The 141978-nt window shown below is 32.2% G+C and overlaps 17 protein-coding genes, 2 long non-coding RNA genes, 1 other non-coding gene and 1 pseudogene across 28 annotated transcripts in view; 12 read left to right on the top strand and 9 right to left on the bottom strand.

Moving 5' to 3' along the window:
* Window positions 1-2533, top strand: part of LOC114415604 (CDPK-related kinase 6-like) — a 7370-nt gene extending 4837 nt beyond the window's left edge. Inside the window, exons 6-11 of the mRNA XM_028380378.1 lie at window positions 333-629; window positions 768-877; window positions 1002-1106; window positions 1319-1381; window positions 1810-1977; window positions 2052-2533. Coding sequence (XP_028236179.1) covers window positions 333-629; window positions 768-877; window positions 1002-1106; window positions 1319-1381; window positions 1810-1977; window positions 2052-2198 — 890 coding nt within the window. The 3' untranslated portion in view covers window positions 2199-2533. The remainder of the gene's footprint in view (window positions 1-332; window positions 630-767; window positions 878-1001; window positions 1107-1318; window positions 1382-1809; window positions 1978-2051) is intronic.
* A 2759-nt stretch (window positions 2534-5292) lies between these two features.
* On the bottom strand, window positions 5293-6310 carry LOC114415603 (auxin-responsive protein SAUR32-like). Its single transcript, XM_028380377.1, has one exon. It carries the CDS (start codon window positions 5953-5955, stop codon window positions 5545-5547), a length of 411 nt encoding a protein of 136 aa, XP_028236178.1. The 5' UTR covers window positions 5956-6310; the 3' UTR covers window positions 5293-5544.
* Window positions 6311-12951: 6641 nt separating this feature from the next.
* Window positions 12952-13923, bottom strand: LOC114414324. Its single transcript, XM_028378599.1, has one exon. It carries the CDS (start codon window positions 13921-13923, stop codon window positions 12952-12954), a length of 972 nt encoding a protein of 323 aa, XP_028234400.1.
* Window positions 13924-18328: 4405 nt separating this feature from the next.
* LOC114415602 lies at window positions 18329-19876 on the bottom strand. The gene is made up of 2 exons (XR_003667384.1): window positions 19265-19876; window positions 18329-19126 (listed from the first exon to the last, which is right to left on the bottom strand). It is a non-coding gene; the product is annotated as an uncharacterized LOC114415602 (long non-coding RNA).
* Window positions 19877-29398: 9522 nt separating this feature from the next.
* LOC114415601 (homeobox-leucine zipper protein ATHB-12-like) lies at window positions 29399-31145 on the top strand. Its single transcript, XM_028380376.1, has 2 exons — window positions 29399-30113; window positions 30225-31145. The coding sequence occupies exons 1-2, from the start codon at window positions 29739-29741 to the stop codon at window positions 30603-30605; spliced, it is 756 nt and encodes a 251-aa protein (XP_028236177.1). The 5' UTR covers window positions 29399-29738; the 3' UTR covers window positions 30606-31145.
* A 1663-nt stretch (window positions 31146-32808) lies between these two features.
* On the top strand, window positions 32809-32888 carry TRNAL-UAG. Its single transcript has one exon. It is a non-coding gene; the product is annotated as a tRNA-Leu (tRNA).
* Window positions 32889-32950: 62 nt separating this feature from the next.
* Window positions 32951-36901, top strand: LOC114415599 (pyridoxal reductase, chloroplastic). The gene is made up of 9 exons (XM_028380374.1): window positions 32951-33155; window positions 33251-33479; window positions 33875-33968; window positions 34095-34218; window positions 34600-34701; window positions 34957-35108; window positions 35218-35311; window positions 36282-36463; window positions 36549-36901. The coding sequence occupies exons 1-9, from the start codon at window positions 33051-33053 to the stop codon at window positions 36550-36552; spliced, it is 1086 nt and encodes a 361-aa protein (XP_028236175.1). The 5' UTR covers window positions 32951-33050; the 3' UTR covers window positions 36553-36901.
* Window positions 36902-37063: 162 nt separating this feature from the next.
* Window positions 37064-40201, bottom strand: LOC114415600 (ubiquitin-60S ribosomal protein L40). Its single transcript, XM_028380375.1, has 5 exons — window positions 39990-40201; window positions 39820-39906; window positions 39392-39494; window positions 37478-37544; window positions 37064-37364 (listed from the first exon to the last, which is right to left on the bottom strand). The coding sequence occupies exons 1-5, from the start codon at window positions 40090-40092 to the stop codon at window positions 37338-37340; spliced, it is 387 nt and encodes a 128-aa protein (XP_028236176.1). The 5' UTR covers window positions 40093-40201; the 3' UTR covers window positions 37064-37337.
* A 2342-nt stretch (window positions 40202-42543) lies between these two features.
* On the top strand, window positions 42544-45016 carry LOC114415598 (probable 6-phosphogluconolactonase 4, chloroplastic). The gene is made up of 3 exons (XM_028380373.1): window positions 42544-42920; window positions 43035-43170; window positions 44303-45016. The coding sequence occupies exons 1-3, from the start codon at window positions 42760-42762 to the stop codon at window positions 44771-44773; spliced, it is 768 nt and encodes a 255-aa protein (XP_028236174.1). The 5' UTR covers window positions 42544-42759; the 3' UTR covers window positions 44774-45016.
* A 6693-nt stretch (window positions 45017-51709) lies between these two features.
* On the top strand, window positions 51710-56767 carry LOC114415597 (GTPase-activating protein gyp7-like). Of its 2 annotated transcripts, none has more exons than XM_028380370.1 (5): window positions 51710-52161; window positions 53987-54122; window positions 54213-54262; window positions 54659-54712; window positions 54845-56767. In XM_028380370.1, exons 1-5 carry the CDS (start codon window positions 52001-52003, stop codon window positions 56097-56099), a joined length of 1656 nt encoding a protein of 551 aa, XP_028236171.1. In that variant the 5' UTR covers window positions 51710-52000; the 3' UTR covers window positions 56100-56767. The 2 variants fall into 2 exon arrangements, with proteins under 2 accessions (XP_028236171.1, XP_028236173.1); XM_028380372.1 differs by having other exon boundaries at window positions 51712-52504.
* Window positions 56768-61771: 5004 nt separating this feature from the next.
* Window positions 61772-64288, bottom strand: LOC114415596 (cytochrome b5). Its single transcript, XM_028380369.1, has 4 exons — window positions 64131-64288; window positions 63816-63913; window positions 62368-62434; window positions 61772-62278 (listed from the first exon to the last, which is right to left on the bottom strand). Exons 2-4 carry the CDS (start codon window positions 63900-63902, stop codon window positions 62028-62030), a joined length of 405 nt encoding a protein of 134 aa, XP_028236170.1. The 5' UTR covers window positions 63903-63913; window positions 64131-64288; the 3' UTR covers window positions 61772-62027.
* A 9635-nt stretch (window positions 64289-73923) lies between these two features.
* LOC114415594 (metal-nicotianamine transporter YSL3-like) lies at window positions 73924-78033 on the bottom strand. 2 transcript variants are annotated; one of them, XM_028380368.1, is made up of 8 exons: window positions 77464-78033; window positions 76713-77160; window positions 76452-76624; window positions 76158-76255; window positions 75907-76041; window positions 75624-75813; window positions 75420-75534; window positions 73924-75067 (listed from the first exon to the last, which is right to left on the bottom strand). In XM_028380368.1, the coding sequence occupies exons 2-8, from the start codon at window positions 77092-77094 to the stop codon at window positions 74130-74132; spliced, it is 2031 nt and encodes a 676-aa protein (XP_028236169.1). In that variant the 5' UTR covers window positions 77095-77160; window positions 77464-78033; the 3' UTR covers window positions 73924-74129. The 2 variants fall into 2 exon arrangements, with proteins under 2 accessions (XP_028236169.1, XP_028236168.1); XM_028380367.1 differs by having other exon boundaries at window positions 76713-77107.
* A 4953-nt stretch (window positions 78034-82986) lies between these two features.
* Window positions 82987-85459, top strand: LOC114415593 (zinc finger HIT domain-containing protein 2-like). Of its 3 annotated transcripts, none has more exons than XM_028380365.1 (4): window positions 82987-83246; window positions 83385-83529; window positions 84139-84180; window positions 84321-85459. In XM_028380365.1, the coding sequence occupies exons 1-4, from the start codon at window positions 83100-83102 to the stop codon at window positions 85187-85189; spliced, it is 1203 nt and encodes a 400-aa protein (XP_028236166.1). In that variant the 5' UTR covers window positions 82987-83099; the 3' UTR covers window positions 85190-85459. The 3 variants fall into 3 exon arrangements, with proteins under 3 accessions (XP_028236166.1, XP_028236165.1, XP_028236167.1); XM_028380364.1 differs by having other exon boundaries at window positions 82988-83246; window positions 84130-84180; XM_028380366.1 differs by having other exon boundaries at window positions 83134-83250; window positions 84130-84180.
* A 3073-nt stretch (window positions 85460-88532) lies between these two features.
* Window positions 88533-93336, top strand: LOC114415592 (ATPase family AAA domain-containing protein 1-A-like). Of its 5 annotated transcripts, none has more exons than XM_028380363.1 (6): window positions 88533-88910; window positions 89874-90174; window positions 91153-91311; window positions 91477-91772; window positions 92145-92268; window positions 92970-93336. In XM_028380363.1, exons 1-6 carry the CDS (start codon window positions 88713-88715, stop codon window positions 92972-92974), a joined length of 1083 nt encoding a protein of 360 aa, XP_028236164.1. In that variant the 5' UTR covers window positions 88533-88712; the 3' UTR covers window positions 92975-93336. The 5 variants fall into 5 exon arrangements, with proteins under 5 accessions (XP_028236164.1, XP_028236163.1, XP_028236162.1 ...); XM_028380362.1 differs by having other exon boundaries at window positions 92145-92277; XM_028380361.1 differs by lacking the exon at window positions 92970-93336 and adding an exon at window positions 92686-92883.
* Window positions 93337-95956: 2620 nt separating this feature from the next.
* LOC114415591 (AAA-ATPase At2g46620-like) lies at window positions 95957-97892 on the top strand. The gene has a single exon (XM_028380358.1). It carries the CDS (start codon window positions 96230-96232, stop codon window positions 97655-97657), a length of 1428 nt encoding a protein of 475 aa, XP_028236159.1. The 5' UTR covers window positions 95957-96229; the 3' UTR covers window positions 97658-97892.
* Window positions 97893-100643: 2751 nt separating this feature from the next.
* LOC114415588 lies at window positions 100644-102385 on the top strand (annotated as a pseudogene).
* LOC114415589 (rhodanese-like domain-containing protein 14, chloroplastic) lies at window positions 102319-104507 on the bottom strand. Its single transcript, XM_028380357.1, has 6 exons — window positions 104195-104507; window positions 104045-104091; window positions 103636-103728; window positions 103415-103553; window positions 103224-103326; window positions 102319-102681 (listed from the first exon to the last, which is right to left on the bottom strand). Exons 1-6 carry the CDS (start codon window positions 104400-104402, stop codon window positions 102567-102569), a joined length of 705 nt encoding a protein of 234 aa, XP_028236158.1. The 5' UTR covers window positions 104403-104507; the 3' UTR covers window positions 102319-102566.
* Window positions 102681-104436, top strand: LOC114415590. The gene is made up of 2 exons (XR_003667381.1): window positions 102681-102795; window positions 104019-104436. It is a non-coding gene; the product is annotated as an uncharacterized LOC114415590 (long non-coding RNA).
* Window positions 104508-113639: 9132 nt separating the features above from the next.
* LOC114415587 (molybdate-anion transporter-like) lies at window positions 113640-117536 on the top strand. Its single transcript, XM_028380356.1, has 8 exons — window positions 113640-113844; window positions 114587-114731; window positions 114815-114983; window positions 115648-115918; window positions 116210-116475; window positions 116572-116787; window positions 116891-116993; window positions 117085-117536. The coding sequence occupies exons 1-8, from the start codon at window positions 113694-113696 to the stop codon at window positions 117141-117143; spliced, it is 1380 nt and encodes a 459-aa protein (XP_028236157.1). The 5' UTR covers window positions 113640-113693; the 3' UTR covers window positions 117144-117536.
* Window positions 117537-118262: 726 nt separating this feature from the next.
* LOC114415586 lies at window positions 118263-121368 on the bottom strand. The gene is made up of 3 exons (XM_028380355.1): window positions 121102-121368; window positions 119718-119877; window positions 118263-118774 (listed from the first exon to the last, which is right to left on the bottom strand). Exons 1-3 carry the CDS (start codon window positions 121178-121180, stop codon window positions 118516-118518), a joined length of 498 nt encoding a protein of 165 aa, XP_028236156.1. The 5' UTR covers window positions 121181-121368; the 3' UTR covers window positions 118263-118515.
* Window positions 121369-122384: 1016 nt separating this feature from the next.
* On the bottom strand, window positions 122385-136427 carry LOC114415585 (MAG2-interacting protein 2-like). The gene is made up of 12 exons (XM_028380354.1): window positions 136246-136427; window positions 136118-136166; window positions 135851-136024; window positions 135544-135745; window positions 135227-135402; window positions 133431-134433; window positions 130605-131566; window positions 129025-129113; window positions 128081-128440; window positions 126125-127349; window positions 125642-125907; window positions 122385-125289 (listed from the first exon to the last, which is right to left on the bottom strand). The coding sequence occupies exons 1-12, from the start codon at window positions 136324-136326 to the stop codon at window positions 122695-122697; spliced, it is 7182 nt and encodes a 2393-aa protein (XP_028236155.1). The 5' UTR covers window positions 136327-136427; the 3' UTR covers window positions 122385-122694.
* Between the last annotated feature and the right edge of the window lie 5551 nt (window positions 136428-141978).

The raw sequence follows: 141978 nt of genomic DNA, 5'->3' as shown, positions 1-141978 counted from the left end.
GGAATATTCATTGGAAAACTTCGCTAATATCTGTATTACTATTTTTTTTTCCTCTAAATTGGTCAAAATCATGGAGACATTAAAAATAGATGATTCCTTCCTACCTGCGTTTGGAAATTTCCTTGTTCGAAGCTCTGCTATAATTGTATAAGTTTGTTTGCCTAAGGCTTTTCACTAATTTACTGGTTTAGATGATCAGGGCATGCATTAATTCTTGGTTTAGGATTGTCTCCAGTGTTTGCTATAAATTGTTATCATTTATTCTCTTGTAATCGGTGATATCCTCTTGTTGGTTTTTTCACTACCAGCTCTGACTTCTAATAAACATGCAGATCAACGCCTCAATGATATTGTTGGCAGTGCTTACTATGTTGCACCTGAAGTGCTCCATAGATCTTATAGTGTTGAAGGAGACTTATGGAGTATTGGGGTTATATCATACATATTGTTATGTGGAAGTAGACCATTTTGGGCACGCACTGAATCAGGAATTTTCCGATCTGTCTTAAGAGCAAATCCTAACTTTGATGATTCACCTTGGCCATCAATATCACCCGAAGCTAAAGACTTTGTGAAGAGACTTCTGAACAAGGACCACAGGAAAAGGATGACTGCTGCTCAAGCTTTAGGTATGTTTCATTTCAATGTTTTTGCCCAGCCCTTATTTAACTACATAAGGATTTGCTTGTCATTGAAATTCTCTCTCTCACACTCCAAAATCTTTTTCTTTGATTCTTCCTGATGGAGAGTTTCCTCTATATTTGCAGCTCACCCATGGTTGAGAAACGAAAAAAATGCTATTCCTTTAGATATTTTGATATACAAGTTAGTAAAGTCATATGTGCGTGCCTCACCTTTGAGACGTGCAGCATTGAAGGTAGTCATCTGTTATGCTTCCATCAGAACAAATGCATATTATATCCTCCCCTCCTTTGCTGGGGGTAGGGTACAATGGAACAAGAGTGATGTTGTCTGTTTTGCTTTTCTTTATATTAATGCAGTCTCTCGCAAAAGCATTGAATGAAGACGAGCTAATATACCTTAGAGCGCAGTTTAACCTCTTGGAGCCTAAAGATGGCTGCATCTCGCTTGAGAATTTTAGAGTTGTAAGTTCATGGTTTTTGCAATTATATTCTCTCTGACATTAAGACATTTTCTTATTCTTAAATAATGATATGTTATATTATATCTGTTAACTTTATATAATGTAAATATGTTATCTGTTAGCCTTAGGTTAGTCTTTTATAGTTTAAACTTTGTTGTTGGTTTTATTTGCTGTTGTTTCCAAAATATCTAAACTGAATCAAAAGCAACTCAGGCTCTCATGAAAAATACAACTGATGCCATGAAGGAGTCAAGGGTCCCTGAAATTTTAAATTTGGTGAGTAATCTTTAATTTGTGATTTAGATGTATTTATTTTTCTTCCAGCTCTCTCCATTCTAATATTTTAGTAGCCATTATGATCTCAATCTATAATGTACCATGTTTGGATTGGTAGATCTTATAATAAATTGAGAACAAGTTGCATGAATTTAAGGGGACTTAAATGCTGCAACCAGAATTGCCTGCACATTTACCTGAGACCGGTATATAGTGAAAATAGGTGGCAGGAAGGAATTCAGATGGTATAATCGATTAATTTTGACAAGAGCAAAATCTTACGTATCTTGTTGATCAGTGCCACTATTACTCATTTGGATTGTATCTTTAACTGTTATAGTATCTGGCTTATTCCTTATGAAAGTGCAGTGTTTTGTTTGCATACATTTATAACATGGAAAATCTGAAATCTTATTTCTTGAAACAAGATGGAGCCACTCTCCTATAAAAAATTGGACTTCAAAGAGTTTTGCGCTGCTGCAATCAGTGTGTACCAGCTTGAAGTTCATCAAGAATGGGATAGAATCGCTACCACAGCTTTCGAGTATTTTGAGGAAACAGGAAACCGAGTCATTTCAGTTGAGGAGTTGGCTCAGGTTTGCATATTCTGGTGTGAACTCTGTATTAAAACTTTTTTAATAATTCACTAACCTTCTGATAATGTTCTCAGGAGATGAATTTGGGTCCATCAGCCTACTCTTCAATGGGTGATTGGATCAGAAAATCTGATGGAAAACTCAGCTTGGTCGGATATACAAAGTTTTTGCATGGTGTCACAATGCGTAGTTCAAATACAAGACACCGACAGCTAGTATAACAAAGGGAGATTTTTTTATTATTATTGTTATTATTATTATTATTATTATCGTTATTATTATTATTATAGTAATATTTGTTGAAATTAGTTTGTGTCTTTTTTTCTTTCTTTAATTTGAATTGAAAGGAAAAATGGTACGGAGGGTCTTAGCAATTTTTTCGGGGGGTTTTGGGGAGTGGATCATGGAAAAACAGAGCTAACATATTGTTTTGTTTTGTTCCTCCTATGATTTGCGGTGCAAAGCAAAAATCTCCTATTTTACTTGTGAGCCAAATTGCCACTGCTTTCTTGTAACATTTCGTGTGAATATTAAAGACGCATCTGTTTGGGTCCAATTTCATCGTATCGTAACAATGTCGCACTTTGTTGTTAAGAAGGTTTAGGTAGTGAGATGCGACGGTGAACTGTCAATTTCTTCCATGTGAATATTTTGTATTTGGTCTAAATCCTAGTTTAAACGACGCACGTTTCTCGTTTTAGCACTAATCAAAATTCGGGACGTGCTCGTAAATGGTTAAATGATCTCTTTGTAATTGTATTTATTAAAAAAATGTAGTGTTCATTCAAAAATTGTACTTATGAAAGGATTAAAATAACCATGCAGCTTTTGCAACATTGAGACCCGTATAAAACATAAGCGGAGGAACAAAGAGAATACCATATAATAATAATAAGAAAAAAAAGAATACTATCTATATATATAAAACATGAGTTAGGAATTTGGGAACTCCGTGAAGATAGAGACTTAGGTTAACACCTACCCAACTAAAGTTTGCCCTCATTGAGAGTTGAATGGGTTTGGGTTGTGATAACTAAAATATGTTACGTCATCATTGATAAAGAAGGAAGAATTCAAAATGAAATGGGATGCAGAAGCAGAACATGCCAAGTTGATGAGGGATTACCGTCTGAACAAGTAAAAAAAGCTGCTAATTGCAGTAAAGGCACTAACCCAGATTGGAATTGGCCAACAAAGATGGACGCATACTGGTTGAATAAATGCTCACGAGAGCTGACACACAGAAACTAATTTGGGTAGGTTTATATGGTGCCAATCATAAATGAATGATGTTATTGTAACATTTTTTTTATATTAAGACTTATGTTATCTCATGCTTTTTTTTTTTTTTTTTTTATCTCACCTTTGTTGTCGAAATTATTATAAGAAAATATCATTAAAATAAAATTACTCTATGGACAGTGCCACCAAATTCATCACAGATTTTTAAATTTTGTTTCTTTAAAATAATGAGTGATTAAACGATTTGTGGATGATATAAGGGTCGATTGAAAAATTATAGATTGATATTATATAATAATATATAAATATATGTATGGTAAATTATAAAATCGCTAAATTTAATTTCTGATTTACAGAGATGCAGTTTTTGCATTTTTTTTAATACAATAGCCAGTAACTGGTATCCCACAAGTTACAGATTTTGAATCGGCTACGAGACTTATCCAAGTATTTCTATTTCTAGTTTAATCCCAATCACTTGATTTTATTTTGCGTTTTGCCTTTCAAGGATTTGAACGATAAATAGAGGCTAGAAAATAAAAATTATTGTAATAATGATTAGTATGGAAAATCATTAGTTATTATTATATTATTCATCTGAGTGATGTTTAAGTTAATTTTTTTGAAGTAAAGTCTCCGTTAAACAAAATGTATTAAAAAATCATAAGTTGTAATAAAATATATGTATGAGTAAAATAAAAATATTAAAGTTTTAAATGTTATTTCTATTTTCAATGCTAATTATTCCTTTATTTTGAGGAATTAAATATATATTTTAAAGTACTCCTTTTACTTTGGAAAGACAAAACTTTTATCAAATTCCTTATATCATTGTCATCAAATTCTTCAATTAAATAATGACACGTCGATGTTTATTTAAAATTCTGCAACGCATACTTAACGAAAGATATTACTTATTATTCCTAAAATTAGTAAAAGAAATTTACGTGTGATCATTTGAATGGAAACTTTGATGATAAAGAAGTAACTAACTTGGTTTTCACCGATTAAAGCATGTAACAAGTTTATGAATTTTATATATGCAAGTATGAACGAGACAAAAGGGGAGAAAAATTCTACGAAACACCAACAAATGTCTTGCTGTCTTATGCTCTTTGCAAATTTTATTTTAAAAAATAATGCCAACCAAATGCGATGACTTTTGAAAGCCATTGGTGACTGCCCACAACCACAAAACCTGATTTACTTTTCGCATTTTAGAATATCTTTTAAACACAATAATGAATTTGCAAAATAGAATCAGAGTCAAGATCGCCCACATGCATTCATAGGAAAACACGATCACCATTGTGTTTGTTGACCCTAACTAATCCCCGCTTGATTTATTGACAACCTAAGAATAGAATGTGCAAGTACAGCACTTTGCTTTGTGATGCCATATGCATGACCCGAATAAAACATCATAATAATAATTATGTTCTCTGAGAAAATTATCAAGGAGTCCTACCAAAATCCTTGCCCTGGTTCAATTTTCTGGGAGCGTAGATTTGATGGAATAATGGGAAGTGTGCACGCCAAATCTATTTGGACTATATAACCGTTCACCAAACTTGGTATTGGAATTCCTAATCACAACCACATATATATAAAACCCCACCAACCAAATGTAAGCGACTATATACTTGATTACAAAACAGAAAAAAATAAACGACATAATTTAGCTTTAAAGCAACACCTTAAATTTTGTTTATGGGCCCTCTCATCCATGTCCTATTTCAGCCACAAAAACTCTAAGGAGATAACTAAATCTCAGATTTTTTCAAAGTTGATATTTCCCCGTGAATTCCAAACTAACGGCCGCCGAAAAAGAATTAAAGGAGGGAATACAAAAAAAGAAAAAAGTCTGTGCTCATATCATCTTTGTTCCAAATTCCAACCGTGTCTTTCACGCTTGCTACGTCCAACCAACTAACAGCTATATGGTTTTTATTCTCTTTTTCTTAATTAAGAGCAGCTATCTACTTTAATTCTTTCACACACTAAACATAAAAATTGAAATAATTAACAAACAAAGAGCGAATGAAAGATGACCAGGTATAATACTCATCGATCACATCACAAATCCTAAAATTAATTCTCATTTCATTTTCCGTTGATCAAACAATAGTACCCAGAAAAAAATCATGCAAATTAAAAGATCCAAATTTTTTTCGTCGTTATCACATCATTAAACCAACACCACATTCAAGGTGCCGTGGAAAATTGGGAAAACAATAACAAAACTAAAATAAAAATAAACAAGACATATTAACATGTACATGATTTTAATTTTAAAAATTAATTTGCTAGAGTAACTGATGAACATCAAACTTTGAAGCACCAAGCATGGTGGTGGTGTTGACCATGGTGGAGAGATTTGTCCCTATCAATCAAGCCTTGGACGGTGCGAAAGTGCTCCACGTGGCAAGGAATGGTTATGGGGCCTTTCTGATCGAAGCCATACTCCTCTTCAGCTTCTTTGAGCAACTGCATGAACAATGGGTGGTTCATGTACATCACAGGGACCACAAACCTCTGTTGCTCCTCTCCTTGCCCTACCAAGATCGCCAAACACCCTTTTGGAATGTCCTTCAGATCCTCCTTCTTCTCATGTTGGTGGTGGTGGTGAAAGTGAAGGTGAGGAATGTGCAAATGAAAACTCATGTGATGATGATGGTGGTGGTGGCGGCGGTGATGATGCTTCTGATTATGATGATGATCGCTAAGGATCCCCATTAACGTAGCCAAGAAATTAAGCTAAAGGAAAAAAAAAAGAAAAAAAGAAAGAGCAAGGTTTAAGAAAAGTGGGAATGAGAATTATTAACACGTTAATTAATTAGGGTTATAAGAAAACGAGTGAGAAAGGCCAGGGATCAGAGGATGATATGGCGAGGTTGAAGAGGGTTAGGGAAGAGTCGGTGAGAGATCTTGGGATGTTGCTCATGATAAATGGAAGCAAAATAATACCCACATAACAATGAACGTATACAAAAAAGAAGAATGAAGAGGATTTTGCAAAGGGTGAGGTAGAGGTGTATATATGTGTGTGGTATAGGGTTAGGGTGGTAAGCATTATGTGAGAGAGAGCGTTGTGGTGGGGTCAAGATGCTTCTAGGGTTTGCTTACACTATAGTCTATACACAAAGATTTGTTCTATACTTCTATCTAGAGAGAGAGAGGGACCCCAAAGCTTAGAAGAGAGTAATATATCTTTTTCTTGTTTAGATGATTGTGACTAAAATTTTATTGGATGGTCCATCTGGCGAAGGGCAACGTGAATGCAATGTGAAGTAAAAGCGAATTGTTTTTGAAAATGAAATTTGATTCACAGCTGGAAATTTGAAGATTTGATTCATGGGAAGGGCAACATGAATGTAATTTGCAAGATAAGAAACAAGCGGAAGAATCATAAATTGAATCATGATAATAAAAAATAATAAATTAATATTGGACATAGTTTATGATCCGGTTGACTTGGTTTTTAGGGTGAGGGAAGGGAAGACTTTGCACTAGAACTAGAATATTGTGGAAGAAGTCACGCTCTATCACACGTCATCCTTTTTCGCGATGAAACGCGGCCTCCTTCGATCTTGTTTGAGTTTATATTAAGAAACGTAACCCTTTGTCAGTACTAAATTTTTTCGTTTTTTTATTTACTTGGAGTCGTTCTTGACTTTTTTTTAAAAAATAATATTATTAATAAAAATATATGTATCAATAACTTTTTTAAAAAAACAATATATTATATCACTTTTCTATGAAACTATTCGTGAAACTGAATAGAAAGAGACAAGAGTGATCAAAATTTAATTTTAAGATTGATTTAATTGGGTCTTATTTTATTTTTGAAAACAATTTTGTAAATAGTTTTCGAGAACCACTTTTTTTTTTTTTAAAAAAAGGAAAAACACCTTTTTGGTAACATTGTTTTGAAATTAAAAGTTAGTTGTAGTATTTGTTAATGTTGTGACATCCTGCTTGTTTAAAGTTAACTAGTATTTTAGTTGATGTATTCTGCGAGTTAAATCTAATTTGTAAATTTTATAAATAAATATTTATAAAAGTAATAATTACTAGTTTTTTAGCCCTGCATTACATAGGCTAAATTTTTATTTTATACAACTAAATTTTTTAATAATAAATATTTTTAAATAAAAATTATATTATAATTAAAATAAATAACTAATAAATATATTTATACTTACATTTAAGATTTATGATAAATAATTTATATTGTGATATATTAATATTTTTAATTATTCACAATTCTTTTAAAAATTATTGAAATTCAAGTTATAACTAAAAATATTTATTGAAAGGTGAGCTAAAGATATTAAAAATGGTATATTGAAAGTGATAAAATATTAATTTAAATAATTCAGTTCATCTTAAAAGTATAAAATAATATAGGCTAAAATATAATTTTTATCTTCTTATTTTTCAAATCTATGATTTTAGTCCCCTTAATTTTTAATTAAAACATTTCATCTTTCACTTTTTAAAAAAAATACAATTTTAGTCTCTATTTTTTAATTCAGACACTTTGTTTCTTACTTTTAAAAAATCTTTAAAATCTTTAACTTTAATCCTTGTGATCAATTTCAAATGTTAATCTATATCCCCGTAAATGTTAACCAACATTTGTATATTTATTATCTACATGAAAAATGTTTTTTTAATTATTTAATTGCTAAAAAGCTTAATTTATTAAAAAAATTAAAAGATATATAATCAAATTTGAAATTGAAAAAAGAGACTAAAATCACCTATTTTTTTAAAAAAAGTTGGAAACAAAATGTCTAAATTAAAAAATAGGAAGACTAAAATTATATATTTTAAAAATGAAGAAGAAAAGTCTAAATTAAAAAATAGGAGAACTAAAATTGTAACTTTAGAAAAAATAAAAAAAATGAAAATTACATTTTATCCAATAACATATGAGATAAAGTGTTCTTGAATTTTAAAGATAAAATATATATTTAAAATTAGTTTTGGTATTCAGCTTGATAAAATATATATTAAGATGATTTTTGTTCCTTTTTTGACATCTATCATATCATGCATTTTAATAGTTGAAAATATTGAAATTACAAAATATTTCCATTATTTTTTTTATCAAAATAAATTTAGGAGAAGGATAGGGGATGAAATCCAAGTGGGATTCAAACCTTTCACATGTTACATTGATATTTTATCTTATTTCACTTAATCAGTCCCTTGGGATGATCACACTATTTTCATTTAGTAAGATATTTTTTTTCTTTTATGTAATAAGATGATTTTCTTCTTTCACATCTATGCTATCATTTTAATAGTTGAAAATATTGAAATTACAAAATATTTTCACTATCTTTTATTTAATAAGATGAATTATTTTATCATTTTTAATATACATTTTTTAAGCAAATCATTTTAATATTTGAAAATGTTAAAAATATTGAATTGTGACCGAGCGATAATGTGCCTGATGATTAAACTCTTATTTAATCACCTTTGAGCACTATTTTGATGAGTTGGTGGAATACCTTTGATTAAAAGCATTTTTTTCATGAAATTATTGCTTGTGAATTGGTCGTTAGCGTGGTACCCGAAAAAAACACGATTAAGCAAAGAAGAAAACAGGTGGAGCCTGGATTCGCAAACTGCCCTTGGATTTCGGGGCGTAATATCCTTATGATGGGTCCCCTAAACGTAGAAGCGGAAGTGATGCCACATTATTCTCTTGTATAATTCTTGTCTAAGCAAACATACTCAATTATTTTGTTTCATTAATTGGCCAGCATCCTCAATATAATGAGCTCTAAAAACATGTAAATAGAAAATTAATAATTTTCATCACAAAAAAAGAAAATTAATAATTGATTACTTCTTGTATAAATAATTTCATCTAAAAAAAAAATAGAATGAATATTAAACTGTTTATTTTTTTTCATAATAGTCAAATTGAGGTTAAAATTTATGATCTCATATATACTATCTAAATTATTATATTAGTCTATCCTAATGTTTTTTTTTATTTTATTTTTTAGCTCTTGTCTTGAAACTTTAATGACTTAAATATGTTAGAAGTTTATGTAAATATAATATTATTCAATATTTTATTTTTTAATATAGTTCTTAACAATTATTTTACAAATATATTCATTTTTTTAAATGTATATTAAATTTAAAATTAATCTCCACACCTATACGTAAAGCTAAATAATGAGCATATGAAAAGTAAAAATACAAAAGCTAATGGGATCATGAATCCCATAATGGGGGATATGACTCCCATATAATGGGGAAATAAGAACACTAGATTTTACCCGTTCAATTGTTTATTTTTCTGTTGTTTTTCCTTGTAAGAAATAGAAACTTGGCGTTGAACGACCCAATATGGCAGCCATTGGATTCTATCGGCTTTCAAGTGCTTGGCATTTTATTTTTTTGTCAAAAGCAAAATCATTATATAGCAACTAGCAAGGCATAGTTTGGATAATGCAGCTTAGCGATCGAACTTTTGTTTTTACCTTTCTTTTTATCTCACCTACTTCCAGATAGTACATCTTTTTCCACAATTTTGTGATTCTAGAATCTGATTAAAAAAAAATTAAGATTAGCGTGAGTTAGGGCTTTGATTTCACGGGGAAATAATTCTTCCGTTTTTTTCCTACAGAATTTTGTTTAGAAATAGTAAAGAAAGCTCGCAACCAAGAGTGCGGAGCCTTGCTCTTCGTTTTCTTTGATTATAATTCTTGATATACAAACTTTATATCTATATCATATTAATATAATTTTTTTCTTGTGTGTCTAAACTTGGAGTTACCATGATCAAGAGCTAATATGGTCTCCGTTAATGCTATAATAACCGTTTTCACTGTACTCTTTACTCAGTACTTTTAAATTATTTAAGATAACTTTTAATTTTTTTAATGGAAAACTTTTTTGGTTATTTGATAAATAAGTTTTTTTTTAGTTTGTCGGTGGTTTCTAACATTTTGTAAACGTTTTTTAAAACACTAATTTCTAACTTTTAACTTTTTATATTTTCTTCTATTTTTATTTTCGATATATTTATTTATTTTTCTTATTACACTTTTTAAATAAACCATGATTTTATTATTATTATTATTATTTTACACTTTTCAACTCATTCAACAATTAATTTTATCAAACACACTTCTAATTTAATAAATTAATTTTATAACTTTCAACTATCAACTAATTTTTCAACTTTAAGTTAATTTTTTAGATTTCAATTATCTTTTGGAAGGAACAAGATGCCAAATGGGAGGTGCAGAATATAATTACCTTGTTTTGCTAGTAACCAGGCTTAGTAGCAAGATGATCAAGGAAGCCCAACTCTTGGGTCAAGATGAGCCACTGAGAAAAAAGAAGGTATTTGCGATATCCACTATCCCATTTTACTTGGTATACTCCCTTTTGTATTTTTTTCTTCAAAAAATACCCTATTTCCAGAAAAGTATGTTCTGTTAAATGTAATATATTCCAAAAAATAGTTTTCGGAAGCCAATTTCGGGAATGAGTTGACATCCACTCACCTTCAAATTAAGAGCATACCTCAACTCTTCCAAACCCAAACCTAAACTGCTTGAGATGCCTGGAGGTGTAAGCTTTTGATGATCATTTAGGAGTGCATGTGTGAAGAAAAGCTTGGTTCAATCAAATTTCCCTCTCTCATTTCCGAAATTGGCTTCTGGAAATTAATTTTTGGAATATATTACATTTAACTTAACATACTTTTCAAAAAGAGGGCATTTTTGAAAAAAAAATGCAAAAGGGAGTGTACAAAGTAAAATATGAAATAGATATAGAAATTTCCAAAAAAGAAATCTCCATATGGCCCAACCTAATTAATTAACAAGTTATTCTCTGAACTCATTGGTCCAGAAATATTATAGTCTGCATGAGCTAAGCTAATTTAGCATTGTTTAGCACATCAATTCTTCGGCTATTGCTTTTTGAACTTTTCATTTTGTTTCCTGCACTTCCTTTTTCCTTCTGAAATGTTCATTCCAGGATGCAAAATTACATTTTGGAATGCATTTCCTTTTTGGCTTCTTCTCATTTCGGAAGGTTAAAAAACATTTCGGAAAGGGTGCAGGGAGCAACATGGGTTTGGAGGAAGCAATAGCCCAATTCGTCGTAGCCCAAAACTTTAACAGTATAACCTTCTTGTAATTATTTAATGCGTCCCATTATTTACTTGGTGCATTCCAAATGCATTAAGAATTGCACTTGGGGTGAACCAATCAAAACATGGGATACATTAAATAATTCCTAACTTGCGGATGTCCATGTATGGCCCGTCAAGGAAGTTCATGAACGTCCATTGAGAAACAAAATAACAAACTCCTATATCATTTTTTACTAATTAAATATCTAATAACTTTTTTTAAAATGAAGTAAAAGAAGATGAGAAAGAGATTGTATACTAAAAAATGCAATTGACAAGAATGATATAGATTTATTAAGAGTGTTTACAAGCATGAGTATTCACAAATCCAAATCAACTCAAATCAATCATATCACTTTGGGTTGAGTGTTTTTAGTGTTTGAATGATGAATTTTGATTTTTGAAATTTTAAGCTTGATCGGTTGATGTCATATTTTATTAAAATTATTATTGTATATATTTGTATATATGAAATTACAAAAAAATAAAAAATTAGTGAATAACAAAAAAATAGTTTTCTTTCTCGAGTTTCCTCTCGTCTTATTTATTGGCATGATATGCACAACATGCTTTCTTATCCTTTTTTTTTTTATAAAAATTACTGGTATATGATGTTTGTTATATGATTAGCATGATTTTGCAAACGTTTTATTCTCTTTGGCAATAGTTGATATCATGGCTGAAAATACAATTTCATATTTGGATCGATATAGTGTTATTTGATAATAAAAAAAATTAATTTATAAAAATTTAAAATTAATTTAAACATTTAGATTCCATTGATTAATCCAAATCAGTTTTAATTTGTAATTGAGTTAAGTTGAATTGAGTTTCACAATAAAATATGTGTTTGTGATAGGGTTGGCTTTAACCACAACATAGAAGTAACTCTGATGTTGGTTTGGCTTTTTTTGCCTCTAAATACTAAATTTTCACATTGAATACATTGAGCATAACTAAACACAACTAAAATCATACAAACATAATACAATACAACTGGTACAAATTCGACTCAACCAAGCCTTTGAGTTCTCTCAATATTTATACATCAATATGTTTTCGTGCATGTATAGACGATTGAGTTTAAAACTAAGTTTAAACATAGTTTAATAAAACAAATAAATTATTTTAATCAAATCTTTAACGAGCTAAAGTTAAATAATTTATAAGCAACTATTAAACTTATATAAAATTCAAAATGCAAATCTATATTGCAAACTATTGGAGTATGAAGAGAATAAAAAAGAATGACAACATCACAAAATTTAGGTACACAAATCATTACTTTAAAAAAAGAAAGAAGGGCAAAACACCTATAAGCCGAGAAGAAAAATAAATCCAATATAAATTACAGAATAAGAAAGAAAAGGAGAATAAGAAAACATGATTTTCCCCCTTAAAAATCGATCAACTTTGCATGTACCTTGTCTGTGTTGCTGGAGCACTAAAAGAAAAAATGAACAGGCACCAAAATCTTGCATTTGATTTGAGATGATGATCAAAGAATACTATTTTGTTTTTCTTTAACAGAGTGACATTGTTAATTTACCTCATTACCCTCCCTCCAAACGAACAACCACACCAGCTGGTTCGGTTTCTTCAAGTTGCCACGCCCGTGTCTGCGGGGTCCACACGCAATAATTTCCTCCAGCATCCAACGCATCGGAAATAGGCTTAATGACGAGAATGCCCTCCCCGGTGGTGGCGCAGCAAAACACCGCGAGGAACCCCACGAGCGAAACGACGCCGTGAACCTCCTGGTGCGGGCTCCACCGAACGCTGAACCCCAACGCTACAATCTGCAGCGGAATCGCAACAAGCACAATCCAAGCCAGCACGTAAATCCTCATCCTCAAGCCTTTGTTGATGACAAGCGACAAAACCCTCCAACACGAGAACAAGAACCACGTCGAGTACGCAACGCCAAACACAGCAAAAAGAACACTACTCAGAAAAGGGTACGCGCAGAGCACGGTCTCGAAGCCGTAGCCGTCGTTTAGAACCACCGAGGTTTCAGCCGGCACTCGGTTCTCGAAAGGGGCAAAGAATATGAGCAATGCCTGGAGCGTCGCAAAGGGGAGGCACGTGAGGAGCACTGACGTGATGGCCCACTTGTCATTATTTTTCGGTGTCTTCGTTTTGATCGAAGCATTGAGAAGAAACAATAGCGTTACGAGGAACGCGGGTTCGAAGAATCCGAGGGAGAGTACGATGTGGACTTTGCAGAGGTCGGCTTGTTGGGATATGCTAAAGGAGGGTGTAAAAGGGTACAAATATTTTCGGCGAAAAAAAGGTAACCGGAGAAGTTCGGTGATGGACCATAAGAATACGAATAACACGAGGAGGAACCGTACGGTCCAGAGCGAGTTGAAGCCTTGTAAGTGTGTGATGGATTTTGATTTGAAGCGAAGGTGGAAGATGAAGCATAGGGACAAAACCGAGAGGATTATTAACCCGGAGATGAAGGTTGCGGTGATGAGGTCGAAAGCTGAGATGAGGAGTGGTAATGCATGCGTGAACAACATGTGGATCACGCTCTATTTTTTTTTTATGTTTTTTTTTCGGACTATGTATTATATATGTGAGGTTACATATGTATATACATATATCGATGTATGTATGTGTCTATTTTTCCATCAATAATTTTTGTTGGTTGATGTATGTGTTTGTTGGAATTCCCAGATTGATTGTACGTAATAGCTAGCCCCACCAAATGTTTTACTAGGATAAGTGGCTGTGACCGGAGATGATGGGGTTGCGATGGTGACGCTGGCGGCGGCGGAACTGGAGGAGGAGAGAGGGTGAGGTTAAGCATGGGAGATTGGAGAATGATGGTTTTTGGTGGAGAGGCATGTATATGATCGATGTATGTAGGGTGTTAATGTGGTGGAAATTAAGGGATGATGATGATATATGAGTTCTCTCTCTCTCTCTCTCTCTCTCTCTCTCTCTCTCTCTCTCTCTCTCTCTCTCTCTCTCTCTCTCCCCCCACTCTTCCCAACCTGGGGGAGAAGGAGAGCAACTACAAAAGATTTAGGTTTTGAAAGAGATCAAACTGGGCAGATAGAGAGAGAGCTAGCTAACTTTTTTTTCTTTTTCTTTTTTGGGTACGAGGAAGGGTGGCTTTGTGGTGTAATGTGAAGGATCCTTTAATTTCGGTCTCGTGTGGTTGGTTATCCCTTGCATATATGCACTGCCTTCTCTTTTTTTGGTTCCCACACGGCACAACGTTATGATTTATGAATACAATTTTTTATTTTTTATTTTATGTAAGAAACGTTTGGCACAGTCAACAATATTAATTTGGATGATGGAAAATTAGACAGATTGACTTGTTAGCACACATGACACATATTACATTTTGATTCTTTGGAAGAAAAGAAAAAGAAATGCATATATATGAATATTTTTTTTCTTATGGTTGTAGCTCATACAAGGAACGGTGTATTTCTAAATATATCGAGAAATATATATTTGCATATATGTTAATTGTTATATTTCATGCCACGTACAGTTTAAAAATAAAATAAAAATAATGAATGCAATATTCTAGGCAACGTCTTTTGAGTTTAAATTTCTTGTACTCAATATTACAATTTGGTTACAATTTTATAATGGTTGGTGCAACAAAAAAAATATATTGAAAAGGGTGGTTATGTTAATATTTACAAATGGCGTTTTTTCTAAAAGAAACCATTGGAGACAAGAAAGTGAACCAGAAATCTGTAAATATATTTGTAGGTGGCGCTTATAGAGTTTTGGTGTTTGTCTTGACAGTGAGTTTTCGGAACCTACTTCACTTAAACTAAAAAAAAAAAAAAGTGAATGAGAAATTACAAATTAAGTGGTTGAGGTTGGTTCTTGCTAGTAACAATTAAACATAACATATATAATCGGAGACAACAAAGTAAATACGGAACAACAAATAAAACCATCGGCACTTCCATCTTATCAAATTAAATAGAATATAAAACTTCCTATAAAATGAAATCCTCTTTATCAGATAGTCATCTAGCTCCTTTAAAATTTCAACAAACTTTATTTTGATGAATGCAGGTTCATACATGTTAATGTTGCTGCTAATAATATTGTTGTAGTTGGTTTGTCATAATTGTAGAATACTATTGACATATAGTCATATTTAATTTCGTTTCTAATTTTCTTTTTTCTTTTATTTTACACCCTTATTTAATGATTTCTTGTATTATATATATATATATATATATATATATATATATATATATATATATATATATATATATATTATGTTTGGCCAAAATATCTTAAACAAGTCTTATTTAATGAATTTTTTAATCTCTTAGCACTTGCTCTTGTAATAATTTCACTTGAAATTTTCAAATTAAGGATCCCTTGAGGCGATTTGGACGTGTTTGTTCCATCCCTTGATTCGCATCACATATGGTGAGGGTTGCATGATATCAAGTAGCTTTTACCTTCCATTTTTTTTCATTGTATTGATGCTTTGAAGGGAATTTAAGTTCTAACTATTTAGGCAAGATCGTTGTGGTTTAGTCTCAATTATATTATCTTTTGACAGGGTTGTAACGGGAGGGGCATTTTACATGTTGCCCGTGGTGTTGTCTTGGATGGATCACGTCTTTTTGACCTTTCAAAAAAATTTTGTTGACCTTTCAAAAAAATTATACTAACATCTTCGTAGATTTCATCAAATTCCTCAATAGCTCTCCCTTTTTTACTTGTATGCTAATCATCTTTTAATTGTTTGAAATACAATATATAAATAATATATATGTACAATAACATTTCTCTCTTATCTAAGAAACACATTACACCATACTACATCGATATAAAAGAGATCGAATTGCTATAAATGTTAAAAAAGCAGAAAGGTCATATGTAATTTTAAAAAACATATGGAAGTGTGAATATAATTTGCTCGTTTTTATATGGTGAGATCCATTAATTTTTTCTCTGACCATCCGGTCATTCCTAGAAAGCACTAGGTTATTTAAAAAATTAAAGAAAAAAAAAAGGCAAATACAACAAAATTAAACACAATGCCGGCAACCTTGTTTTAATCACCCTGGAACCAAATCCTCCTGCACTACGTACCAAAGGTAGACTCAGATTAATTATTAATAAGGTCTGCTTATTTTAGTGGGAAAAAAGTGGGGAAAGTGAAATTGGGATATGATTCTGCCAACAACTTAACAGGCAATAGACATAAAACCTACATTTCCAGTGATCACTTTCTGTTCCACCTACATATAAAAATTTTGTTCTTTTCCTTTTGTCCGTGTGTTGCGCACATGCATCCCACTAGTGAAATGAAAACATTGATTTCGATAATTAATGCTTGTAGTTTAGTCATCATATATAACAACATCAAGCATTGAATTTGTGGTCCAAGTCTTTCGATAATTAATCAAGAGATATTAATTGAAAATACACTTTGTCTAAATATATAAAATGTTTTGCAGAAATTGGAAATCAAGAATAAGTTTAATTAAGATGAAGCTGCTTTAATTTCTGAAAGCTCATGGCAACCAATTGGGTAAACAAATTAATATCCCTTTTTTGGACTAGTAACATGCATATGATCAGACATCAGACAGAGAAGTGTCTTTATACTGCAGATGAGAAAAAGATAAGAAGGGCTCAGAGACCTAGCTCGAATATTTGAGCTTCTTTTTATACATATGGCCGTGGGGCTTTGTCTCAATAACCAAATCAGACCCTTTATTCAGGTTTGTATTCAGTGTACCAGCAGCAGTAGCATATCTAATTTTGAGGAAGAGTTGAGACTACGTACCCAAAAAAAAGGCAACGAAAGGGAGACAGAACGGTGTGCAAAAAGGGATTGCCAGAAACCACAAGTTTTTTTTTTTTCTTTTTTCCATTACATCAATTAACAAAAGAACTAGTTAGAAGATGAAATCCCGTGTCTCGATGATCGATGGATAAATGTTACGTATTGTTGACATTATATGCATGGCTTAATTAAATAAATTGTTTTTATTGTACAGTACGCCTGGTGCAATTTAAGTAAATTTTGTTCCTAGAGTTTTTATAAACTCTATCTTTTACTATAAATCCTTATATATATGTTACATATTTAAATTGTATATAGATCTTGATCCATCAATATCAGGATTTATGCTAATTTTATGAAAATAAAGAATAATATCTTAATAAATAAGAAATTCAAGATCCAAATCCAAAAGATCGAATACACTCTACTAGTAAAATTAAAACTCAATTAATATAAAATCTATAAAGATCAATTAATATTAAAAGAAAAGACTAATAGAACCTAATCCATTACACTGTCATCGCCGGTCGATTACTTAACTGATTAGCAGAAAAATAACTTATTCGGATACACTAAGTGCCTAAATCTGCGCTGATAATACTTTCATTATTCTTTTGCTAACCTTTGCGTGCAGAATAGTTTCTTTGTTTTGTGAAATGACCAGACTTAATTAAAGTTACCTTCCGTGTTTTTCACTTTCTTCTATGTGAATGTTATAATATATACAGAGTTTATAATGTTAAAAAAATCTTCACTTGAAATCAATTATAAATAATTTTATAATTTTATATGTGACTTTTAAAATAATTATTACAAATATCAATAATTTTATCATAATAATATTACATATATAACTAAAGTATAAAAAAATACATTCTAATATTAATAAAATCGTATATGGTATATGTGTGTGTCCCTACAATATATATGGCATGATTACAAAATAACTAGGATATATCTATATTAATTGCTGAAATATAATTAATGTAAGACCTGATTAACCTAAATGCTTAACTTAAAATCAATTGTTATTAATTTAAACTCAATTAGAATTAATTTGACACGAGCCAAGGGAATATATTTGGTAGAAGATAAAATAAAGAAAAAAAGAGTTAAAGAGAGATTCAAAAGAAAGATTTTCAAAAGACAGCAGAAAGACGTCTCCTTTTATAAAGAAAGAAAAGATAGCAATAAAATAGAATCTATTCTACAGAATATTTTGTCACACTATATGCTTCAACTTACACTATCCTTCTCCATCAATGTCTTCCACTCAAAAGGAATTTAATGCTGAAAATAATTAAAAGAGAAATTAAAGGGACGAAAAAGAACAATAATTGAATAGTTGGTAAAGCTGAGGCGGTGGAGATCCACACGGCATGCAGCAGTTCTGGAACTTGAATCTATCCACACTTACATAGAAGAACACTTTGAAAATCAATAGATGATCATATAGTAATTGATTTGTATGTTATGGAGATTAATTTAAAGAAAAAAACCTCCATTTCGCTTGGTCATTTTTTTGGGTCTATGTATACATATATCAAGGAAAGAAGAACTATAATATAGGTGCATATGCTCAAACTATTCTATTTAGTTAAAAGTCTAACATGTTTGGCTATGAAAACCCTAAAACAGATCCTATAAATATAGACAGACACACATGAGATCTTCTTGATACTCATCATGAGAAATTCAGATCCAATGATTGAAAACAGGTAACAACAGAATGATATATAGGACACTGAAACTGAAAAACAACCATTACACAAGAAAGATCTAAAAATAAGTAAAACCAGAATTCAAAAGCAAATGATGATGGCTGCCTTTTTCTTGTTCTGTTGAAGACAAGAAGGGAACATGTGCAGTGTAGTCAAATCTTTTTATCATCATTACACGGATCCACCAGTGAATCTCAGTATCTCACCATGAATCTCCACAGGTAAAAAAAAAAGAAGAACACAATTAACGCGTAAGGGTAACAAATGAGTCTATCATAAATAAATAGCTTAAAATATTCACCCAAAAAAAAGGCTGAAAATTGAAAGAAAAGGAAAATAATTATAACTGACCTGGAAAGTGTTTTATATACATGAAACTGATCGATCGGTTGAAAGCTGAGAGAGAAGAGAAGAACACCGATTTGTATTGGTTTAGATGATGGAAGCTGTAATTGAAGGGAATGAAGCCTGGTCCGAGGAGACATAATATGCATATATTACAAATTATTATTACATCTGAATCTGATGAGTTTGTGAAGATACGAGTATGGTGAAGTGATATATCATCTCCTTGGACCACACTGCATTCCCCTCAAGACGTGAGCTTCCCGATCTTGTTGATTAGCTATATCTGGAACCTGATCTGAGTACCCTTTGGTACAAATAAGGTGTTTTAGGTTGTGTTTGGCTCGATCGTTGTGATCTCTCCAAGAAGGCATAACATCATGTTCCCTTAAGGAATGAAATGAAAAAATGGGTTTTGGGGGATATGAGGAAATGCAATGATGAAAACAATGATTTGGTTTTAATAGAAAGTTAAAGTAACGCGCAGAGAGAGAAAGAGAAGTGGGATGGGGTCTGGTGGTCATGGTCATTTCTGAAACACAGCTGTAGTTGTTGGGGTGAGGGTTTAAAGCTGACAATGAATGGAGTCGATTCTTTCTGGTTTGTACCATAATATTTGATGCTTCATCGTTAATCTAACTCGTTTTTTTTATACTGATTAACCTAACTCATTAATTTGACTCACTTATTAACTGTACGTGTGACTTTTATTATCTTGGTGGAAAATAATCATTTTACAAACCAAGATGGTTTATATATATAATGTTGAGGAAAAGAGAGCAACTAATATTTTTTTTTTTATAAATTATATGTATCATCTAATATGGAGACACTTTAATTTTGTTTAAGCCGAATACAATCATCATTATGAAAATCATCATATTATAAATCATAAAATTTTATCTCCAAATATCTAATATAATTTCATGTATAAGACTCAAATTTAAGATGTTAATCAATAGGTAGTTAATTTAGAATAACTCTTTCATGCGCTTAGTGGTAATCAATAAGTAATCTAACAAGAAAGAAAGATAAAAAAAAAATAGAAGAATAAAAAATAAGTTAAGTGAAGAATATATTTAAAAGTCAAAATTCTGATGTTTATGTCAGATGTTTTTTTATTCAAAAATAGAGTAATACAAAAATTGGTTCAAGCAATAATGTTTTAAAAAATTGAGTTAATAGAATTATAATTAATACCTTTTATACTATAGAAATTATTTTAGTTCTTATATCTGTAAAAAAAAATTATATGAATACAACTGATATACTAAGTTATCCATTAGGAGGTCCCACTTTCATACCATTTAATTCGATTAATTTTCAGGCTCAAAATATTCCTTGACAAGTTGACGACAACTTGAATTTACTTTTTTTTTTTACTTATATTACAATGAAAAGAAGTGACGTGTACAACATAGTGCTCTTAATTAAAATTGGCTTAAATACTCATTTTTGCCTCTAGATATCTAATTCGTTAACAAATATATTTATGAAAAATAAAAATATAAAAGTTAGTCTTCGATAGTGTAAAAAGTGTCATAAATATATCCGATCATTAATTTTCATCAGTCATTGTTAATAAAATAATCTATGTGGCACAGAGAGACGAATTTCTCAATGTAATGATGGTCAATGTGACTATCTCTAATTGTCAGCATATGAACATATTTATCCCTAAAAGATAAAAATACAAAATTTAATTCCTGAAAGAGTAAAAAGTGTGACAAATATATTCGCATATTAACTTGCGTCAGTTAACTTTAATAAAATAGTTAAGATTCGAAAAAGTGAAATATGAGATATATTTATCTTTTATTTGTCGCAGATTATGACTAATTATTATAATTTGAAAAAATTCGTAATGATTAATATGCTGTTACAATATTTATTTTGGTAAATTGTAAACTGATACAATGTTTATTTTGGATAATTTTTATTGTGAGAAATAAATTATGGTTTATAATCAATATTATCGTTATTATTATGTTTGTTTTAAATTATGTTTTCAATATATTTTCTTAAGTGATTATTGTAATTTTATGTTTGTAACGATAAAAATTTACGAAAGTTTACCTTAAAATTATATTTTATCCTTAAATGAAACAAAATTTTAGATCTAACAAAGTAGTTAAATAGAAACATACTGATATTTAAGTCTAATAAAAAATTATTGATATTTTCATCCAACAATAATAACTTATTGACATTTTGGTCTAATGGAACATATTGACATTTAGGTCCAATACAAATTATTGACATTCTGCTCCAATAAAAAATATTGACATTTTTTAGTCCAACAAAAAATTATTCACATTTACGTTCAAAAATGATATTTTATTAATATTTTCATCCAATCTAGTTAGAATGACCACGTTGGCAATAATTTCAGTGACAAATTTATTTTTCTCTGCCACCTAGGCTATTGTATCAACAGTGACGAACGAAAATTAACGGTTAAATATATTTATTACACTTTTTATACTTTTGGGAACTAGATTTTGTATTTTCATATTTGAGGGATGCATTTGTGAGTGAATTATACATTCAGGGACAAAATTGATTATTTATCTTTAAAATTGGTGCATTTTTTTATTGATTATAATTAAACAATATTACTCATGCAACATTAATGTCAATAGATTAACAAAAACTGTGCAGACTAGTGGATAAAACGTGCAGGTACCTTTATCAATCACCCAAATAACCCATAAAAAGTTGTTTTAGGCATATTACTTTTTGGAGTAAAGTAATATATGTGCTTGTTAGTATAAGTTTTTTTTCCTACAATATAAATTTATTAAATCACAAAAATGTTTTGCATAATATAATAGTATGTACTTTAAAAAATTATATACAGATTTGTTTCTTTCGGTTTTCCAATAAATTTTCATTTATAAAAGGTTTTAATATACTGTATATATACTGCATGCCCTTGATTTCTTTTGAAGCCCTCTCCTTAAAGCTTTGCTTGGAATCATGAATCATGACTAATGACTAATGATGGGAAACTTTAAACTCCGATCGATAGGTTCCTAACTAACAGTACCAAGAGAGATTAATTAAGCTGTTCATTTAATTAGAAGCTTGTGCATGATATATATATATATATATATATATATATATATATATATATATATATATATATATATATATATATATATATATATATATATATATATCTTACAAAGTTAATTTGGCAAAAAGTGGTCAACACATTGTTGTCTGATTTGAGGTTCAACGGGTAGCTGACTTAGATATGCGTCAATCACACCTTTGTCCTCTAGCAATTTGTTCATATGGCCATGGACGTTATCTTTTGTCAATATTTGACGCATGCATACGCAGATTCGGTGCAAGGTTATGATATACAATTTGCATGCGCAGATCGATGCAGATACATGTGACCTGTGATCGTGAGCTCTTAATTTGAAATGAAATTATGAAGCCATGATACAACAACTTGTTTATCCTTACAAGTTTATGTTATGTGTGTGTGGCAAAGCACAGAATTTTAATTAGTATTTGAGCAACTCATTATATTTTGTTTTGTCTCTAATTACTTGCTTCTACACTATATCCCCTTCTTAAGTTTTTGTTTCCAGGTGAGGATTTCTTTTATATCTTCTTGTTTCTTTTGGATTTAAAAAGAGAGAAAAAAAGGAATCAATTAACTGATCTATATATCTTTATGTTCAAATTATTATATTAAAAAATATATACGAACATCATACTCTATCATAGTATTCTCAAAACATTATTTAATTTGTTAATTAAAATGTATATGCATATATCACCGTATGAGATAATTTTTCTTCTTATTTAAACAATAAAGTACTTCATAGTTAATAAATAATTAAGTTTCTTAAGTATGTTGTCGATCAAAGAGTTTAATCCTTGACAATGTCTATAAAAGAATACTTTATTAAAGGAAACAATATCCCCTCTATTAATCTATACGTCTTGAAAGAATTAATATTCCACTGTTGTTAATTTTGGAATATATTTAGCATGAAATTTTTTTACTCCTTAGTTATATTCCTAATTTTATAGTTTCTATATAAATTTTAATTAATAATAAGAATGTGTTGCTATTATTTCTCTTTTAATTTTACTATCACCTACATAATAATTGAAACCAAGAATGTACATAAGTTGAATTATTTATAAATTATTTGAGTTGACTCATTAAATTAATACCCAATCAAGTTCGTTTATTTAATTAAATAAATAAATTCAAAGTCAAAATTAAACTAAAAAAAAGTTACGTGAGTCAATATGGAAATATGCAGAACTTTATTGAGAAATTTAAAATTAATTATAAAGTTTATTTGTTGTAGTAGTAAAAAAGTTATCTTTTTTATTTACTAAATTATAAAAATTCTAAACGGACTTAGTTAAATTAAATAGTATCCAATTTATTTAACTATGTTCAACCATATAGTCAATTAGTTGAATTAACCTAACTATGAGCGATGGCGTTGCCATTTTTAATTAAAAAAAACATATAATAATACTCTCATATTAAACAGAAATTTTCCTCCCATATTTATAGCATATTATTCCATTTTTCCCCACGTAGCATGTTCTTTTTACCTAGGTCTTTTTGGGTCAATTTTCAGCTATTCAAGACTTCAAGTTTAGCAAGACTTAGTTGTATCCTAAGCCCATATTCTTTTTATGCGTAGTAAAGAGTCTAGCAACTCAACAAGTATTTTAGGTCCATAGTCCAGCAAGTTCCGAAGATGCATTCAATCTTGGAAGTTGCTTCCTGCACCCTTATATTACTTCCTACACCTTTTTTACATTCCAAGAGACTCATCTATAATATGTAAGCTTACATTTCGAATTAGCATTTCTGAAATGTAAAATGTGTCACCAATATGAAATGTAATTTCACATCCCTGAACTGTCCTTTTTCAAAATGTAAAAAAGATATATATAATGATACAAGTCATTTGGCCTGGGTGGTATTAGGCATGATCTCTTTAATAAGAGTCTTAAATTTGAACCTTCTGAATGAAAAAAAAAATTAATTGAGAGTAAAAACTCTACCGAATATGAAAGTCATATTTCTCTACTAAGATTAATTATAAACAAAATTATGATTCTGCTCCAATGTTATGATAACATAAAAAAAAAATGCATAAGGCTTTATCGGGTGCAGGAAGCAATTGACTAAAATATTTGGGCTTATTTTAGAACTGTAACTAATTGGAAGCCCAATTATTGTTGTTTTAGTAACTCATCATATTCCCCGCTTATACGTCAACAAGGAAGGATGCCTTTCCCGTCTTAACTTGCGAATAATTCAATATGCCATACTAAAGCAGCGTTATTGAAGGGAGGAGGGGGAATCGAAGCAAGAATTTTCTAATATAACATATCCCCAAAATAAAAAGTTTTAGGCTAAAATGGAATTTCTGTCTTCTTATTTTTTTTAATTTATGTTTTTAGTTTTTTTATTTTTTAATTCAAATATCTCATGTTTACTTTTAAAAAGTTGGTGATTTTAATGTTTGCGTCAATTTTAAATGTTAATTTATATATAATGTAAATGATGACTCATATATATTTGTTTATCATTCATATGACAAACATTTTTTAAAATTATCTAATTACTAACGAGTTTAAAAAAATTAAAAAATAAATGATCAATAAGTTTAAAATTAACTAAAGAGATTACATATTTTTCTATAAAGAAAAAATAAAATGTCTCAATTAAAAAGTTAGAACTTAAATTTTTACAAATTTTCAAAAACAAAAAATAAAATATCTCAAAGTCAAAATAACATTTTGGTGAAGGTTTTAATCTGGATCATCCCGAATATGATTAAACAAATAATCAGAAACATCGGAAGAAAAAACAAAAGCAGTGTAAGTTTCACGTCAGCAAATTATTAAAATAATAAAAAAACAAACAAACCACGTAACGTAATTAAAACGCAAGAAGTTATGTTATATTCGCTAAAAAACTACTTAAAAGATTAGCCGTTGAAAGTTCAAAAATTAATTTATTAAATTATAAATATTTTATAAAATTAATTGTTTAAATAATTGTAAAGTGTAAAATGATAAAATAATAAAGTTATAATTCATTTTAAAAAGATAATAAAAAAATAAATAAATATATTAAAGATAAAAATTAAAAAATATAAAAAATTAGAAACTAAAAGTTAACGTTTCATAAAACGTTAAAAACTATTAAAAAAATTATTTATCAAACAGTTAAATAAATTTTTTAGTTAATAAAAAAATTATAAATTAATTAAAATGTCTTATCAAATATAATTTTAATGAATATTTCAGTAAATATTATATAATGTGAACATAATTTTATATTATCATTTTTCTCTTTACATTACATTTAATCACAAATTATCATAAATTATTAACTCTAATAAAAACTACCTTTAGAGTTAGAGTTATACTAATATAGTTTAAATTATGATAATAACTCTAATAAAAAAATAGCAAAATAATTTTTTAAGAGATCATACATTTTCTTTATTGAAATATGAAAATCATTCTATATGAATTGAATAAGATTATTATTTGCATCAAATCTCCCTCCTAATATTTAACACATGCATACTAGCACTCAAAATCAAAATCAAACACTTCTAGTATAGCTAGAACAATCTAAGGCTACTTGATTCACAAATCATTTGTTCTGATATAAATTCTGAATGAACAAATTGTTTAAGCAAATAGTTCTGACAATGCCTTTAACTTAATTGGTGTTATTATGCTCCGGCACCAATAAACATAGACCCAATAGTTTGTAGTTTGTACGATATTAATGTGAGGCTAGTTTTTCATCCATTATTAACAATGACTGTCTTAAGGGATGAAATTTTGGTCCCCGCTATAAGGTAAGTTGTTTACTACCGAGCCCAACCCCAACAAACCCAATTAATCTAAAACAAGTTTGTAAGGTAACATTTACCTATCTAACTAGCTAGTTGAAAAAAGAAAAGATCTAGAAGTAGCAATGGATAATGATGGTAAGAAACATCGGTATTTAAAGTTGGGTTTGATGGCATATGCCAATTTTCTCCATTAACCTTGATTCTTTTCACAATCATTAAACGAATCTATCTTAACCTAATAATGATTGGAAGACCAATCACTTCCTTTTGGACTTTGAGGCACCTAATACCTAACTCTGCTAACCTATTGGTTTGAGGGCCACCCATTTGGCACAATTGGCACCCCGACACCCTATGCCTTCCTCAAAAGCATAAGGACCCCATGGCCTTAAAGATCTTAATAGCTTGACGTTTACACGAAGACCAACTTGTGGGATAATTCATACTTACCCTAACGGAAAGCAAGGCTAATCATGGCCGTTTGAAGACAAATTTCGTGTCATTTTCACAAAGAAATAAAGTTGGCATGGATGGGGGAAGGGAATGCTTCTCTCCCCACGCAGTTTCTAGCACAAAAATTATTAAACAAAAAGAAGTTATATATACAAAGGCATAAACCTGCCCAGTCTCCACGACTTGGACAAGATTGATTTTTCTACCCTTGCCACTTTTCTACTTTTGGGCATTTCTTACAGCATATTTTTATTTTTGTTATACAATGACGATAATAAAATTTCAACATAAAATTTCACGAAAACTATTTAAACATTCCATGAGTAGGTTGACACTAGTCGTGTTCGTGTATATATATTAGTATCGTAGCTTCTGACTTTGTTATAGTTTTCAAAATAAACAAGTTCAATTAACTCTTTTTTTACAGGCAAATGTTAATTTTTTTAACATATAGGATTAAACACACGACATTTTCTTTTTTTGTTTTTGTCTCATCTTATCTCTTTTAAGTTCAGATAACTCTATTAGATGTGTTGTTTCTAAAGTCCAATGTGTCTTCCGCAAGACATTAGGCATTCTTGGACATTATAAGATGAATAGAATGTGAAAGCTTTCCTAAGCTGGAATTGCTTCTTAAAATGTTCCAAAAGTAACTCACGCTCACTTGGCGTGCAATTATGATCTCTCTAGTGTTGGAGCATCTCAACTTCTTGACCTTAGCGTTTTTTGTTTTGCTTGCTTGTTTGCACGAGACACATCACCAAACACCAACCACAAGTCCACGACTTCACCAACATGAAAAAAGCTAGTCTGCCGAGGCTCTTTAACCATGGACGGAGCTTGTTAAAGCAAACCTAAAACATATGCTAAAGCTTAATTTGACAAGGACTTGTAGCCATAGTTTTTTGGCTATAAAACAAAACCAGGAATTGAGTGGGTTTTGCCTAAGGCCAACTAGTATGATTGGCAATAAATGTAAAAACTCGCTTTCTGTGATTTAACTCCACAATCTGACAATATTTTTGTCTGTATTAGGCGACATCTATTGACCCCTTATCTTGTGTGTGATGGAGGAAGGACTACACTACACTATTAAATGATTCACATTTCATCTTATCTTCTTATCTAACCCAGTGACTGACACAAATTACAAACTTCACTACAGTAGTATAGCTTATTCACTGCTTCTAAATTTCTAATAATACTAGTATAGTTAACTGTCTCCAATTTTATGTATATAATTTTTTTACTAATATTGTTACAACCATACATTCTAAATTAGTATTTTAAGGGAAGATACCTTGTGTAACAAAACTTCGTGGACATTCTATTTTGTACGTACACGAGTTAGCAAAATGCTATGGACTCATTGTACACGTTTACAATCAGGAATGGAGGCCATTTTTCTATATTTATCTTTTCTACTTTACAATTCACAAACTATTAAACACATGCAATTCCTTGATTGCCCTTCAATAACTTGTGCAGAGTATTAGTAGCATTTGACTCAGCCATCAACTGTGTGTAGAAAATTGACACTGCCCCTTTTCCCAATTACCTTTGCTATCAACTATCAAACACACTAGCTGGTCATATTTTGTATGAGTTCTGCAATCTTCAAAATTTTGCCACCTATTTAGAAAGCAACCTAAGAATAATGACATAGGATAAGAATTTTTTGTCAACAGATCCAAACAACAAAAGAGAAAATAGGTCCACTATTGACAGAAACATTAGTCCTTCCATAACAAAGTAACCTCCAATTTAGCTGGAACTTTCAATCAAAAAATATTATATCTTATTCTTGCCACCGTTGATTTTTGGCAGCCACTGCGTGAGAGTAGCTCAGCTAAAGGATCAGTGATGTGCCTCCGGAGTTGTTTTTTCCTCCTGCTTTCTTTATTATCTCCCAAAGAAATAGCTAACTTCTAACATATGAATACAATGATGTGCATATAGGAACCTTGTTTGTATCAGTTTCTAATAAGTAGTTGTTGACCTTTTTTCTTTTCTTATCACTTTTATTTCTCGATATCAACAACATTATAACCAAAGCTTTTAAATATATGAATGTTCATAGTTATTTTATATCATCACTTCAACAACTTTTTTTTTCTTTCAAAAAAGAGCAAATTAAAGTTCTTATAACTTTTAAGAGCTACTGGCTGCATCGCCAAGTTATATTTTGATACTACTATTAGGAGGCAGAGTATCAGCAAGGTACTAATGCTATGCCAGAGTTAAAAATGTTAAAATTTCAATTACTGACAAAGCTACTTAAATGGAAATATTCCTGATCAATTAATCCCTCTCTAGGACCTATTGATTCATTTTTCCCTATCAACTTAGTTGTTAAAAGATACAACATGAGACCAAAATGGTGTAACATGATTGACATATAACCTTATTTCTTAAGCATATATAACCAGGAGTTCAATTTTTAGCCTTATGTGTATGAAAAAAATTTGTTAAGAAAGGTTAGATCCTTAAATAAATCTTAGTACCTGAAAAATTAGTCTTTTGACTCTAAGCTAAAAATACTCCTGGTTGACAGAAAAAAATAAAAAGAAAAAGATATGACATGAGAAATTACCATAAGTTCTTAAAAATATGCATTTCATCAATTAAATTAGTCTTCTATGTTATTAGCTTGTGAGCTAATTAGACCAACTAAATATATACTGTAAGGACTTTTTTTATTTTAATTCTGAAGGACAAATATGAGACACCATATTTTTCAGAATCAATTTGGCTATTTTTATTCTTCCCTACTTTGGTTATAAAAAAGCAACAGATACGTGTGTTAATGAAGGTGACAACTGACAAGCAGGCGGTTCCTTCTACAAACAAAATAGCATATGGGACGATAGATAGATAGGCTACAAGTAAACGAAGCAAGATAATTTCTTCCTACTTAACAAAAAGATAGTAAGAGCCATACGGTATCTTATCCCATAGGTCACCATGATCCTTCCATTAGAAGTTGCAATAACGTGATAGAAATGGCTTTGAGACACTTTCTTTTATGGCTAGCTATATATTCTGAACCCGATCCCCCCTCACAAGACTTTTAAATCACACAATTCTTTTTTTTTTTATTGTGTATCCAATTCCAAATTCACCCATAAAATACCTTCCTTTGTCTCACCAGCCATATGTGTATGATGGAAGGAGATGAGAATATTCAAGCATCAACAAAGGGAAAAAATGTGGAAAGCTTCACCAGCTTGGAGGCACCAAGGAAGAAAAGCAAGAAGATAGAAAACAAGAGGAGGTTTAGTGATGAACAGATAAGATCACTAGAATGCATATTTGAGTCAGAGTCAAAGCTTGAGCCAAGGAAGAAGATGCAACTGGCAAGAGATCTTGGCCTTCAGCCTCGCCAAGTTGCCATATGGTTCCAAAACAGAAGGGCAAGGTGGAAATCAAAGCGCATAGAGCAAGAGTACAGAAAGCTCAAAGATGAATATGACAATTTAGCATCAAGGTTTGAGTCCCTAAAGAAAGAGAAGGACTCTTTGCAATTAGAGGTAATTAGTTTTTGGTTCTTTTAACAATACTACTTATTTGTGTTGCTAATGATGCTCAACAAATTAAAGCTTGTGACCCTTAACTGTGTTATTTTTTTTTTTTTGAAACAGTTGCAGAAGCTAAGTGATTTGGTGGTGACATCTCAAGATGGTGGAAGGGAAGACAAGGATGGCAAAGAAAACAGCATAGAAGATGGTGGCTCAGGCAGTGGATACAGCAGTTGGAAGCCTGAAGCAAAAAAACCAAGGTTTTCAAATGATGAGGGTTTGGAGGAGAGAATAGGTGTGTACTCAGATGACCAAAATGAGAATAGCATCATAAGGGGTGTTGAGAAATCTGAGGACAAAGGACACCAACTTCTCAGAATGGATGATCATGATCATGCAGATATGCCATTGGCATCACTTGAAAAATGGTATAGTGGTGTGGACCCTAGTGGCATCTTGGACCAGTCATGTAGCAGTTCTCAATGGCTAGATTTCTGGACTTGAAAAAGGAGCCACACTTTGTGCTGCATCTGCATGTGTGATGTTTTTTGTTTCCTCCAAGAGAAGAAGGAACAAAGATTGGTTGATTGGTTGGTTGGCTCTTGTGCTGCCAACAAGTTCAAAACTCAAAATATTCCAGCCTAGCCAAGAAACTCGAGGGAAGTTTTGTAGGCTTGATTTGATAGGGGAGAGAATTAAGATAGTCTCACTCAATTCAATTGTGTAGAGATTTGGAAAAACAAATAATGTGCAATGTCTCTGTTTGTTCATGCTTGCATGCCTTTTTCCTTTCCCATCCCTTTGTTTGTGTTCTTTCTTCTTCTTCTTTTCTTTTCCCACTTCAAGGGGTTAGTTAATCTAGAACCTCTTTATATTTCATAAAGGGGTCTCTTTTTTATCACTTTAGCTTATTCCCATATTAACAAGTGTGATCCTTATAGTACGACCAGGACACACAAAAATAAAATGAATGAAAGGTGTGAATGAGATATTGCTCGACTTCATGAAGCAGTGAAGATGTTAATTAATTTCAATTTCTTAGCTTCTCTTATGGACCAATTCTGTGAATGGAATGAATGCAGCATATTATCCCACTTGGATCAATTTTGTTTAATAGGACAGAGTCAGTATATGGAAACATGTCTCTTAATAAACTGCGAATACTAGGTCACGCAATGAAACATTTTAACTTTTTAAGCACTAAGAACTAAATTTAAAGGATAATAGCAAGTCCTGAAAGGGAATTGTTTCACTTAATATGTTTTTCATTTGATAGTTTGATTAGCTTAAAGCAAATTAATCAATAACAAACTTAGTGAAGCCAGAGATCCAATGGGTCCTTTGAGTTAGACTTTGATCTATAGTTCTATATAATACAGTTATGTAGTTATGTTACAACACGTGTAGAAGAATTACGACACAACTTTGTGTTTGTTGATTGGTAGTTGATATGCAACGCCAGAAGAGAAAGAAAGTAAAGAGGAAGCAAGGGCTCAAGAAAAAGGGTTATTGAAAATAACTTTTATTTTTTTTATTTTTTGGATAGTGTTAGGTTTATTCTAAATTCTACCGAATAACATATTTTAAGACTTTTGTCCTATGTTTCATCTTTTGTTTTATTGTGTCATTCATGTTTTTAGAAGGAAATAAAACAAGTGTTTTTGTCCTATCTAATCTTTTAATTTTTCAGCAAACCAAATACAATTATTTTTAGCTAAAAATAAGACTGAACTGAACTCATCAAGTATTTTTATCTTTTGGCCCTTTACCGCATAACTAAAATAACTCTATAAGACTTGTAAATAATAACATAACATTTTTTTATGTATATAAAATCATTAATATTCTTCGCAAGAGATAATCGTCTAAAATTACTATAGACAATAAAATATTTTTTACCAATAATTTATATATACAAAACTCAAACATGAGATCACTAATTAAGTTAATTAAGTTAGATGTGTAAGTTAATTCACATGTTCAATGGTCAAATATATTTTTCTAATTAAGCATGATGTTATTAAACATTGAGTATTTAGAATTTTATTTTATGAATTATTAGTGTAAAAAATTTACATTATCAACTATTTTTTTAATTATTACATTAAAACTAATAAAAAAATCACTATTATAACTTTTAAAATCATTATTATAAAAATCAATAAATTTCATATAAACAAATTATAATTAAATAATAATATTTTTTTAAAACTATCAATGCATAATATACAATTGTCTTAAATAATTAAATATTAAAGATAATATTGATCACATATAATTACCCTCATTATATTTATTAAATTAGAAGGCATTAAAGGACTGTCCTTAGACTTCTATTGATCTAAACTCCACCTCTCATTCATCTCTTATCCTAACCCCAAATAAACAACGGTCAACTTAACGATATCATAAATGCACATCAAATATGAAGTGAACATAGTGAGTTAGACATTACAATAAGTTCCTATCTTCCATCAAACATCACCTAGCAAACATTTTTCCTTTAAATGGCGTACTTTAGTAAAAGATAAGTGGGGACTTAGGAGACTTCTATGTAACAAATGTATGAATTTCGCCTATGTTTTTTTTTTACATTTACTGAACGGACTTGTAAATTTTTTCCCCCTTAAATTGGAAATTTCATAATAATAAAAAATATGAATGAATATTATATATATTAAATAACGTACAAAATGTTTGTCAATAAGACAGTTTGGCCGAGTGGTCTAAGGCGCCAGATTTAGGCTCTGGTCCGAAAGGGCGTGGGTTCAAATCCCACAGCTGTCAAAGTTTGATATTTTTCTTTTTTTTTCTTTTTCTAAAACACAAACTAAACTGATCCATAACGAGATCGAGGATTCAATGGTTACCACACAAGAAAAAAAACACTAACTAACCAACCAACTGATTAACGTTGTGTTGGTAACTGTGTTCACTCACCTTGCAACAATGGCACTCTCAGTTTGCAGCATGAACATTAACCCCATAGCATTAGCAGCGCCATCTTTCTCATTCAAGTCTCTCAAATTCCCTTCCTTCTGGCCAACACAAAAGGTAAAAACAATTCATTTTCCTTTGATGTCATGTGTGGTGTGGTGTGATGAGTAGTAACAAGGTAACTTCAATGGTTGGTTGTTTGGTTGTGGCAGGTGAAGATGGGTCCTCTGAGTGTGTCTCCCATGGGATTTGGAACATGGGCATGGGGGAATCAGCTTCTGTGGGGGTACCAGGAATCCATGGATAATGAGCTCCAACAAATCTTCAACTTGGCTATGGACAACGGCATCAATCTCTTTGACACTGCTGATTCTTATGGCACGGGAAGGTTAAATGGTCAGAGCGAGAAGCTTCTGGGGAGGTTCATTCGAGAATTTCAAGGTTTCATCACGCATTGCTTTCTCACTTTCATTGAATTTTGTATATATTCTTCTGTAGATTGCAGTGCAGGTGTAAGTTAATAATTCATTGTAACTTGGCCTGCCTACTTCGTTTCGTTGTTTTATTTATGTTAATTTGGGGTGGTATTATCATGTTGTAAACAATTGTTTGATGAGTTTAATAAGCATGTACCGTGTAGAAGTTTTTGTGGTAAACCAATTAAAAATATCATTTGTATGACTTTTAAAGTAGTTATTATCAGAGTCAATAAACTTATCATACATTATAATTTGTGGTTGGATCACAGTGTATAAAACTTTCACAGTATCATTGCATATCTATGATGGTTCTTTGATTCAAACTTGTTTACTAAATTGCATGTTACACTTTCTCAGAGCAAAAGGGGAGCCAACGTGAAATAGTCATTGCTACTAAGTTTGCAGCATACCCATGGCGCCTTACACCAGGGCAGTTTGTGAGTGCTTGCAGGTATTTGTTGTTCCTTTCATTCTATCAAATCCTTCCTCGGCTTCCTTTCCCGACTCCCATGTCAAATACTTGCTTGATTTATTTTCTTTGCTCGTGATTTTGAACTTGGATGAAATAAATTTTCAGGGCATCACTAGATAGAATGCAAATTGAGCAAATTGGGATAGGACAACTTCATTGGTCAACTGCAAATTATGCTCCTTTGCAGGAATTTGCTCTTTGGGATGGTTTAGTGGCAATGTATGAGAAGGTTACAATAATTCATTATTGATAGTATACATACATACATATACATACATACATATACATACATACATATATATATATATATATATATATATATATATATATATATATAAAAGACATTGACATGATAACTGAAGTTTGCAATGTTATGCTAATGCAATTGTAAGTAGTATAAACCTGAAAGGCAAGGACACAAGAATCTTTTTCTTAAAGCACTGAATGTTGATAAAGCAATTCAAAGTTCTTTTGATCATATATTCTTTTTCAGTTATAGATGAGCATATTTAAACATTGGCTTAAATGGTTATTCTTGTAGAAGAAAAAAAATAGTTAAAACTTCTTGACTAATCAAAGTTTCTGTACTCATATTTATGTTGTCATTTAGGATTTAGTTAAAGCAGTTGGAGTAAGTAATTACGGACCAAAGCAGCTTTTAAAGATACATGATTATCTGAAAGACCGTGGAGTCCCCTTGTGTTCAGCCCAGGTAAAAAGTTATGCATAAATGTAAAATTTAACATTCTAATTTTGCTAGATGTGTTGGGAAAATAGGTATGATCTGATTCTCAAACCAGTTTCAATTTCAATTCTTGAGAGACTTTAAAGAAAAATGGCAAAAAGAAAAAGCAGATGCGTTTGACAAAACTAATGACTATAATTTAGTATCCCACTTCATTTGTCAATTTGTCATGCTTTACTTGCATTCTCTTACTAAATATTCTCTTTAATTTCAACATTTCAGGTGCAATTTTCCCTGTTGAGCACGGGGAAGGATCAACTAGAGATCAAGAGTATATGTGACAGTCTGGGTATTCGTATGATTGCTTATAGTCCTCTGGGACTTGGAATGCTTACTGGGAAATATTCATCATCCAAACTTCCAAGTGGGCCAAGGTGTGTTGATATTTAAGCAAATATTTTAGAATCCTACACAGTGTTGATGATTTCCTAATTCAGTATTAGCTTTTTCTTGTAATACTTTGTAATTAATCACATTTCACAGGGCGTTGCTGTTTAAGCAAATTCTTCCGGGACTGGATCCTTTGTTGAGTTCGCTGAGAGAGATTGCAAATAAACGACGGAAAACCATGTCACAAGTAATCTTTTCCCCATTCTTTTTCCTCTGCATGCTAGTAATTTCTTATAGCTATCTTGCGAGTGTCGGTTAGTTAGATGCTACAAAATATAATCCGAGTCTGAGCCTCTGAGGTATATGTAGTAATATATCTTGCATGAATATCTGTTAGTAAAAGATGCATTTCGGGATTACTGACTAAAACCAAGTAATAGATCTTAAGACAACTATTATCATATTTCTTTGACGGTATTGGATGGCACGTGCAAATGAAATACATATATATTACTACCAAATACCAATGAATAGATAGTAATGCGAGATTATCTCTCTTTTTTGGAGACTTTATTTTCTCACATTAATTCTATAGAAAGCGCACCAACTACCAAAATCTATGCTTAGTTTAATCACTTTGCAGAGTTGGGGGCCCTCTTAGCATGACCAGTCTTTTCGATAGCATATTTTGATTCAATTTTCATATTCAGGATATAAGCATCTTTCTTTGGTCTTTTGATCAATCATTCTTGTACACTACACAACCTTTGTGCTCGTTCAGAGCTCCAAATCAGCCAATACTAAAACTCTGCATAACAGAAAACCAAGATCTTATTACTCAAGGAAGCTTGTACATCACATGTTATCCAATTAAAAGATTGAGTAATAGTATCATACTGCATCATTGATATCTGGAATCAGCAAGGAACTGCTACGTCTTATCCACAATAACATCAAAAGTACTGTTGCTTCATTATCAGGATCAACCACCTAAGAAGCAAAATTTTAATGTCACATTTACGTTTTTAAATGCCGTGCTTCCCTACGCAACTTACTTTTTTAAAGGTTATAAAGTACCCTTTTACAGAACCACCGACCAACCCACTTAATTGTCCTTGTCTTAGGTGCGCGGAAAATGACAATGCTTGACCAACCATGCCGGAACAAAAAACATACCTTATCGGCTTATCATATCATTTTTTGCTTTATCATGTCAGGTTGCTATAAATTGGTGCATATGCAAAGGTACGGTTCCAATTCCTGGAGTTAAAACAATTAAACAAGCAGAGGAAAATTTAGGTGCTCTTGGTTGGCGCCTCTCCTCAGACGAGTTGCTTCAGTTGGAGGATGCAGCAAACGAATCACCTCGCAGGATGATCCAAAACATTTTCCAAACCAGGTATACATTTAAGACTGGCAAACAAAATAAAAAGAGATAAGGAGGATGCAAATATCTAAGTGTTTTACGTGACTTGGCATCACAGATAAAACCTGTGGCGAGACCTCAGCACTCGGTTCGAAGGAATGCATACTTTTCACTCAATGATGGTCACTGGTTTGTATCATCTGGTATCATGAAAGGCAGAGAGCAAACAACCTTGACCAGGAGAATTGACAACGTACCACTCTATAGTGGCACATGGGCTTAAAACTAATGCGAAGAGTCCGTGACAGTGATGGTGCAACGTAGTTTTGGATAATCTCGTTGTCGGATAATATTGCTTTATTGTTAAAAATTATACTGACGGGTAGAAATGTACAATGAAATGATTCTATACTGACCAAAAGCCACGCTTACATTCACAAAAATTAAAAAAAAAAAATTCAGTTGCTTTCATATTCTTGCATTGAATCTAACGCGATTGATACACAAACACAACTTCATATCAAATGCAAAAACAAGTGAAACAACGTCGTCACTGTAAATTATAAGTAAATCAACTCAACAAGAAACTCTTTGCACTTCTAATTATCAGGGCTTGTCTTTACCGAGTTAAAATGTAAAAATGAAGAGAAGTACTCAAAACTATAGTGACAGGAAATAAAGGCATGACACGCATTATTATCAAAAACAAAAACTGTATAATCACCAGGAACTATAGCATAATTGATATCAATCCGTCTCAAACTGAAAACAAAAATCACAAGAGTAACTTTGGCTGTCAAATTTCCGAAAGATTTACTATAATACTAAGAAGCTAATGGAGTTATCAGGATTACAAGACATCCCAGTAATCCATGACAACACAATTCCATCTTGCAATCAGAACAGTTTACTTGATCTTCTTCTTTGGCCTCAACTGCAATACAAAGATAAATTCCATGATGACTTAATTCTATAATAATAACAATAGAGGAATTCCATGCAGTAAAATAAGAAGCACAAGAGATAGCGCTCTAATAGTTACTATACCTGGTTGCTGTGACCACACTTCTTTTTCCTGCAGTTCACAGCACGGGGGTGTAAACGGGCATAGCACCTGCAGAGCACAATTATTTATAAGCACAATGGCTGTGATTTGTGAAGACAATCATTTTTTCAAAAATACAAGACAATCATTTTTTTCAAGTAGTCATTGTCATTGACAATGAATGAATATATTATGCTATTGTAGGCTTTCTATTTACATATATTCCAACATGCAACCCCTTGGTTCTCAAAGGAAACTGTAGTTAAACGCGGACATTCTATTTTTCAAGAAACTATATATATTGTTTTCAAATTACATTTGATTTACAACGCAGCTTTAGAATTCAACAACAATTTTCTTTCACCAACAGAAGCTCAAAGCCAGAAGACAACACTAAATTCGATGCTTGAACACTAAGCATAGAATCTAAAAGAACCATTTTAAGAAAATGATTTACAAATCCTACAAACAGTTAGGAAGTTCAGCGATAAGCAGACATTAAAGGAAACACGATTTGATGCATTGAATTGTATGTTCTCAATCCAAAATAAAAAAAGTTTCATACAAAAATTAAATTGTAAATGAAGTTGTCTTTTAATTCAGGAGTGCAAGACAGAAAGACAATTATCTGAAAGCCAATTTTGTTAAACATGTTTCATGTTGTCAAAGAGATTCTTTCTTGCTCATAGCCCAACACATCAGAATCTCAATGCATCTAAGGAAGTCAAAGGCATAGGACATACTTGGCCTTAGTTTGGATGGGGGAAGCGAGAGGAAAGAAAATAGAGTGAAGAGAAAATAAGGATGAAATGGGTAAGATCAGGTGTTTAATGTTTAAACACTATTTTAACCCTAGAAATCAAAATTTATATATTCAAAAAATCATTGTAAATTAATTCATTGCCATTAATTAATGAATGAATATGCTAAAAATAATGCTATTCATTGTGGTAAATCAATTATTATAGACCAGCAGATTGGCATCTCTCCACCTATCTGACATACAGAGTGACCAAGAATGAGTGAATATGGGACTTGGTGTGGTGAGTGGGAGTGGCTGATTCGTGAACCATAAGACCTTGGTATAGGGCTTTTCAGAAATATGCAGTTAGGAGAAATCAGCACTCTGTTGTGGCTGTACTTTTTCTATACTAGACATCAGTGTATTCACACACCCCTTCCATCATTCATATCTAAAACCAGTACACAACTTGCAGGCAGATCCAAAATTAGTAAGCTTACACCATAACTTGTATCATCGAGTTTTATGAGATTTTTTTATGCATTTTCAACACAAATTTTGTGGAACTTTGATTATACTTCACAAGAATAATATTTCTAATTACTTCTGAATGAACCAACAGGATCCAGAACTTACTTGCGGCAGATCATCTTATCCTGGTTATATTTCCTCGCCAGTGCCATCAAAGATGGCTCAATAATTGATTTACCACAATGAATATGCTAAAAATAATGCTATTCATTGTGGTAAATCAATTATTATAGACCAGCAGATTGGCATCTCTCCACCTATCTGACATACAGGGTGACCAAGAATGAGTGAATATGGGACTTGGTGTGGTGGGTGAGAGTGGCTGATTTGTGAACCATAAGACCTTGGTATAGGGCTTTTCAGAAATATGCAGTTAGGAGAAATCAGCACTCTGTTGTGGCTGTACTTTTTCTATACTAGACATCAGTGTATTCACACACCCCTTCCATCATTCATATCTAAAACCAGTACACAACTTGCAGGCAGATCCAAAATTAGTAAGCTTACACCATAACTTGTATCATCGAGTTTTATGAGATTTTTTTATGCATTTTCAACACAAATTTTGTGGAACTTTGATTATACTTCACAAGAATAATATTTCTAATTACTTCTGAATGAACCAACAGGATCCAGAACTTACTTGCGGCAGATCATCTTATCCTGGTTATATTTCCTCGCCAGTGCCATCAAAGATGGCTCAATAATACCACCACGAAGCCTCAAAACAAGATGCAATGTTGACTCTGCAGAATAGAGAAACAGAACAAATAAGGGATCACATTTTAAACTATAGCATAATTAACAACATTTAGGGTCTGGTCTGGTGTTCTCAGCCAAGTAGGACCTAAATGCTTGGATTCAGACACAAATTAGCAAAGCATTTGAAAATTGTTAATCATCAATTTTCCAAATTCTAGCTTTCCACCTACTCAACCAAGCACACCCTTGGCATTCATACACAAATATGGCTAATGCTAAATACAATTTCTACAAACCATAAAAAACAGATATCAAACAATTGCCACATTCAAAATATTTACGCAATTTCAAAATTAAGATATTCCAAACCTTTTTGGATGTTGTAATCGGCGAGGGTACGGCCATCCTCCAGCTGTTTCCCCGCGAAGATCAACCTCTGCTGATCCGGAGGAATCCCTAGACAATGAGGGGGAAAAAATGAATCAAACAAGAGCGAAAAATAGAGAACGAAAACCAATCAATCGTTGATCAAAGCGCACCTTCTTTGTCCTGAATCTTGGCTTTGACATTGTCAATGGTGTCGCTTGACTCCACCTCAAGGGTGATTGTCTTCCCGGTTAGGGTTTTCACGAATATCTGCATCTTTCCTTCCCTTTCAAAACTACTACTAGGGTTTCTGCCGTCGGTGGGTGTAGAAATTTATAGCTAGGGTTTTCAGCAGTGTGTTTAGTTACCGGGTTATGCTATTCCACAACTAATTCCGTTGTTTGTCAATTGTCAAAGGCTTCTATTGAGTCCATTTGTTTCATTTTTTATTAAAAAAAATAATGTTTTTTATTATAAAAAAAAAGTTCTTAAAAAAGTATTGTTTTATAGCTTTTTAATAAACAAACCTTATTGGACGTTTAACAAAACATTTTTTTAAATCATTTTTAAAACATAATTTATTCATTTTTTATCTTTATCTTTAAATTAAATTTCAATATACTAGTATTTTTTTTAAAGTATCAATAAATAAAAATGATTTTATATGATATTTTAAATTATGTGTTATAAATTCAAAATATAACTTATATATTAAAAATACTTATATCATGCATTTTAATAATAAAAAGGTTTAGCTAACATGTGCATGTGTACATGTTGAGAGTGTTATTACATTTGTTAGTTTGAAATTTTTATTATTTTTAAAAAAGAATTTGATATTTTTAATTAAAAAATTATCCTTTTCATTACTTTTTTGTCTTAAATTTATTTTAAAACTTTATTTTTTATTATTATTATTGTAATTGTCACCTCTCATAATAATAAGAATGGTGTTATGATCAACATAACAATAAAGATAAACACAATAACAATATGTATGATTTTTAGGATGTGTGTTGATTTTGTAGTTTGATGGATAAACATATACTTCAATACATATTTTATGAGAAATTTCATTTTGTTACTTTTAGTTTAAGTTTGTTTAGTGGTTTTTTTTTTATAAAAAAAAACATGAAACTTAATTTATAGTACAAACAATAATAAAATATTCACTAAGGAGAGGTAAATGAATATGGTGAGATATTAACTAGATTCTAATAAAAATAATCATCCAATGTAATTATTATTGTATACTAAAATAGTTTGGGGGCCTAAGTAAAACCAAAGTAAGCTAACACTTCCACGAGATATGTGGTTCCTCTAATGCTTTGTTTGGCAGCGATAAAAATGAAGTGGATATATGAACACATAACGATTAAAAGGAAACAGGTTTAGTAAATAGATTAACAAGAGAAACAAATTTGAAGAAATGAGTGTCACTTGAAAAGTTTCATGCCACCTATCGCATGAAAGAAGCCATACCATTTTGTATCATTTTTACATTCTTGTTGGTGATCCTGCAATTCGATAACCACATGAGACAACATTTAAAAAGTTTTTTTTTTTTATAACTCTATAATATCATTCCACTCTATATTTTCATCAAACATATAATTTTATTTTCACTCTAATTTTGTCTTATCTAATTATTATCTTTCTTCTATTTTCACCTAATATATTTATCTTCTCACAACCAAATAGAACCTAAATTCTAACACATCAATCCTACATGAAAGTACCAGACAAACAAAACATATTTTCGAATTGGTTGAGCGCATGAAAAATAAGTCTTATTTCTTAAAGTAATTATTATTATACATATTAATAATTTTATAATACAAGATATTATATTTTTATCATTTAATTAAAATATAAAATCAAAAGGAAAATTTATGTAACTTTCATAAAATATTTTTTCTTTTTTGAAAGATTAGCATGCAGTAAAATTCTAAATACTTTTCTTCTCGACCGCAAAGAGTGCCAGCATTATTCACACACAAAAAAATCTTCTCCACCATCAAATGATGATGAAAAGTTTTCATTTAATATGGTATTTTTAATTCATTTATCCGAGAGCTGATTATGTCAGGAAAAGGGAAGAATTTTGTTATATACGATGATGTATCCGACCTGCCTCCAATATAAAAAAATGTAATTTAGATATAAAAAATAATAAACTTTTTTTAGGAGAATAAACTATTTTAATAAATGTGAATTAGTTCAAAAATGTTTTAAATTTACAGATGGCGTAGCATAAATATTCTGTACACCATATTGCATATCATGTAGTATTATTTTTTTTCAAAGAACGAATATATATTTTTATCTTAGTTGCTAAAAATTAGTAATTTTCATAAACCAAAAAGCATTCACCTAATTTCAACTTTGTAGGAGATTTCAAGGCAAAACGTTGTAATCACAAATAAATTAAACGGTAAATAGCAAATTTTGTCTTTTGACGTGTAATGAAAAATAGAAAATATAAATTTAATTTTTATAAATTTAATAATAAGTTATTTTTATATCATTAATTTGTCAAACTTTATATATTATATATTTAAAGATTAAATTTAAAATTTTCATTTTACAATAATTAATTTTTTGGTACATTATATATTTAGAGAGACGAATTTAATTATTTATTCTAATTAAAATGAGCTTGAATGAGCAAGACAAAAAAAAAATATGAGAGAAATGAAATTGGAAACATAAGCAGTAGCACCCACCCAGAGGTGCAAGAGAAGAAAGCGAACGAAATGGTAGGCATTGTCACTGCTGCCACTTGGATTTGATTTGTGTGCGCTTATAAGAATAGCCAACTAAGGTGGGGCATGGCCTACACCCATTCTACACTCGCCTCCTTCCAAAACCGCACCCTCCACACACCTCTTCCTCTTTCGCCCCCTCAGATTCAAAAGACCTGTCCCCCCGCTGAAAGCGTCGATGGCGGAGACCAACAACAACGTTGCCGTCGAGGTCCTTGAAAAAGAGGATCTTGCCGTGTCCCTGGCCAAATACGTCGCCGATCTCTCCAACAAATTCACTTCCGAAAGAGGGGCTTTCACTGTTTGCCTGTCTGGCGGCTCTTTGATCAACTATCTCCGGTGAGGGTTTTAAATGTTCCTGTTTTTTTGGTTTAAACTTAATGGTGATTGATTCGATTGAATTGGACTGGATTTGGGTTAATGTGAATGTGTTGTTGTGTGTTGGGGTCTCAGGAAGCTGCTGGAACCGCCTTATGTTGATACTCTTGAATGGTCCAAATGGCACGTGTTTTGGGTGGATGAGAGAGTCGTGCCCAAGACTCACGAAGATAGCAACTACAAGCTTGCTTTGGATGGACTTCTCTCCAAGGTATATATTTGTTTAGGTTGAACGTGTTTTCCAATTGCTGAGAATCTTTCTGTGTTTGTTATGCATTAAGGTTTGAAAATTGAGAAAAAGAAGAAAAAAAAAAGAGATTAGCTCAGAATTCAAACTATGTGTCTCTTTAAGTTGACACCATTGTAAAAACAGTACATGTGTGAGGATAGGAACCCCATTTTGGAATTGGATAAAAAATGGTATATGGACATGTTTTCGTTCAAGCAACCCGCAGTCCCAAATAATCAATCTATCCCAAACAAGCATAAGGTTTTGGCCTTTGGGTGCAATGATATGCCCGGAGGAGGACAAAGGTTGGAACTCTGGAGTCTGACTATATATTTGGGGGAGGGGGGGGGTGGTGTAATGTTTTCACTATTCTAAGAAATAGGAGTGATAGCAAGTAGCAACACTCTCTTTCGAACGTACTCTTTAAAATTGATTGAAAACTACAAAATTAAGATAAAGACTTATTAAATAAGAAGTCAAATCCACAAAAAAATGTGATTTTCAATCAATTTCGGCCAAAAGTGAGTGTTGCTATCATTTCTCTCATAAGGAATTAATTGGTTAAACTAATCAATTAGTCATTTAGTCCCTACATGTGACACTCATGTGGGTAAGGAAAAAACTTAATATTTAGTCTTTATTAATACACATCGGTCAATGTCATTATATTTCTTAAGTTTTAGTCCAGATAATCTATATAGGGACTAAAACTTAAATATTTTATCATACAAAGATTGATTTCTGAATGAGTGTAACCTATGGACCAAACGATTACTTTAACCAAATTCATATCAAACCTGAAGGGTAAACTAAAAAAAAATACAGATGGTACTGATGAATGAATCCCCATTGTTGGATACTGCATTGGATGGTACTGTTTGGACAAGTTTGTTGAGTGTACAGCTCATTCCTATAAAATGATGCAAGAGAGGAAAATAATTTCCCTCAGATTCAAGTTATGAGCTATATTTTTTTCAGTGTAGTCTTCTTTGAAGTTTAAAAAGACTGCATGGCCAGATTATGCTGTCTCCCTAGTCCCTTCCCAGTCTTCTGTCAGCTATAATTTTCCTGTCAATCTAACCTGTTGGTACTTTCATCATGGTTCTCTTGGCAGGTGCCAATTCCCCCGGGCAATGTTTATGCAATCAATGATGCCCTTTCAGCCGAGGGAGCGGCCAATGATTACGAGACATGTCTCAGACACTTGGTCAAGAACAGTATTATAGCTTCATCGCCAGCCAATGGATTTCCAAAATTTGATCTAATGCTGCTGGGCATGGGCCCTGATGGCCACATAGCTTCTTTGTTCCCAGGCCATCCTCTTGTGGAGGAAAAACAAAGATGGGTTACCTTCATTAAGGACTCCCCTAAACCACCCCCAGAGAGAATAACTTTCACCTTACCAGTGATTAATACTTCTGCTTATGCAGCGCTTGTGGTGACTGGCAAGGGTAAAGCAGATGCAGTTCACTCTGTGTTAGGCAAATCTCAAAATTTTGCTAAGCTTCCTGTTGGATTGGTTTCACCTGAAGGAGAGTTGAAATGGTTCTTAGACAAAGGTGCAGCCTCAAAGCTGGCAGCTTAGCCATGATCCTATATGTTGTGCCAGTGTATTTAACTATTTACCTTTTTGCAATAATTAAGTGTGTATGAGAAGAAGAGACATATCTAGTACTGAATCTCCTTATCTCAGTGATAGTTTTGCACTGGAGAGGGTCCTTGGTCATTTGTGACAATAAAGGGAATATGAAGTTAGTATTTTGCTTCAACATTTCTAATTTCTTCTCCACAGATTTCCAATTAATGTGCACCAACCCCACCCTTTTCAACGGATGTGTTCATTCGATTTAAATGCCGTTGTTCCGTCTTTGTCATTGAAATGAATCAAATAATCACTTCATGTTAATTGCCTTTATTATTGTCCTTTCTCACAATCAGTGCATCATGTATTGACCCCCTACACGGTTCTTGGTACTTCCACGTGGAGACTTTTTTTTTAGGTTGCGTGTTGTATATGTGACTCTACCGTATTATGAGGACGCGGCTTGCTGCAACAGGCGTGAGGATATATAAATTATGGAAAGAATTACTGAGTTGAAAAGTCAAGATAAGCAAGAACTAATCAATGATGAATTGGCTACTGATGCATGGTTATATTTATAGGAAGGTTTTTCATGTGAGCAAATGCATGTTGGGAAGTCAAATTTCCCTGGTGAGCAAAAAAAAGAAGCAAAAAACAAAATAGACAGCCTAGAAGTCTTCATGACAGAAAAATTCGGTGCTTCCTTACCTTGTGAGCAAATACACCATCACTCAAGAGATTAACCTAGTTTGGGCCATTGATCGGACTCTTAGAATTCTTGTTGTTATCTTTTCCCTTTTTGGTCCTTAGTTGTTGTCTGAACCAAGAGAAGGTACAAAGCTTCCACAAGTTTGCAGCCATTAGATGGATCAGGTAGTTGGAGTACTTGGTGTTGGCCCACCCAACTCCATTAGCACCTCATTATGTTGTTTGATTCCTTAATTTACTTGACAAGTAACCCAACAGAGGGATTAGATAATACCTGTGCAATGAATCCAATAATAGAAGAGAAAATAGACTATGTATACTACTATAAAACATTTTACATTGTTATTTAATCACTAATTATCATATATTTTATAACTTTTATAATAATTATCTTAATAGGTTGGTGTTAGTTGAAGATATTGCAGGAGTGTTTATGCCCTGTTCTGATTGAGTGTAGTTGGGGTGTTTATCCCTCCTCAAAATAAAATAAAAAATTCATACTAATAATAATTTCTGATGGATTAATATTATAAAAGTTTTTATGCTAAAAATACATTGGCATTAAATTCTTAATATAATGCTTAAAAGATATTATGAAGTGAGTAAATAGGGTTTCTTAACCCTAAAAATTAATATATATGTCAAGATTAAGATGCACCATAAATTGAGCAAATGGTATATTGATGTTTATTTACTTTAAAAGTCTTACTAATTACTAGTGGTGTCTCTCCCCTCTTGTCAAACCATTTTTTTCAGATTTTTAAGTAGCATTTGATACGTGTGGTTGTGGTATATTATGTATGCAGTTGATGGGTTCGTCGGTTAATAACACAACTGATTATGAATGAATTTACCTGATATGTACGACCGATGGATTTCCTTTCCTCATAAAATAAAATAGTCTTGGTTTTCCTTTTGGAAGGGGTTGTTTTAACCATGGACTCATTTCTGGAAATTTGATTTTTGAATTGTCATCGTGAACATCATGAGAAAACCTTGGATACACACATACTTCTTTGTACTTAACAGTTACTCCAAGAATATTCCACACATGACAACTTGTGACTTGTAAGATGAATAAAGGCCCATTTATTTATAGTTAGGTAAAATTGATGTTGATAAAATTAATTTTAATCTTGATGTGTTCTAAATTAATCTTAATTATAAATTTTATATTATAATGAGTGTTAAGGTGGGAGAACTTAAGTATGTTTATTTGCCTTAGCAGTTAGTAGCACTTAATATAAGCAAGAAACGTCCTCAAAGCACATGGGCATTGCAATTTTGGGGGAAGCAAACGATGTACTCCTTACCTCGCATATCATACTTTAAATTTTTTCACACAACGTTTTATGTTTCTTTTGTGGTTTTATATGTCATTGATTTTTGTACACCTTTCTTTTCCATGTAAAGTATACTTTGGTTTCTAATCCCGCACCCATCTTCTCAAACGAGAATCTTTTTTATTGCAAATTGCAATCAAGTTGGATGATTAATCCAAGAAGATAGTGTTATGCTTGATGTAGTAGTTTATCTTCTGCTTTCATCTCCCCACACTTTTTTGCAGTCACTTTAGTGCATGCGTGGTAAAGGACTCTATGCAAAATTGCAAATAGACCATCAACAGTTCTATTAATTTCACATCAGTCCAAATTGGTCAGGTTCATGTAACTTGAGCATATTCATAAATGAAAAAGTTTCAAAAGTAAAACGAGAATAAAAGAGAAGACTGTAGAAAAATTGTACTGAGAAGGTTGTTGTGAAATTAAATTCCATGATATTAACAGTTAACAAATATTCCATTGAAATCCAATAATTAGGCTTAGGTGAAAACGTATTTATTTATTTTTTACCTTTTTGATTCTGTAGAATTAATACCTTCATTTACCTTGCCACTATGCAAAAGTCACAATCAAGGCCAGGACTTGCTTGAAAACCAAAACAACCATTTCATGATTAGCAGTTTTGACTGCAATCACGGCACATAATTAAGGCCATGCTTTGTTATAACAGCGAGTGCAGTGTTGTGATTAGGGAGGGGAATACTTACGAGACACACTTGGCATGGTGGTGTTGTCATTATCCCACAGAAGACAAAGCTGTCTTTGGATTGGACTCACTGTTTATTCTATGGAATCTCTTTCATCATTGTAGTAGATGATGAAAAGGACCCATAAAACACGAAATATTCAAAAGGTAAAACATATATGGGCCTTGGAAGATTGTTCCTTCCTTCCTTTCTTTCTTTTTTCCTTTCTTTACTTCTCATTTTTTTAAGAAAAGTTGTCTGTCTTCCTTGCACGTCAATAACCCAATTCATAGACACTGTTGCTGTAACTGCAGAAAACAAGGGATTATTGGCCTAATATTTTTTGTGTATTAAAAGGAAAATACATGGTATTTTTTTAAAGCTGCTTCTTCATCATGACAATGTTGGATTGTTCTGGCCAAACAAACAAAGGGCCTCTATAGCAGCAATGGAATTTGTAAATAGTTTGTATGTATGTGTGATGTGATAAAATTATGGAAGGAAACACATATCATTTTGGGACACTTTTTATATAGGCCATTGTCGGATCTCAATGTGGCAATTGATGGGAAAACAATGAACTTGGAAAACAATGGAGCCCACAACAATAGGAAATAGCATACCATCTCAAGTACCACACACTCTTTAAGAGGGTCTAAGAAAAGAAGAAAAAAACAAAAACAAATCTAGAGATCATGAAGATTGTTTTCCTTCTTTTTTGAAAATTTACTCAATAAATTTTTTTAAAATAATTAAATTTTTTAATAATTTTTTTTATTTTTAAGAATCAAAGACAAATATTAATAAATTATAATAATTCACCTACATTATTCCATAAACTGAGTTAGACATGAGTGAAGTTTTTTTCACAATTTACTCATCAACATTTATCCAAGTGGTGAACAAATTTACTCCTAAAGTCTCCTATTTTCAATGTCTGACATTTTTAATTAATTATCAGAGATTTCTTAAATACTAATAACTTTGCTTTAATGTAATTATTACTTTGTTTGTTTTATACTTTTTTCACCTTTTTTATGCTTTAAAATTAGTAAATCACTGCGCCTGCACATAAAAAGGAAAACCCTGCGCCTGATTATGTTGACCGATATTTCTACAAGTTATTTCGTATGCACAATTCAACGTCAGTTGTTAGTTACTTAGTTGACAATTATACTTGTCCTTTTCTATTTCTTTTTTTTAAAAGAAAAAAATACAAAATCATCGGTCCAAAGAACCCCACCTAATAAGTTTTGGCCTGCTTTCAAATTATCTTGGCTAATTGCACTGCCGGTAGATCCATGCTATACTTAAAGTAAGTAAACATAAAATGAGCAATTCATTTTAATAATATAATGAAAAATTGTAATTGCTTAAGAAAATCAATAATTGATAAAGAAAATATGGATGTATTATTATCAACAGTTAATTTTTCGATTGGAAATTTTCAGTTACCTTTATTCGCTTTAGTGGACACAATTCCATTACTATTAGCCTATCTATAGATCAATTACATGACATATTTTTCAAAGACAAACGTGACCTATTCAGTTACGCATAAGTCGGTGGAGTTATGCACACAAATTTAACCTGCTTTTGACCGGATATGAAATGTAAGGGTTGAGTTACTAATAAGTAATTACTATTATCGTATTGTCTTAATCAACGTTTCCACGAAAGTAATTGAAAGATAAAATATAGAATTTATGATTATTAATTGAAAGTTTAATTCATCAATTTTAATGAACTATCATACTAATATGGTATTGTATTTCAGGTAATTTTTTTGAATAAATAACTTGATTAAATATTTATTAAATAACATCTCTTTTAAACATTTATTCATATGTTTTATTTGTGAAATTTATTAGAAAACATTAAAAAAGTGTTTTACTAAATTTTATATAAGAAATAGTAAAATAAGTTTAAAAAACACTCATTGTTGTAACATTTACGTCCAAAACTTTTATTCTTTAAAATCTCACTGTTAAATCTAACCAATCCTTTGTTCTTAAATAATACTCCACTTACATGATTTATTTAAGGGAATAATATCTCTTAACAAATATTCTTTTATACAAGTTTGGAGATCAAACCTTCAATCATACACTTAAAAATTATGATCATTTATCAATTACGCCACACAATGTTAATTAATGGTGATTTAAATTTGGTAAATAACTTGATTATAAGATCCACATTATAGTTGTGTCATTTTTTTTTCTTGTAAGAGTATTTGTGCTATTCACAATACATAATAAAAACTTCTGTTTATTATTGTGTGTCTAAATTAATTGACACAAAATTATTTTAATTTAATTAATAATCTTAAATTTGAATTTTAAATATATAATTACTTTTAATATTTTGAAAAATAGCTTAACATCCATAATTGTCTCACATGATTTGAACAAAATTACCTTCTAGTTGTTGGTAGAGAGATAATTGTTGGTATGCCTCTAATTCAAGACGTCAATTTATATAAAGAAGAAGAAAATGTTATTATTTGTCTCATTAGCCAGATTTAATAAACAACACAAACACATTGGGTTACCCCAATGAGAGATAATTTTAATAATATACATGAAATTATAAGTTTTAATCTCAACATAACTATTGTAAAAAAAGAAACTTAATAAATATCATTTAATTTTCAAATCAATCTATAATAAAATAGCCTAAAATAAATATAAAAGAAAGACTACTAAAATCATTTGATTGCATACACAGTCATTTATAGCCTTAAAAGTTGCAACGATCAATATACTCAAATTTGTGTAAAAGTAAACAAAATACAATTATTTCTATAATAATTACTATAAAAAAGAAAATAGAATATTTCTCTTAAAAGAGAAAATATCATTAATTATCTTTACAATAAAAACATAAAAACAAAATAAGAGTATTCTATATACAAAATATTAAATTCAATAATAACATAAATATTTTCTTTCAATCTTAAAGTTTCTTAAAATAAAAAAAAAAATTCTAATATATATTAGAAGTTTTGAATTAAAAAAATCGAACAGTGGGGAATATTGGTAAGACCCCCCTAAACTCGTGAATGAGTCGGCCCCTAGTGCCACAACAGCAAAATATATTAAATATTTTTTAAAAGATCGATGAAGGGATTAAAAATTATATAATTATGATGTTCGTAGGTCTGTGTGTGCAGTTGGAATTCGAGAAGCCAAAATCACACAATGTGAAACCTTTGAGACCAAAAGTAAAATTAAGTATTTTATTTTCATTTTTTAAATTTCATTTCCAGTTATTGAGGAAGAGTTTACAGAAGAAAAAAAAAGAATTCATCCGAAGTAAACTTAAATAGTCCACGAAACCCAATCAGATGAATTAACCCATTTAAGTGCAGAGTTTTAGACGAAGATTACAAGTGAAAAATTATAGCAATAATGCACGATAAAATTAAACATTTTCTATAAAAATCAAATTAATTCATATAATTGTTATGATTTTCTATAAACGCATTTCATATAATAGTTCTGATTTTCATAAAATTTAGTTTTATTATAATTGATTTTTTCATTAATTTCCTTAAAAATTAATAATATACAATACAGATATGAACATTCAATTCAATTGCCGATTTTGTAAGAACCTCATTGTATTGTATAAAAAAATATTTAGCGTCACATGGCATGGTAATATTTTAAGCAGAATTGCATATAGTGTGCAATTTAAAAAATCAAGAACATGTGCCTTGAGACAGAAACTTGAATTACCACGATAAATTTTAATTTGATTATTGCCATGCGATTCTGTTTGCTACATAATTACCTAATTTATTAAGAAAACTAATTTTATAAGTAACACATTCTCATTTGTTCATAATAGTGGCAATGGCGTTGAAGTTTTAAACGTAAAATTCTCTTACGAATAGCCATACCAACTTCGTAATAGACTGGTTTTAATTTAATTTTAATAATACAGAGAAAAAAAGTGAACAACTTTTCCAAACGGACAAAGAAATTACTTGCATTACGGAAGTATAGGACTGCAACATTTAATCGCTTTACTGGAAATAAAGTAATTGACCCGATGATTAGATTGGGTTAGAAGGCAATTTATTAATTAATGGATGAAAGAAGATAATAATCTTGTTGGCATAATCTCCCATTATTTTCTCATTAATTAATTGAAACCTCCGGCTCTAGCAAGAAGATTGAGATTAGTTAGTTAGTTTGAAAGTTTGAATGATGTGATAATACGGAGAGAGAGAAACGACAGCGTTTCGCTCTTCTCCCCTTCATTTCGCTATGAAAGCCCAAAGGCATATATTAGATTAGATTCTGGTTTTGGTTTGGGTTCCCTTCCCTACTCTTCTACCAGTCTTCCTTTCTATTTATTTCCATCTCAGTCCTTTCTCTCTTCACACTCCACTCTCTTCTTCTATTCTATTCTTTTCTCTCTAACAACAAATTTAGGAACAAACCGGGGATCTTATCAAGGGCGTTTTTGTAATTTTACCCTCCATGCTCACTTTTACTCACTCGAACCCCACCAACGACACTCACTTCGTCGCCGGCGCCGCCAGGTTCTTCTCCATGGCCGCGGCGGCGGTTACTCCGGCGGTGCTCTTCACGGCCCTCGCCGGCCTTGCTGTCGTCGCCCTCGTCTTCTGCGGTGCCAGTAGGTAAAGAAAACCTAAGAACTCTTTCTCGAATGAACGAATTAGAGAGAGCATCGTCGAAATCTCGCAATCGCAAAAACCCTAGCTAGAGAGAGAGAGGATACTGTTTTCGATTCCGATTTTGTCACACTAAAAAGGAGAAAACAAAAACAAAACCAAAAAAAAGTGTACATAGAAGGGAGTTATAGATGAATCCCCTTAGACGAAGTCACAATTCGCAATCGTCGTCTTCGAATTCCTCTCCTTCGTCGTCGTCGTCGTCTTCCTCCTCGTCGTGGATCCATTTGCGATCGGTTCTATTCGTTGTCACTTCTTCCTCACCAGCTTCTTGTTCGTCCTCTGATCGGTGAGTTCTTCTTCCTTTCTATTCTCTGTTCAATTTTTTTTGAACTTTTTTTAATTCAGCGCTGAGATTTCTATTACTTTGTGTGTTTCATTTCGTGCCAGATCTCCACTTCTGCGCATCTCAAGTGTTGGTGTCAGTGTCCGCTTAGGTTGATCAACTTGTGTGTGTTGCGTTTCTTGTTTCGGTCTCTTTGTTCGTCAGCATTTGTGTTTCTCTGGTTGATTCATTGATTTGTTCGAATTGCAAACAATTTTTTCAAAATTTTAAAAAAAAATAATTCCGATTTGTCTGTGAAAGGTGAAAGAAGGGTTGAGGAGGACGAGGTAGTGGGAGGGAGACAGATCTCTCTTCATTTTTGGTGGGGAAAATTTTGTTTTTTGTGTTTGAGAGATTTCTTTAATCTGAAGTTCCTTTCCTCTTATTCCTTTTCTCGTGTCAAATCAATAGTGGGTGAAAAAACCCTAACTAAATGGTGATCTTGATCGGACATCAAAACCCCTGTTTGTCTTGTGTGTTCCTTCCCGTGCTATAGAGGGAGATCTGTGATAGAGTATGTTTAGTGTGTGTGTTCATTAGGAGACTGAAAAAATTATATTTACTGAACCTAATTAAATTTTTAGCTAAGGAGATTTAAGAAAGTATATTATAGTAGTTGTCTTTCAATCAACCTGTTGCATCAAGGTTTATAATTTTGAAGCTTTAAACTAGATATATTATCTGAGGGGTGTTGATGTGTTCAAGTCTTCAAGGACAGTTAAATTGCATGCCCATAATATAATTTACTTCTAAAGTTACAAATTTAAACTGACAATGGTGATGCTGTTATCTCACTGGATTTCGGAATCAACTGTTTAGCATTCCAAGGTTGTGCTGTTTAATTTTAGCAGTACACAACAACAAACGTAATATTATTGACGTCAGTGCTGAAATTCACATTGGACTAGAACTCAACTGTTGATATAATTCATTACTTAAACTCGGATTTCTCAAACTTGATATAATTCATTTTCATATCACAAATATCACAAATTTCATATGTAAATTTTTTGCTGCATATTGCAATATTAAGTTATTTACTATGAAATTTATGGCTTCTAGCACCGACAGCATTTAATTGTTTTGGCAGTAAGTTACTAAATCAGTTTTACATTTTACACCAGAATCCATAAGCAGTAATGAAATGAAAATGTATGAAATTTGTGGCAGAATGTCATGCACACTTTTGTAATTTTAAATTACTAAAACTTTTATGTTATGTGCTTGCTCAATTTTTCCATGGGGAAAGAAGTAAGCCACAATCGGCTTGAAAAAATGTATCTGTTATGCTGCAGCACTGTGATTTGCATTTGCTTTTAATAATGAAGAATTTATATTTTCTGTGTTCCTTTCACTCTAAATTTCTTAAATGATTGCTGCCTATTCTCTATTCTAAAATTGACTTACAAGCAGTAATATTGAATAATTCTTTTGGCAAAATTTCAGGGGTCGTCTTAAATCACCATGGTCACGCAGGAAAAGAAAACATGTCCTAACACCTCAGCAATGGAAAAGCTTGTTTACCCAAGATGGGAGAATACGGGATGGTGGAATTAAGTTCTTGAAAAGAGTTCGCAGTGGAGTGAGTTTAATAATCTGATCATCTAGATTTTAAATTTTTTGTTTCGGTGTTTCTCTTTGAAATTGATTTCATTATAAATATCTGATGCAGGGTGTTGATCCTAGTATCAGAGCTGAAGTTTGGCCATTCCTACTTGGAGTGTAAGCATGTTATCTTTTATGTTTCATTTCAAAATAATGCTTACTATTTATTTGTTACATACTTGGGATCTAGGACATATGGATTATGGAAACTTTAGACGGACAAGAGATACGGAATTGACATACAGTTACTCAGGGCAATTTGAAGTGCCTTTCTCCTTTTTAAATTTTAGTGCATGTCCTGCATTACTTGATTGGGAAGAACCTTAGTCATCTTTCATTTATGAATTATAATACCACAAACTTGATTCTTTGCTTCATGTTATGTATTAGGAAGGATACTGATTTCCTTCTCCCTTATGTCATTAGAATCTCCCCATCCCACATCTTTTCTACATGTATTCATTTTTATAGATATCTTTTCTATGGTTTCTGATTACATATTCAATTATACAGCTATGACTTGGACAGTGCCAAAGAAGAAAGGGATGCTATAAGAACTCAAAATAGGTAAGCATATATATTGGATCCCCACATTCATGCTTGATCCATCATTGTTATAACTTTATTTTATGTGTGCTTCCCTCTTCTGTTTGCTGAGTTTAACATAATGTTACTTTTATGCTGAATCCATAAATGCAGAAAGGAGTATGAGAAACTCCGCAGACAATGCCGCCAACTGCTAAAGCACAGCACCGGGAGCTTTAAATTTAATGAAATAGGTGAAATCAGCTATGAAGGAGATAGTGGAAGTTTTATTCAAGATTATGGTTCTCCTAGTTCTGAAGATGCAACGAGTGCCAGAGAATCTCTTTCTAGTGAGGAACGAAGCCCAGATGCTGAATATTCAGATGATGATCCATCTAGTGCCTTGTTGGAAGGAGATGATGCTCCAAACATCAGCAATGCTGATGCCTCTGCACTGGATACCGATTTCACTGATTCAGACTCCTCAGAAGGTCCTGAAATAATTCAGACATTTCCTTCTGACGATGGTCAGGAGGAGAACAGTTCCAAGACAACTCCCAAGGAAAATTCTTCTCCCTCACCGATGAAAGTCCCATCAAAACAATGGACAAATGAAGATTTTGCCACATGGCAAAGGATAATCCGACTTGATGCAGTACGTGCGAATGCAGAATGGATGCCATACTCCCCTTCTCAAGCAATTGTACCAGACAGTAGGGCATATCGTTCTGCTGAGGCTGTTGGGTTGAAGGATTATAGTCACCTAGATGCCAGCAGAATCTTTCATGCTGCTCGACTAGTTGCTATTCTCGAAGCATATGCTTTATACGACCCTGAAATTGGCTACTGCCAGGGTATGAGTGATCTGCTATCTCCTATAGTTAGTGTTATACCCGAAGATCATGAGGCTTTCTGGTGTTTTGTTGGATTCATGAAAAAGGCTCGGCAAAATTTCAGGCTTGATGAGGTGGGTATTAGGAGGCAACTTGATATAGTTGCAAAGATTATCAAGTTCAAGGATGGCCATCTGTTTAGGCATCTGCAGAAGCTTCAGGCTGAGGATTGCTTTTTTGTGTATAGGATGGTGGTGGTATTGTTTAGAAGGGAGTTGACATTTGAACAGACTCTTTGCCTGTGGGAAGTAATGTGGGCAGATCAAGCAGCAATCAGAGCTGGTATTGGGAAATCTGCATGGAGCAGAATTAGGCAGCGAGCTCCACCTACAGATGATCTGTTGCTTTACGCAATAGCAGCTTCAGTTTTACAGAGGAGGAAACTAATTATTGAGAAGTATAGCAGCATGGACGAGATCCTCAAGGAATGCAATGGCATGGCTGGGCACCTTGATGTTTGGAAGCTGCTGGATGATGCACATAACTTGGTGGTCACCCTTCATGACAAAATGAAAATAGAGACATCATTCCGATGACTGCAGTTGATACTTAAAACAAACTACTAGATTATAATATGGTCAAAAGATCTTTGCTTTCAAGCTGCCCAATTTCTCCTTCGCATCCAAAAATTCTGCAAATGTCGAGTTTTTATATTACAACGAAGCCTGCTGCTGCATGCTGAATTTGCCACTTCTTATTTTCGAGACTCTCTGATTTCGACAATGTTGGCGCATGTGGGGATTGAAGTTGGGTTAGATGTAGATGGCATGGCTGCTTGCTGAAATTTGCCACTGCTTAATGCTTATTTACAAGGGTCTAGTTTCGACAATGTTGCCTTAATTTGGGCATTGAAATTGGCTAGATTTAGATGGCATCTTTCTCTTTTCTTTATTTTCACGCTGGCTCCATTCCTTTTCTTTTGATTTCTTTTTCAGCTTTCTGATTTGGGACACATCTGGGAGCACCTTTGCGAAAAGCAGGAGTGGTAGGTGCATGTAACCGTTAGAAGAGGCTGAGATATTGTCGACAATTATGAATGTTGTCCTTTTTGACTGAAACCGAACTCACGAGTCCTTTTGACTCTTTTAGATGCTGCTGACCGAGTTGCATTGCATATCATGTGATGTGAGTTTGAGGGTTACTGCTTAAGTTAAGCCTTGTAGTATAATTATTGCCTCATAAATTGACCACGTAACTTTACTTATTTATCAGCCCTAACACTTCCCTTCTTCTACTTAAATCGTAAGCTCCGCCTAGCTTATTTATCAGCCTAACACTTCCCTCTCCTACTTATTAAATTGAAGAAAAATTATATAACACGATTGGGATTCAAAAGAGAAAAGCTAATGTATTAGCTCAACATAATGAAGTTCGGGTTTTGGATTCAGCACATCTAAGAAATAGAGAATCTTACGATCCTACATCAACTATAGTACAGTTACGAAGTTTCACACCGATCTATATCAAAAAAGAAAAACTAATGTATTAGCCCAACATTGTTAAGTTCAAGCCCTTAAAATTCGACATATCTAAGAAATAGAGAATCTTATCTGGAGGATGAACATAGTAGTCCCAAAGCATAGTATTTGACAAATCTATTAAGCAATACAACGTTGAAATCACAAGATTCATTCTAGAGGCATTTTTCAGGCCTTGTCATGTAAAAATTATTATTATAAATTGCAGAAGAATAATATAAAAAAGTCAGAGGGCCCAACTATACCCTCTAACTTTTACACTCTCACTCTCTTCTTAAATGATACTAAGTGTTAAATTAGATAAAATAAAATCTCTACGAGCATATTTAGTGAAAAAATTCATTTTAGATTCTTGAATCACTTATTGTAGGTCCCATGATATCACATAAGATGCAAGAATTTTTATCATTTTTTACTCTAGTGGTAGAATTCAATTTGCATGACAGATTGAAGTGTAGGGGAGAGGGGCCTTGTCCCCCTGATTTTTCAATTTTAATATTAAATTAATTATTTTTATTTGAAGACTTTAATTATAGAAAATAAATCAAATATTAAGTTGTACACTAATAAATTATTGGTCCTAGTAGTAATGGACTCAAGTAAGATTTTGGGTTTGAATTTTGTGGGTAGAAACAAAAAGTGATTGTGATGAGAAATTATTAGGTGATTTTAAGACCACCATGTCATTCATAATTTCGACTGATAATCATGTGACACATGAACAATTAAAGATATACTCGGTAACTATATAATAAAAATTAATTGTGTTGTTCCTTAATTTAAGGAATTTTTATAATTTTAAAATATTAAGTTATTTATGTGTTACATGATTATTACTCAAGATCATAGGTGATGTAATAGTCTTGGACCACCTAATAATTTTTCGATTGGGAGGGAAGAACCAATAAAGATAGATTATTAGGTTTTCCGATAAAGATTAATCATTGACAAAGTTTGTAAGTATTTCATACCAATAAGATAGTATAATAAAAACAAATATTAAGTTGTACAACACATTCGTTGAAATTCACTTAATAGATTTTAGATTTATTTTCCTTATAAATAAGTATTTTTTAAAAGGTATAAATAAATAATTAATGTATATTTTTATTATAAAATTATTTAGGTTATATTTGGTCCTCCTAATATTATTTTTTTTTTGCTAGATTCGTCCCTACCAATTTGGGTTATTAGATTTTACTTGCACAAGAAAAAAATAGAGTTTCTCTTTTATCTCAAATGGCATTAAAAAAATTATATATTTTTAAAAAAATATGAGTTATTACCCTGAAACTCAACCTCTAGCATGAAGAATTCTTAAACAAAAATAATGATAGATATGATGGACAAAGGTTTTTGAACTCAAGAACTTCTATTAAAGATACTCTAATATTATATATATATATATATATATAAAAGTTAAATTTATCAATTTAATTATTTAATCATGCTATATTAATTTCCCAAAAAAAAATTCACACATGGCATTTGTCATACAAAGTTTGTTTACCACAAAACTCTTGCATGATAGTATTTGGCTAACTCATTTGTCTACATGTGTCTCGGGTAGGAATTTTCTCCTAATTATGATTTTGTTCTTCTACTTTTTTTCTGTATATATATTTCATCCTTTCAAATAAGTTGGGTATATTTCATTGTTTAAATTTTGGAATAAATTTTGATAAAAAAAATGAAGTGTATGATGCTTATATATATTGATGTGATGCATTAATGCTAATTAATACAATTTTTTTTACTGGACTAATACGTTTGCTTTGAGGTACAAGTAAAAATCTTTTATTAATTTATGGTAAAACTAAATTTGTGATCATAAATTCAAATTTGTTACTTTTAAATTGAAAAACTGAAAAGGAAAAAACTCTTAACAGGTGTTACGATGTCACAGTATAACTCAAAGAATAAAAAAATCATTTTTTTAAAAAAATTGCCCTCTTTTCTCTTATTATTTTTCTTCTTCTTTTCCTTCTTATCTCAAATGCAACCAAATCCTCCATATTAATAGCATCTTCAATTTTTCAACGTTTACACTCCCTGGAAGGTTCTTTTCTCCACTCGCAAGTGTCTTATTTCTTCCTCCTTTCTTTGGTTTCCTTTCGTTCTCTTCCTTGTGCAGTTCCCTTTTCTTTTCTTTCATTTTTTCCTTGTCCAAAACAATTTTCTTGCACTTTTCTTTTCATTATATTTTTGTGAACGTTTTTCACAAATATAGTTCTCATCACATGTATTGCTTCTTTATCACTTTTTCTACCACCACTCGAAGCACACCAATAAGCAATGGGCAACGTACGGATATTCGTGTTGTGGCTTTTAGGCAACCCCCTCCCCCTATTGCCTATGTACAAAAGTTTTAGTATTACTTTTTATTTGAGAAGTCAGTAAATGACACTACACATTTACATTACAATTACAATTTTGAGAAAACCAAAACCCTTTAGACACGTTAGTCCTTAAAAAAAAAATAGTTACGAAATTAGTCTTTCAAATATTTAAATTATTATCATATTTATCATATAAAGATATAATCATCAAATTCATTTATGAAAGATTCGGTCTACCATCTAACAAGTACCTTAAGGATAGCAAAATCTTTGGAGACGATGTGGAAGGTGGGGAAGTAAGATAAGGGAATAAGAGGTTAAACCAATTTACTCTTTTATACATATTTTTTTAAACTTGACAATGACATTAAAAAGTAATTGAAAACCTGAGGAACCAGCACGTGTAAAATAGTGTTTAGGAGTTGTTGTTCACTTGTTTTGACTTCTGAGTGTAAATTAGATCTAATTGCGAAGCAAATTTGAAGATGGAAACGGAGGAAGCATCAGGCAACGACTTTAGTGTCTTCTAAGAAAGATAGGGAAAAAGAGAAGGAGAGGAAGAAGGGAGGAGAAAAAAGCGTACTTGCCAGAAATCACTTCCGATGGTGGCGTTCGACAAATCTTCTAGTGGCAGAAAGATTTTTGTTTCTTTTTCTACTGTTTTTTTTTTCCTGTTGATTAGTATTACAAATTGTTGTGTGTTGGGCTTTACATTTCTTGGATTGATTCCTTAGCCTGAGTAGCAGTGTTTGGTCGTGGTAGACGGGAGTTGAACCCCAACAATGTTGTTCAACGGTGAAGACTAAAATATGGCCGAGGGGTAGTAAAGTAGTATGAAAAATAATAGGCAAAACAAAATTAAATGTTAAAAACTGAAACAACCAGTAACAATTAAACAATCCTAACCATTGAATATTTAACTAATATATCTAATGCTCATAAAACACTTCGTCACTTTAGACCACCTATCCGATTTCCCCACCTTAGACATTCTCATTGGATATCTAAAGTGGTGAAAAATGTCACAAAAGTTATTTAAAAAATATAGGTGGATGAATATATGCCATATTGTTCTTGTGGTTTGTTAAAAAAAAAAAAAGTGATTTGACGGCAAATTAAAATTTTAAAGGACTAGTTTAATAACAAAATCTGAATAACTAAGGTGGTAAAAAACGAAATTTTAGTGGACCAATTTGATTATCAACTTTTTTAGAAATGTGATGACGTGTGTAACTTGGACATATCCAATTAAGAGTTTTAGTTTATTACACAACCTGAAACAGCATACAATTAGCTATATAATTTAAATAAAAAATAGAGCAAATCATATTGAACAATACCATATATTATTATATTAGATGTTCAAGTGTTGATATTGATATTTGGACACATCAAAAACAAGAAGTCATACTGAGTGGCATCATAGATCCTATGAATTATATCACCAATATCATTAGTTAATCGTTCTTTTTATTTAAGTTTAAATATATTTTTAATTCTTGTAAATTTCTGTTTTCTCAGATTTGAATTTTGTAAAAAAAAAAATTATTCACATTTCATTCGTGTAAACTTACATCTTTTTAATTTTAATTCTTTTAAGATTTTTTTCATTTTTAATATTCATAAATTTATGCTTACATGGATTAAAACACAAAAGTAAACAAAGAAAATGTTACAGGAACTAAAATTAAAAAAATCTCAACTTACAAGACAAACATTTTTCAAGGCTTGTTTTTACGGGAACTTACTATGCTAGAAGGATCAAACCTTGCTTCATGAACATCGGCTAGTCTTTCCACTAGGCTGCCATCTGTACTCAGAAACAACATTGCTAGCTTCAGAGCCTGGCCCATGCTCCATGAAACTTGCTACCCCTTTCAACAGTTCCATATCAAACTCGCTCATTTATTATTATCTTTTTCAAAATCTGCTAGTTTCACCATTGCATGAGAATTTAAAAATTCACCACATTCATTGTTTTGATTGATGTTTAACGTTTCTCCTCTTCCATCTCCATCTCCACCTTTCCTTCAAAGCTTTGAGATTTTAGTTCATACTCTTTTGCTTGTCCTTTGTAAATACATCAGTTAACTTCTTTTTTTATTAACCATGTAACTCACCCCATCATATTTTAAGCATGTTCCATGTTCCATGTTCCAAGTTCCAATCCATTGATGAATAGCAAAGAGTAGTAACACCCTTTAGGGAGGGTAACTTCGTGTTTATCGCTCAATCACGAAGTAACCTTTAGTTGTACCTACGAACGGCGTGGTAAAGAGCTAATTGCTCCTAGCATCTTGCTCATGCATGTTCGTAAAATAGAAGGGCCTTACGGTGAGCAAATTAAGCCAGGAGATAGGGTGATAAATAAAGAAGAAAAGAAACAAGTTATTAAAGAAGCAGCAAAGACCCAGAATAAAACGAAACCAAACAAAACTAATCGTCCAACATTAGGTTCTCCGGTCACAATAACACTAATACCATTGCCAAAGAAAGTTGGAAAACATTGGCTTACTGAACTATATGGTCTAAATCCAGATTCAATTCTCAGACCCCAGAAAGAAACTAAACACTGTCCTTTAAATGACACTATAAAATAGCTAACAGACCCTTCACCATTGTCCAATGTGATAAAGAAGGAACAACTCTACTCTTTCTTGGTGTAGTGTCGCACAACAAAGGCCAAGCCCAAGATCAGGAGAGGGACCAGGAACTGCAAAATCTTGATCACAAATTCTGGAGTCTTATCAGGATTGTACTGAGCTTGCTGAGGTGGAATGTAGGTCCGTTTTAGTGGGACGGTTGATGCATCAATCTCACCAATGTAGTATTTTTCCATCATATCTCTAGCAGAATCACTGTGCCCCACATCTTCAAAGTCATTGGTTGCATCTTTCCCTGCAATCCACAGAGCATAATCAATATCAATATGGCTACCCTTTGTTGCTTTTATTAATAATAATAATCTTCAGATGATATAAACATACCTGTTGCAGATAACAAAACCTCATCACCTCCGGGATGATCCTCCATGAAAGGGGTGACATCATACACCTAATATTGTTGAAGCACACAACTTTGTTCAGTGACAGAAACTAACGTCATAACAAAACTAGAACTCAAGCTAGAACTGAAATTCAAAAGTTATGTAGTTAATAATTTCTTTGTACATGGGGTTCTGCATGCTTAGGGTGTTTGAATAGCCTCAAAATGAGGCATTACAATCTCAGGTAAAGCTTAAATAGTGAAAAATAAGTTTGCTTCTGCTAATGTTCAGAATAGTGAAAGAGGGTTTCCTCCTGCCAAATGTCCACATGAGACAGTGTATTGTATAAAGGATGTGTTATGGAAGGCAACATCAAATTGCATCAGAAGAGCAACGGGGCTACCCTAGACTTTAGTGTCTAAGGAAGATCACCCCTCAAAGCATATATATGCCTAGAATATTGCTATTTCAACTAGAAACATAAAAACTTGAATATAAAAAAAGGATTTATTGTGCTGCTACAATGAGAGTAATCAGGATGACACTTGCTGTGATGTTTGAGAGTTGGAAGGTGACAAAAGGAGAAGGAAACAAATGTTTAAACTAATGGACTAGAGGAAGAGTATGTGAGGTTAATGAATTTCTTTCCCATTGTTTGGATGTTTAAAATCCTCATAAACCATCCAAATTGAGAAAACCTTAAAAGAGCCATGAAAACCAATACATGATGAGGGGTTACATGATAGTCCCTGTCTTACTCCCACTATTTTAAGAAACTCCCAAAGAAGGGGGAGGCTTACTTGAAAAGCTTCCCCTCCCAAATCCCACCTCACATAAAAAACTAAATAAATCAGTAGGTTAATCCAAATCATTCACACTCACACATCAAAAGAATTCAGGTGATTCTCACCCAAAAAAAATAGAAAAACAATTCAAGTGACAGCATGCACAATATAATGAATATACAAGTTGAGAAATAGATATTTGAGAATAATGCTCGAGTGTCTCTCACAAGGACACACTAAGGTCATTTATTCAAACAGCTGCGCTTAATAGAATTAACACTAAAGATCAAGGTCTAAAAGACAGTCCGCAACTGCAATTTCACAGGCAATAGTCAAGGTTTATGGAGTATCCACGACCGCAATCTAAAACCTTGACAAAGATAAATAAAAGTCATCTAAAGATGCTAATGCAAAACGGAATTATCAGTCAGATACAAATGCACAAGATATTCAATATAGCAGGACAAAAAGGACACGCATGAAGAGATCAAACGCCATCATCATTAACAAACAAATCAAATGAAGCATTTACTTAAACCCCAAAAAAGCATATATACTAAAACCCCTGATTTCATTTTCAATTCGTTGATATTTCTATCAGAGAATCAATCAATCATTTAAAGCAAATCAAAATTCTTGAAAAGAAATAAAGAAAAAAACAGACCTTGCCAGAAATGATGAGCCAGCAATCCTTGGTCTGGTTGTGCTTTGCCACCTCCTCAAAAGTGTGAAGTTTCCGATCTGAAGCCATTCTCTTAATCACTGCCACGAAATCAACAAACCCAGAGAAATTTAAGTCAAACCCACAATTTCATAAAGAATAAAGAGTCAAGAGAGGATCTAAAGAAAGAATCGTGAAAGGGAACAGCCACCAAACCAAACCCAAACCCCCAAAAGTGAATTAACAAAAAACGTGATTCTTATGCATCGACGAAAAAGAGATTCTTGGTTTGGTTGGTGACAACAACACTTAGCTTACCAGAGAGAAGGGTTTTATTCCGCTCCTTCGTAGATAGAGATCCTTTCTCAGTGACAGCGTTGCATCAAAACCTCTCTCTCTGTGGTGACTGCTTTGCTTACATAGCCATGTGCTTCTTATATATGCCACTATTTTTTTGTGGCAGCGAAAACAGCCTTGTAGAATCTTGAAATTACACATTTGACATGTACGCAGAAATGAATCTCTCATAAAAAAATTAAAATATATTTTTAGTGCGTTTTCCAAAATTGATTTCCATTGCAGAATAATTGATTTTGAATTCTTTTTTATATGTTGAAGAAGAAATTAAAATTTCAAAATTGATTATGAATTAAAATAACTTTAAGTGTTTGTTTAATTTGGTGTTGACAAATTAATTCTAAATTTAAAATTGATTTTAAATATATTTTTATATGTTTAATTTTTCGTCAGAAAAAAAAAATTCAAAATTGACTTAAGTTTAAATAATTTTGAGTAACTAGTATGTTATATTAAAAAAATTACTAAATTTTAGTCCTAATTTAATTTTATAATAAAATATCTAAACATAAATTATATTATTTCGAAAACAATTTTCATAACATACTCCCAAACAGATACTTCCGTAACTTTTGCATTAAGTTAAAATATTTATACTAAATTTTACTTTAAATTAATTCTAATCAAAATTATTCAAACATAAATCTCGTTACTTTAATATTAATTCTAATTAAAATCAATTTTATTTACAACCAATTTTATCAACATATATCCAAACACACACTCAATCCCTTAAATTTAGAAATATTACTTTTTGTTGTATAAATCAGGTTTATAATAACTCTCACGCATCATATTCTTTTGCTAAATTTGTATTTTTAATCTGTGAAATTTGCAAAATATTTTTTGTCATTTTTAATTTATTTTTGGCTATTTAGATACACAATTTGTGTTTTTTTCTTTAATCAGATAAAAAATATTTTATGAATATAAAAACTAAAAAATATAAATTTTAAGGAAACGTATTTAAGCTAAAAAATAATATATTAAATAATTTTATGATTTGGGTGATTTTTTTACAGATAGTTTGAGTGATTTAGAAATTAGAACTATTAAATAATTTGGAGTTTGGAAAGTAGTAGTAAACGTCCATGCTTTTAATTTTCTTTTTAAAGAAAGGCCGGTCATCCACACTTTAATGCATCAGTTCAGGCTCTTTATTTATTTTATTTATTTGTTTATTTTAAATGCATTATCTTTTTAAGGAAATATATAGTACTATTTGATTTTTCAAACTTATGAACCTAAAACCAGAAAGTTTTTATGATAATTAAATACAAGCTATATTTATTGGAGATTTTATTAGAAAGTTCTCATCAACCAAAATTTTCAATACAATTATAGAAACATTTTACTTAATGAAAATAATTTTTTTTAATTTAACATTTTCTTTTAGTTTTATATGTGATGTCTATGCGAAGAAAGTCAACTTTTTTTTCTTTAAAGGAAATACTGAAATAAATATAGGTTTGGAAAATTAGGGAGTAAAGGTATTTTTAAGAAGAATTTATCTTAATCTATATTCGATACAATTCTTTTAAAAAAGTTATTTATTTAAACTTGAACTCAATTTGAGCAATACTCTGATGTTCAATTTTTTTCTGAAAATAAATATTTCTCTTAAAACATAAAATTTAATATAGTAAAGAAGATTAAAAAAGGAAATAGCTATGTTTTCCCAAGACATTTTTTAATTTCTTATGAATTAAAAGATAAAATACCTAAAAAGGTAAAAAATATTTCTCATAACATTAAATGCACACACTTGCTACTTTTAATTTTTTTTGTTACTACCTTAGACAGTTAAGAGGATTTAAATCTTTTTAAAGAAACTTTTGAAATCCTCTAAATTATTTGATACATGTGTTTCTTTATTCATTCATCCTAAAAAACAAGAGAGAGATTATTAAGTTGATATTTCATAAGATTTAATATTTCTATTTTCCATTATTAGTTCATTTATAGGTTTTCAACGTTTGTTATTTGCTAGTTTAAAAAAAAGATTTTTTTTTTTACAGAAAAACGTTTGTTATTTGCTTGATTTCACGATAATTGCTTGCGAGTAAAATGAATTCGAAACTTAATTAAAGGCCAAGGGTGCGTATTACCTTGAATAAATTTATTTGTTAGGGACCACCTATATATATGCGATATGAGTTCGTTCCTGTTTCTTTCTTCCTTTTTTCATCTTTTTTTTTTACTCGTGTCAAAATAAATTATTATTATTATTATTATTATTATTATTATGTAGTCGTAAATCATTTCAAACGAGAAATAAGAACGAGAATTTGAATAACTTCTGAAAGTCTAAAATCAATTTCATACATCTATAAAAGTAAAAAAAAAAAACGAGTGTTAGAAAAAAGAAAAAGAAAACTTGGCTTAAATAAAAAGAAGTGAGAGAAGAAAAAAAAAGAATTTTTTTAATAGTCGATAACTACCACAAAAACAATGGGCTAGTCAAAGTTATCAAACTAACCAAATCAATGGTGGTCGAACTCCGAAGTTAGGAAAGAAAAAGCGAGCGTGTGTGTGCACGTTTGAAGACTGTGTATGAAATTTCCTAGTAAAGAATTCAGCCAACTTATATAGTACTGATTAAATCCACGACTGTATTTATTATATATTTTGATATATATAATTATAGTGGTTTTAAGAAAATATACATTCGAAAAATATCTTTACACATACTCCTTCCATCTAAAGAAATGAGATGAGGAGAGGATTAAATAATATTTTAAGTAGTTAAGAAATCATACTTAAAAATACTTGTATAAAAATTTAGTGCCTAAATTTTTTAGGATCTCTATTTTTAGTTTTGATTTTTTTTATTGATCAATGTTTCTTAATTTTTTTTTCTTACTTTTAATTCTCTTTGTCATTACTTTTAGACATAGTCCCCAATGACAGGAACAAAAAAGGTTTAAGAGAGATAAAAATCAGAAATTAATAACAGAAATAGGAACTGAAAATACTAAACCCTAATTTTTTTTATCATATCACATAAATATTAAATATGAAATGGTGAGTTTTATCAGATTGGACCATTATGCACCAACCATTATTCCAAACGAAAAGCCAAGTGCACACACATATCTGCCACCATAATATAATAGAACAAACAAATATAAAATGATTAAAACCAAAACGGCCCCTGGTTTACCTGATGACTTCTTTTAATTAACAATTATGGAGTCAATTCAATTGAACTTGTAATCAATTTTCCCAAAAAAAAATGTTTATCTTTTGTGCCGCTTCTCTTTAGAGTTTAGACTCATGTTTAATTATACCACATACGGCACTGCATCTACATTTGATCTATAAATGACAAATTACGAATCACATTAATAAATTAATATATGTAGAAAATTATTTTTGCATATATTAATATATTTTTAAATATAAGTTTAAGTACATATATTTCACGAGATCAAATTAACTATTATAATTAACTATATACATGGTAAATTTAATTTAACAAAAGTACAACCCTTTTGAGCGAGTTGAATTCAAATATTTCGTACCAGTTAAGTCGGCTACACCAACCAACATCAAATGCAATTTATCAGCAGCCAGGCCCAGATTCAAAATAAAAGTTACATGTCAATCAATTAAACGGAAAAAAGAGAGAGAGAGAGAGAGAGAGAAAGAAAACCTTTACCACAAAATCGTCGTTGCGAAAGATCTTGGAAACACGAGACATGTGAGGAATAGATGAAAACCCCATTCACACATACTTCGCCAGTGGGACTATAGGATGCTTCGGAGAAAAATAAAACAAAATATTATAACTGCAAAAATCAAATAAGAACAAAAACTTAAATTATATACTAAATTTCACTAAATAATTCAGGGATGTTAACGAGTTGTATTTGATCAGATTTGATAAAATGGTTACTCAGGCCAATCAAAATTTAATGGGTCAAGTTTGTGAATATTTTTTACTATCCAACCTAACCAATCATAAATAAATTGAATTGATTGAATTTGAATATTTAAAAATTATTTTATATTCTATAAAAACAATTTTTTTAAGAAAGAATAATTTATTTTTGTCTAAAATTTTATAAATATATAATTACTAAATACACACAAAAAAAGATAAAATTGTGATAAAATTTAACTAATAGAATTAATAATTTTAGTTTTAATATAATATTTTTATTTTAGATAAAAATAAATTATTGTATTAGTATCTGAAACTGTAAACAAAATTAAGATAAGAATAAAAACAATAACTTAAAAAAGAAAAAAATATAGATGATTTAATTTAATAAATTATAATGTTTTATATTTAATAATTAAATTATATAATAATAAATTTAATTATATGAGTTAAGTTGGTTAGATTGAAAAAAAATAATATAATAAGATCTTAAACGAATTGAGTCAGATTTAACTTAAACACTTAGAATTATAATTAGATCAACTTGGATCACAGATTAACCTAGACATCTAAACACCCCAAAAACAATTCAACTAATCTAAATAAAGTTGAAATCATCTAGTAATCAGATTAAGGGCTACCAACGCTCAAGCATACCACTAGCTTGATGATAGGAGTAAAAATTCAAACTGTTATTTGGGCAAATGTCATTTAGGGTGTATAGCATCTCAATTTACCAATTTATGAATAGAAATTCATATTGGAATTCCATTTAGGGTAATTATACCATCCAAGTTTTACATCATGCCTAAAAGTAACTCTAATTTCAATTAGGTTATCATGGCATATCGTTCCAATTAAAAATTAGATCTTGCAGCCAGATTTGATCATGTGGTTGAATTAAGAGACAACTCAAACACTCCATCTGAAAATTACAATAAGAATAAAAAGTCAAAACTGCAATTCAGCAATTCCGTTTAGGTTGCTTCACTAAATTTTCATATTATGAATTTTAATTCATATTGAAATTGCATTCAGAGTCACCATAACATCATAGGGTAATCAAAGCATTCCATCTAGATTTAAAATCTTGAAACAAAGATTTGAACATGCAGCTCAATTAAGGATCATTAAGCACCAAGATTAACATCCTTTTTCATCTCATAGTGGCAAATTTCAGGGTCAGGGACTCAAGGCCAACCTTATAGACTTTGCACACCCTAATTTTCAGCAACTCACTCTTTCGTTTAAAGGGACGTGGACATCCGTATAAGACTTACATACCCTAATTTTTCAAATGAATAAGAAATCGATCTCATAATAGCAACCACACTTTTCCATTTTGAGAGGCAAGGACATCCTTATAGGAATGATATACCCTAACTTTTTAGATGAATAAGTGTGTGTTTGGTTTGACATTAGGGGATTAATTATGAATCCAAAATTGATTTAGGATATATTTTCACATGTTTGATTTCAGGTTAGAGAAATATATCACAAAATATAAATACTCAATTCAACCAGGAGCATAATCTAAAGTTCAACAAACTCCAATTCCAATTCCAAAACTCAAATAACATGAAAAAAAAAAACATAAACATAACTTACAGAAAAGCAGCAGCATAATCTCCGGGTCAGCAGCATCTTCAACTAGCAGAGTCATCAGCCAGCAGCATCTTCTACCAGCACCAGCCACCAAGTCAGTTCACTTGCTCTTCTTCATCATTGAAAAGCACACCTTCAATCTCCGGGTCATCAACAAACAGATTCGCAAAAGTGTCAACATAGTCATCATCCACAAGAAGTACATATCCACCTAAAAAAGCAATGACAGAAAATCAATTAGCCAAAAATTGAATAAAAAACTGAAATAGAAAATAAGTTTAAAATATTAAAAACTTACCAACATCCCAATAGCTTGATGAACCAACCTTGTACTCTTCCTTCTTTCTAGACAACATTCACAGGTTGGTGTGAACATAGATGAGGTCCTCAGTCCTACTTGAAGCTAATTTATTTCTCTCGAGACTTTGGATACCAGAAAAAAAACTCTAGTTTCTTTCACAACAAGAGGAAGATGCAGGCTGTGAAAGCAACTTATATGCTAGAGCTTGCAATGTTGGTGTCGATGAACCATAACTGGCCCACCAACTCAAGGGCTCTTCATACACCCTAGCTTCCATTACATGAGCTTCACTAAAAAAGCCCAAAACCTCTAAGAACTGTCCATACTCAACATACACTTTTTTAAGATCATCAGAATTTGTGAACATCTTTTTGAAACATTTATCTCTATTGAGAGATACTTCTTAATCTTCATTAGGTGCAACCCTGGGTACCATTCCACTCTCTCCTTGTAACCAAGACTCACTATAGTACTTTGGAACTAGCAAATGCGCCAAACAGTGAAGGGAAGTATTGCTTTTGTTCCGCCTTGCTTCCAAAACACCTTGAAGAACATAAAAAAAAGTGGACTAACCAATAACTACATCCTGACCCTCATGCTCAAAAACTTTCTCCCTCACTTCTTCAATCATAGAGTCCCACATATCATATATCAAATGCAAACAAGGAGTATCAGTATCACCTTTCCTTATCATATCATAAATGGGGGTAGTAAAACTCAGGAAGTATTCTTATTTATCCCACCATCTATAAAAAAAATACACATTCTTTAACTTTGTCAGCCTTACTCTCAAAATTTGTCTTGCTAAAACTTTTCCATTCAGCATCTAAAACCATCTTTTCCAGAGCATTTTTTACTTGTAACAATCTTTCTGCCATCATAACATGAGAGGCAAAGCGTGTTTCCGCTACCTTTAACAGTACGTGAGTTGAATATTTTTGAAAAATCGCAAGAGCTTTGCCATGATGCGAAACAAAAGTAATAATGTCATCACAATCTGACATTAAGGCATAGATCCACTTACACTCGTTATATTGGCTTGAATTGTTGGGTGGTTCGCATATTGCTTTGAGTGCCAAATTCACTGTGTGCACCACACAAGGCATCGAGAAAATGAGGGGATATTTGGCCTCAATGCTCAAACCCACGGCTTTGAAGCTCCCCGCATTATCAGTGATGATTTAAACCACATTGTGAGCCCCTTCTTTATGGATAACATCTTGAAAAAGACTAGCAACATAGTCTGCATCTTTTATGTTTGCACTTGTGTCAAAAGATTTGAGAAACATAGATCCTCCACCAGATGCAACCATGACGTTGATAAGAGGCCTCTTCTGCCTGTCCCTTCTTTTTCCAAGAATCCCGAAAAGGTTGAAGTAAAGCATTCACATGCGTTGAGAAACATAGTTCTCAACTTGTTGTATGTTGGAGGAACATATCCTGCCAACTTACTATTTGCCAATTTATACACAAACTGGCGAAAATATGAATTTTTGGCCGTTGAAAATGGAAGTGCAAAGGCATAGAACATCCGGGCAATTTCTTTGTCTACCTCATTTTTATCAACGACATTGAAGCAAGCTTCCACTGTCCTTTTTTTCCTTTTTGTTGTAGTAAATCAGAACCAGAAGGTAAGGAAACAGAATCCTTAAAAATGAAACTATCACTCATACAGTAAATTACTAAACAACAAAACATATAGAACAACAGCATTAGAACAACCAATTGCATTAAATGACCCGTGTCGCAAGAAACATCAATATTTGGTAATACTTACACAAGAAACATCAATATTTAGTAATATTTGCATCCTATGCAGTCGCATATTTAGCATTGTTATTGTCCTTAAATGCTGGACAATTTCAATTCAAGAATTCTATGATGGAGAAATATTGAATCTCGGCGACAGGGACAAAGGCTTCAATTCAAGAATTCAATTCTCCACCGCTGAGAGAATAGACTAAAGTGTGCTTGCAGGTTCGAGCGACTAAAACGACGATGCAACGAAGTGAGGTAGAGATTCTTCGCAGTTAAAAACGGAATTTATATTTGGCATTCAGACAAATCGCTAACCAAACAATCTCATAAGTTTAACAACCGCACTTTTCCGTTTTCATGGCTCATATACCCTAATTTTGATTCGAAACAATTGAGGGTTTAGGGTTTTTGGATAAAGATAAATAAGAAATGTATAACCCTAATTTTTCAAATTCGGTGTTTAAAGAAACCCCAATACCGTATTGCATCAAAAGTTTAAACATTGTGCTTTCAAGACAGAACCAGTAACAAGTCTTGGAAATCAATAGAGAAAGAAAGAGAAGTTGCAGTGATGAAGGATCTGAAAGATCACAAAGAAATCAAATTCAGACGACTAAATTTAATATCGCAACTTTACCAAGGTGATTTCTGGACTCTACATTCATCAATTTCAGTTTCCACCAAGAAGCTGATATTGCTTTCTTTTAGCGGCACTTTGTAGCATTCTTAGTTTTGAAAATATAGATCCGGGCCGGGCCGGGCCCAAGTCCAGATAAACTATTTTTATTCGAAATGCATTACTGGAAAAAAAATAATTAAAAATAACTATTTATTTATTTAACTATTAAAGAAGCACACCGGCCAACTTTTCTATGATAAATAATCAAATTTGTTTTGGGAAATGTAACATCATGATAAATTGATTCATGAAAAATAAAAAATATAAATTTAGATTTTAAATATGTAAAAAGTATGATAAATTAATTATATTATTAAATTTATGAAACTATTTTATTATTAAATTATAATATTTAAGGATTAATTTGATGATAAATTATAATTTTAAAAAATAATTTAATGATAAATGACAAAATTTAGAAACTAATTCATTATTAAATTGTCTACGGACTAAGTTGTTGTGCTATTTAGTATTCAAAGACTATTTTTTTTTTCATTTTTCAACAATTAATTTGTCATCATCTCATAATTTTAGGATAAAATTGACAATTCACCCTTTCTATTTTTAAACTTTTACTTCTTATACCTTCAGTTTTGGTTTCCACTACCCCTCAATTTTAAAATATCCCTAAACTATCCTTCTCATATTATAACTTTCTTTTTCCTATGCCTATTTCTCCTAAATCGCCTTGCACCCAGTCCACCTACTCCAAGCAGCTTCAGCTTCATTTGGAGTGTCCTCTCCACGCAACGGTGGTGCCTCTATAACAGTCTCAATCTCCATCTAATGCTTAAATCTCACAAACGTTGGTTTTTCTTCTAAATGTTGGTTGTTTTCCTCCATCTACATAGCTCCGGTGGGTTGTGTTGACATAAATATAGTTAAGGTGCATTGTTTTCAATTCTTACTTAAGTTTTTTATTATTATTATTATTTGCACTTAATTCATGGGAAATGAACAATTTAGCTAAAATTACATTAATTTTAAAATTTTTAGAGTTAAATTAAATTTATTTATTTTTTATGTTATACCAATTTTAATATAATATATATTTTTTCTTGCTTACTATCATGTGAATTAATTAATTTGTTGGATATGTTCATTTTATCTAACATGTGATGTGATGAATATTTTCTTATGAAATGAAGTAGGAAAATTTATGAAGATATTATCTTATAATTTTTGGTAGGAAGTTTTTCCATTTAATATTTAAGGTTTTTTTGGCATTTGAAAATATTTTTTTATTAGCATTACAAATCTATATATTTTCTAACTAATGAAAAACTAAATTTTAAATTTATCTTTATGAAAATTAGTAATATTGTATATATCATCATTTTTTTGAAAACATATTTGATCAATTTAATCCTTTAAAATATTCATAAGGACGCATGTATACTTTTTATTATATATTCACGAGAAAGATGTGTAAACGTTGTATGACGCACGGGTGCACACACTATGCTACAAATTTGAATATGTTAACTCTTTTAAAGTCTTTACCCTTTTGTGTAGAGAGATGGAATGTGCGCTCAAATTGATTACTTTCTCTAATCAACAAGTATGTCAAAATATTTACATGTCGTTCAAGATTCTCTAAGAGCAGAATCTTTATGAATGAAATTGCTAATAAGCAAGCCTCCTACGACATTATGCCCATAATAATGAACGTAGGTACTAAGTTGACTGCATCTATCTATATATTTGAATGTTATTGTGAACTTCTAAGTTCTAACTGGCACTGGCTGACAGGAAGCTCATGCAGATCGGGGGACGAATTTTCAACAAAGCAAGAATGGATGAAGGGAGAATCCATAATCCATCTCCACAAATCAAACCAGAAGCAACTGCAGGGACCATCAAACCAGCCTCATTTCTGTTAAGTGTGTGCCACAAAAACACAACCAAACTACCCATGCACATGTCAATGGCAAAGTAACCACCAACTAGGAAGGGGACAGCCATTGCCATTGGAAGTGGAATCCATTTCCCAATCTTTTTGGGGCCAAGATCTCTGACCAAGTTGGCCGCTATGGCAAATGTGAAAAATCCGTAACAAAGCTGCAAGCAATGATGGGGAAGGGCAGAAAAGCCTTCCACACCAAGAATTGCCATGTTTCTATATATGATGGCATACGGAGCCTTGTAGTCCCCATCTGGGTTCCCCACATCAAAAGCCTTGTAAAAAAGGAAGAATGTGAGAGGAGCAACTACACAACCTATTGCTGTCCCAATTGCTTGGCTTAGAAGCATCGAACGAGGGGAAGTGAAAGTGAGATGACCAGTCTTGAAATCATGCATCAAATCAGATGAAATGGAAACAATGGATTTTATCAGGCCACACCCCACAAGTCCAGCAACTACACCATCATTTTTTCCGGCCAAGGCTGAAAGCACAAAGAGAGCCACTTTCCCATAGTTATAGGCCATGTTCATGTCGGTTAAACCTGCACCATAAGCATTGCAGAAGCCAAGAGAGGGTGCGAAAAGATAGGCAAACACCACGTAATACCACTTCAACTGTGGGAACATCAAAGGGATTACAATGATAGAAACGATGGAGAATAATATGTATCCAGTACATGCCAACCATATAGGAATGCTTTCTCTTGCAAACACTTCATTCCGTCTAAGATCATCAAGAGGGAGTGGTTTCTGGTTATCTGAAACTACAGTAACAAAATAAAATTAGATTTTACTGACAAATGCAAGATCACTGATATCATAAACCACTCTATATTAGAACATTTCTAGTTTGCTAAATACCAAATGCAGCTTTATACCAAATCTGAAAGGCTATATTACATGCATTGACACAGAACAAGTGTAAATTTATTCATTTAGTTATGTGCTGTTGATTTTGTTTCTTTTTCTTCTTTTGTTGGTGGTCTGTTGAGACATTGATAGCAATTTTTATTACATGGGAAAAAGAAAGCTGAGATTGGTAAGACTTGAGAGTATGTGGAGGATTTGACTGACATCCCTGTGAGCTGGAAAAGTTATGAGGCCATTTATACTTACATGTTTCGGGGTTCTTCCTTTTCACGGTGGCATGAATATTCGTGGCAGTGAAATAGAGGACTTTGACAAAATTGTAAAGCCCATCACCAAGAATCAAAGCAATAGAAATAAAAACCTGCAGCAAGAAAAAGAAAAAATCAAGGCAAGAACTAAAATAAATAATATAGCTGTCATAGAATCCTTTAATTCTAACAAAATTTAGACCTTATAACCATTAAGACTCTTCATGCTACTTTCTGGTATGCTTGCAGGAAACCATTCCCCTTTTAGTCCCCTGATTAAGGGCCACATAATGCCCCATGAAATCACAGCACCTAGAAGCAATGATAAATTTACAAGATGGGAACAAATCATTCCTGCTCCGACATAAGTCATGCTGAAATCAAAATAAAATCTGCCAAATTGAAACACTTTGATCAGTAAAGATAGACCCGTTATTTAAGGGTTCAGAGACTATTGATAGTTGAATAAAGACTAAGGAACATACGAGTTTTTCCATGCTTTCAATCCAAAAGTGGGAAACTGAACAAATCCACAGTTATCTCCACCCGAATAAAACCATTGAAAGAAAGCCCAGAGGAAACTGGCTGAGAAGAATTTCAAGAAACCATGAACCTGCTTCCTGAAAAATAAGTTGAACTAGTTTGAGCTCCTATAAGCATTCACCTTATTTAACTTGAAAACACACACACACACACACAAAAAAAAAAAACAGGGAAAAACAGAACATGTTCATACTTGGCCATCACATCTCCTTTAGGAGTATGGAACCCGTTAATAAGAACAGCAGTAGCAGTTCCACTTGGATAAGTTAATTTGTAGTCTATTATCATAATCTGTTAAACAACATAAACTTCATCAGCAACACCACTCAAGTCAAGCATAACCAAAATCCTTGAAAATGAAACCATCACTTATACTGTAAATTACTAAACAACAAAACATAGAGAATAACAACATTTGAACAATCAATTGTACAGAATGACCCGTGTCGTGCGAAACATCATATAACTCACTAATAAAATGAAATACCTTTCGAATGGGAACCAACGCCAACAATCCAACAAAGCTGGTCACAAAGAGAAAGGCTGTCATCCATCCAATTCCAGGCTCCTTGGTACTACCCGGATTATTCCCCTCTGTGCCAACCCCTGCTTGCTCATAAGTCCTCCTATTCAAACCCAGGAGATAAGAACCGAAACCACCTACAATTACACAAGCTCGGCTCAATGAACACACTATCATTTACACAAACTCAAGTTGAAAGAATTAAATTCAGAAAAAGACCCCCACCTCCTACCGCGATGCTATAGCAAGCGACCGCGCAAGTCTGGATGATGGTGTTCTCCTGTCTAGTGAACGGAGTCGAAACAATCTTGGCCTTTGCAAGAACCTTAGTCCAAGCTCTAATGAGCACAAAGCCAAGGAGAGCAGCTGAGACATTGAGATTGGGGACTAACCCAGTTGTGAGGTTCAGCTTCATCACAATCACACTATAAATTATCCCAATCAGGAAGCTAGCTACTAGCCCCCGAAGTGTAATCTGTCTTATCCATGGTGCTATTCTGCTCACATCCTCAGGCACAATTGGAGCCTCTTCAATGTCCTCTCTTCCGAGATTCTCAATCTCTTTGAGTTCTTCGTCGCTTACGGTACTAGTTCCCATTGGATTCATCAAATCCTAACCCCTGAGTGAATGATCAATCATCACAATTAAAATAAGACGAGCAGCACTCTATCACTGAGAGAAAGAGAGAGAAGAAAAAAACAATATTCAATGATGATCAAATAAACAATTTTATTACAGGATCATAATTCTAATAAAAGTAATAGGAGACAATCAGAAAGCTATTTATCAAACAGATAATAACAAAAAGTATATATAGAAAGATAGGTGGACGGTTTGTATGAGAAAGAAAGAGAAGAAAAAGGGAATCAGAATCCGATTCTAAAAAGGTTCAGACTTGAGAGATTTTATGCCACGTAAGGTAATAATAGGCAGTGATTAATGAAAGATGAAACCCGGTCAAATATATTTACTTGCCTGAGTTAAGTTGTGTCTCAAATTTCAATGATGGAGAAGAATTGAATCTCGGTGACAGGGACAAAGGCTTCAATTCAAGAATTCAATTCTCCACCGCTGAGAGAATGGACTAAAGTGTGCTTGCAGGTTCGAGCGACAAAAAACGATGACGTAACGGAGATGATAAAAAGAGGTAAAGATTGTGATATCGGAAATCTAGTGGAGAACGCAGAGGAGTGAGGCAAAGATTCTACGCAGCGAAAGGGGGAATTTATATTTGGCATTGTTGCGACCAAACGCAAACCTTACAAGGCACTTTCCCTGTCCCTGGCTGCATGTAGTACATCGTAGTGGTGTGGTGTTGTACTACAAATGATGATTTTTTGTTGTACTAAACTTTCTTAGAAGTCTTTAACAGGCTTCTACTCTTCCAAATAAGCTGCCCAGCTCCACGAAAAATAAAAAATAAAAATTGGCGTTGACTAAGATTCAGAGTGGGAGCTGTTGAAAGTGGGTGCCTGGTCTTGGTTTTTGTTCAGTTGTTGCTGGCTTGAAACTTATCAAAAAAAGTAGTATGGTGTTTTGTTGGATTCTGTGTGAATGAAGGCGTGTGGCGTAAACATGTGAGGAGAGTGGAATTAATGTGGAGCCAGGGAGACACACTCCTTGATGGGTCAACCAACTACAAAAAAAGAATCTTCTTAATTAATGTTCTAAGAATGTTGATTTAGAAATTAAAAAAAAATAATGTGTAAATTATAAAATTGGTGGAGAATGTAATTTTATGCCCCCTAATATGAAAAAAATATATTATTAATTTTTTTATTCATATCTATATCTTTAAGGCACTTATTAGTATTTATTTAAAAAAAATGATAATTTGAAAAGTAAAGAATTCAAAGGATGGCTTGATTGCCTTGCATTGCATTGATAAGGAAATGGACCTGAGGCCAAGGGTTGGTGGGACCCACAGATAGTGACGAGTTTACATTCTGGATCTGCTGAAGGAGCACTTGGTTTTTAACCGCGCCTTTGTTGCGGAACATGCACATGGGCAAGGCAACACTGCAAGCAACGTGCACGACACTTGTTGTCCAAATGCATAAAATCAATTCATCTCTGTCAGTCTCACTCATGTTGCAAACTAAATTTTGTCCTTGGAATTATGCTAGATATGTGTTTCAAAAGAATTCAAATATATAAGTGATACTTACATAATTATATTCCACTATTAAAATATTTTACACTAATTGCAAATCCGGTATTTATTAAATTTTATGATAATTACCAAACTTTTTTTTATGAAAAACTTTTATAGTAGTACACCTTTATTAAATTCTTTAAAAAAATTGGTTCCATTCTTTGTCTGGACGTATGCGGAGAGAGAAATTGGTTGCATTCTTCACGCTGATTTTCTCTCCTTACAAATAGAGAATTGATACATTCCTTTCCCCCTTAATAATAAAACGTTTATATCTGTGATTTCTTCATCGATTTATACTCCAATCAAACACAGATGTAGGCAACCAAAAATACGCGTAATGGATAGGCTTAACCTATATTTGGAAAGGCATTTTGTGAAAAGCTAATTCAGTTTTTTTCTTTCAAATTAAACTCGTTTTCTCCTTAAAAAATGTTAGGCGGTTAGACCAAGTACTAAAAAATATAACTTTTACATCAAATTGATTATTTTGTGATAAATTTTAATATAAACATAATTTAAGGTAAAGGAATTTCAAACATAAATCATTTCACTTTAAAATTGTAATCATTCAAAACCAAATTTATAAAATACTTATCCAAATACACACTAAAACAAGGAAAAATAAAATGGAGTAATTTGTTATGAGATAATCTTATATAAACCATTCTTAAAATTAAAACACAGAGTATGTGACAATTTAAAATAATTATGTGATTGTTAATGTAACAATTTTTATTTTCAACCATAGTAGTTAATAGGTTTCATTCCTTGCCTAATAAATCTAACATTTTTCAATTTAATTATAAAGAACTTGTGGAAAATAATTCCTCATAATTTACTAGCTAGTATTTCTCTAGTCAAGCTTTATCCTTCACATTCTTCTATAAATATAACTCGTTCATTTAATAGATACCGTGAATAATTTTTGTAGAAGTATTGGTATATTATTATTAAATAAACTCGGTGATCTCGTAAGTGGTCCAAGGGATGGTGGAGTTGAGAAGTTAATTTGATTTTCTTTGCTTCACTGATCAATTTGAATATCTTTTTTGTCTTGTCGACCGATATGTGTAGTTAACAAAAACCTAGCTGCTTCGTTTTTACCTAGGTTTGGTTTTGTTGTTTGGTTGTGTTCTTTGAAGATGCTAGTTTTTACTACTTTTTAGTAATTACTAGCTAGTGTGTTGCCACAACACAACAGAACCATGACAGAAAACAAAAGAAAGATGCATTACAAGTATAAGGCATCCAGCTACGAGCACGTTGTTGCTGATTAAAATTATGGTCAAGTTTACTGTGTGATTGTGTCAGCCAGTCGCTTTTTCAGTCGATCTTTTTTTTTTTTAAATGAAAAAGACTTAAGTTTAGGTAAGTAGAATATGAGGTTCATTTAGATTAAGATAAAAGCTTAAGGTTTAAAAAATATTACTCACTTTTCAGGTTCAAAAAACTAGAGGTCTTCACATCAGTAATAAGATTTGATATCTCATATTATCATGAGATGTAAATATGAATTTTATCAACTACTGTATCAACTTAACGAGATTTTAAAATCACGTCGAGAAATATTCAATTTCTTGATATACTTATTTATTTAAGTCTTTTTCTCTACTTAATACGAGGTTTCAACATTTTATTTGGTATTTTTTTTTTATCAAAAGATGAAGAAATCTAAAATTATACTTGAATACAAATACCTTGGTGTAATAATTTGTGCCTTGCACATGTGTTAAGTTTATAGTTTATAATTTATATTTTTAAAGTATTTTTCAATCATTATTAAATTTTATATATAAGTATATAATAGTATATATGCATATAAATATTTAAAAGATATATAACATATTTAAAAATATTAATATATATCTTGTATTAATTTGATTTACATAAATATTTGTTTCCAAAAATATAATCTTTAAAAATATATTTGCATTTGTATATAATTTAGATTTAGATTTAAATACATACAAAATTTAAAAAACAAATGTTAACAATCAAAAATATATAATTTTATAATTATTAGTTTAAAAAAAATGCTTTCATTTACAAATATCAGTAAATAATATAAAACTCTTTGTGTCGTCATCCTTTGCATTGTTTTTTCAAGCATTGTCAAAGAATACCAATATCATTACTTATAGAAAACCTAACAAAAACCCTCGTTGCCATAGTCTTTGTCACCAAATGGCGCTTTCGCTCCACCTCGTCACTATGGTAAGGGCCTCTTTGTTCTCTTTTTGTTCATTCCTTTAGATTTTTGTTTTTTCAATATTGACTTGTGTAAACTTATGATTGATTATGGTTGTAACTTAAATCTATGTTAGTTTTAATAAATTTGTGGCACAACCCACACTCAGTCTATCACTTCCTCTCACGCTCACTAAATTTGTTCCCACTTATTTGTATTTTCAACATATTTTAATTAGATAACACTAATATTTAAATATCCTAAAACAAAAATGATAACTAGGTTAATAGTTTTCACATGAATGAATATGAATTAGAATCAGGAAATACATAAGCATATATTTTTATCTATTTTTAACATATTTTAATTGGATTGCACTTGTATTACATTTGTTATGCTAATGCTATATCATGTTTTTTTAAAAGTTAATTGTCTAATACAATGTTGACCAAAGTTGTTCTTTTTTATAGCTAGTTCCAAGCTATGTCTACTTTGCACATTGTATTGAATATGTTTTCATATTAAGACCATTGAAGCAAACATTCAATATCTGATTTAGTTTTTATCCACCTTTGGCAATTGATTGTTGTGTCAATATCTTAAATAGTGGTAACTTATAACAAACATTATTGACTGACTTTGGTTATAGGATCTTCTCTTATCGAGTTGTATACTTTATTTCATTTCTAGGGAGTAATATATCACATGTGATATTGTTCTTCTTCTTGTGGATGTATATAGTAAATATGTTGTCTGCTAATGATATTTATCTGTTGGGACAAACTCTCAATATGTGGTTTAATTTATATGCACCTTTGCATATGCCATATTCAATTCAATTCAATTTTTTTGCCCTAAATTTAGCATGTGTTGAAATATGGAATGCTAAAAGTATGGAAATTCATAGAAACTGACAAATTCGTCTTCGAAATATGGAAATTCAAATTTTAGTTTCTTAAAGTGAAAGCCTACATGGTACAAAAGGATAAAAATGTCACAAAAATGATTGTCAACATGGTTGCTGAGTAGATTGGACCAAAATGTTAATAAGTTTTCATTGGACTAAAATGTTATTAAATTTCCATTGGACTAATTTGTCAGACCCCAAATTTTATTTCATTTAAGGGCAAAATATAATTTGATTTTCATCTTCCTCCTTTTTTTAATCGTTACAAGCATAACAATACATAAACACTTTAAAAAATAGGAAAACAAACATAAGTTAAAACAAATAAAATAATGAACATAATATTGATTAATAAGCATAATCTATTTGTTGATTTGAATTTTTTAATGTGACAGTATTTTATCCAAAATATGAGACTCAAACAAAAATACACAACCATTAGGTTAATTCTTACAAAAAATAAGACCCAACTTGATTTTGTCAACACATAATTTTGTCATAATAGAAATTTCAGAGTAATAAATAGATTATGTTTATTAATCAATATTATGATTATTATTATATTTGTTCTAACTTATACTTGTTTTCCTATTTTTTAAAGTGTTTATGTAATGTTTTATGCTTACAATGATAAAAAAAGGGGAAAAAATGAATATTAAATTATATTTTATCCTTAAGCGAAATAAAATTTTGGATCAGACAAATTAGTCTAATGAAAACTTAAAAGACATTTTTTTCCAATCTATTCAACATTCATGTTGATAATCATTTTTGTGACATTTTTGGCACTCTGTGTAACGTAGTAGACTCTTTCATTAACGGTAACAAACAAAAATTAAAAGATGCATAAATTTGTAATACTTTTTTCACTTTCAGAGACTAAAATTTGAATTTTCATTTTTGGAGGATAAATTTGTCAACACATTACATATTTAAAGACGAAAATAACCATTTACCTACAAACTAATTACCACATTATATAAAATAAAAACCTATTTAAAAAATCAATGATTTAACTGATTAATATAATAAAAACATATTACTCACTATAGTCACATTAAATTATGATAATTAAATATAATAATATATCTTTATGGATTAGAAAGAAATAGGGGAAAAGTGACGAATATGAGTAAGAAAAGAATAAATATGTGAATTTTGAAGTGAGATACGTGGCACGATCAGGAGCATCTACATAATCGAACGGTTGAAATCATTTTAAGTTGAGCTCAGGTTGGTCCTAAAACGGGTTGCATATACTATCGCCGACCTTTCTAGCTCCTTCCAAGTCTCCGCCTCTCCTTCCATTCCAACAGATTGAAGAAGCCAATTCGTGTATTCTTCTTCTGCTTTGGAACATGGCTGATAGTATTGTTACCTCCAGCAATTCTTCTACGCCCTCGCTGAACCCTACTCGCATAATCTGTCACGTATGTCAGAAGCAGTTTTCCCAGTACACGTGTCCTCGATGCAATTCGCGATACTGCTCCCTCCAATGTTACAAAGTAAGTAAGTGCACTTGTAATTGCCTATTTGTGTTGGTATGTTCAATTTGATATGTTTTTAATTATTGGCTGTTGCTCACATGCTTTTTCTGCTTACTGTTGTGAATTTTGATCATTTTCGTGTTGTAATCTTGACAGTCTCATAGTCTCCGTTGCACTGAATCCTTCATGAAAGAAAATGTAGTTCAGGAACTTCACCAAATGCAGCCCGATGAACAAACTAAAAATAAGATGTTGGACATACTGAAAAGATTTCATTCACAAGAGGAAATGGATGAGAATTGTAAGTAACCCATGTTTTCCTTTGCTTTCAGATGTTGTAATTTTCATTGCCATGTTGGGATATCGCTTGTTGTTTGGTTTGTTTGTTTTCTTTCTAAAATACAATAAGTAGTTTTATTAGGAAAAGAATGCCCAATAGTTGGCTTCAAAAGAATCTTCAATAATGGAGTATGGCTGCCACTTTTTTCATAGAAGATAGAATGAGAAAATTGACTAAGAAAAGAAGGAACAACTGTAGAGAGTTAGAAGAATTCTTGCAAATTGTAATGGAAACAGAAAGATGCCAATCTGTTCCTCCTTCCCTAGTCCCTACCCAGGTCACCTGCTATGTAACCAAAAAACACCAGAAAAGGAAAGGAACAAGAACCTGCAAAATTGATGAACAGTCTATGGAGCACTGAGTTAATAGGATTCTGTGATTACTGAAGCTCATCATGGCTAGTCATTTAATGAATGTCAATAAATTTTCATATCAGAAGTTCACTCTTATTGTTTCGTGTTGATTGCTTTAGAAGATTTGTTGATGTAGTAATTGTTAATTCATGAGTTATTCAAAGTACTGCTGGAGAAGGGAGCTAAACTTCTATCCTTATTGCCTTAGCTTTTGCAGATTCAACTTTATCCGAGGAGACAATGGAAAAAATTTTGTCTGGTATGTTCCTATTTAATGGTGCTTATTATTTGTTGCAACTTGCATGTGTTTTCTGATTGCTCTGCCTGTACCAGTAAAACTGGTTTTATGTCCATCTCACCATAGAGGGTAAGGCTGATTTGATTTTCATCTTCTTATAGGACAGGAAATCAGCTTTGATGATTTATCACTTGAAGAAAAGAAACGGTTTCACAGAGCAATTGCTTATGGGGAACTGAGCAAGATGATCAAACCATGGGATCCATGGTGGTCAAAGCCTTCTGCCAGAAACATCTGTCTCAGTAAGGAAGGAACTCAGCTTGTTCAACCTCTTCCAGATCAGGAATTGCTAGATGATGATATTGGAAGTGATGAATTCAGCAAAGTTCCTCTTGGGCCTGAAACTCCACTTCCTCCTCTAAGCAGGCTTAGTTCCAAGGAGCCATCACCCCTTTTAACAGTTCACCTAGTCGATATTCTGTATAGCTATTGCTTCACTCTTCGTCTCTACAATGGAGATTGGAGGTCAGATGCCTTAGGGTCAGTCATGGTTGTATTGAGCGTGTCCTCGGTGTTGGGTCAAGGTGCACAGCCGGAGACAGTACTAGAAGCCCTTTCTCATTGCTTGGAGCAGGTATGCTGTCCAGCTTACAGACACATTGGAGGATTGCAATTTGGTTTGGGTGTCATTGATGATGTGATCAGTCTGCTTGGTTTGGGAACTCCTGCATTGGTTTGTGCCCTTTGTGATATGCATCGGTGGATTCAAGAAGGCGAAAAGGAGGCCAAATCAGAAAGGCCAAGAAAGTCACAGAGAGGTGGGACTAGAAGTGCTATTAAGCTGGCAGAAAGGAAGATATATTTCATCATGTGTTGGGTTCGTGAGCAGCCAGAGGAAGTCTGGTCTTCTTTAGCAGCCATTGTAAGAGCAGAAAAGACATCGGCCATGGAATTTCAACAGAGCAATAGATCTGAAGATTTGAACAATAAGGCAGAGGCCAAAGGCAAAAGTTTAATTCAGGAGATTTAATGATTTACGTAGACTGCTGCCCCTTACTGTTGACCATATTTATTTTAGTCTTAGAATATATGTAGACTGAAAATGGTTGTTCTCAAAGCTGTTGTAAATGTACTTTTACATATAGAAATCCTTATTGACGAGATATTCAATCTGGGTAGTATTTTTTAGTGAAAAAAAGTGTTAGTTGGAGTGATATTGATAACATATGAGAGTAGTCGATATTACGAGGTGCTTTTTCCTATAAAATTTTATAAGAAAGTCTAGCATCATATTATGATATTTTTCATTTGAAATGTGGATTTATCAGGATGAGGTCATGTTGAATAGGCTAAGATGTATTCTTTATGAATTTAATAAGTCAAGCTGTTATCCAAAGTGGCCACACCAATGATCATTGTATGCGATTCAACGTCAGACTCAGTATTTAATCAAACAAGTTATGTTAGACTGTTACAGCAGCTGGTGTGATAGGGTGATGAATCAGCAAGGGTCATTCCCAGGTTTTTATTATTACTGACAACAATCTCCTACCTTTAGTCCTTCTTCCTTACATTCTCTTTTAGAGAGTGAAAGATAAGGTTTATTGGAACCAAAGATGTAAAATTGTACTTATTAAACTGTATTAATGGCGTTTACTATTATGGAAGAGTGGAACGACCTCTCTTGAGCACGAGAAGACGTTGTCCGTTTTGTTTAACAAGTTTTTTGTCCAAGAAAAAACTCACAGTAGGTATTGCAAAGAAAAACTAGAAAGAGAGAGAGAGAGAAAATAGGAAGATGATCAAACTCATGTACTCAAAAATTGTGTTTTACAACTTAATTAATTGATTTGATTTGATGAAATGAATATTATCCTTAATTTTTTATTGAATTGACATCACTTGTATGTATTCTTACAAATCCTCTCATTTACATTGGCCCATACCAAAGAATCTAAAAGCTAAAAGACACAAAGTCCAGCATCTAGATTGAATGATTGTGATGATAACTAACATAATTTGAATATATACTTTCATCTCGAGATCTCATGTCAACCTAAGGGTACGTTTAGCAGTAGAAAAGTTTTTTTTTTTATGTTTTGTGAAAATAAATAAAATTTGTTTAATTAATCATTGAGAATTTTTAAATAATTTTTTTAAGAATTAAATAGTTATACATATTTTTATCAATTATTTTAATTATTTATTATATTATATAATTTAATAAAAAATAATATGATATTTTCACTCTATTAAAAGAAAAATTAAATTTGAAAAAATAAAACTCTCTCTTTATGAGAAAATTTTTGTGCAAAACTAATTAAAAAATATTTTTCAGAAAAAAATTCTTTCTCCAGAATATTATTTTTTAAAAATATACATCAAACATGAAAATTAAATTTTTTAATCTATAATTTCTGAAAAATAAAAAATTTCTCTAGTATGAAACGCCCCCTAAAAAGTAAGTATTGAATAAAACTAATGAAGAAGTGGTCATAGAGCCATCGTCAATCACTTTTTTTTCCACTGTGATAGACTTTTTTGTATGTTTATTCAACATTAAATGTTCGTAAATCAAAGTTTTTTTTTTTTAGGAGGGCATTTGTAAATAGAAGTTGCCCGCTACACTTTGTGCAAAAAATTGCCCCACTATTAATACAATTGCATTAAAGAGAAGAAAAACTGCAAGAGTCTGAAAATTACCACTTCTCTGTCTAGTGTCCATATATATGATGACGTTCAGTTTCATAATTTTGTTTTACTTTTCACTTTTCAGTGAGTATTAAAAATGCACTATAATTTAGTAGTGCAAAAATATATGATGACGGTAGGTATAGCTGGACTTGAAAGTTAGTTGTATATGTAATTTATTGTAATTTATTTCGAAAGATGTAGATAATGTTAGAGTGATTTATAATAGTTAAAGAATAAAAATGTTTAGAAGAAATACAATAACAAATGAGATTATTTCATTTATAATAGTTATAGATGAGACAAAGATATGTATTGTTTTAAACAATTATCCCATCATAATCTATCATGATAAATTTATTAATTTTTAAAATAATTATTTTAAGTTGGATAATAATGTAAACTGTGTTTTACATTTAAATTATCAGTGTATAAATATTAAATTTTATAAAAATCAAAGTAAGAAAATTCTCATAACCTCCCTTTTTGTAATTTCTATATATATATATATATATAATGATTTTTTTAATATAATAATATATGAAATTATTATTTATGTTGTTGTTAGTTAATTCTCATAATTTATTTATATAATATGATTTTTCAATTTTAAAAGTCATGTCTTTATTAATTTAATTTTATATAATAAATAAAACTTTATTCTTGTCAATACAATTTTTTTTATCACATCCTATTCTTAACTATTTTATAATGGTGGTGATTTTATTTATATTTTAAAATTTACCAGATTAAAAAATGCATGTAAAATACATTAAAATCTTACTCGTGTGTTAAAATTTGTTTCATTTTCAGTTCAACTCTTCATTTTTGGACTTGTGCCAGTGTAGACGATCCAAATCATGAAAATGCCAACCCAAGTTTAAATTTAACAAGAATTGAAGGAATTTAAACTAATGGAATTTAAATTAGCACACAAGTTAAAAGAGAAATGTATGAGTAATTAAAAGAGATAAGAATAGTCTAACTCCAAAAAATTAGACAAAATTCTCATGGAATAGGAGACGAAAGGAACAAGTAAGTTCAAATCAGAAAACAAATGAAGAAATCAAGAAACAAGTGAAAGAATCAGAGAAGAGACCAAGGAATTTAAACCAAAAGATAAGGAAGGAAGAATAAAAGTCTTAAGAGATAATTTGTTGATAACTAATAATAATTGTATAAAAGAGATCGTTTATCTTTGTTAGAGAAGAGAATTTAATAACAAAATAAAATAAGAGAGTGAAAAGATACACAAAATTTCTTAGAATTAAATATTTAAAATGTGAAATTTGATTATTTTCATGGTTAATTAATCGTACTAGAGATTTCAAAAGAAATCACATGCAAAATAAAAAAAGAATATTCGAAAGAGATCAACCATCATCAACTTTGTGTGATATAGTTGTCAATTAACCTTTAAATATATAGTCAGAATTTTGATTATTGATTATTGCATATAGAAAAACATCCCTTGAAAAAAGTCAGTTCCTTCAATGAATTTATTTATCTTGAGAGATTAATCATTCAATTTCAAGCAAGGGATATTCGAATTAAAAAAAAGAAAAGAAAAGAGATAAGCCAACCGTTGGGCCCGACATTAATTTCTGAAGCCAGCCCAACAAAAATGACAAGATCGGGTCGAGCCCAAGAAGCAATTCGTACGTTAAGTCACTCTTTGGTCATCCTCAACCCCAACCCCAAGCGTTGGGATTCTTAACCCTTATTTCTTCAGAACCCTCGCTCCTCGCCAGAAATTGTATTGCAGAGGAAAGACCGAGAAAAAAGAAGAAGGAATTTTGATGGTAAAGTAATATTCTAATTTCCAAAATTCGATTTTGTTGCCGAAGGAAGAAAAGAAGGAAATGGGAGGTTCATCGGATACGAAGCTCCTGCAAGACCTGTTGTTGTACGCAGCGAGCGCAGCGCTGAGTTGCTTGGTACTATTCGCGGGTTTGAGACACCTGGACCCTAATCGCGAAGCATCGAAGAAGGCTCTCGAGCACAAGAAAGAGATTGCCAAGCGTCTTGGTCGTCCCCTTATTCAGACTAACCCTTACGAGGTTGCTCTATTCTTTATGTCTCATATTTTTCATTTCCGGTGTCAGTAACATGTTTTTTTTTTCTTTTAACTTGTTACTTGTTCCAATCTTGCAAGTTGGTTTGTAATTTGTCAAACTTATGTGCTTATTGCTGAATGTCTCGGTAGGGGTACTTGTATGTAATTTGTCAATCTTGCAAGTTATAGGATTAGTATCTTTGTCTCTTCCTTTTTAACTATATCTTAGATGTGATTGGTTTCTGCAAAAAATTTCTTTTTCTACTTGTGCCTTTTCTTAGTGAATGACTAGTGTGTGATTGGAAAATACAAGAAAGGATGTTGTGTATTGTATTATAGTGTATTACTACCTCCGTTCCTATATATAAGAAACAAATGAGAACTTTGTATTATAGTATTACCCAGGTGGCCATATGTATAATTGCGTGAGTGCATGTGCACTTGTCTGCATGTTCTTCTGTGGCCTTCGCGAAGATGTTTAGGTTGGAACTATAATGATTCTTTAAAAGATTGAACAATATGCTTTTGAGCAGCTAAGCTCTAATGTTGACCTTAAATATAACTTCTGCTACTGTTATTGTCTTCCACTCTTCCTGGAGGATAAGGTTTGGTTGTTTTTTATGTATAGCGAGTACTAATGTGCTGATATTATCGTGTTTCTCACTTTCTCTTATATTTTGAAATCAATGGAATTTTGGCCAATTGTATTCTTGAAGAGATTGTTCAGTTTCTTATGGATTAATCTATTATGATTTCCTAATTTTGGCCAATTTCTTTGTTAAATTAAGAAATTAATTTAAACACAGAGCTCTATCAAAATAATCATAGAAATGAAGGACTAGATCCATTACACATCCTCTCTATATATATATGGTCTTACTTTATTTTAAAAGTTAAAAATATTGGAACATAGTTAAGTATTTATCTTTTATTTCAATTTTTAATTTGTGCCCTTTATTGTGTACAGGATGTAATAGCCTGTGACGTTATAAATCCTGATCACATCAATGTGGAGTTCAACTCTATTGGGGGACTGGAAACAATCAAGCAAGCTTTGTTTGAGCTTGTTATTCTGCCTCTAAAAAGACCAGACTTGTTTTCACATGGCAAGCTTCTTGGACCACAAAAGGGGGTCCTGTTGTATGGACCGCCCGGCACTGGAAAAACCATGCTTGCCAAAGCTATTGCCAAGGAGTCCAGAGCAGTTTTTATTAACGTGAGAATATCGAACCTGATGAGCAAGTGGTTTGGGGATGCCCAAAAGCTTGGTAAGTGCACAATGTCTTTATGGCTACTTTTACAGTACACTGTAAAGCTATACTCTACCGTCTACAATACACTGTAGTATCTTCACCATTGAATTTTTGTGTGAATGTATGGATTATGTAATTATCTTGGTTCAATAGATTAAATTATCTTATACTCTTATGTTTTGATCCTTTCTTTTCATAAGGTCAACATGTACACAAAGATCTGATAATTTTTCCATAATTACTTTGAATCTACACAAAAGCTGGCAAACTGACTATTTAAACCGTTGTACATAATTTCCTTGGTATTTTGCCTATTTGAGTTGAATGTGTTACATTCTTGTTTCACTCATTGATAGAAGTGGTATCACAAGCAGTTGCAAGGTTCATTGTGCCTACCTTGATAAGATATGTTTAGAGCAGTTCCTATATTGTTTCTTTGGCTTGAAATTTATGATAGCACTATTATATACATTATAGTAGATTGGCCAGTAGGAGATAGGACAATTAAGAGCTTAGTTACAGGTAGTTTAAGCATCTTGTTTTAGTATTGATGATAATGAAGAGCTTGAAGTTTAAGCATCTTGTTTTAGTAAACTGTTCTTTGAAGATAACTAATGAGGATCTTTGGCGAAGAAATAGTTTAAGTTATTTTACTAGTAAAAAGTAGTAACAAATAAAGAGTAGTTAAACAATACAAAAGTTGATTTAGTAACTGATTTTTTAATCTTACAATCTCTTTCAGTTTTCAAATGAGCGAAATAATTACCCTATATGTTGTTGCTGGTTGAATTTGCCATCATATTCATTGATGAAGGGGATAGTGATTAGTGATAGGCCACCCCTGTATGTGTAATTATGCTTTCATTTTCCAAACCCGGCCTATATGATGTGAATTTGTATCTAATTTTGAATGTGCTTAATTATGTTTTATGTTCTTTTTCTTTGTTTGAAGTGTTTTTTTTCCTCTACTGTTAATATTCTGCTGCTCTGCAGTTGCTGCTGTATTTAGCTTGGCTTATAAGCTTCAGCCTGCCATCATATTCATTGATGAAGTAGACAGTTTTTTGGGTCAGCGTCGTGGAACAGATCACGAGGCTATGTTAAACATGAAAACTGAATTCATGGCTCTGTGGGATGGATTTACAACAGATCGTAAGTTTAACAGTTATCATATTTTATTTTGTTGCATAAATATTGAAAATAAGTTGCAAATAAGATAATGACAATTTTGATAGAGATTTGGTTGGTAACATAATGTTCTCAATTTATTTATATTTGAGTAGATTTGTTGATTGGGGTGACTTATTGTGTGTGTAGAGAATGCTCAAGTTATGGTTCTTGCAGCAACTAATCGTCCTTCAGAACTTGATGAAGCAATACTTCGGCGTCTTCCTCAAGCCTTTGAAATTGGAATTCCAGACCAAAGGGAGAGGGCTGAAATATTGAAGGTTGTCTTAAAGGGTGAGAGGGTTGAAGACAACATAGACTTTGGTCATATAGCTGGTTTGTGTGAGGGTTACACTGGTTCAGATCTATTTGATCTTTGCAAGAAAGCTGCCTATTTTCCTATTAGAGAACTACTGGATGAAGAGAAGAAAGGAAAACAATCTCATGTTAGTATATTTAAGTCATTCTCTTCTATTTTCTTCTCTGCCTCAATTTTTTTCATTTTCCCAATACTATGTTACCTACTGCTAAGTTGACTAGAATCCCAAATCAAATTCAGTTTCTGTTAACTAAAAAGGAACAAATCTATTGAGTATGTCTATTTTATTTAAAATTATTTTATGCACCCAATGTTATATTTGCATGTCTGAAAGTGACATCTTTTGTCAATGACAGCAATTAATGTGCAAGATCAATATGTGGCTGTGTTAGATATGATTTCATTAATAAGTCTTGTTAAAGAAACTGATTAGTCTTCTCGGTGGCTTTCTCATATAGTAAGTGCTACTAAGCTGTTTTGTTTATCTTTCTCATTTCAGGCCCCTAGACCTTTGTCCCAGTTAGATTTTGAGAAGGCCCTTGCTACTTCAAAGAAGACAAAGGTTGCTGCTAGTGAATACGGTGGATTCAGCCTTCAGTCACCTTCAAGATGGACAGTGCCTGGTGAGTCAGGTGATTCTCAGTTTCAAGCTGCAATCCATGAAATCTCTAAGCTTGTGGTTTCTCACATGATTAACCTCCAATCAGATTCCCAGGATCCTTAAAATGTTTGCTTTAGAGCATTCTTCTACTGTCATTTAGCCTAGTTCAGATTGTAACAGTGATTACATCCTTAGTTATACTAGTTATAGGAACATATATATATATATTATACATTGGTTATAAAAGTGCCATTGTTGGCTATTGCATTATGTTCAGTATTTGATGCATCATTTCTGATGTTCCTTTTATGTCAAATTTTATCTCTGATTACCATTTGGGTAATGCAGAGATAATTTTGTTTTTCCACCTAACTTTGTATATTGTACTGTGATATAATGCTGTAAAATGACATAAAACGGTAGCTAATGTCTATTTCAGGTGTGAGAGACATCCACATTCAATGACATTGTATAATACTAACCGAACATATACAAAACAAGGGATAGAAAAAAAATCCATCTGGCCCAAGCAGTTAGGTGGACCCAATATCGAATTACGCATTCTGTTCTGTTCTGTTTAGCTTGTGGAAAAGGGAAAAACATGTCATTATTTGAATCAGCACTAAATTACTTAAAATTCATTGTTTGCTCGCTCTATTATGTGATTTAATCTATGATTAGTAGAATTGGATCAAACACTGACATGCCCAACAACTTTAACAGAGTAAAGCTTAAGACTCATCAAGATGATGCAGTGTGTCAAGTTGCCAACAGCCATCAATCATTGAGACCTCGGAGAAATAACTGCCATTGGATTGGGTTCGGCAGGGTTATAATTTTAAGCAGTGGGTCAGTTATCATCCTTATGTTTTTGTTGTCTTTATGATCCACCCGTATATGCTGATGATTAAATCAAACCCTTGAAAGTTGCGAGTTCTTCCCATCACATTCATTCATTATGTAGTTAGGACCACAAATTTGTTGTTTTTCCACTTTTAATGTTAAGAGGAAAAAAAAAAACTAGTGTCAAATACCGTATAATTTAAGATAACGGAGTATTTAAGTATCAATTGTATCTCAAAGTAATTAATCTTTGGCTTTTGACGAGGAATAGCTAGATTTACCAAAAAAAAAACTGTGTTGGCGTACATGATTTATCACAATCCGAGAAGGAACATCTCTCTTTCTTTTCACAGATTTAGGTTTTCGGAAATGGAAGTGGCTATTTATTTCTGTTTGGAAATATCTCCGTCCTTGTCAAAGACCTGGGAGTCTAGTGGAGAGAAACACACAGGTTATTGGACACAAATGAAAAATAATATAGTACTGAAAGAGGCATGACAACTCTGTTTTTCTTCACCGATATGACAGTCTAGTTTATGGGGATTTCCGATCTTTTAATGGCCACAACCATTTTATAGGTTCTAATTTTTCAGGTAACAAAACTCGTGACGCTGACCCATTATATATGGTGTCGTTATTGATCCAAACATGCAATTGTCCCTATTGTTATTGCCATTTCCCCGTCTTACAATAATAAGTGTCTTCCACAAAAATGAAATAAATGGTTTTTAAGGGTTCATGTCGTTACAGCGATTGTCATGTGTCAAAAACCCCTGGCGGATTCGTCTAGATTGCACCAAATTTATTTATTTACCAAAAAAAATTCTTATCTTTTTAGGTTTTAAAAAGATGTGGAACTATTATAATCACAGCGTAACTATGATCAAATGACTCCATCAAAAAACACATTTCAATTTAACATTTTATACTATTTTTTGTTTGTTCAGTGAAGAACTGAGCACATCGGTATTGCAAAATGCAAGGAGTGGCTGTGAAGTCTTCAGTAGGTTGCAAGTTGCAACTATGCATCTTCATGAGCAGAGTGATTGCCTATGGTTGTGTCAGGAAGCAATTTTGTAGTTTGCCTGTTCCATTTTATTTTTCGCACATGACTAAGACCATGTTTGTATTTTCGTTGACACTGTGGTAGCTTGAATCCAATACATTTTCAACACATAATAATAATGGATATGTTTCTACAGAAGTATGTTGGAGGCATCTCAAAGTTAACACAGATATGCACTAAATTGCTTTTGAATTTAATAAATATGTTGTTTGAATTTACTATGTCCTATAACGGGTTAATGAGAAAGCAAATTAGTGATATCGATAAGTAAACGACCAACTAATTGTATGCCATTCGTAGAATTGGGCTATTGTTATAATCAATTACAGTTGGTGGCGGTTGAATGTTGAAACTATTTTTTTCCTGACTAGCCAACCTTCAAAATCAAAGGAGACAATTAAACGTACCTTTGAATGCAATTTTATATAATGTTTTTCTTCAATTATTCTCCTCACATTACCTTTGATTCTAGACGAATTCTACAGTTGTACACGTTTATTTATTATGGTGGCAAAGCATCATGAACCAATGGGTATCTTGAAATAAACGAATTCGTTTTTAGGAAAAGAATAAATAACTACAATTTTTTATGAGTTTCATTTATATGCTTTGTTAGTGCAAAAAATTACATTCTTAACTAATTAAAAATCATTATTGATATAGTTTTAAGGTTTTTTTTTTATATAAAAGCCAACCAATTTAAGTACATATCAATTTGAGATAGAACGATAGCATAAATAATTTAAGTTGTCAGTACATAATTATTTACTCATAATATTATCAATTTCTATAATTGGATGGAAAAATAAATATCATTTACACAATCCTTAGTTTTAAATGTTAGATCTATAATTAATGGGTGTTGAGTCTAGCAGAAATAATTAATCCCTTACAACGTAACTGATCGAGGTTCAAATTTTGTTGGAAGAAGTGTCTGTCCACATTAGATTGTCATTCGAATAAAACTACCTCTAAAGAAATATACACGTTGGACACACAAAAATGTTAGATGTATTACATGCTAAAGTGAAATGCCACTTGGGACTAACTTCTTCACAGGGTTGTATACTGATGAAAATAACGTTGCTCGTTTTAATTTTTCATACAATTTGATAATGTAAAATTTTCACATGAAGAGTTATGCGATTCAATCTCAAATGTTATCTATACTAAATTGATTGATTTTTATATAAAAAAATCATATAATTTTGATTTATAGGTCGTGTATAATTTTTTACCCTAAAAATACATGAATTTTAAAATTATTAATCTTTGTGATAATTATTTTAAAAATTATATTTAAAATAATTTTTAATTAGATGAAAATTTTTACATTAATAATATATCAAAATTAAACTATAAAACTATTTTTCAATGGGTTAAAATAGAAACCTTTTAATATGTTTCTATACACAAAATTTAATATCGAATTCAAAATTATATGCTTAAAAAATTTAAATCACTTCACTTCAAACCCAAAATGACTACCTTAAGAAATTTAAGTGACTTCTATGTGAAGCAACATGTTAGGATGCATTAGTTAGAGGCTACTGTTTTTTTTTTTCCCCAATTCAATAGTTGGCAATGGCATAGCAGCATACATTACGACATAAATACGTACCCACGGTTGATTTAAGACAACTTACTTACCTGTAACCGTGTCATTTTCTGTAAAGTTCCACTTTATGAAATCATGTGAGCAACCTATCATAAGAAGAAGTCATCATCATTCGCCCATATATATTAACATATGCCAAGAAAAATAAAATAAGTTAAATATTTTAAAAAGAAGACTTACAAAAATCCTTATAACGATAGTTGAGAAATGTGTTCGCAGTGCTAGCAAGAGTCAAAAAGCTTGAAAATCAAAGACACCAAATAAGAACACATGTTTTTACCTATATCGATTGAAGAATAATAAAATTGCCGGCACAGACCTGACCCTTTCAAACCTCTCTCTCTCTCTCTCATACAAAGTTCCTTCCTTCAGCTGCATCATGTACCCTGCTGCAACTGCAAGACATTCAATTCATTAACAACACTCGCATTATTCAAACTCCAAACCAACGCATGCATGATTTCACAAATTAACATGCTTTCCCTTTTCTTCTTCCTATCTTCCTCTTTTCTAATCCTTTTCTTCTTCCGAAAAACCTCTGCACTTCACATCCTCAACCAATGGTTCCTCTCCTTCGAAAACCGTCTCCACCTTCACCAATCCTTCAAAATCCCTCGCTATAATCTTCACTCTCAGGAGAATAGCCTCTACCGGAAAATCCTCACCTACCTCGATTCCCTTCCCTCCGTTGAAGATTCCGATTACACCAACCTCTTCTCCGGCCCCAATCCCTCCGACATCTTCCTCCACCTCGACCCTAACCACACCGTTCATGATACCTTCCTCGGCGCCAAGCTCTCCTGGACCAACGCCGCCGCAGCCGCCACCGGCGGCGCCGACGCGCTTGTCCTTCGACTAAAGAAGAAAGACAAGCGCAGAGTCTTCCGGCAGTACTTCCAGCACATTCTCTCCGTCGCGGACGAGATCGAGCAGCGAAGAAAAAAGGATGTGACGATGTACGTGAACTCCGGCACCGGCGAGTGGGGCTCGGCGCCGTTCAGGCATCCGGCCAGCTTCGAGACGGTGGCGATGGACGCGGAGCTGAAGAACAAGGTGAAGTCCGATCTGGAACAGTTCGTGAAGTCGAAGCAGTACTACCACCGGCTAGGCCGCGTTTGGAAGCGGAGCTACCTCCTCTACGGCGCGCCAGGCACCGGAAAATCCTCCTTCGTCGCCGCGATGGCGAAGTTCCTCTGCTACGACGTCTACGACGTCGACGTTTCGAAGTTCACCGACGGCGCCGATTGGAAGGTGATGCTGATGCAAACGACGGCGAAGTCTCTGATCGTTATCGAGGACCTCGATCGCTTGCTCACGGAGAAGTCAAAGTCAAACACAACGAGCTTATCGAGCGTGTTGAACTTCATGGACGGAATCGTATCGTGCTGCGGAGAAGAGCGCGTGATGGTTTTCACGATGAACGAAACTAAGGACGAAGTTGATCAAGCGGTTCTGAGGCCTGGGAGAGTTGACGTTCACATACACTTTCCCTTATGTGATTTCTCCACCTTTAAGATTCTCGCGAGTAGTTACTTAGGGTTGAAGGAGCACAAGCTTTTCCCTCAGGTGGAGGAGGTTTTTCAGACCGGGGCCCGGCTCAGCCCGGCCGAGGTTGGCGAGATTATGATATCGAACCGGAATTCTCCCACGCGGGCCTTGAAAACCGTTATTTCGGTCTTGCAGGTCCATTCAGAGGGACAGAGGTTGAGCCAAAGCGGGTCGGGTCGGAATAGCGATGATAACGAACCGGGTGCGGTTATATGTAGGGAGAGTGTTCACACGGTGAGGGAGTTCCGGAAGCTGTATGGGCTTTTGCGTTTGGGAAGTAGGAGGAAAGAGGAGTCCTATTCGGGGCCCATAGAGAAAGAGGCTCCACGTATCTAGACTCGGGTCGGATAAAAGTAATCGGGTTTTCTTTCCTTTTTTTATTTTCTACAAAAAAATGTATAGTTGCTTGCCAAGTTGCCCGAGTTTTTTTTTTTGCAGTTAGAAATTATATTGTTGTATCTACAAAGAAAAATAATGGTAGGTCGGTAAGGTCGAAGCAACTACACCTCACATTTTTGTTTAGTCCGTTGATAAGAACACATATCAAATGCATCACTTATTCTTTAACTTCCTTTCTACGATCAACATTATTTTATTAACTTCATTTGGGTCAATTGATTGATTTTCTACCTCAAAAACAAGATTCTTCTTGCGAGATGAAGCAATTAGGAATTATTTTATTAACTTCATTTGGGATACGCGTTCTTAATTCAATTCGACTTTCTTTAGTTTGTGACATATGGTGATGGAGAACAAACATGATCTCTTTTGACCACAAAAATATAGATAGACTGCTCTGTTCATGCACAAGTCTGTGCTTGGATGGGGGTTAGATATGGGTCAATTGGGGCGAATTTTTTAAATCAGGGCTGCGTTTGCCTCAAAGGTGGAGCATGCTTGAAGTTCGATGAGCTGAGTACAACAAGTCTTAAGTCGATCTTGATAATTGAGGTGGATAGGTCCTACTCATATTAATTGTAACCATAGAAGAAGATGGCCCAAAAATATATGTAAACCTGGCGGGAACAAAACAAGTTTCGCAATCCTAATGTTTGCTTGTTGACTACTCTATTTTCATTCCATTAGCTAGCTGGCTAGGCAAGAAGCCAAGAACTACTGAACATACATTGGTAGCGGTCTCATTAGGATTTGATCAAAACATTAAAACAAAACCTAAATCCAAACCGTGAAATGAGGGCCCTTACCTCCTATTGGTACGAGTGTATTTCAATACTTAACATTTTTTTAATGTTTTGATCCAAGGTCTAAGCGTAAGTAGTCAATGTCAATAAAATATTTCTCAGACCTTTCATCATTGTTTAAGAAAAACAGATAAAAAAACATATATATTTTTGCCTATAAAGTGAAATTTTGACTTGGAGGAAATGAAACAGATTAATAATTATATAATTATGCAATACTAAAACACTAATCCATCATTGTTGGTATGACTTGTAGTGTTTAATTTGATTACTTTGATAGATTGCGCACGACACGACTTCGTATTTAAGAAATTGATACAAAATAACCTAAAAAAATTGACACAAATATTTGGATTAAAATAAAATAGTCTTTTGATAGTGTATTTTTTAGATAACATGTTAATGACTAAAAAACTAACAATAAGCTTTTAATATTTTAAAATTTGAAAATATTGAAGAAAGAATAATTGATGAATTAATACACCAAATAACTAATTTACTGTAGAACGAGTAATTATCCTATTCTATTATATCCCTGTGATCATTCACCAAAAAAATATATCAATGTAATCAAATGAATCCTAAAATTCTCAAGAAACAAGAAAACTGATGCTACTACGTCATTTAACGACCTTAATAATATTATATTGTAATAAATCATAATAGTATTTTAAAATAATAAATTATTGCAAAAGAATTCAAACTACTGTCTAATGACTAATGAGGTATTGTTACGTCATTTAACGACCTTAATAACTTACGCGGCAAGAACGCGTGTTTGGCAGGATAATTAAGTAATTCACAAGTCAATTAACTAATGTATTCAAATAGGGTTTTTTTTTTTTTTGCTGGAAATGTATTAAAATAAGTTATTACTAGTGTTTGATTAAAGTCTTTTTATTAATAGGCTAAGTTTAAAAAAAAAACTATTATTGTCTTAGTAAGTTAATAAAAGTAGCATATGATTTATATGTCAAGAATTTCACATTTTTTTTTACTAATATTGTCTCCATTTATTTTAAAAAAATGAAAGTGTTATATTTTCCTTATTAATATACTTGCTTTTAACATATTATAGCGCACAATACCAAAAAATTATTATTGAGCAAATCATATTCATACCTATGTAAAAAAATAATATTTGCAGCTCTTGAGTTTTTTTTTCGAATCACATACAATTCTACTCTCTTTTTCATTCCAACATTAGCATTCGTTAATATTTTAAAATATTACAATAACTCCATAGTATTTGAAAATATTACATGCACACTCTTTTATATATTATATTAACAACCTCTATAAGGTTGTTGTATACATAAAACAAATAAGGATATTGTGTATAATTCCTAAAACTTCAAGAGGTCTTAATACAATTTGTTCGAGATTTATATGTGCATACTTAATTGTCTCAGCATCTTTTATGAATAAAATTATCTAATGATAACAATAATTTTATATGTATATTTATTAAACTTTTAATTATAATATATGCACAAATACATAATATTCTTATAAAATTTTGAAGTGCTTTTCAAATTAATCCCCAACAATAATTTGATTTCTTACTCGGTATGTCAAGCTCCTCAAGACTATGGGAATACATGCAAAATCGCTTTCAGGCCTAAGTCATTGAGTGAATAATCACAATTCTAATACAATTAGAAGATAAATTACCTGCCATGTATCCCTCTTATTTATAATGGTAGTGTATATGAGTCAATGGAATAAGTAGTTACCAAGTCAGTGAGATAGACATTTGAATATATCTTTTACAAATGTATAATTATAACTTTAAAATTCCAAGATTTTTTTTATCTTCAGTAAGTATTCAAACATGCTAATAATGATTTATTATTATTATTAAAAAAAATTACATAAATCATTTTTGAGGTTATGTGAAATTAAACTAATATTTCCTATTTTTCAATAATCATTACAATAATCTTTTAATCTTTTTTGGAAGGATGTTGATATAATACATAAGGAATGGTAGTTTAATATTTTCAAATTTTAAGGGGTTACCTCATTTGTAAACAAAAAGTATTACACAATGAGAAAAAATGTTATATTAATAATATAAATTTTTTTATAAATCATCACAAAAATTAAAGTAGGTTTGCTTGTTTGTGAAGTAGGAGATTTCGAGACAGCATTTTCCTCCATCCCGTTTGTTGCGCCAGGGACAGACAAAGCAGAGGCACTTCCAAAACCAAAAATGATCAAACTCGCGGGACCGTGGTACTGGCACAAGCCTTTCATATTCCCCAAACCTCGTATGTTAGCAGCAGCATCGTGTTTCTCGACGCGTGTGGGCACACACAAACGGAACCTTCCACTGCGACGAGGCCCTCGCCTGCTTCATGCTTCGCCTCTCCAAACGCTTCACCGGCGCTCACATTGTCCGAACCAGGGACCCCAACCTTCTCCAATCCCTCGACGCAGTCGTCGACGTTGGAGGCGCGTACGACCCGTTTCGACCATCACCAAAAGGGCTTCCACCAAGTCTTCGGACACGGCTTACACACCAAACTCAGCAGCGCTTGTCTACAACGTGTTTGATCTTTGTTCATCACTCCTTTTCCCTTTTTCGCTTCTTATGTCATACTCCTCTGATTTTTATAAGTAAAAAAAAAAAAAAAAGACATACTTCACACTTACTATAAAAATATTTCCAATTAAAAAATAAATATAAAAAGTCTTTACTTTATTAAAGAGATTTTTGTTGTTTAGACTGGAGGGAGTAACTATAACGTAACACATTACTCATTCTATTCATCTTTAGCATTTTGGATTGAAGATAATTGCGAATGTGCTGAAGCTTGATGAAGACCATCCTGATGTGCACCAGTTGTATCCTACTATATACAGAAACGTTGTGGAGGCAATTGATGCTGTGGATAACGGAGTCAATCAATATGACCTTGATGTCCCTCCGAAATATGAAATTAACACGATCCTGTCCTCTAGAATAAAACGCTTGAATTTGAGCTGGATGGATTCTGACCAGTCTTCTGATAGAGAAAACGAGGCTTTTCTTCATGCAATCGTGCTGGCCGGTGCTGAATTTTTGGAGAATGTGAATTATTATGCAAAGTCATGGTTACCGGCACGGTCTACTGTTATGGAGAGTCTTGCAGCAAGGGGAAGTGCTGATTCAAGTGGAGAAATTATACTGTAAAGCTGAACCGATCTTGTCCTGTAAGACAGCCCACGAGGCATTTTAATTAATCTCACGAGTTATTAGTGATTTTTGTGAGAGTTTTCTGTTCACACCAGTGGAAGGGTACATTACAATAAAAAATATGTTCTTTACCCGGTATGTATGTTTAACTGAATTAGTCAAATGAATATTCAGAATTGAGTGTAAGAATAAATCGTTGTTGCCCCCCAATAAAAAACAACTGTATAGTGGTTTATTTTGCTTATCATCGTGTTCAGGTTGCTTGTAAAGTTTAGAATTCATTATTTGTTTTACTATTTGATTGACAATTTATGTAATAGATGATTATTGTTTGTAGGATGATAGAAGTGAGAATTAGCGACTGCAGGCAGTGGCAATTTCACCTGCTAAATTTGAGAGCAGAAAACCATTACCAAATCTTTGGAGGGGTTTAGAAAATGACAAGCTCTATGAGGTTGCTGGAATCCCAGGTTGTACTTTTGTACGCATGAGTGGTTTTATTTTTCCCCCACATTCTTTTGTGGTGTGGAGAGCAATGAATTGAATGCAAAACTTGGTTTTTTCATTGAATCAATATGCATCAGTTGTTCAGAAACATGGTTTATGCATGGTGCTAAATCACAAAATGCTGATAAGATGCTGCTGATAAATAAGTGGACCCTTTCCAGTTTAAGCTAGGAATGCAATCTATACAGAATGCAACCTGACATTTTTGTTGGTAATTCTTGCATACTATTTTTCTGCAATAGTTCAATAATGACATTTCAATTCGTTGGTTCTATTCTTCATACGCATTTATCAGCACTCTCTTTATGGTCAAAACTAGGTCTAGGCTTCACTACACACATTCTTGGCACTAGATTCACTCCTCTGAAACACTTGGCAGATCCTCTTTAAACCATGAGTAAAGACCACCTTCAAGATGGAAGACATTGGTATAACCATTAAGGACCAGCAAGTAAGCTGCTATGAGAGACCTGTGAAAGTATCAAGATGTGACCATCAGAGAGCAACATATCAATCATTTGAGGAGTCAAGAGTAATTCTTTTCATAATCACACGAGAAGATATGCAACATACAGAGTACAGCTGTAAGAAGATGATATATTGCAGACAATCATATAACTTCCCTTTTGTATTTTTACCGTTGAAGAACTTATTTGGTTTTGAGAGCTAATTGCTAATTGTGGTTGGATTTTACTTATCAACCATTTGAGTTGTTATTATTACTTTAAACAATTAATAGCTTGGTAGGATGTTTTACAATAACATAATTCTCATTGACCCTGTCTACTGATTTTTAATGTCTCTGAATCCGAAGTTGGATGCAAAGTGCATGTGCAAACACATCTAAAAGGATTGCCTCAGAATTACCATGCAAAAATTGTACATTTCATAAAATCTCTTCAACCAATTCCGGATCATAATCTTATTGCATGCATGAAATTCTATGTGCAAAATTAAAAATCCAAAGAAGAAAATAGGCAATTAACCACAAGAAATTCAAAGTAATCAATACCTTGATTGTTGACCTTCGGGCAGATTTTGTGATGGTTTCATTGTACCCCCTGCTGAGCAAGCTACTATTATCTTTGCATTTTTATCTAATTTTGCTTCAACAGCTGCCATCATGAACCAAATAATTTGTTTCAGAAAGCCAGAAATGAAAGAATTTCATGTAAAATGCACGATTAGATAAAATTATCGTACACTGGATGAACTCTGGGTTCTCTTCAGTCCCAGCAAAAATACCAAAAAATGCAAATGCAGCACGTCTAGCAATGTCCCATGCTGTCCACTCTTTTATAAGCCTATATATTTGCACGTTGATAGCATCTGGAGGATGAGCCTGCATTAATTGCCAAACTCATCAGTTTTATCCTTTGTAACAGATAGACTAATGGAAATCAGAAGCACCAGATTTAACTAACCTCTTTGAACTCTGCTTCTGGCCTTACGTCGAGAATCACAAACTTATTTTCTTTCTGAAGACGGAAAGCTTCCTTTGCATCCACACTTCTTACCTGCAATGTCACAATCATATCATACACCTTTAAATATTTACTCTGCATATAGTACAAACAAGATATCATCTTCCCTTAATTTTACACAAAGATTTAGAGTTAGAATTTATTATTAATTATACACAGCATTTGTCTGACCAGCTAGTCTGGTGGTCCCTTTGTGAAAGATTTATATTATAATACAAAAGACATTTCAACCTTATGTTTTGCATTTTATTTCAAATTTCTTTTTACTCAGTTTAACATGAAATTCTAAGGATGCAAATGTGCTTTTTTGTTTGTGCATTCAGGAGAGTATGGAGCTTTAGTGCTTTACCCTTTTTTCCAGCAGATATTCTCGCTTAACCTTCCAGTCTTCTTCAGCTAATGACTCCAAGAAAAGTTTAAATAAGAACTATTAAGGTTCTATAATGTCTTCAAAGTGCCATGGCAATTTAATTTAGTAAGAGAAACTCAGAACAAGTACCTGGCGACTTTGCTGGTTTTGTGGCTGCATTTTGGATTGTTAAGCCTCTTGTGATATTCTGTTGGAGTGAAATTTTTGCTGTGGGTTTGTATGATCTCACTCTCCCCCACCATGAGTTATGATCGCGTGTAGCCTCTAAAGAAGGTACCAAAGACTGTAAAGATGATGTGGATGAGTACTGTACAGCAATTGATGTAAAAGCTGCCATGCTTTGAAGCTCAGTTTCAACTGAAAAAAAAAAATCAGATACGAGATTTCAAATTTTTTTAGTTAATGGTCAATATTCAATGGTTGAATTAGTGGGAAGATCATGGGATAGTGTACTTTGGGCAATTTGTGTGAGATGAGTTAATTGTAGATATTTGGTGGTCAGAATCTGAGATTGTGGTTGACGTTTTGAGAGTCCTTTACTATGTGGATATCCTTCGTTGTCATCATTTTGTATTCGTTTGTTCTTTTTTACGAGTCCTTTACTGTAAGTTACAAGCTAGGTAGGGTAAAAGTTAACAAATCTATCATTGAGGATGATGTGTAGTTGGTTGGATGATAATATATAACTGTTTTACAAAATGAATTATGTATTTTTTTTTCTTCTCTTTTTTAAATTATTTTCCCACCCACTTTCATCATTTTGATATCTATTTGTGTGGTTTTTTTTCTCACCCACTTTTCTACCCATTTCCTACTTCTTTACATTGCCGTTAATATTTTCAGTTCATTTTTATAGTCCCCCCTATTTTCACTTATTTTCATAGTAATTTTTCACCCAACTTGTATGTAATTATTCGTATGAAGTTTTTGTTTTGATAATGATTCTGTATAGTTATAAATTATATGTTGATGGATTAAGTTATATGTAAATTTAGTTGATATTATTAAGATTTTTTTAAAAATATATTAATTTTTTTATTAGATAAAATGATTATTAAAGTATGTGTATCGTAAGAAAACAAATCTTTGTTAAAGTTAAGTTGATAACATGTGGGAATATTTTAGGCGATCGATGATCATAAATCTATATTTCAATATATGAAATATTGAACCCTTGAAAAGAAAACAAGTTAACATGCATGAATGAATTCGCGTAGTGGGAAAAAACATAAAACGATTGGCCACTTGTATACTTCTAATGTGTTATAGTCATGATCAAAATATTCTGGTAACCTCAGTCCTGCGCTTTTTCAACAATTATATGTGTAAAAATTGAATCAATATTTTAATTGAAGGTACAGTCGGTTGATTAACACACAATGCATATCTCCCAAACGCGGTGTTGATTATTAAATGCTTTGTGGCATTAGGCAGTCAGCAAATTTACTCAAATTAACATGTCAACTTGGTTACCAAATCACACGCACACAATTTACGCGCCGGTTTCAATTCAATAATGGATTTCACCCTATCTGTTCTTTTCTTGATACAATTTTGTCATCATTGTCACAAGCTACACGACAAAATTAATCGGTGTAATCTTGGAATCTTGAGAATACTCTGAACAGATATACAATATATAAAAGATATATCATCCTGTCAAGGGAATGCAGTGCGTGGTGTGATCACGTTTTGGAGGTAGAAAGTCACGTTATTATAAGTGCGTTACGGATGAGAATTCAAACAAAATATACGCCTAAGCAAATACGATTAAATAGCTTTTAACTAGCCAAAATGACACGATGAAAAACCTGCCTTGTTTGATGTAAAAAAACTGTCTCCTACCTAGAAGGGGATTGTATTTTGCATCATTTATTAGTTAATCTTGTATCAAATGAAAAAAAAAACTAATTTATAAACTTTCAGCTTTTCAGCTAACTTAAGTTAGTTTTACTAAATATTTTTAATTTATTTTTAATAACAATACACACATTTATTTTCATTCAGAGGCGTGTTTCGGTTAAGACTCAAGGTGTGACATGGGTGTGTACATATTATATAATGGTTTAGTTTTAAAATAATCCGTTTGGGTATTTGAAACTCTTGAAGCATTTAATTTGTTTTCAAGCAATTTGAAAGATATATGTTAAACATCCTGCAGGCTAGAAATTTTAAAGGCCGATTAACGCAAAACATGGAAAATAATAATAAGTTAATAACAAAGAAAAAACACCTTGTTTATTGAATAAGGAAGTTTGACCTTCTTTGTTTCTGAAATGGTTTCATTTCTACCCCTGATGAAAATGCCGCTGTTCTTGTATTCGCATGCATTTTTTATCCTGCTTCTGGGATTTAATAGCAGAATGATGAATCGGGAGTTCGGGACAAAAAAAATGGATCTAACGCTATTCTTCTATCTAGACAATTCAGCCAATACTTGATACAAACAGTGAATTAATGAATTGAGGTCATGGGTAGATTTAGGATTCGGACATGCTAAAAACAACAACTGATTAAGGTTTATGTTTGATGTATAACAATTGGAATGTTTGTTTCAGTTCAATAATATGCAAAAGGAACTCGGAACAAAGTACCTGGTGGGTCTTGCTGGTTCTGTGGCAACAGTTTGGGCTTTTAGCTTAGCCCATTAGTATATATTATGAACATCTACTATTAATTAAGCGGATTTTTGGGATCACACTTGCTCCCGACATGATGATAATGATTATTTAAAAGGAAAACCAAAGGCAAGGTATACAAATTAGGTTGTAAAAAAAAAAGGAATTATATTGCAGGAAAACATCTATTAAAATGTAAAAAAAATAAAAAATCATGTAACTACTAATCTGCCTGCTTGTGTTATGCTTCTAATAAAGGATATGGTCACAGGCTCAATATACATCATCAGTACCAATATGAAATTGTTTAGGACAGATTATTGACATTTTCTTGTCAGTTTCTTAACCTCAATATATATATATTTTTTATTTTCTTTATGACAAAATAAAATTGTCTAAGAGGTTGGCACGAATGCTATTAAAAAAAAAAAAAAGTGGCTAACATTAGTCAACGTCAGTCGTGCATAAACGTTGGTGTCAAGTAAAGGTTCACTTTGTGCGGAACAGTAGTTAGGAAGAAAACAAGGTTCAATTATGTATGTTGCTAATGTCAATGTCTGCCATGAATCGTGATGATGACATGCTAAGCATTCATGGAGAGATCCCTAGCTAGTGCATGCACACAGAATAGGATCAAATTTGGTGCATTACCGACATTCTATAATAATTTTATTCATTTATTTGTTTAGTAATATCCACATTACTAGTACCTACCCAGCCACTTGTTTAAGACTTGGAGGATGAAAAGATCTTTACTCATTTAAATACCATGTATAAATGAATATAAGAACAACAATAGTATTGAAACATAGATGATCGAGTCCATTTTTGTTCATAAATATAATTGTTCGTTAAAGGGTACTGTGCTATCTATATTTAAGTCATACATGTTAGGTTAAGTAGCTAAGATATGGATAATTAAATATAAATAATTATATATCCTATCAAATTGATTATCTATGTTTTGGAAATGAAAAAAAAGTTGTGAGTATTTTAAGTTTCGTCCGTTGCACGATTTTTCACAAAATTAATTAAGAATAAATATAATAATTGTTTTAAGATTTAAGAATTTCATGTAAATAATTACTGATGGAAATTATACAACAACCTTAAATTATATTTATTTACTCATTTTCTAACACATGCTTCATCTGTAACTTTTTTTCAGACATAACATTAGAAATGAAAAAGACCACCATAATGCCAATTGTCAAATCAGAGATTGTTTAGTTAGGATAATTTATTCGTAATTCTATTGTTAAAGTAAGCAAAATAATTTCAAATTAAGTTCATAAGTTGGCAGTTAACGAACTAGCCTAACAATTTTATTTTTATTAAATACTTCGTTCACATTTTGGTAGTTGAAATTTAAGCTATAGCTCCAAGAAAATGCTAGTTGACATGGTTTTCCTACAACCAATACCAATAGAAAATATTCCATCAAATTTGAACACGTGCTTCCGTTAAACGAGCACATATCGATTGATTGGTTTATTTGTCCATTGCTGAAAAACGCTACGAACATAGTTCTCTTTGCTAATAGTTATTCCAAGTAGGCAGATTTCCATAGGTAAGGTATTTACGCATTATATTTAAGCATTACAATTTGTAGAAGGGTCAAATGAAAAATGAGAGCAATAGGATAAAAAGCATACTTACATTGTGTTTGACTGTGAAGAATGAAAAAAAAAATGAAAGTGGAGGAATGAAAAAAAAAACGAAATAGAGTAAAAAAAGAGTGAAAAATAAAAAATGTTTGGTTGAAATAAAATAGAGTGAAAAAATAAAAATATTTGAATTAAAATTGGTTGATAGGTAAAAAAAAAAACATGTGCATTATTTAACTCTATTCACCGTCCCTCTTCTCTCTATTTAAAACCTTAAGATATTTATTGGCTATTGTATGTAATTTTCATGTCGGAAAGAAATCTTAAATAAACACTTCAACAATCGTATTGATATAGGACATGTCTAAAATGATAGAGCTAATGTTTTTGTAGCCACTTTTTATTTTTTAAAAGAAATTGCATATGGAAAAAAATCAAGAGGTCCTACCGTGGCAAACTAGAAATCCAATGCAATGATCCACATGTGCTGGGGTTGGAAGTGGCCATATCTTGTTTGCTAGGTTTCATGAGCCACTCCATCTGCTTTTTCATACATTAATTAAAGTGCACAAATAAATCTTATCGATCCTTGGTCACTCTCCGATGATGGTGTTAATTGCCGAAACAATTATACAACCAGTTGATAAAAGACATGGATGATGGACCCAACTCAACGGCTCAACCTTAAGTGTAGTATAGTGCTACAATCTGTGAGATATTGGCTGAATGTTTCTTCTTCTTCTTAGCAGCGAGGCCAGAGCCAGACAATTAACCCGACATTGGCTGATAAAGCTTTTATAGTTTGGAATCATTTGTTAATAGCTCTTCAAAAAAATATTATTCATGGAGCTCCATTTGGCATTTTTTTTCTTTCCTCCCACTTAAATCAATATTCGGCCTGCTCTTACCAATTCCTTCCTCTCATAATTGTTTGAATGAGGTGATAGCCTAACTCATAATATTTAATATTATAGGGTTACAACAATAATATTGAAAATTATTTTTCTAACAAATTATCCAGCTATTTGTTAGGAGATGTTTGGTACAATGGAAATTTTTAGTTTCCTAGAAATCACAAGTGTTTTAGTGAGTTCATTACGAAGGTAAAATTATCACATTAAGTGTCTGGATGACAATTGCTTGAAAGAAAAAATTACAAAGGAAATTTAAATGTGTCGAAGATGATTACCGATTGATAAAAATCAATAGAATATGATGAAAAACATAATGAAAAGATATATTAGTAGTATTCACTTATAAACACTTCAATACTCAAGTTAAAAAAGAAAAAAGAAAGTGAAAAAATAATATTTTGAAACATACTAAGGAACAAATCATCCTTATGAAATCTTGGTTTAGGCAAAGAAAGTGGTTGGGTGGTTGGAATGCATGAGGGTGATGTGGCTAGTTAGGCTTGCCGTAGTTAATAGGCATATATGACTAGCTTTTAAGACATATAAATCGGATATCAATAAGTCATCCTAAGAAAGTTAATTGAGATAGACAACCCTCATATGAGTTGACGGGTGAGAATCCTAATCATGTGTTACATTAATTGTTTGAGGTGACTAAGTGGTCTAATATCAATGACTCAAATTGTGATTCAAGTGATAGGATAAATGATACTTAATATTATCCTAAAATAATAATCAATTATACACACATACGTGATTGTTGTGTTACAAGAATAAAAATGATTGAAATATTTGTAGAATAATAATAGATATTTTCTTATTTATATCTTTATTTTTCATTCGTCCATTAATTTTATATTAGTTTTCTAATCTACCCATTAAGAAAATGCAACCATAATAATCCTTAAAATCAAATTGTGTAAAACATGCATAATTAAATAAATGGATTCAACCTTTTTAATGACTAGCTTCATTAAACCTACATAACTAAACGTGCAAGTTTCACACAACTTGATTTTAAGGGGTGTTGTGACAAGATTCTCTTAATGATTGAAAAAAAAAATAGTGCAAAACTAATGGACAAAGGAATAACAACAGCCAAAGAAAGGAAAAAAAAATATTATTCTTTTATTAATTTTTTGGTTGTTTTCTTCCATGTGAGGTGACAATCACACCTGTGCTTGATTGACTAACACTCAAACATTTAACATGTTAATTAAACCTTTTAAAAGATGTTAGAAAACACCAACTATTAACAAAATAACTAATTTGATTAATGATTTATAATTTTGAGGATTATATTGCTATTTTTTTAAAATGGAGACCAATTTGATCTACCATTTTAATTTCAGAAATTAAATTGGTTGATAATTTTGCAATTTCAGATACTAAATTGATTAATAATTTAATTTGAAAACTAGTTTACTATTTTATTAATATTAAAAACCAATTTAATTGATCATTACAATTTCGGGAATTATATTGGTGATTTGTTCTTTTCATCAATACTTCTAAAATATTGGTTAACATTGACCTTAATATAATTGATACTTTGTGTTGTTATACTCTAAAGTAACCAACATTATATTTTTCAACTTTGTGTTGTTATACTTTATTTATGAAACTAATTATTTATTCGTTAATGCACAATGTAATGTGGGCGCGTATAGTCGTGTCAGAACAATATTTTTGTTGATGTTGACAACAACATGAATTTTTTTTTTTTACTAATTATCATAAAAACAAAAATCTATTAAATAATAAATAAATATAGTAGTATTTAATATTATTTCTTGTTAAAAGTGTATTGTATATTAGTTAAATAATATCCATTAAACTCTATGAAAAAAATACGTAAAAAATATCACTATTTTTTTTATAAAAAAATTAATCTTATTTTCATAATTAATTGTTAAGAGCATTGATTAACATTTTTATAAAATATTTTAGAATTATTAATATGAAAAAAATCCGGTGTCTCATTTTTCAGCCTCCTTCGCTTATTCTAGTTAGTAATTACAAGTTGTCATTTTAACTTAATAAGATTTAATTCCTCATTTAATATTTATATTTATACCTATTTTATCTTTTAGTTCATATGCTTAGAAGGTTTAATTACGTATTTTGTTCTTATGATTATACATATTTTATCTTTTAGTATCTAAACTTAAAAATTATCTCTTTTAATCCTTATGTATATTATTTTTAATCATTTTAATCCTTGTATTATTTTTAATCATTTTTAATCCTTATATATGTAGACAAAAAGAATTAAAAAAGATTAAAAACCATATGCACGATAATTAAATAAGATTAAAATGGTATGTGTATACACTAAAATGAATATTTTTAAGAAGATTTAATAATTTTTTTTTTATTTTCATAGTATAAAATATGTTATTTTGGTTCTATAATTATAATTTATTTATCCCTTTTATCCTTGTTGTCTAAAATCACCTAAGGTAATTACATAAAGATTCTTCAATACTAATACAAACTGAATCTGGTAGTGAAAAACTATCAATAAATTTAAATATCTCATTTTGGTTCATATAGTTATAATTTATTTAGTCTTTTGTTCCTTATGTATAAAATTATCTAACGTAATTACATCAAGATCCTTCATTATTAATACAAAATTGTGAATCTGACTGTAAAAAACTGTCAATTAATTTAGATAATTTTAATTTTGCACCAATTTTAAAGGATACACATATAATAAGTTTAGAAGATGAGGACCTAAAAGGTTAAAAAGTTACCACATAATTATAGAGACAAATGAAATATTTTAAATCAGAGAAATTAAAGAAAAAAATTATTATAAATATAAGGATACAAAAAGGTGATTAAATATGTTTTAAATATTTTATACACTTATTAAAAATAAAAAATAAATAATAATGGAGACCATATGAAAAAATTAAAAATGATTTTAAGAATGTTGTTAACTAATAACCAATAATATTAATTAAGTAATTAATAAATATTTTTCACTATAAATCACACTAAAAATATGTTGAAAATTTTATTGTTAGTCACTTAAAAAAATCATTTTTGATTCTTTAATTAGTACTTCAAACAGTTGCCTAGTTTTAATATAAAGAAGAATATTCATTATATCTTTTGAATTGTATACAGTGTTATAAGTAAGGAAATGTGAAAAACTAAGGATAGGAAAATAATAAGAAAAGATTTAAAATTATTTTTCATAAAATTGTGAAAAAAAATGTAAATTACAGTAATTTTTTTCTTAAATTAAAAAAACTAGCTGCAATTAGGGAAAGGTAGGTGCGTGGGTCCACCGCATCCTATCCATTTATGGTTTTGCAGGGATTACTAGATCCCAGACCTCGCCGCTTGGAGCGTCTCTATGCTGCGCCAAAAGACAGAAACCACCGACACTACACTCCCCTCCTATTCTATTAATCAAACGTTTCACGTGTCGCCACGTGTATTACTTTTCTCAGCAAAGCGACGGTGATTAGAATATCAGCACCAAACCGCGTTGTCCTCCTCCATCACGCACGCGTCTTACGCTTCACATTCTTCTACCATGCTGATTTTTAGTGGTTACTTTTTTTAATGCCAAAATAATAATGTCCTTTTTAAAATTGAGTATTTTTCTTTTTTTTTTTATAACTAATTCAAAATTAGTAAAAATCAATATAAAAATTTAATTTAAATTCGATTTTTTTTTCTATTGAACTCTGTTTTTGGCAAACTCTAGTCTCTATAAAAAGTTCTTATTATTATAAATTATTGCTGTAGAGTTTTCAGGGTACGGTAGATTGTCATTGTTTAATATGCCAAAATATAAAAAAATTAGGAATACAATTTATAAAAAAGTAAGAGAAATTGGAATAAAAAGTAAAATATGTCAAGTCAACTCTATCTTAGTCGGACAATCACTGAATAAGTTTTATAATGTTTTTTTTTTACCGGAATAAGTTTTACAATGCTAGACAATCTTTCTATTTCAGATGCATAATCTAGGTCCTTTTATTTGTCAAACAATGATAGTTAGTGAAGTTTTTTTTTTTTTTTTTGTGTGTGTGTGTGATTGTAAGACAACACATCAATTAGTTTTTTTTTTTTTTTCTTCGGATCACATCAATTAGTTGTAACCATACAAGTCCGATTAATACGAATACTTATTCATTGAATTAGAGGTACTCTGACATTGATATTGTGAATTAAGACACTACTACTGCATTACTAGGAAACAGGACATTGATTATAAATAATATTTAAAGTACAAAAAAAAAAACTGATCCAACAAGCAAATGAATAGCATGGCATGGTATTTGTATAAATAAATGGCAATTGAATTTACCGGGAGTGGTAGAAGCATAAAAGGTAGAACCGGTTATAGGCAGTAAAGGTGAGGGTGGAATCGCTGCAGAGGATCAGAGCAGCGTTTGGAGGGATATATATAAGGGTCTCTATAGCTTGGAAGTTGGCATCGTGAGAAAAGAGAAAGGAAGGAAAAATGGAGTTGTTCTTCTACGCGGTGTTCGGCGGTTTGGGAGCGGTTGTTGCAGTGACGGAGCTGAGCAAGAGCAACAAGGACCGAATCAACACCTCTTCCGCATTCAATTCCTTCAAGAACAACTACCTCATCGTCTATTCCCTCATGATGGGTACAGATCTGTCTTCTCTCTCTTAGATCCACTCAGATCTAACCTCATTTCCCTCTTTATTCCACCCATTACTTCATTTCTCATTTTCATTTTTTTATCGGCAAATATTAGTTTTAGTCGTTAATTGTTTTAGTCGTTAATTGTTAGTATTTTGTTAGCGGAGAACTTTTCCTCCCTCCCTCTCATCATCTCCTTTTACTACCAAAGCCAACGTTATAACTCCATGGAATGCCAATTCTTAACTAAATAAAAATAAAATCGAAGAAGCCGTTTTTTTTTTTTTGTTTCTTGATGCCTTACGTGCTGTTTGTTTGTGAAATTGAATGTATCGAGAAATCAAAAGCGTTTCAGGTGGATCCTGAGTCCATTTGTTTTTGTGATCAGTGACGTGTCTTAATGGTTCTGGAATCTGTGATTTTCACTCTCTCTCTTTCTCTCTCTCTCTCTCTTTGGTTTAATAATAGATGTGTACAGTTTGGACTGCATTTTACGTGTTTATGTTATCCATTGTGTTTTACTCAACTCATTATTATTTTAAGTAAACATATTTAGCCAAGTTATCTCTTGAAGGGATCGGTTCATTTAATCTGATTTTAATTACATGTTTTCATCATTGAGTTACGATTCTGAGGATAATGTTGTCTATGGTTGCGTATGTGATTGTTGAAATTGTCAAGTTGGGAACGGAGTTACTGTTTTTAGTATTTTTAAATCTAATAGGTTGTTGTTTCTATGGCTATAGCTGGAGATTGGCTACAAGGTCCATATGTCTACTACCTTTACAGTACATATGGATATGGGAAGGGAGACATAGGACAACTCTTCATTGCTGGTTTTGGGTCTTCCATGCTCTTTGGAACAATTGTCGGATCTCTAGCTGACAAACAGTGAGATGTCTTTTTTGGTTTCTTGTTTCATAACTGTCATAGAATTTTTCAGTGTCTCATGATGCTTCTTACCCTGAAATCAGAGGCCGGAAGAGGGCTTGTGTGACTTACTGCATAACCTACATTTTGAGTTGCATCACCAAGCATTCTCCTCATTACAAAGTCCTGATGTTGGGCCGTATTTTGGGAGGTATTGCCACTTCACTTCTGTTTTCAGCATTTGAATCGTGGCTTGTTGCCGAGCACTTCAAGGTGAGGAACAATTTTTTGCTTTTAAAAGTTATCTTCTGTTTATTATGAATATCTTCTCTGGATATGTTGATTTTAAGACATGCAGGAAGTTCCTCATAATTTGGAATTTGGAGGCAGTCATTGATTGACTGGGTGAGACTTGTAAATATGGTATACAATTTTTTCTGTATACTATTTGGAGGGTGCAGACGACGACTTGAATTATACAATGCAACTTTAACTGCCTTAGGCTCAAAAGTGGCCTTTATGTCCTCAAAAAGATATTTTAGGTTGATTATTTTGGACTGAAATTCTAAATTGGGCTAGTCTTGTATGTTGTACATACATTATATTGCACAAACTTTTTAAGATGTCACTCTAAACAGAACTAACCACTACTTAAGATCTTACGACTAAATTTAAAAAATAGTTAGAAACTGTATCATTCTGCCAAGGCCATCTAGTTAAGTGTCTCGGTTCAGTATATCATGTGAATATATTAATTGAGAAAGTTGCATTTTGGTATTTATTGGATTCGTTAAATGGATATTGAATCCACAGTGTAGAGCTGAGACACATTTTTCAGTGTATACTTCTTGTTACAATTTTTTTTTGGTCTTGTTTTCCTTCTTGTTACGTTGTGTATTTATGATTCTGAATTGCCTGTTTTTTTAAACATCGTCAGAGGGGCTTTGATCAACAATGGCTATCATTAACATTCTCAAAGGCTATATTTCTTGGAAATGGTCTTGTTGCTATTTTGTCTGGGCTGTTTGGAAATGTACTTGTTGATACATTGGCTCTTGGACCTGTGGCCCCCTTTGATGCTGCTTCATGTTTTCTTGCTATTGGTATGGCCATCATACTATCTTCATGGTCAGAGAATTTCGGGGATCCTTCAGAGAACAAGGACTTGCTTACCCAATTTAGGGGTGCTGCTGTGGCCATTGCTTCTGGTAGATTTCTTACCTTAAAATTTATTTTCTCATTTTGATACTGTAAATTTGAACTTTGAAACTCTTTATGTGTGATGTTAATCTTTTTAACATTTTACATGTAAAAAATGTGAGCATTGTTGTAACCAATAGTAGTTGTTAGTTAAGCTACCCTAATGGAATTGATCGATCAAAGTTGTTCTTTTGCTTTTCTTATTCTGTTATCATTTATTTTTATTCATCTCTTGTCTTGTATTCTTGTTCATATTGTACTTCCCAAGTTCATTTTTTACTGCATTCTTTCTGCCTCAGATGAAAAGATAGCCTTGCTGGGTGCCATACAGTCTCTCTTTGAAGGTTCAATGTACACCTTTGTGTTTCTATGGACTCCTGCATTGAGCCCAAATGATGAAGAGATTCCCCATGGTTTTATTTTTGCAACATTTATGTTGGCTTCAATGTTGGGAAGCTCGCTTGCATCGAGGTTGATGGCCCGTTCTTCACTCCGAGTAGAGAGCTATATGCAGATTGTTTTTGCAGTTTCTTCTGCTGCTCTGATGCTCCCCATTTTGACCACTGTATGCTATTCTTCCATTATACTCTTCTCTTTCCTCCCTAGTATTCTGATTAAATCTCACACCATTTTGCTATATCTTGTCTTGGTGTTGGAACAGTTCTTGGTAGCTCCTTCTGGAGTGAAAGGTGGAAGCATCTCATTCTCTGGTTGCATTCAGCTTCTTGGCTTCTGTGCTTTTGAGAGTTGTGTTGGCATATTCTGGCCATCCATTATGAAGATGAGATCTCAATACATTCCTGAGGAGGCCAGGAGCACCATCATGAACTTTTTCCGCATTCCTCTCAACATTTTTGTGTGTGTTGTGCTGTACAATGTATGTTACACAATCTACTACTTCAATGCAATGCTTGAGCTTACCAATGCAGTAGTATTTTCTTATCTCTGGTTTTGACTAATTGTGTATTTTCTCGATGCAGGTTGATGCATTCCCTATCACTGTTATGTTTGGCATGTGCTCAATTTTCCTTTTGGTGGCTTGTATCTTGCAAAGGCGACTGATGGTGATTTCCGATAAGCCAAGTAAGACCCTCATGCTAATGATATGTTTTTGCTTAAGTTGATTTAGAAATAGGACAGCAATGGGCTCAAACCTTATTTTTGTTTGAAACAGAAACAGAAGATTGGCAATTGAAGGATAGGGACGCAGAGTCAGAACCATTGAACCTTTAACTGGCTTTTGCCTGAGTTTTGAGGAGGCACCGAACTTAGCTACTTAAGTCTTACTAATGCAGTTTCCGTCTACATATGTGCACGATGCGATTTGAGTGAAGGTAAACCTGATGCTCACAAAGAGAAGGGATTGAAGGAACAAGCAGAAAGGACGAGTGGAACAATTTTTTTAAAGTGTTTTTGGTATAAATATTGTAGTGCATTAGATTTCTATTGAGGAGAAATCTCCGTTTTGGTAGTACTGATGGTATTCTTTTGGGGGGGCAGTATCTAAGTTTGTCCCGTTAGGGAATAGTATATATGCCACCATACCATGTCTTTCGTTGTCTTTTAATTTTGTAATGAAATCGCACTCCATTCAATTAATGCATCTTTTATTTTTATTTCTTTTTATCTTCAGTTATTTACCCTCAGCTATTAATTATGGTGGTGCTTGTGTTGCCTCACGAGTGGAAAGATGCTAAAATTTTATTCAGCTTCAAGTTTCAATTGATTGAATTAATTTATAACTCACTCGAGAGGTTCTAAAAAGTTTTGCCCAATAGATTATCTAAGACAATAGTCCTGCACAATTAATACTAAGCAAAGTACTCATTGATTCACGTCAATTCAGGGAGGAATTTGTTAAGGGAAGGGAAATGTTTACATGTCACGGTATGGAAAGAACCCTTAACTGTGTACATTAGAGGACACAACCAATTTAGCTCAGCCCTGGATGACAATGTTGCGGTTCTTCGTTCAAACTTTTCAATCTTTGGTGCTGCTGCTTTCTGCTTACGTTAGTCTGTGTCGGCATCAGTTTGCATATATTTTATTATCCTTTGGGACCACAAACAGCGTTCCGTCATGCCTCTGCTGTGACCGTGATTTTATTACTGGATGAGATTGTAGATGTGTGTTTGGATGATTGCTCATAAAATTAATTTTAAATTAAATTGATTTTGATTAACTTAATTTTCAACTTTAAAGTGTTTTTTATGTTTAAATGTTTTTATCTTGGAGTAAGTTTGCTATAAAATTTAGTATGTACGCTTTTTAAACCAATGCAAAAAGTTACTTTTTATTATTTAGTTAAATCAAAATTTTAAGGGAAAATCAATTAACACTTACAAAAGGCCCTAATGATAACAGGATCATCTGATAAGATTAGACAAAGCATATTTACACAATGGTTTAAACAAACTTGTGTAACAGGATAAACAACCACTTGTCACTTGTGTGATTCTCACGACTTATCTGAAAATGCTACACAGCACCCAAATTATTAAAATAACTGAATACATTGATACACATAGTTATATACATGAAACAATGCTTAGATACTGGGAATTTTTACACTGAACTTCACTATTGGATTGAATACTAGACACGATCATATCACACGGCTACGTTTTGCTTCTGCAGAAGCAACTTCCAAATCCCCAATGAAAAAAAGGATTCTGTCTAAAATTCCACGACATGATCTCTCTTCAGCTAGAGAACCTTCTCCATTGAAGTTACTTTCTGAATTCAAAGTATTGGAGCAGTGACCAATTTCCTTTTCATGATTCTTTCTTGAACCAAGATGTCGCTGTATCTCGCCTTGGTGAATAAGATAGTAGTCAATGCCTTCTCTAATAATCTTCAAACCCCTATTTTGTGAAAGATGCAAAGAAAGTAATTCCCTTCAGATCAGAGTACTACCATTGTTGCAAAAGACTAAATTATTTATTGTAGAGTGCCAACTGAATTCCTGACTTATTTGCTAATTCCAAAAAAAAATCGAGACAATAATTTGTTTTGTTGAATAATAATGGTTCATGTTAGAGCTAAGCTTGTTCCAGGTAGGAGGAAACCACCATCAATGTTGTAGCTGCTGCTGCTGTGCTGCAGTTATTAGCAATAATTTTATAACCGGACTAGTAACTAAACGGGTCAAATTATTTGGTTTAAGGATTAATGGTCGAATAATAATAATAATAATAATGAAAAAGAAACACAGTATTGTAACTTTATAACACTAAAAACTAGGAATAAAATACTATTTCATAGATTCTTAACATTTAAGGTATGTTCAAATCAAATATATCATAGAACTTAAGGTTTAAGTTTCAAATATACATATCCATGTTCATGAACAATAACATATTTACGTCTCAAATAAAAAATGACAAATACTTAAAGTCAGTTTTTCATTTTTTTAAGAAAAGATCAAGACAATGCAATATTAAGTATTTTCTATTGACCTGCTATGAACCGATTTTTGGCCAGTTTTTTTATTGGTTTCATGGATCTTTGAATGATTTTTCTCAAGGTAGATTTTGTGGTTTATTTGGACCAAACACCTAGACCGATTCATTGATTTTCTGATTGGACCAGCCAGTCTTGTCCACTTTTCATAACATAGGTTATTAGCAGTTCAGTTCATGTCATCTCAATAGATAAACAATGCATGTGGGTGATTATGCAAGGAGAAAGCAAAAGCTCCTCTGACCATCATGGTCATGGCATTGACAAGATGAAACATGACATGAATGGTCTGTGTGACCATGTGCATGCTCTTAGACACTCAGTAAACTAAATTAAAAAACTTACACTCCAATTCGATCACAACGATCTTGCACCTCATATACATCTTTCCATGATTTTGAACCCACAGGAGCATAAAAAGCAGCATGATCTTCTCCCCATCTCTCCTTAAAAAGATCAGACCATAGAGCATTCTCTGAGGCCACGAGCTTCCACTTCCTACATACTGCACAAGTACAACAAATTGTCAAATACTCAAATTCATGCCTTATTAAGACAAGGTAATGAAATTCTGAATCTAAAAAATTTGAATTAAAACTTGTCAAATTTTACTATTTCTTTCAACACGATTTATTCATCATTCACTCCCAGTTGCCAATAACCAAATCCCTGATTCTAACTCATGCTTATACTTGCAGGCATTATTATGTCTAATGGTGAAGACAAAAGAAAAAATGACACATTGTTGGGAATAAAATTTCAAAACCGCAAGCAATAAAAGTAAAATGTAGAGGTAAATATAACCTTTCCTCATTTAAAATGTTTAACCATTTGTTACCATTTTTCTAAAAAATACAAGATACATGATTTTAAAAGAAACCATATGCGCAACTTGCACCTCACTCTAAATGATTTCAACTTGGAATTTTCAGGCAGTTATTTATTTATTATTACTATTATTATTATGAAAATCTAACAACCTTAAGAAGCTTCAAACATTATCACCAACTAATTAGAAATGTATTATCTAGAAATTTGGCCAAGATCCAGATGTTAACGAAGGATGCTGTGCTAATGTGTTATGTTTCTTGTTTCAAATTAGGTTGATAAAGATTAAAGATAATAGTGGTCGAATTGTTTACTAGATAACTAGGATAGGATTACTGGGTACAGGTTGAGCAACAGGTGACACTGGTTGCAATTTGTTTTTTCCCCAAAACGAAACTACACAAAGCCAAAACATATTCCTGTTTTTAATTCCATATGATCTACACTAAGGCAAAACAGTGACTAGAGTCTAGACTAGTAATCACCGTATTGCCTTCCACCAATTTTTTTCTGATAGCAAAAACGCCTCAATTCAGACATTAAATGAAAGGAAGAGTTAGTGATTGATACGATTCGCGGAAAATCTGAACAAGCAAATCAACCGAATTTAGAGGATCATATTCATATTCATCTCGTGATCACTTCAATTTCAGATCCAATTCAGACAGATAGAAAACATCAAAAAACTAAATAGAATAGATTATCCAAGCCAATCAATATAGAGAACTGAATTGAATCGAAGAAAGTCAGTTCAGATCTAGCATTAATATTTCAACTGATAGAAAACGCGCTACTGATTCGAAATTTAGAAATCAATTGCAACGCTAATTGCATTGAAATAAAAATTATATGTTTTCGAACAGAAAACAACGTAAAAATGAAGAAAGCGTGCGTGGCTGACCTTGTTGAGCAACAGCAAGATGCTGATAGTCCAAGAGATAGAATATCTTCATACAGATTTCCAAAGGTAACCTCTCCATTTCTGAGGATTTCACAATCTTCTTAACTTGGACAATTCATGCAACAGTCACACGTTTTGTTTCCACTTTTCAGTTTCACTCAGAGAAAGAGAGAAAGTATCGCTGTTCGTTCTTCCTCGGATTCTGTCGAGGGACAATACGCATCACTCATTTTATGTCTAGAGTACAATATAATATTATTATTACATCATATTCCCGTTTCTACCATCTTTAAATCATTTATACAAGTATTTTACGCTGCACCAACATTTTTAAGGAAAAAAAAATATGCACTAATTTTTTTTAAAAAAGTTATATTATTGTTTAATCATACATTTTTATTTATGATCAATTTTTATTTTACAATTATTATCTTAAAAATAATTTGATTAATTGATAATGTAAAAATTGTGTGCATTCTTATTAAACTCTTATCAACACAGATCTTTATATTTTTTATATAAAATTCATCAATTTCAAAATAATAGATTTTTTAGTAATAATAAATATTTTTGTGTTAAATAAAAATAAATTTAAAAGATAAAGCTTTTAAAACTAAGGAAAAAATATTTTTTACATTTTCATCAAATAAAAAAAATAATCGGATATCCAGTATTTATTATATACAAAATAAATTTAATTTAATTATTTATTGTTTGATGTTATTAGTTGGGATGATGATAATAAGTGCGAAAAATTATCATACGAAACTGCACGAAATCTAAGGATTCTAAAATTTATTGCAAATAGTTATTATCCGCTCTCTACCCAGATGATAATACAATCAATTTGATTGGCTGTTTTTAAATTCGCATCAATTCGTGTTAGCAGTATTCATACTAATTAGCACTACTCTATTAGTTATTACGTAATGAAGAGTAATTAAATGTGTATACAGACTTAAAGCATAATTTAAATAAGGATTTTTTTTGTTAAACAATGCATTAAACTGAAAAAATAACACGATTTGGCTAGAGCAAAAAAAAAAAAAAACAATCTCAAAATAGTTTGCCATTAATGTTAAAAAGTTGCATCACGCGGAGACTTTATCATTGAAAAAATGGTCTAGTTCATTCAAACTTGAAACATTTTCCCCCTATGCACTTGATTAATTTGATATCGATTCTTCCATTCTCTTCATTTAATTCTTACATTCTACGAAGTACAAACTGCTGATAGCTTCTTAAATTCAGCAGTGCAATGACTAGTTTTGACAAACATAATCTGTTCTCAAAGTCAGCTCGGAAGACATTTAATTAATTATTATTAACCAATACACAAGTTTCCTGTTCTTTGTTAAGTAGTCAGGTACACAAGTCTCGGCCACATCTCCGAATATACATATACATACATATATGAATGATTTTTAAAATCTCTAACTAGCCTTTCCTTTGACCAAGCAATTTATAAAATATCCATGTAAATGTAATCAACAAAAACCCTTGGATCCTAATTGATACAAATGCTACCCTAAAACATACAATTTGCTGAAATGGATAAAAGGGGTAGCGAGGGTAATCAAATTGAAACGATTATCAACTAACACTAGCAGAAAGCATTGGCAATATGGATTGAATCAAACTGCTTAGTTTGCCTCTCAACCTGCCAACAGTATTCTTCAATGTTTTACATGTCTTCTCCACAGGGAACTCGTTGACCTGTAGCATGTGTAGCTGCATTTTCAGATACCTATTAAGACTGGCCCCGGCAATGTTAAAGAGACTGAGCGATTCATTACTGTGCATAAATTTTGTGACAAGAAATCCGGCTAGAATATGTTGATCAGCCTTCACAAGTTCTGATATGAAATTTGGGAAAAGGATCCTTGTGAAAAGAAGCAACTGATTCTCATTATCTTCATCGTTGTTAGTTCCTCTACCTGACACCAGAGCTTGTTGACATTGATTGCATAAGTTTCCCACCAAATAGCAGATATAAGAGAAAATAGTACCATAGGTGGAGTCAATCATGATAGAAGTGAGAATCCCAGAGGATAAAATGAGAATTAATAACTCATAATCTTTGCTCCTTGTTTGAGGGATGCCTTGTCTTGTGCTATCCTCAACTGCACCCAGGCACTGCAACTGTAATGTTTTGTAAGGCAGCAATAATGTCATCTTTAAAGCCAGAAAGCAATCAATGCCAAGTGCTATCCGGGTTAAGCTACTGGCATCATCTTCATCAAGCAACATAGCATTAGGTTTTAATGATGATTGATCAATCAGTCTCAGCACATCAGTAAACCTTGACAGGCTTATGAATTTTCTTAAAATCTCAGCCCAACAAAGATGCAAAGGGTGAACAAAAACAGAGTCTTCTATCTTCTCTTTCTCAGGATTGTCTACTTCCACAAGGTTTTCCCATCCCTCGTCCCAATCATCATTGTTCCAGTCATTTCCTCCATCAGATGCTTCAGCAGTGGTTTCTCCATCTTTCCCTGCAGTGAAAAGTTCATCCCACTCTTCCAAAATAGTCAGCAGAGCATCAAAGTGGAGATCTTCACTAGCTTCTCCACACAACCTCATAAAGCAAGACACAGCTGTGTCTGCATTCAATAGATCATCAGGGGTAATTTCTATGCTAGGAGAAATTGACGCAACAAGCTGAGATGATTTAAGAGCAACCAAAGTATTTGTAACCCTACTAGAAGAGTCTTTGTGATCTGGCAAGTGCTTGTCAACATCAGTCTCACTCTTTCTACTAGCATAAATCAATTCATTCCATTCTTCCCATGGTTGAACATTGGCTAGTATTTCGGCAGAGAAACCCTTAATATTTTTACCTGAGATAAATTGCAAAAGCTCTAGCACAAAAACTCTGACAGAACTTGGCAACTGCAAATTGTCAGAGAACTGGACCATTCTTTCCCAAATTACATGTCTAACACATTGCATAAATTTTAAGTCACCTTCTAGCTTGCTTAAAGAAGACAATATATGATACAGGTTCTGGCTCTCATGGGATCCATTAATCAATTCTGACAAAACAGCCTCTAGAACATCTAAATAGAAATGAGGAAGATCCTGAGAACATGTACCACAACCAGAAGCTGAACCAGTTTCTGATGATGCAACAGAAAAAACCTCTGCAACAGCAGCAAACCCACAACCAGAAAAAATCATAGCTTTGCAGAAATTATAAATTTCTGCAGAAGAATCACCATTTAAGCCGCAATTGACATAGCCAAATATGCTGCCCCAGCCCTGACTAGGGGAGATGATATCTTCCATCACCAATTTCATAAAAACCTTCAGACAACTCATTAAACATTGTGGATTGAAGCTGCTAGTTTCTCCTGAATTTTCCTCCAATGCAATTTCCTTCATATCATCTGTTAATCTCATCCAAAAGTTCAGAAGAACAATAAGGCACTCTTGCCACGTTGAATTGTCAGGTAGGAGTCCATATGAACTGTAGAGAGGCATGATTACAGCGAAGTACTGCTTCATGATCCCCAAAGCATCAGACTGGCTCAAAAGCCTAATATACACTCGGCACAAATCATAACTCTGTTCAAGCTTATTTATAAATCCTTGAAGGTATTCAGGAGTTCTAATGCCAGAATCAGTAGTAACTTTAGTCTCCAAAGCTCTAAGCAAACTTAGGATGTAATACTTGTAGACATCCTGCCATGACATGAAATCATCAGGCAATGAATCACCATACATATTGACAAGAGTCTGTACCAATTTTGACAAAGCTGACAAGCTACTTTCCTCAATACATGCATAAACTTCATCACTAATGTACTCAAAGTTCAAACCATGTAACCCAGCAATATTTTTGAAGTTCAGGTTATTGATAAAGGATGATTTTTTGCATTCTTGCTCAATGACCTTGTAATATTGACCTAAGCTTAGATTGGCATTCACATGATCAGCCTGCACTATTGGTGATAAATTTCTGGTATTTTCCAGCTGCAAGTAGCACTCCGATAACAAACCATACACATAAGCAAGGCGAATTTTGTTGCACCCATCAATTGCAGGGTATACAATCGTTGAGATGGTTTCAATGGTTTTCACACTATTACCAATTATTTCTCCTTTATAACCTGCAACTTCAGCTGTAATATCATCATTGGTCCAAACATCAGAAACAAGGACAATGCTTAGGTATCGCAATAACACCTGCACGAAAACAAAATAATGAGGTTCCATCAATGGATTTTATTATATTTTGTTCAAAGAACTAGTTGACTTAAATGCTCAAACAGTTAAAATTGAGATGGAAAAACAATTTATAATTCAACACCCCTTCAAGTGAAACCCCCTGATGGAAAAAAATACAAGTTTATACCTACTTTATACTGGAAACTAATGCTACTTGACACTGAATTTACCAAGAGACAAGTGCAGCCTAGAATATAACTTTTACAACATCATCAATGAGCTAAGGATCTAAAAGAGAAACAACATCATTTTAATCAATACATTTTTCTTTAAGGGTTATGTTTCAATGCATTCTTGCAAAGCCTCATACCTCAGTACAGTTCAAGTCATAAGTGTCAGCCAATTTTAAAATGTCCTTCAAAATGTGCTTTTTTTCTAACTTTACTGACTCAATGAGAGAGATAATGACATTCTCAATATAGATGGAATCCCTGGACAAAAAGCGCTCTGTTTCAACCCCAGGAATTATTTTCTCTAGTGCTCTAGAATGCTCAGTGAGATGCTTTTGCTCCTCTAACTTCAATTTCCACTCTTTCCAAAATGAGGACTGTACCTTGCCAAGTTTATCTATATCATCTGAAAAAAAATAATCAAAACAGTGTCTAAGTCAGTTATGGATCCCAAATAAGAATGAAATGGTGGAAGAAAGAAATCCACAATCAATACAAGCATGATCGACAAACATTATAAATAGAAAAAGCATACAGAAAGTAAAAAAAATAAAATGTGCACACTTAGAGCTAACTACTAAATAAATACACAATGAAGAGCAAATAACAGAAAAGCAAATCACCAGAACTGGGTGATGCATGTTTTTCCTTAAACCTCCTCTTCAATAGCTCCTTCCGTCGAGAAGGATCAATCCCTATTCCAGAATTGTGTAGTAAGCTGTATGCCATCCCAACACTCATGATCCTACAAATTTCTTGATAGTCTTTTCTCATTTTGAGCTGTTCTTCTATAATTTCTACCCCACTAAAGGCATCCACAAGATTCAGAAGGTAGGAGCACCCCATTATGTCTTCCTCTTCAGTGACTGGTGGTTCCATAATTGATTTTGCTAGAGAGGCAATCAGATTGTCTCTGGGGGCAAATCCATTTCTGGCCAACCAGGACAAAATGGTTAGCACAGCCTGTGTTTTGATGTTTAGATACAGCTTTCCAGTCCTAAATTTCTTATGATGATCTCCTTTCCTGCTTAATTCAAGCAACCAAGGGAGCTGTAAAGCAGCAAAAGACAGAACCTTCCCATTTTCAGTCAAGATCGATGCCCAATCAGTTCGATCCCCAATAGCCAAGGTTTTTGCAACGATGGAAAGCATGTCTCTAGTTTTCTCAAGTTGAACATCTTCATTGTCAGCACTAATACTATCAAACTCCCGAAAGCAACCATTTTCATCTAATATATTTTGAAAATTTTGCTTTGGAAGAGAGTTTACAGATGAGCCTTGCACTGAAAATTTGGAAGGATCAGTCCCTGTTGGTATCATCAATGTTTCACACTGGCCTTGCATATCAAGATCTTTCCATGCATGGAGAAGTTCACCAATAGATTCCTCATCACAGTAACTTAAAGAAAACCCTAATAGCTGCTTTCGAGAGTCCAGATCCATATTATCAAGGGCGGGACCTCTTGCAATTGCAGCACATAAATCCCATATGTTACCATGTCCTTTTCGGGCCAAACCAAAGCAAAGATCAAATGCCAATTGTAAATCACCAGAAACTGCAGCTTCTCTAGCAATAGCTTCCTCAACAGCTGATATGCCATCAGAAGATCTCAAGCCAAGAAGTCTGGCAACCTCAATAAGTTCATCAACATGAAAATATGCTCCAGTTTGATTTGTGATTGCTATTTTTATAATTTCCATAGGATCCTTTATTTGCCTGAATTGCATGGGCAGAATATTCACCCCAAGGTTTGGAAGTTTAACTGTAAGTGCATCAATAATATCTGCCTCTGCCTTCACATTTCCACTACTCGGATATAAATTAAGACATTCTCTAGCCTTCCAGATCTGGAACAAATTGTATCAACATAATTAATTAATTTATGAATTCATGTAGTTGAGGATAGGTTAGCAAAATAGCTGCTTAAAGTAGACTATCAAGAAGCAACACTGGCCTTTTGAGGTGATTTAGATGACAGTTGACAAGAGCATAATATATATTAAACTCTATGGTTTCAGTCACTATTGTAAAGTAGGTAAAAACTGTCAAATCCAAAAAAGAAATGGAAAATGCAGCACAATAGTTCTTACATCTGAATTCATGTTTGCGTTAACATGATGGATGCATTGTCGTGAGAAAAGGTAACAAAGATTTCAAACTATGACAGTTGACAAGAGCATAATATATATTAAACTCTATGGTTTCAGTCACTATTCTAAAGTAGGTAAAAACTGTCAAATCCAAAAAAGAAATGGAAAATGCAGCACAATAGTTCTTACATCTGAATTCATGTTTGCATTAACATGATGGATGCATTGTCGTGAGAAAAGGTAACAAAGATTTCAAATTATGACAGTTGACAAGAGCATAATATATATTAAACTCTATGGTTTCAGTCACTATTGTAAAGTAGGTAAAAACTGTCAAATCCAAAAAAGAAATGGAAAATGCAGCACAATAGTTCTTACATCTGAATTCATGTTTGCGTTAACATGATGGATGCATTGTCGTGAGAAAAGGTAACAAAGATTTCAAACATTAGATATTACAGTTAATAAGTTGTTACAGACAATCTTACTTCAGAGCAAGAAAGACTTGAAGCTGAGAAAAAGTACTCCCTAGCTGCTTGAATGACAAGGTTTTCAGCCTTCTCAGATGCCAAAGCAACGGAACTTGTACCCTTCAAGTAATTTCGTGCAAGAGAAAACTTCCCAGCTTTAAGCAATCCTCTGCAAAATTCAGTCAAAATATACTCTGGGTCCAGAAAAGGAAATGCCTTTTCCCTCAAGTACTGCATATCACGCCACATGCTGGCCCATTCACTGTCTGATCGACTAGGCTGACGGCGAATAAATTTGGAAAGAATAAGACGTATAATCTGTTTTACAGCCTTTTCATCCAATTGAGCCCCTAGGAAAAAGTTTAATGGCTTTGGGACCTGGACAGATCCATAAGATAAAATAGTAAACACAACGTAGCAACAAAACAATAACATGAATTGTAGAATAATATTGCCATTAGAGAGAGGGTGGGATGAGGATGTTGCGGTGGATGTGTGGTAAGACTCGACAGGATAAAATTAGAAACGGAGCTATTAGAGAGAGGGTTGGAGTAGCGCCTATTGTAGAGAAGATGGTGGAAAATAGACTTAGGTGGTTTGGGCATGTAGAGAGAAGACCGGTAGACTCTGTAGTGAGGAGAGTAGACCAGATGGAGAGAAGGCAAACAATTCGAGGCAGAGGAAGACCCAAAAAGACTATAAGAGAGGTTATCAAGAAGGATCTCGAACTTAATGATTTGGATAGAAGTATGGTACTTGATAGAACATTATGGCGGAAGTTGATCCATGTAGCCGACCCCACCTAGTGGGATAAGGCGTTGTTGTTGTTGTTGTAGAATAATATTGCCAAATAATGAAGGGGGGGAAATGCTAAACAGAAATTATGCAATCCAAGCTATAGCGACATACACATCAGTTGTACAAGTTTGGTTGCTCTTGCTTATTGAGGACAAAGTACCAACCTGGTAAAATGCCAAAAGCCTCCCTGCCTCAATGTGACATTCAGCAATTCTAAGTCTTCTCTCAAGGTCCTCAACTTGAATTGCACCAACTGTTCAACAATGTACTCTTAAATAGATTGGAATTGGAGCTAAAAGCAACTGAATTAACCAAATGAAATCCAAACCACTTCACTCAACAACATAGATTTGTGGCATGTGTCATTGGTAAGTTTTGGGATTACAATGGTAAGCACCCCCAAACTCAACAACACAAGTATATGTCAATCAAATATACAACAAAAGGGCAGCAAAACAATATTTAATATGAGGATTGCAAGCAGAAATCTCATCCACACTGAATGACTAAAGCAAGAAAAGCCATTTTCAAGACTGGAGTCAATACTCTATACCGAAAGAAAGTAAGAAACTGATTATGCAAGGAACACTTTGCATAATTTTGTGTTCCAGGATCTAACACAAGGAAATTGACACTGATTTGTAACACGCAGAACCAATAAATAACCAAATAATACAAAGAATGGTGAAATTTCCAAATGTTTGGAGGCAGGTTAGCATGGAAAGTTACAGCCATTAAAAGATGTTTGGGTTATTTTTCTAATTTTCTTTTAAGATTAGTAATCCATGTGTCTGTGAAAAATATACAATGCACATTTCAAGCTTTGAAAAAAGTTAGGAACGCAAAGCTAGATTCAATACGTGACCTTTTTTCCAGTTTTAATAAAGAGGAACTTAATGTGAAGGGCTACAAGAGGTAGGCTGGATTTCAGAAAAAGAAATTTATTTTCAAGAGTGTCAGGGTGCACTAACATTTTTAAGGCTGTTGTGTAAGAATAGCAAGAGAAACTATGGAGAATCAGAAATAGTGCTAAATGTTGGTAAGCAGGTGTAACAGTGAAATGCTCAGCACAGAGCTCGAGTAATGGACTCACTTGGTTGCCAATTTCAGTTTTGGGTTTCCATTTCTTCTTTGATTTGCTACAGAAGAGCCAAGGTGAAAAGCATGTAGTAGGAATCCCTAGGGACTATCAGACATTATCTCAGTAAAGAAAACAAATTTGAGCTCTAGAATCCTTTCTCTCTCTTTTTTTACTGAGTTTCAACACTTAGAAGCAAACAGAATTCAAGTGGATATGATTTTGTTTGGGAAAATTAATGTGACAAGACAAGACAAGACAGGGATTTGTTTATTTTTGTTTTAGTAACTTAAAAAATATGGGAAATGATTAATAAAACGGTTAAGATTTAACCTGAATCAATGATCAGGATCATTTCACTGCTATTCATTTAACTCCTGGTTAACAAAAGGACCTATTGGAACAATACATATAGTTTAAGGATCAATTAAAAGTTAAAGGTGTCTACATACAAAAGGGGTACATCTTAAAGATGACTACTTGCAAGTTGCAAAAAGGTGACTACTTAAACGGATCTGTATACTCTTTTCCTTTTTATTCTTTCAAATATTGTAGTGAAACCCCAGGAAATATTGACAAGCAATAAATCACCCACCAAGAAATTATTAAAATTACAACATCTCATTGTTATTAAGGAATTGGTATAGACATTAAAGCCAAACTCACCATGTAGTTGAGGAAGTTTAGATAGTATTGCAGCCATAATACTCCACCTATCTGTAACTGTGGACAAGTATATGCATTGCAAAGCACAATCAACAGCTTCAACCTCAGTTTTGAAATAGTCATTACTTTGGAAGTTTCTGCACCCTTCTTCAATTACCACCAAGCATATGTCCAATTTATTCTCCAAAGAAGTTTCCTTCAACCATCTGACAAAAAATGATTCCTCTATATTTTGATTTGTAAGATTGACATTTCCAATTAAGGATACCTTGTGAATCTTTTCATGCATAAAAGGAATGCCTCTATTGTGTAATCTTTCAGTTACATTTTCCTCTTTGACTCCCTTAAGCATAAATTTAAACTTTTCATAGTCTGACAATTCTCCCCACATAGCAAGACTCATGTTGAAGCTCATTTCACTACTATCATCATTGGAATAAATAATTTGATGCAAGTATAAGACATCCTGATGGAACAGCTGTAACTCAGATATGCCTTTGCGAAGAGCAAACTCCAGTAGGCTGAGGCAGTTATCCAACTGCCCACTAAAATCATCCATAGCTTTAGCTCTATTTGTATACCAATTTGAGAGCTCATCAATTGATGGCCAAGGAAATCCAAGGAAATGCTTAACAAGAGGTTCAGTTTTGACTTGGATTTGCATGTCATGGTTTTTAACTGATGTGTTGATGAAGTGAAACATCTTCTCACATTCAACCCAATCATCTTTCCTCACAGCAACACCAGATGGAGGAGACCTCCCAGGAAGAAGCTGCCCATACATTTGTACAGGAACTGTTTCTGGGATGGCAGCTAAAATTTCCAACATATATGGAGACAAAGAATATGGATGACGCTTGAAGAGCAAGTTTAGCGCACCAATTTTTCCACTTTCAGCAAGTGCTATGGCAGCTTCATTGATAGGCATAATGCGGAATTTGCTATATTCCTGCACAGAAAACCTGCAGAAAACTGTGTCAATGAACTTTGAGTCAGTGGAAACCATCAGAATTATTGAACAATCACAAATGATTAAAATCCTATCATTCTAAATCACTAATATGGTCATATCTTGGAATGTATAGTGGAAACCATCAGAATTATTGAGCAATCACAATGATTAATATCCTATCATTCTAAATTACTAATATGGTCATATCTTGGAAAATATGTATATATGTATGCCTAATGTACTATGGTACAGGGAGATGGATATTTGCAACATTGTCAACAAAAGAAAACAAATAGACAAAAACATATTGAAGTTTTAAATGTTACAATCACAACCTGGCAGTTTTTCTTAAAGACCTTATCATTTAGATTTACAAATACATAAGAATAAGTCAATATTTCAATTTAAAGAATGAGTGTTTTCTTTTGTGTGTACATGTGCATTGTCAGTGTTTTATAAATAAACTGAGTAAATAAATGGTAGTGAATTTAACCTAATTAACCATTTATCCAATATTCCTCCCCTAAATTGGCAATATGGAAGGATAACCTTGGGAATCCAAAACTTATGTTATAAAGGCTACTTATCTTGCTGATGATTATATGGACCAATTTTAAAAAAAATCTAAAGTTCATATTACAATGAAGAAATCATTGCTAGAGTACTGCATGGAAATACAAAGGCCTAGAGCAGTTACAGTGCAGCTTAAACCAAGATTGATCAAAACCAATTTTAAGTTCTATATAAGCTATTTTGACTGATCTGTGTAATGTGTGGACAGTGTGGTTCTAGTTTTAAATCGGTTCCTAGTCTCTTACATTGTTCTGCTTTTGTTTCACATTGGAACTCTTTGCTTGGAATTTTTGGCTTTCACTCAATGCTACTTGAGTTGTGTAGGGCCTTGGACCAGTGTTTTATTATCATGGCTAAAGTCTAGCGGCAATATTCAACCCATGCTACAATTCATTGCATGTGGTTGGATAATAACTCTGACATCTTTAAGGAAGGAGGTCTCTGGCACAAGATTTGAGATAAACTAGACACTTGGCTTCCATTCGGCATATAAAATACACAGATTTATTGGAAGGGTCTCCCCAACATATATGCTGAGGTATTGGGCAACCTCGATTTATTGCTCTGTTAAACAGGATTCCCAATTCCCTATCCTTCAACTCTGTTAGGAGTCCCACATCAAGTAGAATAAACTACTTGATGTGGTACTTAAGTGTTGAGGTTCTCCCACCTAATTGACTAGTCTTTTGGGTTGGGCTCTTCTCTTGTGCTTAAGTCCTAACAATTGGTGCTCTTGTTGAGAGTTTGGCAACGGAAAGGACTACCTATAGGTTGGATTAAGGTACAAACCGAATACTAATTTCTGAGTGAAGTTGTCCTGTGAAAGCCACTGTGGATGCCGGCCCTTAAAGGAGATGACAATGTTAGGAGTCCTATAGCGAGTAGAATAAACTACTTGATATGGTACTTAAGCATTGAGGACTAATTGATTAGTTAGTTAGTTAGAGGGGTTTATTAGATATAAATAGGGGAAGAAGGAGACCTTATCTTTTGTAGATTGAGCATTAACTCTTTGTGAAAAGAGAAATCCTTGTGAAGGGAAAACCCTTGGAGGAGATTTTTCTCTCCTATTTTTCGTTCTTTTCTTACTAGTCAATAAAATCATTTCTTTTCTTTCTCATTTCAATTCTTGGTTACTAACAAACTCATTCTAATTTTTTCTTTTCTTCAAAATGATATTTCTATTTTAATTTTAATAAAAAAAAAGAAACAAGTATATAAGAAAAACTTTTAAATATAACAAAAGCATAAAAACATATAGTTTATTTAAACAAAATAGACAACTGTAACTTCTAGGATACCTGCCCATGTTTATTCCAAGATATGTTTCCAGCCTGTCTCTAAATTGCAAGATTTGAAGTCTGGCTAATCGACTATCCCATACTTGACTAGAATTATCATCATCTACTTCTGAGAATCTATGATGGTCAGTAATGCGTAGGCCATAAGCCAGCAAAGCTTTCTCAGCATCTTCCGAGGGTCCAATTCTATCAACACATTCAGAAAGTACAAAATCTCTATCATTAACATTTGATAAAAAAATATTTATTTCATTTACTCCATGGCTAGAATTCAACCACTGTGACTTCAGAACTTTGTCTTTATCCAATCCATGACTATCAGCAAAATCCAGAGCAGCCTGATATTTTTTCTTGCTAATCAGTATACCATAAATTTCAGGGACAGACTTCTCAGTAAATGAAACGAGGTTCCAGAGCAATCTAGAAAGGTGAAATTGATTGAGTCTGTCTTCAATTATCCACTCTGTCTGATGCAACTTTTCTGTCGATCCAAAATCAGAAGGATTATTTCTTTCTATGGATGATTGACTCGCTAAAAGAAAAGCATAGCCCTTGTATTTTGGTGCTCTTTCCAGAACAGGTAAATAATATGCAGGATCCTCTTCTGGAACTTTAGAACCATTAAGGATGTCAATCAACATAACCATGCCAACCCTATCTACAACGGCAAGTATATGGTCACACCACCAAGTAAAATCCATAAAACCCACCAAAGATCTGTTCCTTCCATTTGATAAATTATCAGACACTGGTGAATCATTTCTCTCCCCCAAGACAAACCGGGAGAGTGTAAAGCCTTCTTTGTCCAGCTTAAAAATATGCAAGCACCCTGCCAAATCCAGACTAGCAACGAATGTAGCTTGTGGTGAGATTAGCACCTTTGGATATGCTAGCTGACTACTGTAACCTTTTGGCTTTAAATATAATCCCTCAAACTGCAAAGAGAACAACTGCTCCAGTTCTGTACTAGAATTTTTGCACAACAGTGAAAGATGGCAAGATCCTAAAGATATATGTGTAACTAATCAGTGAAGAAATCGAAGAAATAATGTTTGGCAGATATTAATGACTTGTAAAAACTCTATATTCTATTCTCTATGTTCCAAGAATAATTTATTTGATAAAAGAAAAAATACTCTTAGAGAATATAATGGAAGAAGTACAAGAGCATGGGGATAAAATATATGTTTTGAAATTTGAATCAAGCACATAATACAAGTTCAGTACTGAATTACTCCATGTCCGTGTTCCAAATAAAAAATATGGATTTCCATGTATATTCTAGAGCATGAAATCAGTGAATAAGAGCAATAAAAATATCATGGCTTGAATGGATACCGCATGAAATAATCTCTTATCAAGATTAAACAACACTAACAACCAAGTATTTTCCCATTAGATGGGTCAGCTACACGGATCAAACAATGCCAAAACATTCTACTGTGAATCATTGACATATTGACCTCTAACTCTAAATCCTTCTTAATAGTTTTGCCTGTAGTTTTTCTTATTCTCCCTCTGGCTCTAGAGATAGGACTACCCTCCACATAACCTACTCTCCTTATGGGGGCTTCTATAAGTCTTCTCCACATTTAAAAACCAACTACAGCAAGATTTTACCATTTTTTTCAACAATAGTTGTTGCCTCAACTTTCTATATAATACAATAATTTCTAATCCAATTCTAAGAGAGCATGCATTGATTCGTTTATTATATAATAATGCACAGCTTAAATTCAGAACCAACACTTATATAAATAGAAAATAATTGAGAAAATAACCAAAAACATACATACCGGAATTCTTGTGAACAGCCACAAAAAGGTTAAGTTCACCATGGCGGTCAAAGCAGAATATATTGTTGCAAATAAGACTCGTGTGATTAGAAATGTACTTGGGAAAGGTAGAGCCACTCTGTCCATGACTGATCTCAATTCGTTGAAGCGAGCCATCTGAAGTAACAATGGAGAACCTACACCTCAAACGGTACCAACATTTCAAACTGGCACTCAATCTCCCTTGACAAGTAGTTCTCAACAATTCCAATAAACTAATCATATTTTCCATTCCTTGTACAGCATATCAGAAAGCGGAAAAAGAAAATAAAACTTACAAGTAGGACTCGCGTGTATCCAAATCGATATCAGAAAATAGGGCAACGATTGGAGAAGAGACTTTCAAATGTTTCTTCCAGATTTCCACAACAACTTCGCCGCTGAATTTAATAAAATAGAGTGTATCAGAGTCATCAGCAACTCCAAGAACGTCCTCGCCCTCAGACCAAGCTCCTACACTAAACGTACCAAAGCTAGAACCTAACGAGCCAATTGCTTATCAGAATCAAATGGCGTTTCCACTTTTCAATACAAGACAAAATTCCAGAGAGTAAAATATTAATTAATTAATTAATTAAATCTCACTGGTGAAAATGGCGCATGGATTTTGATAGTCGTCCTCTTTACTAAGAATCGTAATCCGATTTCCCGAGGCAACTGCGACGTGTTTGGCTGTGGCGGAAACAAAAAGTGAAACCAATCTTCTGAGTCTCTTCGGTTGATTATATTCGGTCCATTTCTCCTTGAGTTGGCTCACGCCTTCGAAGTACGAGACGAGACGAACATTAGTTGGATCCAAACAAGCGTTGATCGGACGGAATTCAACGAAAACAAAAGAAAACCGAAACGTACCTCGAGAAGAAAGCAGGGACAGTAAGGAACCCTTGGCGCTGTCGTTTTCCTGAAATCGAACAATGGTGAGGGAATAAGAGCGCGAATTGGAAGAGAAGAGAGAAAGGAGAAAGAGAAGAGCGTGTGACCTGTTGTTGTTGATGTTGGTTTTGGTAGAGTTGATTGGAAGCGTGATGTCGCGTCTCGTAAAGCGGCAACTCCTCCTCCATGTGGGAACCGTCACTGTATCTTCTGCAAAACCCCACACCTCAAAAACTGCACCGCATTCGAGTGCACAAAGCCGATGACTTCCACTTCTGTTCATTCCCATTTCTCCATGAGCATGGATTGTTTTTTTTTTATTATTATTATCTTCCCTAGTTGGGCCCTAGGAGAATGCAGATCCGATCTTGGCTATTGCTTTATGCACTCCATTATTTTCTAGATGCACTTCATAAATTTTGATATTCCCATATTACCCTTCTTCGCCACATTGTTATGTAAAATATGTGATTTTGTTCCTTCTGTCAAGGTGAAAGTGTTAATTGTTAAGATGTTAGCATTTACTGTAGCGTGTATTAACGAATAATCTCATATCACTAAATTTGAGATACACCAAGTTAATCTATTACCGATTAATGTTTTTAAAGATTAAAATTGGAGATTTTACAAAATTGAGAGACTAAAAATGTTTTGTAATTTAAAATAGGAGGGCTAAAATTACAAATTTTGAAAAATATAAAAACTAAATATCTCTATTTTTAAATAAAATGATCAAAATTATGGATTTTAAAAAATAAAAATATAAAAATTACATTTATTGATTTATTTTATATTAGCTTAATTGTTCAATTTATCATTTAATTTTCGTTATTTGTAAATTTTACCATTCAATTTTTGTTTTTATGAAATTTGCTGATATTGATGTGTAACTAAAATAAGTTACATTTGTTTTTTTAAATTATCAATATGATAGTAAAATATGAAAAAATTATATAAAAAAAATGCAAAAAATAAATTTGAGTGATAAAGTACATGAAAATTGAAAACTTAAGTGATAAGATTTAAAAATGATAAAATTTACAAAATAATTATATTTATATGATAAAATCTGTAATTAAACATTTTTTATTTCATGGATGTGTTCTAGTTATTTATAAATTTCACGAGAATATATATACGCACTAAATGATGCGCTAATCAAAACCTTTGAATGATTTGCCAACTCGACGGTAAATAAAGCAGAAGTAGGGGCGGCTAGAAGCAGAAATTTAACCATACCATTTATAGAAAATAAATAGAGACAAACAAAACAAAGATAACTTATAGTAAGAAGGCAGAATAAACACGAATATAATCTGTATTTAAAAAAGTAAATGAGATTAGATACGAATATGCATGTATGTTTGTTTAATTTAACTAAAATGTATTGATAACATAATTTTTATTTTATTTAATTATAAATCATCGCATATAATAGTTTCTAGGGATTTATAAAAATTAAATATGATTCACCAAAAGAATATTTTTCTTTTACAACCAATTTTTTTATAGAATAATGTTATAATTTCATTGCGTAAAAAAATGTTTCAATTCCAAATTAAGATAATTTCAACGATAAAATATATGGACTATTAATGTCATGTTAATAAAAGTTATAAGTTTAGTTATGTGATTGAGAAGAGAAGGAAAGAGGAAAGAGTTGTGTAGTCAAATTTATCTATTAATCAAAGTTAATAATTAATATTTATTTTTAAAAAAATAATGACATATAAGTGTGTCAAATTATTTATTTACTAGTACATCAGTGTTATGTCATTACTTAGGTGTTATATTATTAATTTGCATTAAAATGTTGACCACAAACTAATGCTAGACTAAAATTGTTAATTTTTTTAAAAAAAATTTGAGAACCAAATATGCAATAACTGTTTTTTAGGGGAAAAAATACTATCATAAAACTATAGGAAACAAACAATGAATTTAAGTAAAAACAAGTGACAACAGATTCTTTATAAAATTGTTTTTATTGCATTTATTTTAAACTAGTTTTGGTTTACAAAATAAAAGAACATTTCCTTCTTTAATTAAATAGAGCTTTTCTTAAAATTAATTAAGTGAGGTTTTAAAACTATTAGGACTTAAAATTTTCGTCACTAATGCTAACGTCACTAAAATTCTTTAGAAATTACATGTAAATTGTTCCATAACTGTTGTTAAAATAAATTAAAATAATTTTTACAATAAAAATAATGTAATAATAAGATTAAAAAATATATCACCAAAGGGTGGAGTGGATTCTCCGGCCATCTGGTTATCTCAAATGTAACGTGGTTTTTGATATGGAGAAGAAGATGGGTATGGGTATAAGTTTTCGTAAAGAAAAGGGTGCTTTTCGCGAATGGTCAGATGTATTGCTCATCAATTTATAAAGGAAATAATATGAGTGCGTTTTTGTCAAAAAAAATAAATAAACTAACGTGATAACAAGAGATAGAGATAGTATTATTCACTTTTATATTAAAAAATATGAATGGAATCTTCAATTCTAAGCCATCAACTCTCTGTTAGAGATATTGATTAATAGTGTTACTAACATAGTTAATTTAAATAATTATTTTTGCAACTAATTATATAAGAGCTTCTTAACATTAGTTATATAAAACTCAATATAATCATGTAAAAATTGATTTGTTTATTTCAGTATTATCTAAAATAATATTCAATTTTTTTTCTTTTTTTTTTCATCTCTATACATTGAATTCTATCATGGTATCATAGTAATATCATTTTATCTCCGTTGTCTCTATTGATTGATCTTTCCATTCAGTACTATCGTCGTCCTTTGTCATGAGTCATCGATTCTGGCCAACACCTATCATCGTTCAATCTTTATTCATCTTCTCCTCCTATTTTCCTTTTCAATTTTTGATTACATTTTCCTAAAATTTATGCAAAACACAAAACTTTAACATTTTTCCTTTCCTTTGATTTTCTGGTCAATCTGAGTTGTGATTCGTGAAACCACCACCACTAATCAATTTCTTTGCACATTCGCACCAAAACCCTTAAACATTTGTCAACATTGCCGCGCGGCAATTTTCAGCCACTGTGCTCCGTCGCGACAATGATTTTCAATTGTCATTCTACGTATGCAACAAAACTCCTTTGTCTTTTTTTGTCTTAGCTACCGTGAGGCAATTTTTGACCATTATGAGCTGCCTTCCTCTGCCATGAGTGGCGATTTTCGGCGAGGAAGCATATGAAACTGTTGTCTCAAGCTTGATGTCAGATTTGATGCCCTTGAGTTTGGTAGATCTCAAGGTTCTCTCCATGTCTAGCATTGCTCGGTTTTGCCTACAAGGTGTTTGATAAAATGTTTCTGAATATTTTGAAGATATATTGACTATTGTTTAAAGTCTTGCATTATTTAAGAAAGATTCACACCAATTGTTTAGTGATTTTTCTTTTCATTGTTTCATTGATATTTGACCCGACTTATTGTTTTTAGCCTTTTAGGCTTATTTTGATGATTGTAGCTTCTACCATGTGTGATGATTAAACACTACTCCTTTGTTTGCTTTTGTTCATGGTGATTAAGTACTCTTTTAGCTTTTTCCATTAATGGTTAAACCTTGGTTGCTTTTATCTTGAGTGGTTAAGCTTTGATGATTTGAGCTTATGCTAGATGGTCTTGTTGTTGTCTTTGCTTAGTGGTTAAGCTTTGATTTGCTTATTTTGGCCTTTAATGCTTACTTTTGACTCTTGGAAGGAGATTGAGAAGACCCATATTGACCGAAAATTTTTAGGAACTATACACCATAGTCGCACCTACATTTTGATTTGTCTCTATATTTTTATTTTTGTCAATGTATTTCTAGCATATTTAGCTATATTTCAGATTTTAGACTTTATTTCTTTTTCCTTTACTTAATTTTATTGTATTTTGATATTATTTTTTTGTATTATTCATTTCAAGCAAGTATTGTAAACACCTCATCCTGAACATGGCGTTTGAATAAATAATTAAGACTAAAGTGAATAACCATTAACCAATGCCAAACACCATTCACCGTTCTAACAATACCTTTCCCCGCCACCTTTGGAGCAAAACAAGTGTCTCTCTCGTCCACATATGCAAATTGGCGAAAGAACAACCTCGTGCATAAGATATAACTATGGCCACTAAGATGCTTGTTTCGGACAAAAACATGTTGGATAACAATTAAAGTTTGTCTCCGTTCACCGTAGGAACATATTTTAATTAACTTACGTTGAGGAAAATTCTACCATCGAAGACAATTATTACGGGTACTTAGGATTTATTAAGGTAAGATTTATTAAAGAAATTGAATTTTTTTTTAATAAATATTTTTTCATATATATATGGACTTGAAGATTGAATCCTTGAATTAGTAATTAAGAGATTTCACTTAAAAATATCCGTATAAATCTATAATGCTTGGGCAACTTGTATTTCAAGCTTTGCTCCATAACCCCATCACTGCAAGATTATAAAATTGAGCGCTTCAGTTCTTTCCTGTCGCCTGTATAATAAACACTTTCTCGAAATTAAGGAAGGGGAGAGGTTTTTGAAGAGATTCGATGAGAATATTCTTATTACTTGATGAAGGAATTTGACGTGCTAAATTGTACAGTAGTACTAGTATCATATTATTTTAATTTTCCAGAATCTAGAGGGCCCTTTGATACATATGATTTAATAAATGACCATTAAGATTAAATATCTTTTCCTAGAGTTCAATCTGTAAGGAGATAAAAGGAGAGGTGATCTGAATTACCTTCTTGCTTACTTAAAAGAGCTTATGTTAAATTTTAAATGCAGTAGTTTATATGTCCCGTCCCTTGTTTTATCAAAGCAACCAAAACCTTCACAATTGATTAATGGCCAATTTGTTTTGTGTGTTTTAAATCACTAAAAAGATATTTTGATGTTTATTATATTTGTTAGCATATAGCATTTTTAAAAATTATATCTTTATTGCACAGCAAGATGGAATTTTGCCAAAAATGCTAAATCCCTCCTTCAACTTTTTGTCGTTTCTGTGGTTGATGTTTTCCTTTTTTTTTTTTTTGAAGCGTGGTTGATGTTTTCCTATCATGTGAAGTTTAATTAGTTACTCCTTAATTTTACGCGGTTTGTTTAGGGACACCTTTAAATTTCATATATATAATATTTAAAATGTGTTCTAATTATTTTGTTTTATTTTTAAATTATTTTTTCCATCAATAGAGATAAGAGAAAGTTGGCTAAATTATAATTTTAATCTCCAATAATTTTAAATTCATAATTTTGTTTCTTCTAATATGAATTAACATGACTTGCTACGTTAATATTATTTTTTATGTATCAGTGAAAGATATTAATTTTTTTATTTAAAATTTATAATTAAAAAATATTTAATAAATAAATATTTTAAATTTTATTTCATATCCTTTTTTATGTTTTTATTTTGAAAATTTTACATATTTTATTTTTATTTACCAATTTATAATTAAATTTCATAAGTTAATATGTAAATTATTTATGTAATTTTTTTAATTGATTTTAATATTCACATTATTTTTATTCTAATTATTTACATATAATTAAAAAGATTTTTATATTAAATATCTTAAATTTGTAAGTGTTGATAATTTGAAAAAAAACAATAACTTTTAAATAATAATATATAACAAATAATATTAATATAATTAACTAAACAAAAAAGTGTCCTAATAATTTATTTATTTATTTATAAATAAATGGTTATGAATTCAATTATTATTAAGACATTTTTTTTATTTTTTACTTCATTTAATCTTTTTTCACATAGATGATCAATTGATGAAAGGATAAAAAATATTTATTATTTTAAAAT

The sequence above is a fragment of the Glycine soja genome, chromosome 6, assembly GCF_004193775.1.
Source record: "Glycine soja cultivar W05 chromosome 6, ASM419377v2, whole genome shotgun sequence".
Taxonomy (NCBI): Eukaryota; Viridiplantae; Streptophyta; class Magnoliopsida; order Fabales; family Fabaceae; genus Glycine; species Glycine soja.
The sequence above is the reverse complement of the archived record's forward strand: the minus strand, read 5'-3'. Positions and strand labels throughout refer to the sequence as shown.

Bases quoted from the DNA above. Each gene is read 5' to 3' on its own strand.
- LOC114415599 (XM_028380374.1), top strand. From the start codon at position 33,051: ATGGCACTCTCAGTTTGCAGCATGAACATTAACCCCATAGCATTAGCA. The intron at 34,219-34,599 runs GTTACAATAATT...GTTGTCATTTAG, and splicing joins TAGTGGCAATGTATGAGAAG to GATTTAGTTAAAGCAGTTGG. The intron at 34,702-34,956 runs GTAAAAAGTTAT...TCAACATTTCAG, and splicing joins TCCCCTTGTGTTCAGCCCAG to GTGCAATTTTCCCTGTTGAG.
- LOC114415585 (XM_028380354.1), bottom strand. From the start codon at position 136,326: ATGGAGGAGGAGTTGCCGCTTTACGAGACGCGACATCACGCTTCCAAT. The intron at 134,434-135,226 runs GTATGTATGTTT...ATATATCTTTAG, and splicing joins GGCTGTTCACAAGAATTCCG to GATCTTGCCATCTTTCACTG. The intron at 125,290-125,641 runs GTATGAGGCTTT...GTTTTCGTGCAG, and splicing joins ATGACTTGAACTGTACTGAG to GTGTTATTGCGATACCTAAG.
- LOC114415598 (XM_028380373.1), top strand. From the start codon at position 42,760: ATGGCGGAGACCAACAACAACGTTGCCGTCGAGGTCCTTGAAAAAGAG. The intron at 42,921-43,034 runs GTGAGGGTTTTA...TTGGGGTCTCAG, and splicing joins TCTTTGATCAACTATCTCCG to GAAGCTGCTGGAACCGCCTT. The intron at 43,171-44,302 runs GTATATATTTGT...TTCTCTTGGCAG, and splicing joins TGGATGGACTTCTCTCCAAG to GTGCCAATTCCCCCGGGCAA.
- LOC114415603 (XM_028380377.1), bottom strand. From the start codon at position 5,955: ATGGGGATCCTTAGCGATCATCATCATAATCAGAAGCATCATCACCGC.
- LOC114415593 (XM_028380364.1), top strand. From the start codon at position 83,100: ATGGCTGATAGTATTGTTACCTCCAGCAATTCTTCTACGCCCTCGCTG. The intron at 83,247-83,384 runs GTAAGTAAGTGC...TAATCTTGACAG, and splicing joins GCTCCCTCCAATGTTACAAA to TCTCATAGTCTCCGTTGCAC. The intron at 83,530-84,129 runs GTAAGTAACCCA...TTATTGCCTTAG, and splicing joins AGAGGAAATGGATGAGAATT to CTTTTGCAGATTCAACTTTA.
- LOC114415591 (XM_028380358.1), top strand. From the start codon at position 96,230: ATGATTTCACAAATTAACATGCTTTCCCTTTTCTTCTTCCTATCTTCC.
- LOC114415600 (XM_028380375.1), bottom strand. From the start codon at position 40,092: ATGCAGATATTCGTGAAAACCCTAACCGGGAAGACAATCACCCTTGAG. The intron at 39,495-39,819 runs GTTTGGAATATC...TCTATTCTGCAG, and splicing joins CGATTACAACATCCAAAAAG to AGTCAACATTGCATCTTGTT. The intron at 37,365-37,477 runs GTATAGTAACTA...TTTGTATTGCAG, and splicing joins AGTGTGGTCACAGCAACCAG to TTGAGGCCAAAGAAGAAGAT.
- LOC114415589 (XM_028380357.1), bottom strand. From the start codon at position 104,402: ATGGCAGCTTTTACATCAATTGCTGTACAGTACTCATCCACATCATCT. The intron at 103,327-103,414 runs GTACGATAATTT...TCATGATGGCAG, and splicing joins GAACCCAGAGTTCATCCAGT to CTGTTGAAGCAAAATTAGAT. The intron at 102,682-103,223 runs GTATTGATTACT...ATACTTTCACAG, and splicing joins CCCGAAGGTCAACAATCAAG to GTCTCTCATAGCAGCTTACT.
- LOC114415594 (XM_028380368.1), bottom strand. From the start codon at position 77,094: ATGAATCCAATGGGAACTAGTACCGTAAGCGACGAAGAACTCAAAGAG. The intron at 76,256-76,451 runs GTATTTCATTTT...GTTGTTTAACAG, and splicing joins CGTTGGTTCCCATTCGAAAG to ATTATGATAATAGACTACAA. The intron at 76,042-76,157 runs GTATGAACATGT...CTTATTTTTCAG, and splicing joins AAAGGAGATGTGATGGCCAA to GAAGCAGGTTCATGGTTTCT.
- LOC114415597 (XM_028380370.1), top strand. From the start codon at position 52,001: ATGCTCACTTTTACTCACTCGAACCCCACCAACGACACTCACTTCGTC. The intron at 54,123-54,212 runs GTGAGTTTAATA...TATCTGATGCAG, and splicing joins TGAAAAGAGTTCGCAGTGGA to GGTGTTGATCCTAGTATCAG. The intron at 54,263-54,658 runs GTAAGCATGTTA...TCAATTATACAG, and splicing joins TGGCCATTCCTACTTGGAGT to CTATGACTTGGACAGTGCCA.
- LOC114415596 (XM_028380369.1), bottom strand. From the start codon at position 63,902: ATGGCTTCAGATCGGAAACTTCACACTTTTGAGGAGGTGGCAAAGCAC. The intron at 62,435-63,815 runs GTCTGTTTTTTT...CAACAATATTAG, and splicing joins GGCTCATCATTTCTGGCAAG to GTGTATGATGTCACCCCTTT. The intron at 62,279-62,367 runs GTATGTTTATAT...TGTGGATTGCAG, and splicing joins GGTTTTGTTATCTGCAACAG to GGAAAGATGCAACCAATGAC.
- LOC114415601 (XM_028380376.1), top strand. From the start codon at position 29,739: ATGTGTATGATGGAAGGAGATGAGAATATTCAAGCATCAACAAAGGGA. The intron at 30,114-30,224 runs GTAATTAGTTTT...TTTTTGAAACAG, and splicing joins AGGACTCTTTGCAATTAGAG to TTGCAGAAGCTAAGTGATTT.
- LOC114415587 (XM_028380356.1), top strand. From the start codon at position 113,694: ATGGAGTTGTTCTTCTACGCGGTGTTCGGCGGTTTGGGAGCGGTTGTT. The intron at 114,732-114,814 runs GTGAGATGTCTT...CCCTGAAATCAG, and splicing joins GGATCTCTAGCTGACAAACA to AGGCCGGAAGAGGGCTTGTG. The intron at 116,994-117,084 runs GTAAGACCCTCA...TGTTTGAAACAG, and splicing joins GGTGATTTCCGATAAGCCAA to AAACAGAAGATTGGCAATTG.
- LOC114415592 (XM_028380359.1), top strand. From the start codon at position 88,713: ATGGGAGGTTCATCGGATACGAAGCTCCTGCAAGACCTGTTGTTGTAC. The intron at 91,312-91,476 runs GTAAGTTTAACA...TTGTGTGTGTAG, and splicing joins GGATGGATTTACAACAGATC to AGAATGCTCAAGTTATGGTT. The intron at 91,773-92,144 runs GTTAGTATATTT...TTCTCATTTCAG, and splicing joins AGAAAGGAAAACAATCTCAT to GCCCCTAGACCTTTGTCCCA.
- LOC114414324 (XM_028378599.1), bottom strand. From the start codon at position 13,923: ATGTTGTTCACGCATGCATTACCACTCCTCATCTCAGCTTTCGACCTC.
- LOC114415586 (XM_028380355.1), bottom strand. From the start codon at position 121,180: ATGGAGAGGTTACCTTTGGAAATCTGTATGAAGATATTCTATCTCTTG. The intron at 119,878-121,101 runs GTCAGCCACGCA...GTACTTGTGCAG, and splicing joins TCTTGCTGTTGCTCAACAAG to TATGTAGGAAGTGGAAGCTC. The intron at 118,775-119,717 runs GTAAGTTTTTTA...TTCACAAAATAG, and splicing joins CGTTGTGATCGAATTGGAGT to GGGTTTGAAGATTATTAGAG.